General features: G+C 37.2%; 1 protein-coding gene across 5 annotated transcripts; it reads left to right on the top strand.

Moving 5' to 3' along the window:
* Window positions 1-11,430: 11,430 nt before the first annotated feature.
* PXDN (peroxidasin) lies at window positions 11,431-100,659 on the top strand. Of its 5 annotated transcripts, XM_064650436.1 has the most exons (23): window positions 11,434-11,788; window positions 37,047-37,118; window positions 39,904-39,975; window positions 46,433-46,504; window positions 53,970-54,041; window positions 54,595-54,666; window positions 56,665-56,834; window positions 59,909-60,026; window positions 62,090-62,259; window positions 63,191-63,463; window positions 64,891-65,007; window positions 66,183-66,341; window positions 69,208-69,320; window positions 70,299-70,455; window positions 72,250-72,358; window positions 72,778-72,935; window positions 77,413-78,916; window positions 79,670-79,804; window positions 80,940-81,148; window positions 93,565-93,685; window positions 95,993-96,125; window positions 96,995-97,108; window positions 97,740-100,659. In XM_064650436.1, exons 1-23 carry the CDS (start codon window positions 11,553-11,555, stop codon window positions 97,860-97,862), a joined length of 4,479 nt encoding a protein of 1,492 aa, XP_064506506.1. In that variant the 5' UTR covers window positions 11,434-11,552; the 3' UTR covers window positions 97,863-100,659. The 5 variants fall into 5 exon arrangements, with proteins under 5 accessions (XP_064506508.1, XP_064506506.1, XP_064506507.1 ...); XM_064650437.1 differs by lacking the exon at window positions 46,433-46,504; XM_064650438.1 differs by lacking the exons at window positions 93,565-93,685; window positions 95,993-96,125; window positions 96,995-97,108; window positions 97,740-100,659 and having other exon boundaries at window positions 11,431-11,788; window positions 80,933-81,081.
* Window positions 100,660-104,852: the final 4,193 nt, after the last annotated feature.

Raw genomic sequence — 104,852 nt, 5'->3', positions numbered from 1 at the left:
TGCCAAAGCATATGAGCCAACTCCTCTGGTCTTATGAGACCATTTTTCCATTGTTGTGATCAACAGCCCTCCTCTGTGCCTGTGAACTTAATCCTTCTTAAACTTTTTTGACTTAATTCTTCTTGACACTACTGTGCCCAGTATCCCAAGCAGTGTCTTCATAAATAACACTAGATATTTCTGTTCCTATTGCTTAGAAATACTTTGCATGTCATTACATGCTTGTATTATATTTTGCTTTTTCTTGCTCATTCACTCATGGCTCTTAGACCTATGACCAACTGCTACATTTTGGAATAGATCAAAAAAATGTCTGTTATCTCTAAGCAATCTCTAACCTTGTTTTTCTGTTTAGTGCCTCACATCATCAAGTTCTTTATGTACAATATATCATTTCTGTGCTGATCAATCTTCCTGTCTTAGGTAATTTCTGGTTTTGTTATGTAAAATCAGTATTGGAATTATGTACCTCAGTAATACCAAAGAGAGAAAAACGATGGCAGAAACTGTATATACAAATAACTTTGAGCTTTGTCTTGTCACTACTATAGTGTTTTACTTCCATCATAAAGGGAGGGATGATGTGGAATGGATCATGTGCAATCAATTATTCATTCAATATTTTTTGTGGAGAAAACCAGATCTAAGTCTAGAGGAAGTGTTTTCATTACAGACACTTTTTTCAATGGAGGCATTGATCTCTAAACAGAACATTTAACCCTGCTGACAGTAGACGGGATTTCCTTAACTAACTCTCATGGACAATTAGGAATAATTTTGGATTCTCCAGGGTTCACTGACTGTACATTGAAAATCACTCCTCTTGCAAATGCCTTCAAAAAGCACGATTAGCCAAACTTTCTGTGGAAAGGATCAAAACAGAAGAATAAAAAAGTGCAGAACAAGTAAACAGTAAAAAGCAAAATAAATAGGACATAGACAATCGAAAAGCTTTAATCTTAAATCAATTTTAGATGTATCCTGCTTTTGTAATCTGAAAATAAAAAATTCTTAACACTGAAAATTCAAACTGCTTCACTGAAAAAAAGCCGATATGCTGTCCCCTACTGCACACCAAATGTTAGGGCTGCACACACTGGCATTGAGCACATGTCTGAGTAGCAATCAACTGTGCTGTTTGACTTCCTATTTGACACTTAAAGAGTGAGTATCCCCCTGAAGAACAGAACCTTGGGCCAGGTTATCTTCTTTGTTAGATCTTGTAGCCTCACATGAAGATGTCCCTTGCTTCTGGCTCCTCTGCTGATGCTCGTCCTGCTTGTCCACCAGTAGCTCTGAGGCTGCAGGCACTGAGTGGGCCCGGGGGCAGCGATACCTGCAGGAGCTTTGGGAAGACCAGCAGCTGCAGCAGACACATCACTGGGGTGACAGCAGCACTATCTGCTTCAAATTACACTTTAGAGAACACTTTTAGTTTAGGTCCTTTTTGTGGTAATTTGTCATGAAAATGAGTCATGAATCTATATGCAGCAATTATTTACAATGGGAACAATACAAGTAGCTGTATTTTTTTTTCATTTTTGTGGTGATCGTGAGCTGGCTGTGGTTATTTTTATATGGATTTGTTACTTCAATTAATATAAGTAAATGTGTGAAATTCAATAGTATCTGAGCAGTGTGCTGCTAGGAAATAATACCATTTATAAAGAATGAGCTATTCAGTGACCCTCCTAACATATGGAATTGCTTTTTTTCCATTCTTCACTGACCATGGCTTTTATAATGAGAGAACGGAAGTGTGCACGTCATTACTGGATTTACACATTGAGGAGATGTTAACAAAATGAAAACAGATTTTCACACATTGAAATCTTTTTCTGTATGGACCACATTGTCCTTGCCTGAGACGTTGTTCATAAAGAGATTTATTCTCTACATGCATGAAACTGAAGATTTATTTTTTTTCTTGCAACATTAACACAAAAGACGTGTGTATATGTGCATATAGTCTTAAATTGTGAAATGTGTTGCTTCACAAAATCCACAATCATGACTCAGAGCCCTCAGACTCTGCCCAGATGGATGCCCAAGATGTGTAGGCCACTTTTATATTTAATCATATCAATGTTAACACCTCCACCAACATGTTTAGGTCAACATGATAGAAGTCGAGTCTTTACTCCAATGTGAGTAATATCTAACCTTTATTGCTAAAATAGATATTTCAGGTCTTCTAACTACATGACATATTTACCTCTCATGTCTGTGTTACCCAGACACATTTTTAGAGTTAGTCTCTGATTAAAAATGCTGATACCCCTAAACTTTATATTTCCTAAGAAAAGTTGGACACCTTTCTATGGTGTGCCTCTTAGACCAAGAAAGAACTTTATCTATTAGCTCACATTTCACTAACAGTTTCAGTAAACTGCAAAAAGAAAATCTAGTTTTGCTGCTCCACTGAGGAAAATGGCATGGCAGCAGAATCAGCAGCAAATTTAACCAATTCAAGCCTATTCAGGAGAAATTTATTTCTGTCAGGTGCTAATTTCTCTTATTCTCACCTGTTTAATTATATACTCCTTTCTCAAAAAACAAAACAAAACAAAAAAAACACCCACCAAAAAATGTTAAGCTTCTGAAATTCCCTTCCACTTATTGCACTCTTTCTCATTTGCACCATCTACGTTTACCAGAATAAATTTGAGGACAATTTCTGAAGATTATTTAAGCTGAATTTCCAGCTTGGGAGGTGGGTCTGGATGGAATACACTGTCTGGAAGAATAATTTATTCCAGGAAAGAGAAGGGAGTGATCTAGAAACAGATACTGCATTATCAGCTGACTGCTAAGGTTTTGTAGTCATAACTTACATGACTATAATTTTAAGCCATTTTAAACTGACTGCATAAAAAGAGAATCTTTCATGGTAGGTGGGTAAATAAGCAAGAAGCGATAGCAGTATTCATGGCAAAGGTTGCATCTCTCATTGGACTTGCTGATTCAGGTGAGGCTCCTAGCATTGCATGGCAGGTGATCTCATCTGTAGATAGGGATCATGAAAACCATCCCATGGTGCATCTTGTCTGCACATGATCAGCAGCTGTCTGAACAGGGGTGCTCAACACCTTGGAAAATAATTGCTCTTATATGCTTTACTTTGAAAATCCTGGATGAACCTTGATTTTTCAAATTCCAATTTGAATTCACCCACTGTTTCCTAAGGAATCTGATATACAGTTAAATGCTGATTACAAACAAATCCATAGATAAAAGGTAAAATAAAAATGATAAATTTAGATAAAACATAGATAAAAAATAAAATAAAAACTGTAAAATAAGAAGGTAATATATTATATATATGCTACCTATAACACTGTAATATTCATCTATTAAATGATCTGTTCTAAATGTTCCAAGCGCACTCCCTTCAAATCTCACTGCAGGCAAGAGAAACTATGACTTTAACAAGCATGACTGCAAAATGTGACTGTGGCAAGGTTCTAAGCTGGCTTGGAAGCAGATCTGCCTAGATGATCCCCCTCAAAGAAGCCCAAAAATATTTTAAATACAGAAAAATGTTTTGAACAAAAGTAGGAGCTTTATTTTTTAAGCAGAGCTCAAGAGCTCAGAGCAGAGCTCAAGGCTCAGAACAGCTAGAAGAGAAAGGATTGCACAGGTGTTCTCATGTGTACCTTGTAAGCATGTCCTTATTTCCAAGCTAACCAACAACTTTCTTAGTCGCTGATTTAGCCCTTGCTTAGCCCTTGCTTACTTGGTCCTAGGAGGTTCCTTGAACCCTCTCTGAGAAGCAACTCCAGCTCTCTGCTCTGAGCCTCTTAACCACTGCAGGCCCCAGTGCTCACACAAAGGAGTAACCCTTCTGCTTCTGTGCCACAAATTTCTAACAGTCAATTAAAATAAACAGTGTGACTCAAAAATAGAGATGGAATTCGGAATCACTCAAGCACCTTCTAATGTTCTGAGTTTTTTAATCTAAGACCTAAAAACTTTGTGCCTTGGTGAGAAAGGGCAGAAAAGCATTAAGAAGGGTGAAAAAGAAGGTTTAAAATGGAGAATTAATGACTGTGTCCTTTTACTTCTAGTGCTTCTGAAAAAGTTACAAACTAAAATACCAGAAGGATGTTCTTCATGTTGATGTTACAAATGATACTGAGGTTTTGTGGGTTTTTTAAATTTTAAGGGCTAGTATTTTGTACTAAAATGCCAGTCACCTGCCAGCTTCCTAATAGATACTTGTCTGTTCTTGTCTGTTTCTCCATAAAATGAGACATCTTAATTTCACTAGATTTTTCAAATATTTGCTTTTTCAACAAAACAAAAAATTAATTAAAAAAAAAAATCTTTCTCTTTAACCCTCACTAGTCCCTGAGAGGTTCTTTTTAGATGTTGCTGTTCTGTTAGAACAATGAGACAGTGAGAAGAACAGAATGAGAACTGACAGTGAAAGAAAAACAAAACCAGAAAAATCAGCAGGAAAAAATATAAAATTTGCTAATCTTCTAAAATTCTTCCACCTCATTAAGTTTCAAATTATGATAAGTATAAATAATAGAGCCTTAATTCATGTAACCCAGCCATATTTTAAAGATATCACTTTCAGTCAGAACTGGATGGGAATAAATTATGCTTTCTCCAGGCTATGGAAAAAGAAAGAAAGGAGACCAAACCAGCCAAAAGTCCATTTTGTGGATGAGCATAGGACTGAGGAGTGGAGGGCAGTGGAGCATGTACGCAAGGATCATTGAGAATATAATTACTGTCTATGAAACTGAAGAGAATTGTACATGACATTGATCTGCATGCAAAAGGTACTTATATCGCTACAGGTTTTAGTATTGGGGTTTTTTCTCCATTTGTTTCTTAGAGCAGGCTCTGTTTTGTTTACTCTTATCTAAGCCTCGCATCTGGAATGGATGTCTTGCGCTCTGACAAGTCATTCTAAAATTCAAGAGCCAACAGGAAAAGAGCATAGACTGCAAACATGAAATTTTGGTCATTATACAATAACCTGAGTTACAAATCAAGACCACTAATTTCACTGCTATTGTAAGTCAGAGCTGGCCCCCTGGAGCAAAGAACACATTTTGTTTTGTTCTCTTTTTAGTACTTATTTGTCTGTATTCCCCTTTACAGTGATGTCTTACTGTCTAAAATGACTTAATTCTAACCAGAGACTCTGTAACAAACAACAGAACATCAAAGGTGACTAAAGCAGGAAGATCAAACAGAAATTAGTAAAGCCAGGGAGCAACTAGAGGACATCAAAAGTGTCCTGAGGGAGAGAACAGGACTGAGCTGGCCCACCCTTGTTGAACAGTCCTATAAACTTTGATCAGCCTGGAAAACATGGATGAATTCAGGGAGGTCTGCTGATAGCCTCAATCTCAGACAACCTAGCTGAACACACCCTCTCGCTTCGAACTTTGGTATTTGACCTGAAAGTTTGAGGAACTGGTTTATCTTTCTGGTTTATTGTTTTTAAACACATGCATCTATACAGAAAAAAAATATTCTTCTGAATGTTCTGTTAAAGTATCACGTTACTTCTGGTTTTTCAAAGACCTTTATTAAGACCTTTTCAAAGACCTTTTTCTTCCATTCCAGTCAAGCTATGGTAAGTTGATTTTGCTCTAGAAAACTGTTGCATTTAACTGAAAGCTAAGGCCATGGCAGCTAGAGCAGACCATTCCTGTCTCAGATTGTGTCATACTGGCAAAGTTGCTGATGACTCACCCTTTAGGCTTGTGAGACATCTTGCCTAAGCTGGTCACCTAGGCTGGCTGCTGTTGTTAATGGGTGAGGTGTCATTGCCAAAGGGCATGTCAGACTATGACAAAACCACTGACATGTTGGCCTGAGGGGATGTCTGAAGGCCTTTTGGCCAGCCTTCTGCTCAGACAAGGACTGTTGCCAGCATTATCTCACAGCAGTCATGGCTTCCTCTAATCAAATCCTGAGAATTACTCAGAAAGACAATTCCCAGCATTTCGGTGTAACCTATGGCAGTGCCATGCTGCCATCCTGGTAAAAAATATCCACGATATCCAATCTAAATTTCTCAAACCACAGTTTACAACCACTGCACCTGTATCATGGCTATTATCTGCCACTCCAAAGAATTGCCTTGCTTTATCAGTTTTTGTAGTTTCTCCTCAAAACATCACAGGTTACTGTTGGATCACAACCTTAACCCAAGCTCACCAGATGTAACAAGCCCAGATCCCTCAGTCTGTGCTCACAAGTCATGTACTCAAGGCCCTTGGGCATCTTGGTGCTCCTCCTTCTAGCCTTTTTTCATCCCCTTTGATCTGGTGAGACCAGAACAAGCTGTGTCCTTCCAGGCAGGACCTTCCAGCCAGGACCTCATGTGCCCCAGCTGTGGAAGAAAGCAGCTCCCCTTGATCTGCTGGCTATATTTCTCCCAGTGATGTTCATTCTTTTAAAATTAAGAACAGAAAACGTCTACACTGTCCTGGAGAGTTCAATGGCATTTGTTCAACAGCGCCTCTAGGATCCTTCCTAGGATTTGGTATGCCCATAACTAGGGCAGCAGGGCAAGGCCAGGCAGCCAGGGCCTGTCCCACCTCCCAGCCAGGAGCAGGGCAGCTGGGGGGCACCACAGCCACCTTAGCCCTGGGCATCAGGCACCTCCCTGAGGATGCATGAGACAAGGCTGGGTCAGGATTTTGACCTGCAGACTGGGCTTGGGATCAGGCCCATGGGGGAAGCCAGTGTCCGACGCAGCCCTGGGATGACTAGGCAGGACTGCAGGGATGCAGATGAGTTGAGGCTAGGCTGGAAATGGCAGTGTGCTTAACAGTAGGTCTGCTTGCCCTCACAGGGGCCCTGGCCTTCCCTACAGCAGCTCCCTCTGCTCACGGGCCAGCTTTGCTCTTCCCAGACTGGCTCGGCACCCCAACAGCCAGGGCTCCGGGCTCAAGGTGCCCAGGATCCTGACAGTACCCAGCTGGGAAGTGGGCACAGTCCCACTTCATTCACCTGTCTTCAGAGAGGGCATTGTTTTTTATTTATGTCTGTAAAACATGTGGCTGGTGGCTCTGATCCTGTCTGAGGCCTCTAGGCACAGCTGTAGTACAAATCACAGCCTGGAATCTCTTCTGGGTGAGGTATTTCCTCAGTGTAGTCAAGGGATTAAACTAAAAACACCCAATTTCCCGTTATGCTGATATTAAAGAAAATTACTCTGTGGGAAACCAAGAGTTTGTTGGTTCTTTGACTTGGTTCTTGAGACTTTTCCTTTGGGAAAGCCTCTTCAGAGGAGTTTTCTTATATTCCTTTATCATTACAGGCAAACTCTTCTATTCTATGTTAGCTGCCTATGCTTTCCTACATTTTAAGAGGCTTGCCAAAGCAGGGCTTAATCTTATTTTTTAATTTTATTCAGTATTTTTCTTATAGTATAATTTAAAAAGCCAAAATGATAAAAACAAGTTATCCTCTTGTGCTATCGACTTTTCAAACCTAACTTCAGTAGCCAGTGCAGCTGGATAAGTGTTTTACCCCCACTGTGTTACCTGTGAGAGTTTTGTGGAATAAAAAAAAAAAAAAAGCAATTAGGTCTAATAGATCCATATTCACACTTAGCAAAAACCAAGCTTATAGCTTATTTTCCTAAATATCAGACAAGGGGTCAGCAAGGTCCATTTCCTATAGCTAAGCCTAACAAACTCTCCCTTTGAAAGGGAAGACACATTGAAATGCATTTTCTGAAAGAACAGAAATATCTGGCAGACGGAAGTTACACTGGCTGATTTAAAATACAGTAAGCATCTTTCCTTGGACATATACACTAGCACCAGGTAGCCTGGTTGAAGTGAAGATTCAAAGATAATTTGGAAGACAACCTTTTCTTTTTTTACTAGTCCCAGGAAAAATTTATTATTATAAAGAAATTAACAAAGCATGTTCAGATGTCTGCAAATCACCAGGCAAATAAAGACACCTAGCACATTCCAGTGCTAGGTACACTTTTAGTCAAACTTGGAAGGAGCCTTTTTTATAATGCAACCAGTGAAGGAATAATTTCCCCCAGAAATTCATATTATATTCAAGAAAGAAGAATGGCAGCTTTTAAGGATATCAACATCACTTTCTCAACTGAGAGGAAGAAGAATTTGTGAGTCTAGTTTCTGTAGAGACAACCTCCTCAATCTTTTGTGCTTTTAAAACCAATCTGAGTTTTGTTTCTGCCTTTAAAAAAAAAAATCAGATGTGTTTAATCTTTACATGTCTGTGCTGCTCTATTTTAATGAAAACTCTTTAATTATAAGCTTCTATGGTGCTTTTTCATTAGCTATTTCAACAATCTGTTCCTCTTAAATGTAACTGTTATTGTTGACCAAAATGGTTGTAAATAATAAACTAGGTTATGATTCAGCAAAGCATTTCCATTGTCAGGTATCTGAAGATATACTGAAATGTTTTGAATGCTTGATTTTATATCCAAAGATAGAATTTTAATGTAGACATATAACCTAAATTGAAGAGGATTTAAGCATATATGGCTTATATCTGAATTTTTAGCAAAACAAAAGATAAAAGTATTAACTATTTGATCTTTTAAAAAGTTTATTTTAGTACTTCAGCAAAGCAAAAGCTATAAAACTAAATTACTGGTATGGAATAAAACCAGCAAGTGGCAGTATTTGACAAAAATTTGAGAGGTAGGTAGGAAACTTTTAAAAGCAAATGGAGATTTACACTATATCTAACTATCAGGTAAGCAGTTCTACTAGCATTCAGAAAGAAAGATGTCTCATTTCCAGAGTATTTTTGTTTGTTTGTTTTTGTTAGGTCAACTCTTCAACTAGAGAAATTGGAAACAGAAGACAAATTTCCCATGGATATTTATATGCAAGGTCAACAAAAGTAACCCTGCACATTTTATAAAAATTCTTCTATGAAAACTGGCTAAGAATAGAAAGATATATCAAAACCATTTGGAACTCTTATTTATCAGAAACCTTTCCTGCCACCAATTTAGAATAGTATGCAATGAATATTAAAATCATACAATCATAGAATTGTTTAGGTTGGAAAAGGTCTTTAAGATCACTGAGTCCAACCATAAACCTAACACCTCATACTTCTGGATTCCACAGGGCATGAAAAAAAGCCTAACATAAACAACTTATGAGGCATCAATAACATATTAACCAAGAGCCTGTGAAGTTGCATGTAACAAAGTAAATGGCAAGAGCATGTTAAGGCTAAATTGCCAGTGAAAATGTCTATGCACTTTTATTCTCATTCTCAGAATTACTTCTAATACTTCTAATGCATAGCACAATAGTCTAACAAGATCCCAAATGCTAAAAACTTTTCAGAACAATTTTCATTTCCTATAGAAAACATAATCAATTTTAACTATGTACTTTATTTCTTAAAAAAAATCATCATAATGCACCAAAATGACACAAAGTAAACTGTCATTATATTTTCCTGAATGCTACAAATATCCCAATTTAGTGATCTGTCCATATTACTGTGTTTAATTATCTAACCTCAGATGTTCTGCTGTTTTCAGTACAGGCACTGCAGGATGACAGATTTACAGCTGCCAAGATGCTCTAATGTGAGTGGCATTTCCGCAACAAAAACTCACTTGTGCCAATACTTGCACTTTGTAGGTCAAAAGTGCCTGAGGTTTTCCTGGACCAGGAAACAAATTTAATTTTCAGATTAAGACATGCATATATCCCAATACTGATTACAAATGCAGAGGAGGTGGTACATGTAGCAGCTGCTTGCTAAATTGACATTGAGGTGATGAACTTTTTACCTGCTTGCTCTGTAAACTCTCTTCTACTTCAGACTGGTATCCTCTACTGAAAAACAGCTGATATGTATGTATATGAGATTCTGAGCAATTTAGTGTGTTGAAATAGCAGACTAAGCCAAGTCCTGCACCAGTATTTAGAAATGTATCCAATTTAGAAGTATATCTAAATGATAAGAATCTTCTAGGAGTCTCTGGCTACCCTAGAAACTCAGTAATCATACTGGTGACATGTCAGTAAGTCTCCCCTATCTCTAGACACAGACTGAGCTCACAGGCTCCCAGTGGGCCAGCCTCCAGCTCGCTGGGATGCTGAAGGATGTTTTAAAGAACACAAAAAGCACTTCTATATTTCCATTAGCTAACTTCTTTTAAAAGTTATAAGAGCCATGTCTTGCTTTGGAGAAGGAGACATAGTGACTTATGAAAAACATAGTCAAAGATAATGACTCCTCTCAGCATATTTTGATTCTTGATTTCCAGCACTTGTAGCACACTTTCAGGCTCTGATTTTTCACAAGAAGTGTTTGACTTGATGTTAAAAAAGAAAAAAAAAGTGTCCAAAACTCATTCACTGATTCATGGCTAAAACCAAATCTGCACAGTGAGATTCAGAATCACAGAATCACAGAAAGAGGCAGGTTGGAAGGAGCCAGAGTGGTTCATCTGGTCTGCCCTCCCTGGTCAATCAGGGTCATCCTAGAGCACACAGCACAGGATTGCATCCAGACGGTTCTTGAATATCTCGTGTGAGGGACAGTCCACAACCTCTGTGGGCAATCTGTTCCATGAATGACTGTAGTTAAATTTTAGACAAGAATGGCCTCTGCATTGTTCCTTGAAGAAAAAGGAATTCAGGCAATTCTGCAGAAGTGCCGCAGCTTATTTCTGGCGTGGAACTGGGGTTGCTGATACCCATCATTTATAAGAAATGACATTCCAATGCTCATTTGGGATAGTCAAAGTGTGGAGAGGGTTGGAGAAAAGGTATCAATCTACTTCGGGCTTGACATCACATGAGACTGACAATGTTAGAAGTCTCAATGACAATCTAGTTTTTTGTTCTTATGTAAAGTTCGGTTTGAGAAAGTGTTTAGATCATGTGAGCTGTGGCTGCAACAATTATTCTTTTACGTGGCATTCTAGTGGTCCTCTTACACCTCCTTGTCTATGTAGCCACCCACCCAAAACCACCAAAACAATGTAATTCAGGGCAAATGATTGTCCTGGTTCAGCAGTCAAAGTTGCAGCACTCCAACAGTCCAAGGGTTGTGTACGTAGTTCTTTCAGATCAGGGCAGAAATGGAACTTCACTTCTTCCCATAAGGGTTTCTCTTTCCCTGATCCTTTTTTCCCCTCATCTTTTTGCTTTCTGTTCTCCTTTCCCCTCCTTCCTCTTTCTTTCCCCTTCTCCATTCCTCACTTCCCCTCGTTTTGCCTTCCTTCTCTCCTCTCCCGAAGCGCAAGCTGCCGTCCCTCTCAGGGGGTGCCTTCCCTGGGGCGGAGGCGAGGACGGGGGAGCTGCATCCCGCCGGCAGCCCCCGTACCCCGGAGCTCCGGCCGCGGTGCGTGCGCAGGGCGGTGCGGAGCCCCCTCTGCGGGGCGGCCCCAGCCCAGGGCGGGCCCAGCGCTGTCCCCTCCTCCCGCCCGCCGGGGGCCGGGATCGCCCCGCCGCCGACCAGAGCGGTAGCCTCGGCAGGGGAGCGGAGCGGGCGCGACGGGGACCTGCCGGAGCCCCTTTCCTCCTCCTCGCCCTCCTGCCCGCAGCATGGCCCGGCGCGAAGCGGCGGCCGCCCCCGGCTTCTGCCTCCTGCTCCTGCTGCTGCTGCTGCTGCTGCTCAGCAGCGGGCGGCTCTTCCCCCCCGCCGCCGCGCAGCCCCCGCCGCCGCCGCAGCGCGGGAGCGTGTGGTGCCCCAGCCGCTGCCTCTGCTTCCGCACCACGGTGCGCTGCATGCATCTGATGCTGGAGAGCGTCCCCGCCGTGTCCCCACAGACCACCATCCTGTGAGTACCCGGCGGGGGCTGCCGCGGCGGCCCGCGGGCAGGGATGGGGGCGGAGGAGGAGGAGGGGATGGATACCTGGGATGAGAGGCACGGGGGTGGGTGGCGGCCAAAGAGCCTCAGCTCTTTGTCTGCGGTCGGGGGAGGGGGCCGGACCCGCGGCAGTGGCTCTGCCCGAGGGGCCCGGGCGCCCCCGCGCTGCTCCAGGGCTCCGCGGTACCGGGGTGGCTCGGCGGGGCTGGGCTGGGCTGGGTTCTCCTCCCCGGGCCCCGCTTCTGCCCGGGGGTCGGTCGGTTCTGACCGGTGTCCCCGGTTTTGCGGGGACTGCTAGAGGTGGATGTTCTGGTTTAGCCTGCGGCCGTTGTGTCCCAGCTTATTCGTCCCTAGAAGGATTTCGCTGCTTCCTTAGTATCCTGCTTAAGACCATATTCAGTCGGCAGGGGGATCGACATGGGTGTAGGTGGCACTTTCTGCTCAGTTCTGAGACACGGTGGGGATGTTCGAGCAAACAGGGACCCAAACCGTGCGCTTGCTGAAAACTAACTCGGTTCAAATTCCTGCAGAGACTTTGAACGTTCAGTTTTTTAATTCAGGCCCAAATGTGTCAGTTGAAGTGCCCGGCCATTCCTCTATAGTGTCCGGTCACTGTTTTGGATGGGATTGTATTGGTAATAAAATTCAGTATTGACAACGATTGACGTTTAGTTCACATTGATATTACTGAAATGGTTACCTTTCCAGCCGTATTTCCCTATAATAAAGTTACAAATGAACATGACATTCTATTTCGTTTCGTGGCTTACTAAGAGGAACAAATTTGTTCCACTGATCTGCTTATATGTTACTTGGGCTCAGAAAGCTCTTGGCACCAGCCCTGCCCTTTCTTTACACACATGCAGCCGTGGAAGTTGAGCAGAGGTTGGCCCTGGGAATTTTCTGCGGGGCCTCCTGTAATAAATTAACTTGTGACTTTGTCAGATATTTTCAAAAGAGATCTATAAAGCCTTGCTGTGTTTCAGCTTCCAAGTATTATTTAATGTGAAGAGTACAGTCATTTAACATTAGCCGAGTCCCTCTTTGGCAAGAAACGCAGGCTTTTGGCAGAATGGGATTAGTCCTGCAGTACTTGTAAACCTTTTAGGGAACAGTACAGGAAGTGGGTGGTTAATGTTTCTTACATTTGAAACAAAGTACATTTACAGAACACCTTTTGCCTTGAGATTACAGGAAACTGTGTAAAGCTAGTTTTGTGAATCATCTTAAATGTAAAATGAAAAAAAAATCAGAGTGTGGAGTCAAGTCTCAATGGCTTGGTTTCATGTTAAAGGTAGAATGGTCTGCAACAGCAGAAACTATTAGATTAAACCTCTCCAGGGTGGAGCTCCCCTTACGGTGGGTATTTATAATCTTGCAGCGAGTCAGGAGAATGTGTGAACAATGCAAGCATTATACTCATCTAACCCCACTAATATATCAAATTGTCTAGTATCCCAAATTGAATTATCATTTTGTTATAATGCAAGCTACAATGCTGCAGAAGTAATGCAAAAGAAGTTAAAAACATGTTTTCAGCTTGACAAAGAATGGTAATTCTCAAAATACGCCTGTGGATGACCAGGATTCTTCAAAACCTAATGGTGGCCTTATTTGTCAATAGTAAGGTCCCTTTCTCAACAACTGATTAGGGAACCATTATAAATAAAATAGGCAGTATTACATCTGCAAATACTCAATTACTGCTTCTGCTGCTGTGAATGGGGAGGAGATGGATCAGAAGATAGTTAGGCAACATGAGTCCCTGGGACAAAGAGCAACGGTACAATTTATTTAATAATCAGTAGTTTGGTAACAATTATACATAAATAGCTTACCTGTTGTATATGATTTGCTTACTTTTAGCTGTAGAATGTACTTTCAGAATAATTATTACATGTCTGAGGTACTCATTGAATTACAAGAGAGTTTACCACACATTTTTTTTACTTACATACTATTTTGAACTGCAGTTCTGCACAGTAGTGTTACGCTGCACAGAGGTAGCCCATCACCCACAGAGGGCTTTCTACATATGCTTTCAGCATAGTTTCTTTTTTAAGCATGAAAGTAAGAAGCTGTTTCATTTTTCATCTCTGATTTGACTCACAGTTTGCCTTTTATGTGGAGCATGTATATTAAATGTATTTTCTTTAGTAATGGTGTTGATAGTTAAGTAATTAAAAATAATGAACTAATTTCAATTAAATGCCTTCCCCTTTAAAGCATAAACTTAGAAAATCCTGCAAAGTGTGTTGCTGATGCGTTAAGTCCATTTTTACTGGCATTGATAAATTCCACACTCTCATCTGTTTTATTTCTTCCCTGCAACACAGATTGAATGTGCAAAGTAATTTTATAAAAAAAATCACCCTAAGTTTTTCCCCATTTATAAGTATTTTGCTGAACAGTGGTTCTGAAAAATATCCCATTCTGGAAGCCGACTTGACTTTGCTCTACTTCACATATAATTTGTTACATGGATTAAAACAGTGGGGCCCAGACCAATGGTACAGCCAAATGTTTTTCCCCACATATAAAAAATGTCTACTCCTAATCTTGGGCTCTCTTTTGAAAACTGTTCATAACATTACTAGTTGCTGACCTTGCCAGTGCTACTTCTGGCTGTACATTTTCTCACTCTCTCCTGCTTCCCCCAGTTTCTGGCACTTCCCCCACTTTTTGGCACTTCCCCCTTCCCTGCTGGAGGCTGGGATCCATGGTTTATATTGCTTCCTCAAGGTGGATTCTGCCAGCTTTGAAGGAGCGCGTGGGGCCTTGCATGAGCATGTGGTTTCACCCAAGATGAGATTGTTACCTGGATGCATTGTAGGATTAGGTCCAGCATCCCAGTCAGAAGGTCCCGTGCTGACTTCCCTTAAGAATAGAGACCCACCTCCAAAGTGGTTTGAAACACCACTTCGTGCCATAAGTATGGTTGTGGAAATTTCCTTTCATCTCAAACTAAATATAGAGTGCTTATGTATTTGTAGAAATTGCTGAATCGTACTTATATTAAACCACTTAAACAGTTGAGGAATGGAAAATTCTGGGTATGGTACTATTGCTATCACTTCTTCCCATAATTGTATCCTATCTTACATAGTGTTTCAGTTGTGTTCCGCAGCAATTTCTAGTATATGGTGTTGGTAATTCTTATAGGAATCCTTTGAATATTGATGCAATATGTTACTATTTGTATTTTGTCTAAACACGATCCAAATCAGAACCCGCCTACAGGACTAGTTACACATACTGAAATTTGTTCGCAGTTTTTCTTGGCAGCACCTCATTGCTCTCTTATTTTTTTACTAGCTGTACAAGCAGAATTGTATTTGCTGCATTTGGAGCTGTACAAGCAGAATTGTATTCACTGCATTTGGGTCTAACACTGAACAAGAAAAGAAACTAATGTTCTGTTATTGTCAGAAAAGGTAAAAATTGACAAAAATAGTTGTCACAAAAGAAAGTGGACTTGATTTGCACTAAGAATGGCATTCAAATTATCGAGGAGAAAATTTTATTTTGAAATAAGTCACTCAGTATTATCTATGGGAGGATACGTGAATTACTACAGAGGTAGGAGTAATGGAAGTGTAATGACATTTCACATTTCACTGTTGATTTGTGATAACGTTATGCCTCTTAACAGAGGCATTTAGGGAAATGAAATGGGTGATATGTATGGAATCTGTCAGTGCAGGAGTCTCTGGGCTATCATATCAGAAATCTTACTGCATGCTGTTTGAAGATCTGCTGTTTGAAATTATGCATTATCAGTCAGCAAACAACCATCCCATTTTCATCTAAAAAATACAGGATCCTTGCTTCTGATCAGATCTTTGAAACCCTTTTAGAAAAATTCTGGTAGATTAATATTAAGACAGTAAATAAACACACCTCAGCACTGTGAAGGACAAAGGACTGCATTCTCAAATCTGGATTGTGAGTAATCTTGATCACCTCACTGCAGAACATCAATTTGCATATAGGAGTTAGTCAAGAGATATGACACTGGTCTAAGATTTTATTGAAGACACAGAGATTTGTACATACTTACTGTTAAAAAAAACCCAGATACTGAAGATTTATTTGAAGGATTTGAACTGAATACTAACACAGATATTGACTGACTCTTGGCTGGGCAGCAAAATGCAATAGATGCCAGTGATGATTTGTTTGAATGACACAGAACAGGAGGGAAAGCACAAGATTATTTCAATAAAAATTATTTTAGGTCTTCCTTCATAGAAATTTTATGAACAAGTGCAGAATTTCATTTGAAATTAAAACACCTACATTTAGGTCTCTATCCGTAAGAGTCTACAGCCATATTTGTTTTATGAACTTCTCTTCTAATGAGTAACAACTTGGCCAGTACAGTTCATAATGCCTGGAGTGGACTCAGCTCACTCAAAAAGGGGACACCTTCATTTGAGATAGTAATTTCTAGCCTCAGGCTACCTTCCCAAAAAGGACTCAGGTCCTCATTGGATCTGTGCTATACCTACTTGCTCTCAACAGATGTCTCAGATAGCCTGAGACATTGATTGGACAACTGAATTAAGCTGCTACTGGTTTGTGCCACTTATCAATTTACTTGTGCCTTCTCCAGCATGAGCATGTTAACTAGTATTCTGTTGACAATAAAAAGAGTTTAAACATCCATATGTAGATGTTAATATTTATTTGTCTAAACAAAAGCTTCAAGTATTTTTCAGAAGAGAATGTTTTTCTAGAATTTTCAAGAGAAAGAAACTACTTGCAAAAAATTAACTTTTAAAGTATGTAAGTTGCTCAAAGGAGAGTGTTTTCCCTCTAGTAAGCCCCATCTTCTGTGTCCCAGCAAATCAAGTGGATACTGCAAAAGATACCAATCCTCCCTAGCAAAGCAGCTGTGTAGGGTGTGTAGGATGTGTACCCTGCTAAAGCCATTCCCAGGCAGTCTGATTGTACTGCTGATAGAATGAGCCAGGACCAAGGCATGAGTGTGTTAAGGAGACATTTGCCGAGCTTGCAGAATGTGCTTGGTCATTAGCAGGGGACAGAAGGGCACAGCATTGATAGTGTTTGACATTTACTGGGAGACATTAGGCAAAGCTGCTGAGGCCTGCAGCAGAAGGCCCAAATGAGTCTTCACTTCCAGTCACTGGATCCACTAGGGTGAAAATATTTTTGTCATTTCAACAGTATGTTAGCCCTCGTCAAATTTTTTTTTGGAGAATGGGAAAACATATGGAACAAAATCATACCAAACATTTCTTGCAAGTGTCTTACTGTATACTCAACCCATTGTCATCAGAGGAATACGTTGTCATATGTTACAGTTAATAAATATAATTTCTAATTTTCATCTTTTTCTACTAAGTTGTATTTTTGACCAGTAAATACTTAACATTTGAGTGTTAAAATGGTAAATATGTGTTTATTAACAGAAAGATATCCATAATGAATAAAACCAAAGATCCATTTTACCTGATATCTGTTCTTTGAGGGTGACTGAAAGCGCATCTTATAAACAAGTAGACAGTATAGAGTAGCATATAGTGGTTTATCCCTATAGTAACTTGTAGATAGGGATTTTCTGAGCTAAAGGTATTTCCATATTATATGTAAATCTTGATGGATCGCTCCTCCACAAATTGTTCAACCTCTTTTTCAACTAATTTAGCTGTTAATTTACACTCATAACTTTCATTGACAAGGAGTACTACACAAACCACATGGTGTAAATTGCTCTCTTCTGTTTGAAGCCTCCAAGTTGCTAGTTTCACTTAGCATCCCCCATTTCTTCTATTGGAAGAGACACTGAATACTTGATCCCTCTCTATCATCTCAGTGCTGGCCATGATTTTATGATCTTTGATCCTAAGCTTCTCCATTAATTTCTTTTTAAAGTTGTAGTCTTCTCAGTGTAAGGTCTGTGTTCTTAACCTCTCATCATCTTGACTGCTGCTTCCCCACTCTGCTGTGTTTTGAGGTGAGGGAATTATAACTTTCCCCAGTATCTGCATGGACAGACCTGGTACGTGGACTAACCGGGGATTTATAGAGCAGTGTTAGGGTGGTCTCTGTTTTTATTTTCTGTTCCTTTTCTAATAATTCCCAATGTGGTATTTCCTTCTCTTGAACTGTTGGGTTTTTTTCAGAGACTAATCAAGGGGTAGCTTAAGATCTTGTGTGTAAGTAGTAATGTGTGTAAGTTCCAGGCCCACCATTTTATTTGTAAAGTTTGGTCTTCTCCATATACATTATTTTGTATTAATACATGCATTAGCTCTGCATTTGATAGCCATTCACGGACTGTTGACAAGTCCTTCTGCTGTACTTCCTAGTCAGACTTCATTAAAATAGATGAGTATTGTAAGCAAAACTTTGTATTTTCTGTCGTTCATCATCCTTCCACTTAGGAATAAATTGAACAATGCAGAACTCAGCTCAGCTCTCTCTGAAATTCTACTGTGACCTTCTCCAACTAGGAAAATTCACCATTTACTCTAAACATCTCTTCATATGCTCATCTGTGCAGGATATTTGCTTTATAGCAGTTTCAAAAGATTGTTTTCTAATTCCCAAAGCTTTGGGAGTTTGGGCTGTCGTCAGCACAAGATTTTTTTCGTTTGTTCTACTGAAATGTTTTAGGAAGCTATAAAGATTATACAGATCAGTGGATTGCTTGGTATTGTTGTCTACATCCCCAGTTCAAAATCACAGTTTTAAACATTCTTCTGTCTTCCTGATTCTGCTAACACATAGGTTCAGTGCCTCTGCTGTTACTCAGTTTTCCCAAACAACAACATAATAAAAAAAAGATGAGTTAAATGAGTTTTCATCATTACTTTGGGGAATTTAGGGACATGAGGGACACTGAATAAGAAATTTTTGTTTAGCAGAGACAAACATGGGATTACTCACTGGAAAGAGTAAGAAACGGATGCTTGGACATGAGTAAATATACTCCTTCTCTCCTAATTCCCAAAGGCAGCTGGTGGAAAAATAACAGGGAGATGCCTATCCCTTGCATCATTAGGAGGGTCTGGATCTGAGACACAAGAAGAGGTGTGTCTCACCTAAAATTGTGGTAAACACATGCCAAAGAGAAAAATATGACTAATAAATATTCCAAACTCCTCTGTTTTCTGAGTTATTCTTACTGACTTCTCTCCCAGGTGAGGTCAGTGCTCATTAAGACATGACAAGGGCATGTCATTAGCCAGCAGAAAACTTGGTTGTTTAGATATCAAATGAATGTTAAGCTGCTCACATGTGCTTGTGGATTGGCTTGTAAATAAACTAGGTTTAAATTAAAAGGTTGAAAGTCTAGCAGAAAAGAAAAATAGGAAGTACAGCCAGTAAAGAAGAGAACAGAGCTTGGCATGAAGATAGAAAAAAATTGTGGAAAGAGACCAACATAATATAATAGAAGAAATTGATATTGCTATTATGATATGAAAAAATAGCAGACAACTCTTCAGAAAATAACAAAAGAAGAAAAGAAATTGTGCATTATGTGTAAAATTATATAATATTTTATGGTTTTAAATTATAAAATGGCCTTTTACAGGAATATTTTACTGTGCATAGTGGGTAAAACGAAAATGCTAGGTTAATGTTTTGAGACTCCAATTCTATTCTGAACAATTGAAAAACAAACTAAATTTTCCTCCATCTTGATGCAGCTCTCAAAATAGTGTTTTTTTCATTATTTCTTTTTGGATTCAGATTTTTGAGACTTTCAAAGTTGTACTTTGTTTACAGAATTTTTCCCCACTTCATATCTATTTTTGTGATCAAATATTTTGTACACTTAGATCTCATTTTGCAAATGTGAACTTATGCATAGCTTTGTATACATGACTAATCCCCAAGCTTCTGATTCCTCCTGGACTTGGACACTTGCTGAGTCTCTTTCTAGCAAGCCAAAGAGTTTACAGCTTTATGGGATAAAACTTCACTTATAAAAGAGTTTCATTTGCAAGGGTGACATTTAAAATCTACATCACACAATCTAAATATTTATAGTTGTTTGTCTTTTTGGAGAAGTTTATGTATAAAAAGAAGTTTGTATTTTAAATACGGGTATATATGTTTGTATCTACGTACTTATATATACACATGCCATACATATTGTGTACATATATATATATACAGTAGAAGGGAAACAACTGAGCCAAATTCTCTTTATCATTTGTTCCATTTAGATTTGATGAAAAAAACCCCAAACCAAAACAAAAATAGCTTTAAAGGCTTTATTATTGCATATGTGGGCAGAGTTTCAAGACAATCCATAGAGATGGTGCAATGGGAGCTAACTGAGCTGGAACAGAATGACTCAAATGTTTCCTTTTCCTTCCCTTGCTTATCAGGCTGCCAAATTTGATTTCTTTTTGGTATGGCATTATTACTGTTGCTAATGAGAGTCAAGTGATTCTTTTAAACAGAAAATGTATATTGCAAATAACAAAGATTCTCAAACTCTTGAGAAAGACACATGAGGGGGAGAGTAATGTGGACTCTTATCTTCATGTCTTTTTGTTTAATCTGTATTTACAAAAATAAGCAAAGATAGGATATTAATGAGTTTGTGCAGTGCCTGGCATGGCTTCTTGAACCATGTGAAAGTTTGTAAAATGAAAAGTGTGAAGTTTTGTGCAATGTAGTGTTCCCTCTTGCCTTTTTTTTTCTGAGTTGTTTTTTTCTAAGTTTTACTAAGCAAAACAATGAGTAAATGTATTTAACTCCCAATTAGTTTTAATGCCTGTGACATTTCTCCCTTTTTTGTTCTGACTTTCAGATTTTTTATTCTCTTTCCAACTGCCACTCCCCGGATCTTTCGGAAACATTTTCTTCCAGCATTCTTTCCCCTTAAATCACCTATTACAACAGACTGTTCATTGCCTGGCTGGTCTAAAAAAAGAAAAATATTACTTGGTACACAGCGTTACCTAAACTAATGACTGCTTTTGGTAAGCAGGATGATGACTGCTAAGTGTCAAGTTCTTTGCAATGTGTTAGCCAGACCGATGGATTTAATAGCATTTTATTAGCCATATTGTTTCTGGTTTCCTTTGTTGGAGAAAAAATTTAAAATAAATGAGTCCATGCATGTTTGATTTATCTCTAGGCATTGTGAGCATCGTGACTGCTCACAGCAGCATGAAATTCAGTGCAGACTTCTCAAAACAGTTAATTTCAGGGTTTATAGCCTCTCTCCAAGGTCCACCATGCTGTATAAAAGGTAAATATTTCACTTTTGCAAGACTTTGGCTGGCCATTTTGATATAAGACTTTACTATTTGATATCTCATGGTGGCTTCTATTTAATGATTGATTATTATGATAATCAGATTAAATCAGCCACCAATATTAAAATATTTAAAGTGTCTAAATGAACATCTTGTAATCTTTTAATGGTGAGAAAGCTTTTTTTCCCAATTTTTCAAAAATATTTTGAAAAATATGGGTGGCATCGTGTGTTCTGGTGCACAGATCACTCTAGTGAGCCATTCAAAACTCAAAATAAACACAAATAAATGCCACATTACATTGTATGCTAAGATAATATAAAAAGCTGGAGCAGCAGTGTGATGGTGTGGAATATGTATATAAAAAAGTACCCAGCAATTAATTTGCTGCTGGGAATCTGCCTATCAAAGGAGGATGTCTTTTAAGAGATATTATGTCACTCTTTGGGGTAATAGCTAATTTGGATTCAAGAAAAAGGTTTTGGTTTCATGGTATTTTGATAAACTCTCCAAGAAATTTTAGAGGTGAGAGTATTCAAATTGTTTTTTGTAGACATAAACCGAATTAAAAATTCAGATCTTTGACTTATGTAATATTCTCAGTCTCCAATAAAAAGGGCCTAGGCATTTGATTTAAAGTGCCAGTAAAAAGAGACTTCCTTCAGGCAAAAAGGAAGGGAGAGCTGCAACAGTGCTGCAAGAGCAGTGAGAGCAGGTTGATTATGTGAGTAGGTGGTTTGCTCTGGCCAGATTCAAATAATTAACTTTCTTATTTAATTTTATTGCCCTGGGAAAAGCTTAAGTTAATGCAATAGTATCCATGTAGGGAGTAGAATCAATCAAAATGTTTGCTAGTTAGACTTTTATGTATAGCTAAAGCATGTTTTATTTGTAGATTGAAGACATAGTTGTCAGGAGTGTAAATAATTGCCACCAGACAATTAGCATGTTTTATTTGTAGATTGAAGACATAGTTGTCAGGAATGTAAATAATTGCCACCAGACAATTATTAAAGGTCTGTAAATACCTTGGTGTAGAAACATCTATACTTTATTTAAACCAATTTTTAAAACAGAGGAATTTTTTTTGTCTGAGTGCTCTATCAATAAGCTAAATCACTTGAAATTTCTAAATTTTTAGACATGTTGAAATGTCTTTTTTGATTCAGTAAACAAAAGTTTTGAAAACTTAGCCAGAAAATCCTGTAATCCTCCCACAATGATATGTGAATTTTCTGAGATGTTTTATACTGTGTCAGCTTTGTGTTCTTTCTGCAATTGATGTTTTCTTTTTGACATCTATTTTAATTAAACCTTTCAGATATATCTCACATGTGAATAATTGAATAAAAGATTTGGATAGAGAAGAACACAGTATTCATTAGAGATTTCTGAACAGTTTGGCCAAGTAATTAAGTGGCAGAAAGCAAGGTTTATACAAAAGAAAAACCCAAACCTCCAGCATTCAGTGTGAATTGTTATACTGGTTATATCTATATAGAAATTATATATCCATCAATAGGTGTAGGATAGAACTATCTTTTGAAAAAGTTGTGTGACTACCAAACACCTCAGATAGTACAGGGGAAATTTTCCGTCTTTGATGAACTTGCAGTGTGAACAACACTTAGAAAACAGATATAAGAGGTAGGCAAATAATGTGTGTACAGCCCCCACACTCAGGTATATTATCTAGGCCAGTTTTAGAATTCCGTGGCATGTGTTTATAATCCCTTATTCATCAAAGAAAGAAATAAGAACTAGTTGTGGTTTAATAATCACTATTCAACAATATCAACTTGAATTCGAACTAGTTTTGTCAATATTGGTAAAATTTTGAATTCCCACAGTACATGGGACACAGTGATATCTGTGCAACCCAGATTCTTTAGGTAAGAGTTTTTCGTTACCTTTCATTAATTTTTTTTCCCTGTGGATGTCCTTGAGGAATTGTTTTGTAATAGTGCTAGCATACAGCAAGTACCTGTCTTGCCTATCAGACATTGTCTATGACAGAGTTTGTATCCCGTTTGTTTGTTTGTTTGTTTTAAATATATTTTATTTACTTACTGGCTTTTACAGGGTGACTTCACTTTGAAAATATTCTCATTTTTCTGAAAAGATATTACGTTTTTCAGGAGTCAATCCTTTGGACAGTGTAAACAAAATTTTTTTTTAAAAGAAGCTGATTATTAGAGTGCAAATAATTTATTTTTTAACTTTGAACTTTGTATATAATTGGACATGATGGTAGATGCCCATAAAATTAATTGTTTTTAAGATCTGGACCCACATGTAAGTAATTTCTGATAGCATCAGGATTTGAAAAACTTGTTGAAAATTGGTGGGTTTGTTTTTTGTGTGGTTTTTGTTTGTTTCTTGGTTGGTCCCTCTTTCATTCAGAAAATCTGTTGTTTTTAACTGCATAGTGATAAAGCTTCAGTAGGTGGGAAATAAAATGTCCATTCAGCTCAGCCTCATTTTTAGCCATATTGTTTGGACATGGGAAGGAATTGTCCCTCCAGAATCCAGAGGAAGTGTATAATCTCTCAGGAGAGATTTTAGCCATGGCACTGCTGTAGTAGCAAAACATATGATGCCTGAGAAAACTTTACCAGTAGAAATTTTTTCACTTAAGTAGCTAAGTGTTGGGGTTGTGGCTTGCACTCTTCAGCCTTCTAAATTCCGCTTAAAGTATTTGTGGAAATCCCAGCCATAAACTGGCATTTTTATGCCTTTGCATCAGAGGGTGTATTTGTGCTTCTGACCAGTCTTATAGTACTGATAGTTTAGCTGTGGGTCCAGAGGATTCTTTTTCAATTGAAGTTAAAATTTGATGATTAATATTTGTGGGAAAGAATTTTTTCACTGGATTTTAAGGCACATATATGGCATATATGGCAGTTATCTTAAGTGGAGTAGTATTAATTTATACATTTCCAAGACATGTAAGTATGTGTTTTTGAGTAGCAGAAACATTCTAAGAATCTTTTATTCAAAGCTGAAAAGAAATTAGTAGATATATCTGCTTATTGAAACTAAGATTTTTTTTTTTTAATTTTTGGCTGCAGATAGTACTCAAAGTTGTTTTTTTTTATTATTCGACTATTTAGACTGCATCTCAAAGGAAAATAGTAAGCATGATGTATTTAAGTAGCTGGTCTCTTTAGTATATGAATGCTTCTTTTGTTTCAATTTTCTTTTTTAATTTACAACAGAGATTGTACCCCTTTGCAGTTAAAACCAAAACAACTCAGAAATACCCTTTGAGTGGTACTTGGCTTTCTTTTGGCTGCTGGGTGCCAACAGTAGTTGCTCATTCCTGCCCTTGGTCTTCTCAGTAAGTTATCAGTTAGCTGAAAAATAAACAAGGGAGAAACATTTTTTTTCACTCTGAATCCTTTCCCAGATTTCATGGCCTGTGATAACTGTGGCCACTTGTGTTAGCCCTGGTGAAAGAGGGTGGCCTGGCAGGCAGCAGCAGGAGAGGAACTGCCTCCTGAGGGAAACTGCTAACCTGCCCCTGGGACCTGCCCTCAGAGAAAACCATAAAAATAAGCTGAGTTGTGATACAGCTTGAAGGGGCAGGTTTGGGCACACAGAGAACTGTAAATGGCCCTGCTGAGACCTCCTTGCAGAGGAAGCCCCCTTCTTTCCTTCCTTGCCAGGGATGAGAGTGCCACCAGCCCCTGCTCATGCTTCCCTGGACCTGCTGCTCCACCCACCCACCAGAGCCAAGTGTCCTGCTTCAAAACTGTTGGCAATCTTACTTTTCGCAAATTAATTTTTAATTAATGTCCCCTCTGTTGACTTGTCATGCTAGGTGTTTAATATGTGGATACTTTAGACCATCTGATATTCCTCAAAGGCAGGTTTGTACTTAATTTAATATTTTAGAGTTAATTCTAATATTTTCATTCTACTTTGGCAAGAGTAATCAAATGTTTGAACTTTCCCCCTTTCTTTTTTACATATGCACCTGGTTGAAAGCATTGTTCATGTTTGAGCAGTAGGAAAGACCCCTTGAGAGTCCACATCAGCTATGATATGTTACTGGGCAGCACAAGAAGCTGTTCCACATGGCACAAATGGTGTGTATATGGCCTGGGTCATAGCTGGTTTGTACAGGGTGATGTAACCAAGGATGTAAGTTGAAATGTGTTCAAAATGGAAAAATCAGATTGAAATATAACTTCAAAAAGGGCATTAAACTGTGAAGACTGTACAGAATTGTCTTTGCTTTTATTCAGAAATGAACTTTTTTGCCTTTTAATAATACGTAAGTGTGTAAAACCATTTTTCTGTCTACAAGTGTTACATACTTTTTCTTCTGGTATCTTTAGTATTCTGTCAATATGATGAAATAATTAGAGAGATATTAAAAAGTGAGCTTTGTAATTCATTGTTCATGTAATTCTGCCAATATTAGAACTGCTAGCAAGAGGGTGCATGACTTAAAGCAAAATATATGTGATCTTCTGAGGCTACTGGAATTTAAAATAGCTAACAAACATAAGACTAGTAACACTTACTTGGAAATTTCAGACACATCCATAATTTGTAGCAATCCAGTTTTCCAAGCTTTTTTTTTAAGCTGGTCAATATCAATTTAATCTAGGTAGAGAAAGAAGAAAAGAAACGTGCAGGGGAACAAGTTATAGGGATATTCTTTAGTTCAGTTTTACTTTTGCAATGTGAGATAAAAGGAGATGAGTGTTGATTGATTCAAGTTGTGGAACATAATAAAAATGTATAAAGCAGGTTTATTATTAGTCTTTTATTATTCTCTTGATCCATTCTGTATGGTAACTTGTTACCTAATGAGTAGTAGCTCCAAAATTGCTTTTTGTTTATAATTTTGATATTTATATGAGGATGGACTTGACATAAGAAATGGGAAGGAATAATCACTGTTCCCAGAGATTCCCTTCCCTGAACCTCATTCAGTTGGGTGCTTTAAGGTTGAATGGAAGTAGCCATCTCCATTGCTCTTCACAAGGAGAAAACAACTTCTCCCAAGAGACAGGAACGCCCAGTGGCCTGCCCTGAGGCTGTCTGCACTCATGAGAAATGAGGAGATAAATATCAGGGGAGTCCTAAAGTAGCCCTGTCACTCCCTGTTCTTCTGAGTTTGCTTTGCCAGGAGCAGGAGGAGTTGGAGGCAGAGTAAGAAACTAGTTAACTTATCTGTTCTTGCAGCCTGTCCTTAACCTCAGGAAGCAGAAAATAGGATTCCAAGAGCTGCAGCTTTTTCAGTGAGGTGACCTGGGATTTTCCTGTGAAGTGGAAGGAAGAACTGTTGCTTTGTCTGCAACCAGGAAGCCAGTCTGCTGCCAAGTGATAGAGTACCTGAATTTTTGTTCTTACTCTTTATGCAAGCCAATAGTGCTTTCCATATTAACAGTAAAATGTTCTCAGCATTCTACAAGAACAACTACCCAGATAAATTCTAACACCATCTCTAAGTCTGTTTGAATCTAGTATGACTATCACTGTATTGGAAATAACTGAGAATTACATAATGGTTGGAAATACATTCTGATAGAATCTGCCTAGTGTAGGGGGAAGAGTGACACATAGGTTTACAATGAATAAAGTCTTGAGTGAAATTTAGATGTTATTTTTAGATGCAGTAATTCCTTCAATTTTCTGCATTCTTTAGCTTGATGTTGATGCTGTATTGCAAAACTTCTTTTTGAATTGAAGGAGACAAAATGGGCATTCTTTATTAAGGTCATAGGCATGGTAGGTACCAGGTGTTATTTATTTATTGGTATGATAAATATAATGCAAGCTCACATGCACTGCATCAGAGGCTGCCTGCCCCAAGGAAAGAAAAGTCCCTAAAATTGCAATTATGGGGAAACCGCATTTATATACTAGGATATTAGTTTACTGCCCAGTTTTTTACTTCTTTCCTAGCCCTCACTCTAATCTCTGTTTTCAGCTGTAGGATGTTCTGTTGCTGAGAGCTCATTGCCCTCAGCTCTCCACTAACACTCACCCAGCGTAGTAGGTACCCAGCTGGGTGCACCTGTGTGAAAGATGCTGGTGTGTCAGAGCTAAAAGGAAGCTTAAGGCACTCTGGTAAAGCACAGGTGATTCTTCTCTATCAGTGTGTATTTTTCATTGTGAATATGTACACTCATTTGCTTGCATTGCCTGCATCTATTTTCCTGGCAGTAAAGAGAGAAAGGACTAATTGCTATAGAACAAAATCAGAATAATAACAGAGTTGTGAGTATATTTTTCTGCCCACCCATGTTTGAAGTTTGATGATTGATTTATTTATTTTTACATCTTTTAAGAACTATTGCTGCTGCAAAAAAAAAAGTATCAACTTCAGCATTTTGACTTGTTTTAAGAAAAATGGTCAGTGCTATTCCTCACTTAAAGCTGCTTATTTCTAGTGAGCAGAAACTGAAGACAAACATGCTCAAGGTGGAATCTAGGAGCAGGATGACACTATCTCATTTTTAACAGTGAATATAGTTAACTACTAGAATGACTAGCAAGTCATTAAGTTTTGCTTGATTAATGGTTTTTTGAATCACAGTTTTATATTTTTCTCAAATGAATGGTCCAGCTCTGGTAGCAATAATTGCCTTAAGACAGGAATTTCTCTATTGTTGTTTGACTTGTCTTGTGTGAGAGGTCAGAGATGATAAAATTTCTTTTTGGCTTTCAGTTCCGTCCTCTGAGAATATTAGTATTTCATGGATATAGAGTTTAGACTTAAGCATCCCTGTGAGACAGAGAAGTGCAGGAACAGAGTGACAGATGGGAGGAGAAAAGGACTAATTTTTTACTATAGCATAAAAGCAGAATTTCTGTGGGATTTTCACAGTTGTAATTCTCAGGGCTGTTAACTTCAAACCCAAGCAAAACTGCTAGTGCAGTTGTTTTGATGGTTCATGGTGTGTGATAAACTGGTCAGCTTCCCTTTTTGCTGTCTTCTTTAGCCTACTATGGAGGAGAAATTAATTTTTTTTTATTTAAAAGTGCAGTTGAAAAAATAAATATTAAGAGGGAAACCAAGAAAAGGTTGGTTGCTCTTTACAATACAGACTATGCCAACCATGAGTTCATGCTTTGCTTGATCCAAGACTTTAACCATCATGTATTTGTGTTAGGACAGCACTCGGGTTCAGCTGTTGTGCTCTATTTTGTTGGGGATGGCACAAACACAAGACAAGAAAACAGCCCTTTCCCATGGATATTTCTGTGAACAATAATTAGTAATGAAACATATGGCCATCCTGTCAACAAACGTTTAATTGTTTGGTTTTAGCAATAGATCCCTCTGAGAGGAATAAAGACAGATTTTGCCTTTTCTTGTTATTTCTCAGGCTGCAGAAACAGCATTATATTTTTTGAATTCTGTTCATGCTGTTAAAAGGAGGGGGGGTTAGTTGTGTGGGTTTCGTTTTGTTTTGTTGTTTGGTGGTGGTTTTTTAAAGATAGCATGAGAATTAGGAATGATTATAAAACACAATTTCTAATTTCAAAATATAGTATTTATGTATGGTTTTTGGAGTATTATGGATTTTCATGGATTTTGGAGGACTCTGAAGGTGGGTGAGAAAAAGAGCCATGATCATGCCAGGGTAAAACTTCCATGTATAATTCTTGACAGGTGAGCCTACAGGCCTAAAACTTTGAACCAGCAAATCCCACTTGAGTCCTGTTAATGGCACTGCATAGCTGGTTGGAAAAATTGGCAACAAGGGCAGCAGAGGGATCTGCAGACTTAGTAAGACAACACTGTATTGCGTTTCGTAGAGTTCACATTTAAATGTTTTCCTTTCAAATCTAGTGGCAAAATAATTGTTCATTAAAGCAAATCCTTAGTTCTTGGAGAAGAATATGTCATAAGCTCTCAATTCACCAAAGCTGTACCTGATAAAATACAGTTGTTAAGTCTTGTGAACTCAAAGTCCCTTTCAACAAATCTTACATATCTGTGCAAATCAGGTATTATTTTAATTAGAAAATTGATAGATTGTCCAGACTTTATGATGTCTTAATTTTCTTATAATAACCATTTTCATGATTTTATGATCAAGATGAGTACTACCAAATGTTCTGCACCCTGTTCTACAGATTTCAATATTTTTGTGATCCTACCATTTACTTTTGTTACTGAAATTGCAATACACTAAATATTATTGACTGTGATGCCCCCTTACCATGTAAGAGTAATGTTTTAGTTTCCCATCTAAAAATGCAGTGGCTTTATTTTATGTTATGCATGCTGATGTACAGATAATAAAAATAATCTCAATGCAAATTAGAGAAAATCACATATTTTATCTAGTAGTTAGACTGGGGAAGAATTAATCTAGAAAATGAATTGCCAAGAAAATGGAGAACAATATAATTTTGCTTGTAAAGGAAGTACTAGGGCTAAATCTTAAAACTAGGCAAAAAAAAAAAAATCTTGATTCCTCTGGTATTCTAACATGTTACACTGCTAGCAGTGAGGATTAGTGTAAGTATGCTATAGCTGCAAGTGTGGTTTGGTTTTATTTTTTTAAGTGGTGGCTCTGTCTTTGTTTGTTCAACAAAGTGACACATTTTTTGCAGGGCAGTAGTTAAAGCAGCATTAAAGTGCCATTGACATCATCCAGTTACTCCACTGACTTGATTATATAACCTCTTTTGTGCAATTTTCATGCTCTGCTCTGTTTGAATGTTTTTACTATGCTGATGACTGTTTTTCATTTCCTGCTGGGATGACCTTGAATAAAAAAAGAATAAGAATAAAGTAGACATAAGCAATGTAGTCTTGCTGGCATTTGCACATCTTTTGTTCTGTGTTGAGAAACATAGCAGTTTGGTGTTTATGGTATAGATTTTTTTCTGCTGGGTAGTAAATAATCTTCAATGGTTAGAAAAAAACACGGGTCTTATTTTGTTCTTTTGAATTTAGCAATGGTAAAGTGATCCAGTTATGACAATTCCTACCTTATTAAAACATCCGAAGAGAGCTAGACAAACGATGGCCATTCTTTACCTTAAATTATTAATTTAACCTATTACACCTAGCAGATCTACAAATCTAATATTTAAAATTTCTCCCTTTTGTTTTTTTTAAAGGAAAATGAGATTAGCTAGTTTGCACTTTTTTTTCCAGATCCAGTATGTATCATACAGCTGAAGGAATTGATATTTTTCCGTTTTGTTGCTTCTGGTTGAATCAGCATTTGATGATAAGCCTTACAGATGGATGTGATAAATGCGTGCATTGCCTTTCACATAAACATTTTTTTCAGACTCAATATATCTCTCAATATGAGAAAGTTATGACAATGAGAAATCCATAATTTCAAAGTATTTTGTGTTATTTTTGCCACCACTTACTTTTAATTTGTCAAATTAAAGTAACGAAGATTCTATTACCATATGCTTTACGATCACATAGAGAGAAAGAGGTTTAGCATTAAATAGTTTTCACTGGACCTTTTAAAAGTGCCTACTTTTGAGGCAGGGATTGGGCATTTGAGAACCTTTCAGTGTTTAAGGTATTTAAGACAGCAGTGTCCTTTCAGATATTTCCATTTTGCTGCTGTGTTGGTTTTGCTTAGCTGAGGCAATATCTCTGAATTTAAGTTCATTCATGTCCTAAATCAATACTGGTTAGCCCTTGAAACAAAGTAATGAGATACTTACCTTCACTGCTAGTAAAAATTGGGGTTTGATTTCATTGGTAAATGCTTTAGTATTTTGCTTTTATGAAGATCGATAAGAGAAGTCATTAATGCGTAAACATCATGTTTGAAACATCAGACTAAGCTGATTTCATCCACGTTGCCTTTTTCTTGTCCAAAGGTAACAGATACACAAATATTTTCAATTTGAACTACGAAATCAGATGCTTTCCATATGATGGGCTAATACAAAAGTAGATCTTCTAAACTTGAGTTAAAATGCATTGTGCTAGTTTGCCAATGGTAAGTCTGATGCCTTGGCTTTATTCTGTATTGAAAGGTACTGTTTCTGGAGACCCTTGCAACACCTAGGGCTTTTTTAAAATTATTTTTGTTTCACTTACTCTCCTTTCCATGTAGTGTTTCTTAGCATAAGCACGTGAATATGATTTTAATTTAGGATACCTGAGAGCGATATGCTGGTAAATAGTCCCCAGAGCAAATATAACAAGTGTAAGTGTAACTTAGAGTTTAGGCTGTTTTCTTGTTTGCATCTAACATTATTAAGCAAAGTAAGAGAATATTTTCATTTTTGGACAAGAAAAAAACCAGAGACTGGGAGATTAAGTAATGATTAAAGGGATCTTCTGAAGTTGGGAAGTACAAGTGATGTGAAATAGTAGATCTACCCAAACAGTATTAAGTAAGATAGTTTTATGTTACAGAATTGTTTGGGGCTAGTACAAGTATGAATGCTTGGTTAGACTAGCTGTGTGTCCTCCTCAGCCTCAAGAGGAAAACAGTAACAAATAAATGTATTATGAAAAAATTATTCTTTAATGTGAGAAGGAAATAGGATCGGATCAATAGTCTATTTTTGCATTGATCATTATCAATATCAGGAGGGCCATAAACAGAAGATGAAATTACACATTGTGCCTAAAATTTTCCTTCTGCATATAGAGTTCTCCTCTCAATAATAGAAAAAAAAGTGTGCAAAGCAAACGAAGTTATCTCCCTTACTTTAGTCTAAGATTTGGAGGTATGTTGTTGATTCTAGCCGCTAAAGTTGGAAACTCTTTCCTCATATTACATTTTGTAGATCTCGTTACACCCTAACAAATGAGCCTTAAATAAAATGAGTTATATTTTTGATTTCATTTCCATCCCGTAGGCAGGAAGATGGAAAAGGACAACCCAAATTCTGAATGTTTTTGCTCTTATGAAATATTTTATTTAATATTCTGAAATTTATTTAATATTCTGAAAGCTTTTGCAATTGGATTTAAGTGCACCAGAATTAATTTGTAGAAGACTGTGTATAATAAAAAACTTAAATGGCCTTTAAAAATGGCAAGAATAATTTAATTGTGGTACTAAATTTGAAATCTCTGTAATTGCAGTGTTTCTGTCAGATGTGTGACATGCAGAGAGAGTTTTTTGTGAATGCCCTGACAATATGCTTTGCATATGTACACTATCTCCCAAAATAAATGTTTTGAAAGTGTTTCTTTATCCATGTTACAATTGGCTAATTATATGTCTATACAGAGAGAGACATGACTATGGAACAAGCAATAGCTTAACATGTTGTATTTTGGTTTTACTTTTTTCTGTTAAAGATCTTAGTATAATGGGTTTGTGCCATGATGATTTTTTTCTCTGACACAGGCTGAAATTGAAAAAATGAAAGCCTTTTTTTATATACTCTCTCTAGCAATGGAAGGATCTCAGGGACATCCTCCAAGTGACAGGGTGCCCAGTCTGCAGGCAGAGATGAGAAGGACATGCCTGGGGTGGAGGAAGCAGAGAAGGCCTGGTGTCTTTCCTGCTGCTGCTCCAGCAGTTCTTCATAAGGAATTTCCCCATTTGCCTGGCTTAGGACAACACCTTTTCTAGTAGCAGCTGACTAAGGAGCGCTTGGCATCAAATAGGTCATCATCACTGGGGTGATGACTGGGTGTGACCAGTTTTGGTGTTGAGTATCCACAATATGATACAAAGGCATCCACATTTTGAGTGCATGACAAGGGCGTGCAACATTGTCTTGGTAGCCCCACTTTAAATCCATTTGATTTAGATCAGTTCATGATTTTTCTGAGTTTGATGAAGCAACAGAATCTTTAAAAAGTCAAACATATGCAAAAAGGAATCTGAATTAAGATTATTTAAGTACATGAAGTCGAATCTTTTATAAAAGTAATGAAATTAAAAGCCTTACCTTTCCACCTTGTATGTTGTTTTGCAATAATTAGAAAACAAAAGAATAAAGGAAAACTTTGCTTAAGGCATTCTATATAAAAAAGTTAATTTTAGTTTCAGTGCATGGTTTGATCTGAGGAAAAACAATCTCTTCTCTCAAAGGGATTCCTGTATTTCAAACAGAGTGATATGAAACTTCTTTAATTGACTTTTCTTGTAAGTTACTTGATGTTTAAGTATATGCATTTGAAAGTTATATTGTTTCGTGTTTACCCTGTGTGATTGTCATATTCCAAATATTTGTTATGGCCTTTAGTTTTTATAAAGTATTATTTTGTAAACTTGCAATGAATTCATAAGCCCTAATATTGCCTTGCATCATCAGGATGTGTTAACAGAGAACCTACATCTTTCATTACTGCACACTGTCGGTGCAAGCTTTAAACAGGGTATCCTGGAGTACCAGGAGCTGCCATGGGAGCACTGGATCTTATGGGACAGTCATAGCTGCATAAAGTTTTTTAATATTTATATATTTAGAAGTTTTCACTGAGTTTAATGAGATAAAATTATTGTAGAGGTCAATTTGCAATGCTAAATTGGAAATAGTTAAGAATGGGCATTCTAAGGAGGGAAAACAAATGAATGCAACTAGCCCAAATAAAGAATTTATTAGGAATTAATTTTCATCCAGATAAAAAGTGTCAAGAGCACAGTTGTCATTGCTTTGTGACAGAAAAGCAAATATACAAATACTGTATTTATTTATATGCTGTACATCTGAATCTTACAGATTTTCATACAGCCTTATTCACATAATGGTGCATAGGAAGCCTGCAAAGCAGCTGTGTGTGTGCACACCGTGTGCTGCTTGGCACATGTCCTGACCCACGGCTGTTTGCAGTGCTGTGGGACTCCAGCCATTCCTAGGTGCTGGAATGTGAATCTCAGGGGCATCCAGTTGCTAAATTGACTGCATGCTCCCTGGCACGTTCTTGGCCCACACAGCCTCCCGCTCTGCCGAACATTTCCTGGTCGTGCTCCACGGATTAGGACGGAGCAGATGATGTGGAGCCAGGAAAATAATCCTGAGAGTGTTCAGTTTACCAGTTATCATGGACATGTTATGTTTGTATTATTCAGGAAAGACATAATACTTCAAAGAGATGGGCTTAGCTTCTATGGAAGTCTGTATGGTGAAGTGTATTTTTCAACTTGAATTATGTTGTCCAGCTATAATTCTAATGAGTAAATATTTCCGCTTTGATACACATAATAAAGGAGACAATCTGAATAAAGAGTTAGGTGTACTAGATTTTTATTTGAGAAACCAAATGCATGGCATTTAGCTTTGGATTGTTCTGAAAAAGTTGTTATATACCCTAAACCCCCATGCCATCATCATAGGTGTTTGCATTTCATTAATTGGTTGTTTCATTTACTATTTAGAGGTTAAGAAGGGGAAAAAATGACAGTTAGCAACAGGGGAAGACCCCCTCAGTCTGCTGTTTTAACCTCTTGGTGCTCTCTGGCTGGTCAGCAAGAGTCAGGCTCATTGAGCCCCAAAGCACAGCATACAGCCAGGATAGAGTTTGTGAGAGCAAGATGGGGAACAAGGTGAAAAAGGTGAAAGAGAAATGAGTGGGCAGGGAACATGTTTTTGTGAGTGCAAGTCATGTGGCAGTACGGTTGGGCAGGAAGTAGTCGGAAAAAAAGGGTCAAGAAACCTCATTATGCTGATTGACCACACATTATTTCAGCAACACAAAATGCCTTTGAAGATCTGCACCATAATGGCCTGCTTGAGCTGCCCATACTCATTTTTCAGTCTAATGCAGTCCTTATTCCTGCCATTCATTCTCCAAAGGGATGTTTCCCATTGCTCTTGGGCTTTTGTTCTGAACTCTTCTGTTCCCTGAAGTGCATTCTGTTATCATGAGCTGGATATAGTGTCTGTGCCATGGAAGGATGACACTGCAAGCCTGAGAAATGGTGCTCCTGTTTAGTATGGAATGTTTGGAGGTTTTTTTTTTCCCTGTGATGGTTTTGTAGAGGTGACTGAGATTAGTTTTTTTAATTATTATTTTTTTCTGTCTTCACTGAACCTTTAATTGGCTTTGCAAGAACAGGTGGCTTTGTATTCTTCCCTGTCTTATTGCTGTACAGTTAGTTATTCCCACTTCTCAAGGATTTATAACTTCAGGTTTGTTTCTAATCTCAAACAGTGGGAATATTTGCAGCCATTCCAAATTCATAAACTTATTTTTCTTCTACAAACCTTGTCTTAAAAATTACCTCATGGCAGATTTCTACCCAATTCTACTTGATGCAACCTTTCACTTCAATAAATAGTCTTTGCCTGTCTTTTTCCCTATAAGTTGAACACTTGGTTTAAAGAGATTTCCTCTAAACTGTATTTCTTTGTTTAGTTTACATGAATGGCCTGTATTAAATCCTTTAAACTAATGTATGCAATGTAAACTCTATTTCCTTTTTCCACTTGTCTTATTATCTTGTTATATAAGGAAATTATGAGAGTTTGACAGAATTTCTTCTTAAGAAATCTATACTGGTTATGACTTAACAACTTTTATCTTCTGTGTACAAGAAATACATCATGAAGTATAATTATATTAATTTAGAGAACAAAAGATATTGCACATTCTTTATTTATGAGCTGCCTCACTCTTGGGGGGATTTTATGCTGAATATTAATGAAAATACTTCGAGTGAATACTTAGAAATCTTAATTCCTTTGAAGAAGAAACTCCTCTTTGAAAGAATGTACCAAAATTGTACTTATATGTTATAGTAGGGTTAACGTTGGGGTTTTTTTCTTGAATTTTAATGTTATTGTAGTACTAGCTTTAAATAAAACAAATAATTAATCTTTATAATTAATTTTACTTACAGATATCAAATGTATTGTGGTCTAGGGAAAATTTGTGTGCTGTGTTTTATTACAGCTCCTTTTTTTAATACCTTTGTGTAGAATGAAAATAAACGGGTATAGTTTCAAACAGGATGTGTTATTTAGTTTTAACAACTTCATATGAGAAGGGCAAGGGTCCTGGTGTCCTTGGTCCGCTGCTGGGGAAGAGGACAGACCTGTTGACCTGTTTCCTTTTCCCTGGTCCTGTAGTCCCTCTCTCACCTGGGTGCTCTCCCAAGAAGCCTATTCATTTTGCTTATCAGGCAGAAAATTGCTTTCTGGACTTTTTTTTGCATAGGTTTGTTGCTGGTCCAGACAAGTTGGTTAAATCAATTTCTGAGCTGCTGGGAATACAACAGCCAGGCTTGGAGTCAGGGAAGAACAGGAGGTGGGCAGAGGTGGAAAGCACTGCTGCCTGCTCTCAGCAGAAGAGAGGTGTGAGACTGGCACAGCTATGGTGTTTTCCCACATCTCTGCACTGCTGCCACCTCACTCCCTGTCCCTGCTCGCTCTGCAGCACCTCGCTTGAGAAATTGGTTTCCTTCTTCTTGGAGAAGTTGTCATTAAACTATAGATCTAATGGGAAACTGAAGATGGAAAAACATTTTAAAAACTAATAGAAAGTAAAAATAAGTAAGGAAATAGCTAATTTCTTGCAGCTGGATTTATAGGTTTTAAAAGCAGGACAACATAAGGCACTTAAACCTCCTTACTCAAAACTGAAGAATTGAGTAGCTTAAAAGTCTTGAAAGAATTGAGTAGCTTAAGAGTCTTGAAAATTGTCTTTTTTTTTACCAAGTTCTATTCTGATCCAAATTTCTCTGTATCTATTTATTTATAGGCATTTTTATTTACTGTGTTATTTACAAGGAGCTGTTAAAATAGGGAGACAATTCAATTTAATGAACTAGAACTCAACAGTCCATTACAAGTTGCTTCACTGTGAAATGGAACATACTCATGACCACAGGTTTAACTTAGATACAGCTTTCAGCATTGACTGCTGAGGCTGGACTTGGTCAGTCCTCTGCTTAAACTTGTCAAACAGCATTTGGATTTGTTTTGCTTTGATCAAAAGCTATGGTTTATGGACAGAGGCTGATCATAGTCATCACAAAAGACTGGTGCTTAGTTCAGTTTTTCCTATGAAAGAATACATAGTTTTTTAATAACATGATTCTTCTTTTTTTATTCTGCAGAGACCTAAGATTTAATAGGATTAAAGAAATCCAGCCTGGAGAGTTTAGACGACTTAAAAACCTGAACACACTGTAAGTTCTTTTTCAACCTTAAGACCCTTTCCTGTTTTAATATGATTAATTTGTTAATGTGTCATATTTGCTCACTTATCCCAGGTAAGTAGTCTCAAAAATTTGAACTCTAGTATTTACACAGGTGAGAGAAGTGGGGCTTAGGACCATGTGGTGGGTTGACCCTGGCTGCATGCCAGGTACTCACCAAAATGGCTTTATCACTCCCCTTTGCAACTGGACAGAAGAGAGAGAATATAATGAAGGGTTCATAAGCTGAGATAAGGACTAGGAGAGGTCACTCACTCATTACTGACACAGACAAAAACAGAGTCAAAATGATGATACTAATTAAATTTATTACTGACAGAATCAGAGCAGGAGAATGAGAATTAAAATAAATCTTAAAAAGCACCATCCCTCCATGCCTCCCTCCTTTCCAATTTCTGCCTTCTCACCCCCAGTGGCACAGGGAGACAGGTAATGGGGGTTGTGGTCAGTTCAGCACAGGTTGTTTCTGCCACTGCTCAGGGAGAGGAGTCCTTCCCCTGCTCCCTGCATCTCCCATGAATGACAGTCCTTCACGAACTTCTCCAGTGTGAGTCCATCCCATGGGCAATAGTTCTTCACAAAACTGCTGCCACGTAGGCACGGGCTGCTTCTGTGTGGGTCCCCCGCAAGGCCACAAGTCCTACCCAGGAAAACCTGCTCCAGCATGGGCTCTCTCTGCTCTTCATGGGTCAGCAGGTTCCTGCCAGGACCCTGCTCCAGCATGGGACTCCCATGGGGTCACGGCCTCCTTCAGGCATCCACCTGCTCTGGAGTGGGTCTCCTCCACGGGCTGTAGGTGGATCCCTGCACCCCTGATGGTCCTCCATGGGCTGCAAGGGCACAGCTGCTCCACCATGGTCTGCACCACGGGCTGCAGGGGCCTCAGCTCTGGTGCCTGGAGCATCTCCCCTGCCCCCCCTTCTCCACTGACCTTGGTGCCTGCAGAGTTGTTCACATGTTCACTCCTCTCTTCCCTGGCTGCAATTTTCACCTGCCCAACAACTTTTTTCTCCTTAAATATGTTATCACAGAGGTATTACTGTCATTCCTGATTGGCTTGGCCTTGGCCAGTGGCAGATCTATCCTGAAGCTGGCTGGCATTGGCTCTGGGAAGTTTCTGGCAGCTTCTCACAGAAGGCACCTTTGTAGCCCCCCTGCTACAAAAGCTGGCCACACAAACCCAATACAGACCAAAATGTTCGAAAGCAAAACCAGATGTATGTCTATCAAAGTTAAAAAGGAAATTATTTGCATATGAAACATATAAAGTATGTCTTATTAACATACTTTAATTGAATTTAATTTAAGGAAAATGCACCTTTAATCTATAATTTTTTTTCACATAGTACTAAATTGCTTTGGTGGTATATGACATAATAATGGAGTTACAAGAAACCTGTTCAAAGGCTCAGATATGCAAATGTATTGCAGTTACAAATTATTCGACAAACTAATGTTTTGAACCTTCCTCTTCTAATGTGCTTACCAGGACTGGCAGGACTTGGAAGATTTTGTCCCTGCTGAGTTGCTTTTTATGGAGATCTTTGTTGTCACATATGATTGTGAAGAAAAATCTATGTTTTCTAAAAGACCTTTTACAACCAATAATACAAATAGTATGTGTATTATAGTTTTAACTTTGTATCTGCTTTATCATTTCTTGAAATGTCACTTTTGAAACAAATGCATGTTTCTCCTCTTTAATATATTAGCAGGCAGGAGGAGTTAAGATTGACAGTTATTTTTACTTTTATATATACATAACATTGCAAATGTGACTGTTTCCCAGAACACAAGTAGTGTGTGAAATGAAATGCAGTAGTGATATCAGTGAGCTTTGGATCGCTATTTTATCTGCAGGCACATAACAACAAATGTATTTATACATCTTGTACTTTATATTCACATCAGAAGAAATTATAGGACTCTCCCCAAATGTATATTGTCCAAATCTGTGCTGCCAGGATGTTTTTACTAGCTATCTCTGCTTCCAGTCTCCTTTGATCATACCTCTGTTTGCAGTTGATCCCCAGTTTTGAATTACAATTTCCTTCAGATATTCAGCCTCAAGTTTTAACTATCCAAATCACTGATCTGAGATCCACATGTCCCAAATGAAGAGAGAATATGTTAAGTTTGAATTCTCTTCATAAAGTCGCTGCATGAGGGTTGAGTGCAAATCCGTGCATACAGACAGTTGTGTTCCTGTAAGATGTAAAGGGCCCAGTAAACAAGATATCGCTAAGAAGCATCTAGAAAAAGTCACTTTAATTCACCTGCTAATGGCAAATCTTTGTCAATATTATTTTTATCGATTTCAAACTTATGTAGAGACTTCAGACCAAGTTTTTTTCACTTTTCATCTACATCTCAGATACCTGCAGAAAGCCACATTATTTCAGTTGTGTGTGGTTTGTTTTGTTAGTTTTGTTTGTTGTATTTTTTTCTTGTTGTGGTTTTTTTGGTTTTGATATTTTTATGCTGGTGTGTTGTTTTGTTGTTTTGGTTTTTTGGTGGTTTTGTTTTGGTTTTGTTTTTTGGGTTTTTTTTACATTTTTTAAAGTTTAGTTTTTTCAGTTTTCACCTGCAAGATAGTGGCTGAGCAGCTCTAAGCACATAACTCTTTTTCCTCTAATGGTTGCTGTTAGGAGGAAAAGCATTTTCCATTTAATACTATGTTGCACCTGCTTTTACACATTTTTCCCACTAGTGTTTCTGTATGCTAAAATAAATGGCTCTTTATTTCTTTTTGTAGGCTTCTAAACAACAATCAAATCAAAAGAATACCTAGTGGGGCATTTGAAGACCTTGAAAATCTGAAATATCTGTAAGTTAAATGAATGTCACTTTCTGCATCAATGTGTAGCTGAGCTTCTTCATGGGAAAGTTTTTTAATCTGATTTGTAATTTTTTGCTGACTCACTAAATCAGGAGATAAACAACACTGAAAATCTGTGAAATTAATTTATGGGGTGGGAGCAAATGTGTTTCTCTAAGTAGTTGCTGGTAAAAGGCTGATATCTGTAGGCAACACATTTTAAAGGACTTAGTAATTGCTGTTTACTATATGCAACTTAAAAGATAATTGAAAAAGGAGTATGTTGAAATGTTTAGGAAACCATTTTGTTAAAGGTTCACTGAAGTCTTTACTCAGGTACTTTTTAAGTTTGTGTTTAGAAAAGTGGTTTAAAAGCAACTAGTCCAAGACTTGTATCTGCAGAAGCTTACGTAATCTAACTAGTCTTAAATTGGTCACTGAATGCAGTAAAAATTCATAAGTGAAAAATTCAGTCAAACCCAAAATACAAGAGTATCTATATGATTTGCTGTAAGTTCTGTGTCTTCCATCAACCTCTATATTTTAAGAATAACTTCTCCCATTTTTAACAAGCATAACCAAGTGTATGAATTATCTGAATAAACAAAAGGCATCAAAATTGTTATTTTTATCTGTATAATAGACTAAAGCTGCATAGTGAGTTGTCATGGATCCTCAGCTCTGGAGTCCACCTTATGTACTGTAATTAAGAAAAGTTTCACTCCATTGTCTTGGAGTGTACAGAAAAAAATGGTCACATGGGGATTATATTGTTTGGAAACAATTCAGAAGCTTAATTTTCCATATAGTTTTCAAGAATGCAGCCTGAATAGCTCTAGGGAGGCAGGAGAAGGGAGAAAATTGCATAAATTTGTGCAGACGCATTACCTGTTTTTCCAAGCTGTGTTTGATTACATTTCCTGGACTCATTTTTATGTGTATTGTCTTTCAGTAATAACATTGTTTAATCTATAGTAGGAAGGAAAAGAATATTGAACAGACTGTCGTCACTGAATGATTAAAGTCTGTGATGGTTGTATTTGTTACAAGATATGTTTGAATGGTGGATCTGGTAGTGTAGTACATAAGGTTTACTAATTGAGGATGGCTAAGCTTCTTTTCATAGTCAGCAACTGTACGAAGATTCTTCTTGGTTCTTAGTAGTTCTTTGTTTTTACATGCTTGCTTTTGCCTAACTGTAGTGAACCTGAAATAAAACTGAATTATGCAGTGTGTGCAGTTCAATGAAAGAGTGAAAAGAGATAACTGAACTCTGATCTGTGTTCATATACATGTAGCAATGGTTATCGGTATCTATTATGTTAAGAGGAAGATCTTTTTGTTTTCCTGTCGTTCCCTGGAAAATCTGAACATAAAGTTCAATGTGACAGTTTATTCAACTACAGAAAGCTCTTTAAAGCCATCCCTCGTTTTGCAAAAATAAACTTTAAGATTTTTTTGCCTATTTCAGTGGCTGTGATATGAATGTTTAAATTGTACAACCTTAAAGTTATAAAGTTGCTGGTACTGGTCAGGTTAACAATACCAGAAGGCTTAAGTGTAGCAAATCGATACTGTTCAGCAGTGAAAGTTTTAGCTGAGTAAGTGCATGCTAACTATATTCTGTGAAATGAAGGGAACAAAGCAGAACATTTTTTCCCGATAGGATTGTTCAAAAGTTAGAAATACTGCTCAGAATGTATTATTATAAAGTCAAATCATCTGGAATAACTGAGGTTTAGTATGGTCTGATCCTGTGGATATTTGCAAACCTAACTTGTATTGTCATGTTTCATAAAATGAGATCACTGGTCCCTGATGTTACTTGTGTTCTTATGACAATTCAAGTACTGGATTGCATATGGTTCTGAAAATTTATAATTCACTGACTAATTTTATAAAACCTATCATTTCTCAGTGTCTCTGTCTTAGCAAAATGTGAGTATATGTAAATATAAAATCTGTAACAATTACTAAACATGAATATATAATGATGTATAAAATATTGGCAACTGTGGAGTTATACATAAATTATGTAAGTATAAAATATAATGCAGCATATTTAATTTTTTTAAATAGCCAGTTTTTGAGAGATAGATGTAAAGACCCATTTCTTTATGTCTGATGAACATCAGTGTATTTGCTTTCAGACAAAATTATTTTGAAGGCCCTAGAATTTTCGAATGCTTCTTTGTACTGTTTCTTTCTGAAATTGAGCTTAGAGTTTTATGAGCAATATATGTTTTCAGAATTACCTGTCTGAAGGGCACATTTTGACAAAGAGTAATGATATTTTCTTAATTTTCTATGCATTAAAAAAATTTATCACTGTAGAAGTTGGTCTTTACATTATAAAAAGAAAATTGTGCACATACAATTTTTGACCCTTACTTTTTAGGACTTTTTGTTATCTTGTTCTTTATGTAATTGAAATTTTGATAGTTATAAAAGCAGTTCTGTGTGATTTTTCTGTACTGTTTGTGGTAATATTGGATTCATATATTAAAAGCTGGAAAAAAAGAAATGTAATTATTGTTTTGCTGTGAAACCAAGAGGGTACTTTTTTTTCTGCCTTTCTGTCCATCTGTCTTTATTTCATATACCTTAGTCTTGGTAATATGATTCTTTAATAAGCCTTCTCAACCTTAAAAATAGAGATGCAGGTAGTTTTGTGGAAACTTGGTAGGATAGTCCTTCCTGACCCTCGTTTATTCTAGTCAACAATTTATTCTTCAAGAGAGATGATGATTGGGAATTGAAGGTAGACACATACTACCATTTTAGTGTATAGAATATGAGAAGATTTGGAATTAGAACTGGAAAAAATGAAGTTAAGTTAAAAAAGAAATGTAGGGAGAAGATAGGAAAAATATATACTATAGGTTAGCTATTAAAGAAACCTTTACAGATAGAGAAAGTACTTGGTATTTACAGAGCAGTGAACTAGAAGATAGTGTGAAGGAAGTGATAGAAATAGAAATGGAGGCTGAAATTAACTTTATCAACAACATTGACACCTGTTCACTTAGTATGAAATGGAGAGATGAGGAATCAGACATGAAAGTATTGCCACATGCATATGGTAAATGGTAATATAGACTGTATGAAATGTATCAGTTCTGGAAATACTAAAAGGGAGCATACAGGTTCTGTTTTGTGTCTGGTGAATGAAGTAATAGTGGTAGAAGTTATGTTACAGGTTTGCCAAAGTGCTGAGTTGCTGAGCTCACCCTTCCAAAGTGAGATTAGGTCACATTTCCTTCTGTGCCCTCTGCCAGTGTGGCTGTCATGGTCATGTGACTTTTTCCTTTGAACATCTGTGGTTCCAGATCTCTTTTCTTTGCAATTCGTTTTGCTAATTTCACTGCCTCCTTCATGTTTCTATATAAATATCCCCTTGCTGTGTTTATTTACTTGTCAGATTTAACTCTATAATACCTGATACTGCTGTTACTTTTTCTCTTTTTTTCCCTTCAGTTCCAAACAAATGTATCTGGATCTTACTTTCCTCGAATCACATGATGTTTAATGTGGTCCATTAAAAAAAACCAACCAAACCTTCATAAGGGATCTAGCAAACATTTTAATTACAGCTACTTTTTTCCCTAATTTTCTGATAACTGGTTACCTATTTGTTAATTTCCTAAGTATGTGACCAGTACCTCTGATCTCTATCAGCCTTGCTTGCATTGCTGGGAAAAAAGCTCTTCCTTTTTTTTTTTTTTTTAACACTTCTGAAAATAATTGTTAGTAATTACCAGAAAATAATTTAATGTCCTAATAGAATATATCCCTTTGTTATCTTAATCCACTGTTTATTCATCCTTTGTAAAATTCTAATGATTCAGCTCTGTAAGAGAGCTTTTAGGTAAATGAAATGATAAATTGCTTTTTCTCTTATACTCTAAATTTGTTTTCTGATAATGTAACTGGGATAAATTTTGGGAATGTTTATATTAAAGATTAGCACAGTGTTTACAAAGTTACTTGTTTAACACAATATGTGCACAGTAGCCTTGTAGAGAGACATAAATATTTTTTTGTCAGTGATACTTATCTGTACTTTGTATTCTGTCATCTCTCTCTCCATTTGGCAAATATTTATATATTTTTATTTCTGTTATTATCCTCAGAGAAATAGCTACACAATTAAATGGAAGTCTGATTAACATGTCTGTCATAGGACTTATGTTGTTGTAGCCCTGGGGTTGCTGGGATTTCTCTGTGAAGGGAGGACGTGATGGGCTGAGGTCAGCTGAGGGTTTTCTGACCAGAATGGAAAAAGCTGTAGTTTAAAGCTGAATCCCAAATAAAGTCCCACCTCAGTGGCTTGGTAAGAGCTCCAAAAGGGGACATGAAAGGCTGCTCCCTTCCCTGCAGTATGGTGGTAAAAGCCTGCAATACTACAAAGTCATTATCCCAGTCTTCCTCTAACCCATCTCTGATTTTCACTCTCTGGCTTCTTTTGTCTGCAGAGAGTAAATAAAATCATGGTTACATGATTGATTCTGCTAAAACTTTTTTAAAAATTGCATTAATTCGGATTTCTTTAATAAAATTACTGAAATGCCCACAAGAGATATTTAACTGAGGTGGGTTTTCAAAACTCTCATAAGCCCACTTTATTTCTCTGGTCTGATCAGAAATTAAGTACTCAGGAATAAGAGAAATTTCCACACTGCTAAATGAAGTGTATTCAGAAAGATAAATAACACTTTAGATGTTCAGTCAAAATTTTCTAAGGAGTGAGAAGAAATGGTGCATTTAAAATTCTCATGGGAAAATAAGATAGGAATTTATATCATACAAAGAGGAAAATTAAGGAGAGACAAAACTGTAATACTGTGATCATCAAATTAATTGGTAAAGCTGGGTCAAAACAAATCTTTGAATACTTATGAAATATTTTTTTTCAAACAGAATAAAAACCAGTTCCACATACAAAATGCGTAGTACATCTATTCTTGCTCTTTTCAAAATATTTTTAAAGTTTTTACAGTAATTTCACATGACAGTAATTTTTGCCTGGTTTAATTTGTTCATAATTTTGATCATTTTGAAAACCTCAGAATTTTTTACTTGCTTGTTGTCTGTTCTTGGAAGAACTCTGCTTTTTATTCAGATGCATATCTATGTTAATGAAGCACACATGAGTCTCTGTATATTAACGTTTTGGATTCTCAGCAAGCAGTGCATTGGAAATGTTAATTTAGATTCAAGGAAAGGATGCTACTTCATATTGTCACCCAAAGTTGTTATTAGTTGAATATCAAATACAGACAACTTCTTTCCTTGTTAGGGCCTATTGTGAAATGTTGCCCATTGTCACGTCAATGTAAAAACTGCCACCAACTCCAGCAGAGCCGATATTTTTTCTGTTGCATCCAAGAAGTTTGCAATATTTCCAGTAAGTTACGGAAAACTGTAATAATAGAAAAGCCAAAACCACTACTAATAAGATGCCTGCTAATAAAGTTATTTGTGGTACAAAGTCTCTTCATCCCTTTTTCATAGAAACCCATTCCCGATTAACTGAATTTCAAATAATTTGTCATATAATTGTTAAAAAGTTTTTAACCACGAACTTGTTCCTATCCTAACACAAAAAGAGTGACTGACACTGAACCCCCTGAGTATTTCTCGAGTATTTCCATTTGCTGCCTCCATGCAGAAACTGCAGTCATCAGCTAAACTGTGTGATTTTTCTCCAATACCCCCTCACTAAACCATCCTTGCTCTTAAGAGCATGATGAACGTGAGCATATACACTGATCCATCCTGATGTATTTTAATTCTGTAAAAAAGACAACGTGATCGTTCTGGTACTCTGCATGTATTTATTCTGTTTATATATAGAGTATCAATGGGGACCTAATGTCCATGTTCTACACAGTGATAAAACAAATATACAAAGCTGCTTTATGGATGCAATACCAATATTATAACTTGTATTTTTTATACATATTCAAAAGGTGACACAGGCAGAGTTAGAGAAATTCTCACTGTTTGTTCTCCAAGTCCACTAAAAATACATATTCCATCATAATTTGAATATTTGTACCAGTGTTCAGTTGAGATTTTTAAAGAAAACAAGAGGCTAGTGCCATTCCCCAGTGTGTTCTGGTAAAGGCACTTCTAATGCAATTCTGTCCCACTGAGTGGAATTTATTTTGACTTTTGGCAAATGAATCAAGCAAACAAGGGACAAAAAACCAGTAAGTAATACCGTAAGCACTGGGAAGCCCATGACCATCTGGGTTAAAGCCTCAGGGCCTTCAAGGCCCCAGACTTTTTTTCCTTAGCAGACATTTGGGATGAAATCTCAAGGACAGAGTATTTTAATTTTTGTTTTGTATTTTTTTCCTAATATGCAGTTGAAAAACTGTCTTCACGTGTCAATTCTTCTTTTCCACCTTCATGTAGCTCTTGTTTGTGTACTAATATTACTGATTGTTTCTTGTTTCAGCTATTTGTACAAGAATGAAATCCAGTCAATTGACAGGCAAGCATTTAAAGGACTTGCCTCTCTAGAACAACTGTAAGTGCCTTTTCTCTTCTGTGCTGTCATCTCCATGGTTCCCCTGCAGAGGAAAAGTGCACGCCTTGATCCGTACATCCTACCCGCATGCTCTGCATGTCTGCACTCCCTGGGTTGTCGGGCAGAGAGCCCCATAATCATTTGCATGTAAAAAACACAAGTGATCTCTGTGTCAAATTCCTCATTTCTGTGTTTGTCTTTTATTTGTGATTTGCATTCCTGGTGTCCGTACACATAGCTTTGAAAAAGGAGAAGCATTATTGTGGAAAATGTTGAAAACTAATGTGTATTGCTTAGAGAACCTTATTTCATTCCTCTAGGTTTTGTAATATTGCAATTTCTTTGACTGCAGCAGTTACTTTGTTTTATGGAACATAACTAAAGCTGAATTAGACTCTTGAAGTTTAACCCAGTTTCGTTATATTTGAAAATGAGAATAGATTTTTAAATTAAAACTTTACTATTATTTATATGTTAATCTTTGCAATATATAGATGTTTAAAAAGTAAGAAAGTTCATAATTTGTAATGTAGATGTTTCATTAATGTCCTCTAGAAAGACTGATTAAAATCATACTTCTTTTCCTGTATAATGACTGAAGAATAATTTCTATTGAAAAATAATGAAAAACGCAGTCCTTAGTATGTCAAAACCCGATTGTATTGATTCCCTAAAGTTCAACTATATTTTATTTTACAACTACTACAAGAAAGAGGTTGAGGTGCTGGAGCAACTCCAGAGAAGGGCAATGAAGCTGGTGAAGGTTCTGGAGCACAAGTCCTATGAGGAACAACTGAGGGAAGTGGGGTTGTTTAATTTGGAGAAAATGAGGCTGAGTGGAGACCTTATTGCTCTGTATAACTAACTACCTGAAAGGAGATTCTAGCGAGTTGGGAATTGGTCTCTTCTCTCAGGTAACAAGTGACAGGACAAGAGGAAATGGCCTCAAGTTGCACCAGGGGATGTTTAGATTGGAGATTAGGGAGAAATTTTTAATGGATTGGGTTGTAAGGCATCGCAATAGGCTGCCCGGGGAAGTAGCGGAGTCACCATCCCTGGAAGTGTTCAAGAAATGACTAGATATGGCACTTTGAGGGCATGGTTTAATGGTGAACATGGTGGTGATGCTAAGTTGATGGGTGAACTTAATGATCTTACAGGTCTTTTCCAACCTTTATGATTCTGTACTCAGAAAGCATTGCTATACATTCAAAGAGCTATAAATAAATGCGTAGTGGTTTCACAGTTTGAGTACCAAATAACAGTAGTAGACCAATGAGTTTTGTCATGTATAAATTTGGGAGGCTGAATATAAATTTTTAAACTCCTGAAAGTATCAGTGTATTACAAGTTTTCTATATGTACCAGTTTCCTTGTTACTATAAATCTGTACAAAATCATACATGCTCATTTTAAAGGGCAATAGATGCCTTTTGAAGGAAGAGCTTTTATATAAAACAAAAGTTTTAATTATAAAACATAATATATATAATATATATAATATATATAATTTGTTTCCTTAATGCCTTACTTTTCCTCCTTGTTTTACTCCAGAAATGATTACTGCAGCATATTGACAGCAACTGGTAGGGCTTACTTGCATGCTAATAGCAATTCTTAATTTCTGTATAGAATTTGAAATACTGAGGCCCTTTTATTGAAGTACTAATGTTTCCAGAATATTTTTCCTCATGCCACAAGCCTTATATGCTGCAAGTGGCAACATTTGCCTTTTTTTCTTTTGCTCTATTTCCTGTTGATCTATGTTATGACTGAATAACATAAATCACTTTGAAATATTAACACCTTCTGAGTGTACTTTTCCACTAGATTGCAGTTAAGCCTCTCTGCCCACAGTGATGTCACACTGTATCAGCTTAAGCTCAAACTTTTGAGACATCAACATTATTCTGTATGAAATTAAGTTTTAAAAAGGGTTTGAGTCTCATCTCTAGCTGGGAAGTGTGGAAATGGAGCCTGGCACAACTACTGCCCAGTGCCTACCCTTGTGTTATGGCAGCACCTAAGTTGGTCTGGTGAGCTGCTGGGGCAGGGGGGGCAGTTACTTCCCCACTGGGTGTATGTCAGAGAGCTCACTGCTTTTTAGAGCCCTTCTCCCGGGCAGATTCTAAACAGAAGGCTTGCCAGGTAGAGAAATGGGAACACATAAAGCCAGTAGCAGGCATGGAAATAAATTTAATGGAGAGTACTCACTGAGATTTTTAGTTTATGAGAGATTTGTCATTTATGCATCTTAAGCATAAAAATATGTTCTGGCTCTATAGGATCTGTTTTATTACATTACCTTTGGAGAAAAACTGTTGACAAGACTAGAGTTACTCTTGACAAGCAAGTTCCCGAGGGTCCTAACTTCAGTTTCAGACTGTATCAACTATTCAGTTGATGCTTCTGCATTTGAGGCCTCTGTGGCCTCAAGTTATCAAATACGTTTTGCTACTGGTTGTGTTGACTCTGCCAAATGCTCTTCTCAGTGCTCAGCAGAGTTCTCAGAAATAGATACTGTGGTCCAGATTTCAGGGAAAGACTTGTTTCATAATAATTTCTTCTACTCCGGTGAAGCAGAATGAACAGCAAAGCAAACACATTTCTGGTGATTGTTGTTGTTGTTATTTGACAGAAACTAAATATAGTTAGATTTAGGAGGCCTGATGCATATATAAGGGACAAAAAATCCTCAGTATTTACTGCTGCTGGCAAATTCCTCCTTAAACCTCTGTGGCAGAATTCTTAGCTGCTGATGTAGTGAAAATAGGTTTTCCTTCAGAAATTTCTGCCAAGGGAATAAGATCCTTGATTCAGATCTTAAAACTCATTTGTGCTAGAGTAAATTCTGAAAAAATTGACAATTTTAGATACGCAAACACACTGAGCCGTATGTATTTCCTCATCTAACTTGTCAGTCACAGCTGGGCATAAGGGAGAAAGTCATCTGATGAAAAGTAGCCACTTAGTACCAGGTTAGACACTGTTAAATCTGCAAGACATATGTTTAGGTCTGGCAAATACATCACAGAGCTGTGGGAAACTTACATTTTTTTGGAGCAGCAACCGGAAGGCACAGAGCGCTCAAAAGACAACAAAAGCTGCCTCTGTGTGCTGGTGCTTAGACAACTGCTATGTGCTTCTGTATGCCTGTGTTTGACAACTGAATCCCACCTAAAATGTCACAAAGACCTGGCTTTCGAGGTCACGAATTTGGATCCCAAGATCTAGCTCTAAATGCAGTCCCTTTCCATATGTGTGTACAGTGCTTTTCTTCCAAATATCTGTTGTATTTTTTGTGGTCAGCTTAAGAGCTGTATGTATCAGGGACAAAAAGTGTACTCTGCAGTCCTTAACTGGACAGTTAATGGAACTATTTAGATCTGTTTACCTAATCTTAGTGGAATACTAGTTACGCATTTTCTTTTAACTTTCATATTAACATACTGATTTTGCTCTTTATAAGCTCTTACTAGAGTTATGCTCTAGTTTGTGTACATATGAACATGTTTGGGGAGGAAATTAACGGACAAAAACATTAACTTATATGTAAGTTATGCAGCTTGTTATATCATTTTTCCCCCTCGATTCAATTTTCAGCTTTGAAAAGTTGCTAATTATTTTAAGTTTTATACTACAAAGAATTTCTGATTTTTGCTTAACTATGTCAGCAGTTATGGACATTTAACACAGTGGAGCCTCTGTAAAGTTGCTGCTAAAAACACCTATGGTAAGGAGTAATGAAAGAGAATTAATTGATAAACAGACAAACCCAAAAGTTATGAGAGGGGCCTTGAGAAGTACATCCTTACTGTTCTAAAAGAAGATCAGCTAGGGACAACAAACTGGAAACAGATATTTGTCTAGCCTTATTTTAAAAGTCTTCAAGGAGAGGATTTCGTAATCTCCTTAAGTATCCTGTTCTAGTATTTTGTATCATTACCATAACACACATTTAAATCTCCTTCCTTGTGGTTTAAGGCTGCTACTTCTTTTCCCTGGGCAGGGAAGGCTCTTTGATAAATGTGGGAAATACATGTTTGTTAATTCTCTTTCAAATAATCGAAATAGCAAACATGCTATTTAAATTCAGAACCTACTTGGCTGATGGATTGGTAAGTACTTCCCCTAAAATGTGGTGATACTATTAGAAATGAACAATTGGCATATATGATAAAAGTACTCCCCCAATATATAAATACAAAGCTACAGAAGATATAATTCTAAATTTAGTGCTGTGAAAAATACCACTGGGACTGAATTTTATTGTAAGTTTTCATCCTCCAAGATTAATAATAAGAAAGAAAAAATCTATACCATGTTTATTTGATAAAATCTTTATCTTCGTCTATGAGTGTTTGGTTTGGACCTTTTTTTCTTATAAGTATTTCTTTTCCTTCTGTTTCATTCTTAATAGTGAATTTAGAATGAAAAAAGAAAGACATATGTGTATTTAAAAATCACTCTTCCATGCTATTTCTATAAATTTTCATTCTGAAAGTCTTTTTAATGTCAAATTTATTACATGATACTACTATTTTTAGAGCATTTTGTAATCTGAACATAAAAGATGCCTATAAAGGTACATTAGAGTGAGATTATTTCCCAAATATAATTGTCTTTGAAGTGAATTTCAAATCCAAGGAGTTATTATACGAATTAAAATATTAAAATATTTTTTAAATAAATTAATGTGGTACATAGAAGAACATAATGAAAGTGATAAACCTAAGTGATAAAATATGATTAAAATATAGGTCATAATGCCAAGGACTTTTTTATTCTTTGTATTTTAGACTTACAATGCAATCTAGTTTCTACATCTCTTTACTTTGAATTACACTTGTTGCTAATTATTTTGACCAGATATTTAAGTTGTATGACAAGTTGCTCAGGACTTCTTTAAGTCATAATTTAAAGACCTGCAAAACCCAACTAGCTTGTTTAGCCCAACTAGTATGAAGCACTTAAGAGTATTTTCCGGCCGGAACTCATGATTTGTTTTTTTGAGCTGCTTTAGACAGCATGATATCTGATGAGGAAAATTAACTGTTGTGATGTGCTTCAGCACCTGAATTATTTGTATCTGTGATGATTTGAGGTTGTAAACAAGACAAGGTTTATAATAAAAATATTTTTTAATTTGGTTGGAAAAACCAGGTGAGTTTTCAGGCACATAAAGTATTCATTCCATTTGTAAGTATAGTAGTCTTGAGTACTAAACTGCTCCTGTGAGCTGTTGCTTTGAGTTTTGTGATGTATGCATCACTTAAACCATCGGAGAGAGGTGTTCTTCCTTTTTTGCCCTTTGCTTATTTCACTTCCAATTGATGGCCCTGAAGAAGGGGATTTGTGCCTCCATGTATCTGCTTTTGCCAATGTTTTTTGTTGTTCTCATAAGAGGTGTTACTTGTACCTATAAATCTTTCCTTGTCAATGCCAAAGAAGTATAAGAGATTAATTTATTGGGAATATAAAGAGAGATGTTTGCAAGGTGGTCATGAAGCAAAAAAATGCAAGTAGAATTAACAAAGTTAAAAAGGAAAAAATCACTGTTGCCTGAAAAAGGAGTAGCGGATGTAATTTTTTCCAAAATCAAAGCTGCATCAGAAGAAGTAGTGAACCCTATAGTTGTGCCTGGTATTTCCCTTCATCCTCATTGCAGTGATCCCTACCTTGCCTTGCCCCCTCCCAAATGCTGCTGATGCTGAGGGGTGAATGAGCAGAGCCCTGGCTCCTGGCAAGATGTGCCTGCCCACCTCACAGCCGGGCCTTGCCCATGGGGCAGATACCAGCTGGTCCTTCCTCAGGGATGGACTTTGGGCTTTCTCTCCTCTCTGCTGGCAATTCAAATGAACCTTGCAGGAAATATCTGTCTCCAAGATATCTGTCTTTTTAATTTAGAAGAAATTGGCCTGTATTTTCAAAAGAGAGATGAAAACTGGCAGTCATAGCATAGTGATGGACTTGTTTCCTTATGCAAACAAGATCATACTCTATGCTCAATACACTACATGGCCACGTGTTGCACTGGCAGTAGGCAGACTTGACACTGTGACGTGCCTGATCACACCCGTGCTGATTTATTGGCTTTTTCTGTGGTCCCCATTCACTGCTCCCTGGCATTGCTCGCTGGCTCGCGCTTGGCCGTGCTGCTGCTGGCAGGAGTCTGGGAGGCTGCCAGGCACGTGCCTGGCTTCCCTGCTGCACACGCCTTCCAGAGCTCACTGCAAGGACTCTGCCGTAATCACCGCTTCTTCCCGCTTTCCTTGCTCTGCAGTGACCTTTTGGCTCAGATCAGGGAGTAGAGCACATGCGGTGTTTCAGCACAAGTGAATTCCCACGTTCTTGACGTTTTCATGCTGAAGGATTAATTTTTCAGGAAATACTGGGCTCTGAGTTGTCCTTTTTGGTTTTAAATCATGGGCTTGTTCTTTCTTCAGATTGCAGTGATTTCTGTATATGCACATTCTCCAGATGTTCCTGAGTTTGTCAGAAGCCAAACAGGAAATTTTAGGAGTTTTGAATACATTTGGATGTAATCAGAATCCAAAGTCTATAAATAATTTTCACAGTTACTTGTGCCAGTCTTATCTATTTCATCTTGTTTTCTTACCTGCAAGGTTATGGAGTACCTCCACAATATAGTCAATGCTGGGTTGATCCTGCATTTGCAGTCCTTTTTCACAACAGTTACAGATTAATAGTCTGGTTAACTATCTTCTTGTGTTAACTTTCAGTTTTACAGGAGTAACAGCTGTGTAATATTTGTTACTGTGTAATATTAATAGCTTACATAAGCATCAACAGAGCATCAAATAGAGCACAGCTGTGGTGGTTAATTGTATACCAGTTGCTGGGTAGCCTTTTGTATAAAGTCAAATTAGTCAAACTTGGGTTTATGTTACAAATTTGCCTTTTGAGAGCATTAATACTTTAAATGCTTGTGTTCCTGGACTAGAGAAGCTTATTTCTCATCATCATCTGAACTTTTCACTCACTGAAATGAAAACAGTTGTCCCCTAAAAATGTTATTCTGTTGGAAACTGTGAATGTTTTCTAAACAGCCTCCAATATTTTTCCTGTAAAAAAAATAACAATTTTCTTTTCTCGATACATTTTTTCAAGTATGCATACTAATGAAAATCACACTTGGCAAAAGAGTTTTCAAAGTATTATCTCCAAAACTGCCAAAGCAATGGTTTTCAAACAATTTTTTTTTGCTCATGTATGTGTACACACACACACACACGCACCCCTGCTCTACACAGTGATCTGCAAACTCTTGTATTTCTCAGATTCAAGTATGAGATTCAGATGGTAACAAAAAAGTTAAGCACTACATCACTACTGCCATTTAGAACTGTAAATAGTGTGTAAACAGTAACAAATTCTTTAAGATATGTCATCTTCATTAAGAAAACTGTTACAGTATTCTTCTTTTTGTTTAACATATTTTCAGATATCTGCACTTTAATCAAATAGAAACGCTGGAACCTGAATCCTTTACTCATCTTCCAAAACTTGAAAGGCTGTAAGTTTGTTTTTCTTGGGGTAAGATTCAGAAGTCAGATTGCTTCTTTGTTTGAATTAAATCAAGTGTTTGAAACTGGAAAATAGCATTGTATCATTGCCATGGGTTACTTTTAATCTAAACTTTATACTGGAACTACTACATAGTGAGGCTGTCCTTAGAAGCATGCATAAGTGAGCATTGCGTGTGGTATTTTTTTCTATTGCAAAACTATTTCCTAAAGAGCTGTGATCAATGTTTGGCCTAAAACAAATGTTATGAATGAAGAATTGGAAGATAAGGGGTTTTTTTAATTTCTCATTTGAATGCTTATGAACTCCCTTCCCTTTGGTTACTTATGGGTTCTTTATCCTCATACGGACATAATTACACCTTGGAGGCCACTTTAAAAAACAGTACCCAATTAGTTGCTGAAAAAGGTTTTTGGTGTTTTTTTTTTTTTTTTAAATTTTCTAAGACTACTTTTTCTCAAAATACTTCTAGAAGAATGTAAATGAAATGAGTACATCTCAAAATCTGAATTATTACATGCGTATTTCTGTGTTTTTAACAGATTTTTGCATAACAACAGAATAGCTCATTTGATTCCTGGAACATTTAGTCACTTAGAATCTATGAAGAGACTGTAAGTAAATTGAATTCTTACCCAACTAAAGAAAGTTTAAATAACCCAATTAGACTGTCTCTCCTCTTGCAATATTTGTCTTCCTTGTAAATGCCGTTCATGGTTTTATTGTTTTAAATATTAAGTATTTTTTTCGTAAGCTGTGCTCCAGTTGTTTATGTGCATAGTTTGAGACCATTGCCTCATATCTTACTGTCTTTAGTGTCTGACTAAAGTTTATTTCCTGTATTGGGATTATTTGTAATCATGTGGTCTTGTTTTATAGACTAAATAATATATGGATTGTTCTTTGGGTTTTGTTTTGTGTTTTTTCCCCTCCTCTTGTCTATGTCTTACTGGGTGATCCTTCTGTGATGTCTTTCAATATTTGATAATTTGGTGTTTTCTTTTGGTTTACTTGTCCTTATTTGATCCTAAAAGCATGGTTATAAAAAGGTGCTCAATGATTTAAGAATATAAATATTACTTTCCATTCTTATAGCTTATATACTTCAAGCAACTCCAGAAGCCAGTTCTTCTTGAAATGACATTATCTTGGAAAACTAGAGGGTTTTTAGTTCCTCAGTAACATTTGAAAACTTGAACTGAATGAGTACCATTGTAAGATGACTCTCAGAGGGTTTTCTGCCTTTCACTTTGGATCTCCACTGATAAACATTTGTTAAATTATCCCAGACTGCTGTTTTGAGAAAGGCAGTCATGCATTCATACCCACCTTTCCAGGAGGACTGCTGAGGCTGTGCAGTGCAGTGAGTTGCAGCACAATCTCTACCGAGAAAAGAGATTGCAAGGGACGCAACAGGAAGGTGGTTCTATTGGTTTAATACAGTTGTGAAATCACACCTCCAACTGTGAAAGTCAGAGCACTGTAAATTTTAATGATGTATGCACCTTCCAGTAGTAGCTGCTCCACTCATACCTTCCTTAGATTCTTCTGTAGTTCAAATGAAACAGAAAAGGAGAGCTCTTTACATAATTCCTATGTAGAGGGGAAATTTAATAGTGGTTGCTAGTGGAAGAGGACACTGGGCTACACTGACCTGGTGTCCTCTGGCCTGGGGCAACTTATCCCTGAAAGTCACACCCTGACTTTTGAGTTCCAGATTAAATTTTACCATTAACATCTGACATACTGGGAGACATTTGTACAGTGGCTTTTAGAATAGTTTTGCCTCTTTGTGTCTGATTTTCATAGGAGAACAGAGAAGAAACTATATGTGGGCATTTGTGCAAGAGGTTAAGAGAAACAGTAAAAGACAAAATGATCTAAAAGTTTACTTCCCCCAAAGATAACCCAAACTGAGGTTGTTTTGCCATGCAGTTTTGTTTCTAGTCTAGATACAGATATATTTAGACTAGTACAGATTTCTGTACTTAATGTTTTTTTTCCTACAGGGCCCTCTACCAGAAGGTGCACTGCTCAGTGTAGTAACAGGACACTTCACTACTGGAAAGAAAGTCAACAGAATTTATAGGTTCTCGTTATCTACAATAGGCAAATGTTTTACAAACATTGACCCTCTGAACTCAATGAGAGCTTAATGCTGAATTAAAACTGTGGGTCTTTGTCTCATTTGCCTGATCAGCAAAATGAGAAGTAAAAATGTCAGAGTAGCTGTGAAGTTGCTGCACTAATAAGTATTAAACATACAAAATGTAGGGAGAACGGTATAAGTTCCTTATTTAAGCAAACTTTGAATAACATCTAAATAAAATCTGATTTATTCACTAAATGCAAGGGTTAAAAAGTAACATTGTAGATGCTTACTGTGATGTTTAGATGTATTCTGTGATTTTTACTGCCTGTGCAGTAAAAATAATACACATTTTTCTAAGAAAGGCTACCAGAGTGCCTATAAGCAAGTAACCATCACCTGCACTGCGTTTTGCCCATTGTATTCACAGATAAAGGCCTTGCTCCATTTACAAACCATGTTGATCCTTGCAAAATAGTCGAAGCTTGCTAACAGACTTGTGGCTGCTTCGTGTTTTGTGCAGGCGTTTGGATTCAAACGCTCTTCACTGTGACTGTGAAATCCTGTGGCTGGCCGAGCTGTTGAAGACCTACGCAGAATCGGGTAATGCTCAAGCAGCAGCTACCTGTGAGTACCCACGAAGGATCCAGGGAAGATCAGTGGCCACGATAACACCAGAAGAACTGAACTGTGGTGAGTTTGCCACTTCCCGATGGCTTCTTTAATGTGTTAGGTGTATCTAATCTGTATTTTTTTTATTCTATTCTATTTGATAACAGTGGCTACCTCTGGTTAATAAGAAATATCCCTCTGTTTCTTCTTTATTTCTGTGTGTTTCTGACAGAATTGATTGCTTTTACCCCTCAACCTGTCTTTAATGAAACAAATACATCCATATTTGAAATTTCTCCTTGAGGAGCTAAATGTGATTATCCTGAAGGAGTTTAATTTTCCTTTTTATATTTCAGTTTTGATCATAACCAGATTTTCAGCTAGGGTCTTTGGTGTTGCATTAATACTGTTTATTATCCTTTATTCCTTTTATGGAAGGGAAAAGAAACAAAAAAGCTTTACTGAACTGCACCTTATGACACAGTTCTTGCTGTTAAAATTTTGTTGATATTGTTGGAATCAGGGTTGAGCTACTAAATTTATTTTTTACTGATATATAGTTCTGTGGTAGTTTAGTCTAGGCCTTCCTTGGTGACCAGTTTGTAACTAAGGAAGTGCCCAGATTTTCCCGGTATTCCCTACGATTTTTACATAAGCCAGGGTATAAGAAGAAAGGAGGAAAGGCCTTCGCCCTCTTTCCTTCCGGTGGCTTTGGAGGTGCAGGTTCCCTGCTGTTGAGTCTGCCGTGTTGGGGAGTGAGGCCTGGTAAGGCCTTGCCAACCTTGGGAGACAGAGGTTGTTGGCAGTTGTTCCAGCGCGACTTTCTGTTTTCCCAAGGAGAGTAGTAAGATATTCTTTTGATAATTCTTTTAGTTGCTAGATCTTGGGCTATTAATCATGTATATTTTATTTTGGTTTTGTTCTTTTTTCTTCTGTCCCCCTCCCCCTTCCCTTTCCCTTTTCCTTCTGAAATTGTATATATATATTTCAATTGTATATAACTGTAATATAAGTGTAAATATATTTATATATATTGCTTTAGCTGTCTCTCTCTCGTTTCGGTTCTCTTGGTTTTTATTTCTTTTTCCCTTGGTTCAGGAGGCGGGGGGGGAGGAGATGTGTTGAGGTTTGGAGATTTGGCAGGGAGCCAGCTTCAAACCACAGCGAGTTATAAGGAGTGCCCCACACAGGCACTGAAATCCTCTGTCACTGAGGATTAATGAATAAACACCTTTGTAATCCTTTTGTTTGTCTGTATTCCTTAGGGGTGCAAAAACTTGGCCCCATGGGCACCCTGGGGTTCAGCGCAGCACCTCTTGTGTCCTGAAATCAAAATGCAGATTTGGATTTCAGTAAAGCTTTCAATACTCTCTCTCACAGGATCCTTCTAGACAAAATGTCCAGCACACAGCTGGATAAACACATCATGCAGTTGGTGAGCAATTGGCTCATGGGTCGAGCACAGGGGGTAATAGTGAATGGGGGAAGATCAGACTGGAGACCTGTCACTAGTGGGGTTCCACAGGGCTCCATCTTGGGCCCTGTGCTCTTCAACACCTTCATAAATGACTTGGACACAGGACTGAAAGGGATACTAAGCAAGTTTGCAGATGACACAAAACTAGGAGGAGCTGTTGACTCCCTTGAAGGCAGGGAGGCCCTGCAGAGAGACCTCGACAAATTAGAAGACTGGGCAATCACCAACCACATGAAGTTCAACAAGGGGAAGTACTGGATTCTGTACCTGGGATGGGGCAATCCTGGATGTATGTACAGAGTGGGGAATGAGATGCTGGAAAGCAGTGCCATGGAAAGGGACCTGGGGGTCCCCGGTTGATGGCGAGTTGAATATGAGTGAGAAGTGCCCTGGCAGCCAGGAGGGCCAACCATGTCCTGGGGGGCATCAGGCAAAGCATCACCAACCGGTCGAAGGAGGGGATTGTCCTGCTCTGCTCTGCACTGGGATGGCCTCACCCAGCCTTGAACATTTTGTGCAGTTTTGGGCACCACAATATAAGAAAGATAATAACTTCTTAGACAATGTCCAAAGGAGGGCAACGAAGATGGTGAAGGGCCTTGAGGGGAAGCCATATGAGGAGTGGCTACAGTCACTTGGTCTGTTCAGCCTGGAGAAGAGGAGACTGAGGGGAGACCTCATTGCAGCCTACAACTTCCTCATGAGGGGAAAATAAGGGGCAAGCACTGATCTCTTCTCTGTGGTGACCAGTGACAGAATCCGAGGGAATGGCCTGAAGCTGTGTCAGGGGAGGTTTAGGGTTGGATGTTAGAGAAAAGGTTCTTCACCTCCAGAGAGTGGTTGAGCACTGGAACAGGCTCTTCAGGAAAGTGGTCACAGCCCAAGCCTGACAGAGTTCAAGAAGCATTTGGCAATAGTCTCAGGCACATGGTGTGACTCTTGGGGATGGTCCTGTGCGGGGCCAGGAGTTGGACTCAATGATTCTCGTGAGTCCCTTTCAGTTCCTCATATTCTGTGATTCTGTGATTTTTGTTCAAGCTATGATCATTTGCCTGCCCAACCACCTGTTGAAGCCGAGGTATAAAATAAGTGAATTGTCCTTTTGGTTATGTGTTGGATATAATTCTGATCATGAAAATTATGATCATAAGCATCTACAAGGTTCTTGAAATAGGTAGTACAAAGGGAATTTGGTGCAAGAAGAATTCACATGGCATCCTACCAGCTCTCTGCACATCTAAGGAGCCTGAATATGGACACTGCAGGAAGTAAGCTGTACAAATTATTCTGTCAGAGGCAGGTTAGGCATTGATACTTATCTAGAGGAAGTTATTTTAAATGGCACTTGTGCTTGCTGCTCTAAAGTTTTTCCTTCATAGGCAAATTGAGTTTCTGTTAAAATAAACAAAACAACCACTTTAGAACCTGATACAAATTTGCACAATCTATTTCCAGTCTGCTAAAAGGTCCTAAGGAACAATGGAGGAGATCAGTAATCCCACAGTCACTTTTGGATCAGGAAAAGTGCATTTAATCCTGATTAAGCATATACATATTTTAAGTTAAAGCATTTGTGAAAACTGTTTTTTTACAAGGTGTGTGGAAATCTTTTTATTTACTGGTTTTTAATAGTTTTAAAACAAGTAAGAGTTTCTTGTATGTTTTATTGTTGATACAGAGAGGCCAAGAATTACATCAGAGCCTCAGGATGTGGACGTTACCTCAGGGAATACAGTGTACTTCACTTGCAGGGCTGAAGGCAATCCTAAACCAGAAATTATCTGGCTTCGAAACAAGTAAGTTTAAAAAAGGAAGAGAGAAACTTGATGTAAGTATGTTTGCCTGTCTGTGTGTGTGTATGTGTGTGTGTGTTTCTTGTACATTTCTGGGTGCTTGTCCACATGCTCAAGGAATTGTTACAGCAGAAACATCTTATAATTAATAAGCATATGAAGTAATAATGGCCTGTATCTTTTTTATTAGTAGATCTAAACACTTAAGAGCTGATAACTTTAGAAAATATTATTTTATTACTCTAGTACTATTTGTAAGGTGTTCAGTAGTAGCTATACCGGCAAAGCTGCTCACCTCTGTAATACTGAGTCATTTTACGTATAAGTACCAGTCAATCCAATGTGTACATGTTGCATGTACAGTCTATTACTTAGTGTTTGCATATGTTTTGAGGCAAAGCAAAAGCTTCTTTTTTGTAGGAGTAGAGCTGGATAAGAGTTAGGTCTTCCTTGAGCCCCAGCTCTTCGGAGGTAGCTTTTTTCCAAGCTCCATTCCAGAAGAGGAGAAAGAGAGGTCAAATTCCAGGTACATGGAGGGCAGGTAAGTATTTATAGGAATAGGGTCATTCAGGTCAGAGAAGGTCTCCAGTGCAGCCATCTGCTCAAAGCAGGATTATACCACTCTGTTTTATCCAGATGGGTCTTAAAAGCCTCTATGGCTGGAGGCGGCACAAGCTGTATGGGCAACCTTCTCCATTGCTTCTCCTCGCTGCTTAGGGAATGGAAAGAAGGTTCCACAAAGGATGACTGTCTTTCACCAGTACAAGGGCCAGCCTGCTGCAGGGTGACTGCTCAAGCTGTGCCCAGAGCCTGGCTCCTTCCAGCAGCACTGGGCACAGCACAGCTGAAACAGCCATGTGGCAGCACATCACCCTCCTTAAAGTGGTGTGAATTTACAATGGACACGTGGATTGTAAGTTTACCACTAGCTAATCAGACTTTGGCTTAATAATGCTCTTACACAAATGGAGAACCTGATCGGTAATATAAATTTCCTCACATTTTATGTAAAGCATTTTAGCTTGTTAGATTCTGATAAAATGGAATGATATAGAGTCCTGGTCCTGTAGTTTTTTGCTAAAGTCAGTGAGAACCCCATGTGCAACAAAGGTTCAGGATTTATGGAGTATGTAAAGAACAGAGACTTGAACTTGGATGGTGTAATTATTTCATTAAAATTTTCTTTGGCTCATGTACTTTTTATAATAAACAAAGAAAACATGTATTCAGAATACACATATGAAAGAGTTTTAAGAAGAAATTCTAGCTTGGGGTGTGGGATTATTGACTCTGGCTTGTTTCCTGGCTGCATGAATGAGAGCAAAGCTCTTTGCAAGGTAGCTGAGTATATCAAGATTTCAGTCAAAAGCCATTGACCTGTTGAGCAGTATGTTGAATAGATCAGTAGACTAGGTTTTGTACATAGGAGGTGAGAACTCATTCCTCCCCTGTTCTTTATTCATCATGTAGTGAGGAGTGAACTGAGAAACAGTTCCTTTAATAAAACGCCCTAAGACTTCTTAGTTAATGTCACAGAAATGCATCCATGACATAATCTGAAGACCTGATCTTAATTTATATTTTAAACCAATACAAATTATAATCAGGTTCATTGGTGCTCCTTAAACAATCCAGGGAGAGGTTGGTACAAAGATGGTTTTATAGCAACTAACCTCTCTCCTAGTAGAAAGTATCTTGAGTGTTGAACTTACATGATATACTTCCAGTGGAAACAGTTTAAATTGTTTTGCCAGCTAGAACAGCCTTAAAGAAAAATGAGATCAGGTATGTCTGTTTTGTTCACTTTTTTCCCCTGTAAGCTTTTACTCATAAAAGTATTTTAGCTTTTTATTTTGAAGATGTAATACTTGCATAAGCAAAATTGTTTCATTTTTTGTTTTTCCTCTTCTTCTCATTAGGAGAAAATGCAAAATTCTATTATTTTACTTAACAAATTAAATTCCCCCAAGTTATTTTGGCTCATTTATCTGTTGGGTTTTATTATTTGGCAGTTTTCTGTGCTTGTGATTTAAAGGTTTAACTCCAGCAGATTCTTTTCTTCACAGTAATGAGCTCAGTATGAAAGAAGATTCCCGTCTAAACTTGCTAGATGATGGCACATTGATGATTCAGAATACTCAAGAAACAGATCAAGGCATTTACCAGTGTATGGCAAAAAATGTGGCTGGAGAAGTGAAAACTCAGGAAGTTACTCTTAGATACTTTGAGTCACCAGGTAAAGAACATCAAGTCTGAATTTTGCATTCAGGTAGAGAATTGTTTTGATAATAAGATTGTTATAAAATGCTTTGACTCTTGTATGTTCTTGACATGCAGATTTGTTGTCCTTGGGCATCTTAAGAATTAGATCCTGGAGCTATAATATTCCTATAACAAAAATGCAAATCAGCTAGTTAGCTAATATGTTTACTGTAGTATGCAATTTTGATTATAATCTTGTAGACTGTAGAAAGGTTAGAAAAAGAGACTGTTGCATTGTAACATTGGTCAGTGCAATAATGTTCTCTCTGGGTACCTGAAAACCACAATCTTCTGAACAGGCTACTCGTGGAAGCTTTGGCACACCCTGTGTAGCCATTGTTGCTCAAGAGCTTTTTACCCCTGTCTAGCCAAGGCGTCATGCTTGCAAGCATGAAATTCCTGTCCAGGACTGTAATGTTTTTAAAAATCAAACTTTGCTGTGAGAACATTTTGTTTTGACATACAGCATCAGGTAAACTGAAAATGTCCCTGCAATGACAAGTACTCGTATACTTGGGAGAAGTTACTAAAATGTTGCTTAATCTGTTTTGTCTTTTGTGCACTTTTGGCATTTTTTAGCCAGTTTGTTTTCTGGTCTCAGTGTCTGTGCCTCTGAAGAGATCTTTATAAAGATCAGCAGAGGTGAACAAAATGTTTGAAAATTGTTTTAGTGGGAGTTAAAAAAAAACACCATTGCAATTATAAGCTTTTGGTTTTTATTTATTGATGTTTGTAAATGTCAGATTAGATTAGACTTAAAGCAAGGCAGAGTTTGCACCAAAATAGAAGTATGTTGGAACAGAGCTTTAAAAACCCCACTAGACATCCCAAACTATTGCAATATTTGTCTAAATTAGTGCTATGTGATCTAAAAGTCATATTTAGGCATTGCTGTTTTCTCACAGCCCGGCCAAGTTTTGTGATTCACCCACAAAATACAGAAGTGCTGGTTGGAGAGAGTGTTACCTTGGAGTGCAGTGCAACTGGGCACCCTCAGCCACGAATTACCTGGACCAAAGGCGACAGAACACCTTTGCCAAATGACCCTCGCATCACAATAACTCCGTCAGGGGGACTTTATATACAAAATGTAAAGCAGGAGGACAGTGGCGAGTATACGTGTTTTGCAACTAACAGCATAGATAACATCCATGCGACTGCATACATCATAGTCCAAGGTAGGTAACGTTAAGCTAGGAGTGATGTATTACTTGAAATTGTGTGGATTTGTCTTTTTTTTTTCTGTATTGACAGAGCCAAACTAAAAACATGGAGTTTTTACTTTTAATTGCACTATTGTAGTGAATAAGAAAGTTGCTATACATTTCACATAGTGTAAGATATTACATACTGTCTTCCTGAAAGTTAAGTTTCATTGATTATTGTCATTATTTTGATGTTTTGAAATGTTTATTATTTATTATATTTTGTTTGCCTGGAGGAACAAAAATGTCAAATTTTTGGAGGATTAATTTTTTTCTGTAACAGGCAGAACCAGAGTACTAGAAATGGAGTTCTGAATAAAAATCTGTGCTGCTTTTCTTTTGTAGACACTTCAGTGAGTATGAGAATTCTGACGAGTTTAATAGAAACTATCATTCTGCCAGCTGAAGCAAAGCAAAAGTCAAAGTACTCTAAGTTATTTTGATTGCAATAATTTTGGTATTGTTTGTCAAAACTGTGCTTATAGAGTATTTGAGAACAATTATCAAAAGTCTCCTGTGTATATAGATAATATTTTTTGCACATACTTTCATGATGAAACTTTAATTTACAAAATACTTTGAGTAACCTTTAAATTCAAGTTTGCTTATGTTCTCATGTTAATTCATTCATGGCTAGGCTTCGCGACCGAAGATTTGGGAAAGGCTCTATCCACATTTGTTACAAGCACGCTGGTGGCTAATAAGGCCAATGCAAGATAGACATGTCCGATTGCAAAAGGCACAGCAGAAAGACTCCTTAGGTGGTATATTCTGCAAGGCACGATTCTTTCTGCATTGTCTTTTCTCCTCGAGAGTGATCCTGCGTGCGTTCTTACAAATGCCTTGTTAATGAGTTCAAAAGCTATACAAAACAACTTATCTGTGTGGTTTGTTCATTTATTATTCATCGGTAGACAATTGTATTGTGAGAGCTGAACAAATCACCTCTCACACTGGTAGTGAACAGTGTTACTGCAGAAACTGGCCCACACACACTACTTTCCTTCAGTGTATGGAAGAAAACAAGCAGCTCAGGATGGTTTTGATTACATTGCATTTTCTTCACAATATAGCTGAGGAGTTTTGAGAGAAAGAGAAGAAGGTATTTTTAATCCATGGAACACTCTGTGATTTGATTCTGCAAATCTTACCGTACCTCTTATTTTGAATCTGACAGTAGATTCCACACGACTTCACTGACACCAGGGAGGTGTTCCTTTTGCACAAGTGGCTACCCAGCTCTCCGCGCTATAGCAGTGACAATATAAAAGAGTCCCAATAACATCTTTCTTCCCACCAACATGAGCTATTCAACTCACACAGGAAATGGCACATAATTTCAGACAGTCGTGCATTTTTCAGTTGTTTTTTTTTAACCAGCTTTATTTTCTCTTCTGTAGCTCTACCTCAGTTTACTGTCACTCCTCAAGACAAAACAGTGATTGAGGGGCAAACTGTTGACTTCCCTTGTGAAGCACAAGGTTATCCCCAGCCTGTTATTGCCTGGACTAAAGGAGGTAAGTGTGTTCTGTTCTTACTTTTAAACTACTAGAATAGTTTAGCTGTCATATTGGAATCACTCACATATTGAAAGGAGTTGCATGTATTTGTTTAGATGCTTCAGTCTCTGAAGGAAGCAGAGCTCATCTCTTTCTCATTTAGCTAGAAAAGACAAGGTGTCCCATAGAAGCTAGCTGCCCAAGCAGATTTCATTATTCAGTAAAAAAGAGCCATTAAAATATTTGTATCCATAATAGATTCCTAGTAATAAATGTTTAAGAAATACAGGGCAAATGACATGCAGCAGTCACGGCTGGTGTACTGCAGAAGAAATAGAGATGGCTGTCATTAACTGGAGATTGGAAATAGGTGGGATGTGCTCTCTTCAGAAACCAGAACGGTCCAGCCTGTAACTGGCATCGGTATATGAACATCTCTGTCACTTAATGCACGTTGACAGGAGCACTGGGGTGTGCTCTGCTGTCTGTTTTATCAAGTTATGGCTCTAAAGGCATTAAGCCAAATCCAGCAGGAAGAAATATTGTAGTGGGTGTTTTATCAGTAAGCAAATATTCCACTTGATTCAAATGAAACAGCTCTAGCAGGTAAAACAACTCTTAGGAAATTCTTAATTATGGTAGATAAAGCAGATTTTTAACAAACTATTGATCATTTTGATGCTGATAATGTCCCACTTTCTCCCTCTACTGAGACTGTTCCAGTCAAATGAAATGTCCATAAGGGAAGGATAGGGTACAGACACTGATGTGTGTTCATTTGTGTTATGTGTTTTTCTATGAATTCCCTACATGGCTTAGGCACATGAAATGAATTGTGTCTTACACACATGTCATATGAAATGAGCAGTAACACATGTTGGTGTTTTATGCCTTCTCATTTGGATGCTCTATCATGTTCTTTAAATGAAAATATTTATTTCTACCACAAACAGAGAAAAGATCAGGATTATGATTATGCACATGTATAATTTGTTTGCTTTTCATGTTTATCTTCTGAGAAGTAAAGGTTTCAAACATTTTGGCTTTTTTTTTGTTGTTAGGTGTGGGGGGTTTTTTAAGAAACTTTAATTTTTTCCAGTGTTTTATGAAATTTAAAGTCTTCTGGGTTTCCCTTTTTCTGACACAAAGGGACTGTTGCTATAAACAGCAAATGCCGTTGTTGTGTGTTCCAGGAGGCCAGTTGTCTGTTGACAGAAGACACTTAGTCCTATCGTCCGGAACCCTAAGGATTTCCAGGGTTGCTCTGCATGACCAGGGGCAGTATGAATGCCAAGCTGTCAACATTATCGGATCTCAACGAATTGTTGTGTATCTGACTGTACAGCCTAGAGGTATGCTCTCCATGCACTGCTGCTGGGGGGAAAAAAAAAAAAGAAATATTTAAGCTTACATTAAAATACACAGTACTGTGTGTGACTGTTTCTGAGTATATCTATTTTTAGATCCCAAGTGGCTTTTAATAAATAACATGTATGGATACTTACCAGTATTTGTACAGGGTATCATTCCTTTAGAACAATCTGTCTTCCTGGAAAGAGATTTATCTGATTTACTTTTTTTTTTGGTAATGAGTGGAGGTTTTCTTTGAGGATGACAGTATTCCTATGCTTGGGAAAAAGTCTGTTTTCTGGTAAGGCTCTATACTGTTAATTAAATAGTGTTATTCACATAATATTTTATCTCCATGAACAGAACTTTATTTTACAACAGCAGAATGAACTTCACAAAGAAAAGTCATTGCTTATACTTAAAATAAACTGACACAAAAAACCCCCCTAAAAAACCAACCCCAAACTCCATTTTTTTAATATTTTTCTTCAAGTAAATTCTAAGTAAGCTACTTCTAGGATAAATTATAATCATATTAACATTCATAACTTATTTAAGTACTTTGATGTTTAACTAAATTCAAGGAGATTAACCATTTGATTCAAAGCATTCCTTTTTAGTGACCAAATTTTAAACTGTATTTTAACAAAAGGGGCTCAAATGTCTTCCTAAACTTATAAGTTTATAAAAAAAATTCCATTGATTTTTCTTGGTTAAGAGTAGTACTAAGATAGATTTGTCAAAATTGAGATAATTTTTTCTACTTATATAAAATTGTTGGTTAAAATTATATTAAGCAAATCTCAGTTTTAAAAAGTTTTGTACCTTTCCAGCTGTGTTAAACTTCACTGAATTTGAGGAACATTTAATATAAGGACTTTTGTGCAACTCAGGTTGCAAACTCCAGTCACTAAAAGATAGTAAATACAAGATTGAATGCTGAATATACAACCTGAAACTGGAGCTCTCCATAGATTAATTGCAATGCTGCTTTCAGTCGTGCAAGAAGAGAACATTTTTAATTCTGGGCTTCTAACAAAAGGACTGTTCATCTGAGGAATGTCTAGTCAGTGGTCACTGTGGCTAAATCAGTGTTAATGAATACGGATTAGTGGTCCAGGCCTATTTGCTGGCATGGCGTGGCTCACATCCATAGAGCCAAGCTCTCGTATCCCGCAGTGCTGGATACCAGTCTCTGGATGCCTTATTTGAAATGGTTTCTGGTCCTTGATAGCCATTTGCTTATGAACAGTTTAACAGCAGGGCCAGATTTGGTTGGTAGTATAAATGTATGTTGTGTGGCCAAATAATGTTCTGTAAAAGCACAGCCCTCTGCCCTGTCACACTCCCCCCAAAACACTAATACATTACAGAAGAAATACAATTCTTAACGTCTTCATGATCTGGTGTGTGCTTCTCATGATATCTGAGTGCCAGGTGCCAATCTGGATTTGAAAAAAATTAGAATTAAAAAATACATTAATTTTCTTCACACTAGATTTAGGTAACAGTGTGTAGTCTGTCCTTAGAATTGGAGGATGGTTTAAGGGCTAAGGCTTGCTGGTGTCAGGGAGGTAGGAATGCTGTCAAGAGTTAGCAGCTCAGAAGTCAGGCTGGGAATTTCATGGTTGAATGTGTTGTGGAAGGCTTTGCTTCCATCATCTAAAAAATTGCTGTTGTTGCTACTTAAAAAGTTCAAACTTAAAAATAGATGACAGAAGTTAATGGAATGTTCATTGTGATGACTTTGTACAGATTTAGCTATCAGAACTCTAAATTTATGGAACTCAAATGATCATCAAGTCCAATTTTCAATGTAACACCACCACTATGTTCGCTGTTAGACCATGTCATCAAGTGCCATATCCACACGTTTTTTGAACACTTCCAGGGATGGTGATTCTACCATTTCTCTGGGCAGTCTGTTCTAGTGCTTGACAACCCTTTCTTATGCAAAAAGTTTTCCTAATATCTAATCTAAACCTCCCCTGGTGCAACTTAAGGACATTTCCTTTTGTTCTGTCTCTTGTTACCAGCCCTCCTCTGGACATTCTCTGGCACCTCAATGTCTTTCTTGTAGTGAGAGGCCCTAAATTAAACACTGGATTTGAGGTGTGGCCTTACCAGTGCTGAGTACAGGGAGACAATCACTTCCCTGGTCCTGCTGGCCACACTGTTGCTGATCCAACCCAGGATGCCCTTGTCCTTCTTGGCCACTTTGCTGGCTCATGTTCAGCCACTGTCAACCAACACTCCCAGGTCTTTTTCCACTGGGCAGCTTTCCAACCACTCTTCCCCAAGCCTGTAGTGCTGCATGGGGTTGTTGTGACCCAAGTGCAGGACCTGGCACTTTGCACTATTGAAACTCATACAATTGGCTTCAGCCCATTGATCCAGCCTGTCCAGATTCCTCTGCAGAACCTTCGTCCCCTCCAGCAGATCAACACTCCCACCCAACTTGGTGTTGACTGTGAACTTGCTTAGGGTACCCTCAATCCCCTCATCCAGGTTATCCTTGAAGATAGGAAACAAGGCTGGCTCCAGTATTGAACACTGAAGAATACCACTTGTGACCAGCCACCAAATGGATGTAACTCCATTTGCCACCATTCTCTGGGCCATCCAGTCAGTTTTTAACTCAGCTAAGAACATACCCGTCCACACCATGGGAAGCCAGTTTCTCCAGGAGAAAGGAATTTGATCTCTAAGACAAAGTTATAAGCAATTAAAAAATTGCAGATAGACTAGTATTATAGATTAAGAAATGTTCAGTAACTAATAAAAATAGGAGTGCTGACCTCTTTTTAGATTGTTTTCTGCACAAGTTGTATTTCATACCTTATCAATGGATCATTTGTATTTTTTTAGTGACTCCTGTATTTGCCAGTGTTCCCAGTGACATGACAGTGGAGGTTGGCACAAATGTGCAGATCCCATGCAGTGCTCAAGGAGAGCCGGAGCCAGTCATTACATGGAATAAGGTACTAGATATTCAGTTATTGCAGAAGGGCAGCAGCTTTTCTATCACTTCATAATTAGCCAACTAAAGTGCACATTATCAAATTATTACTTGCTCTGGTGTCTGAAAACATTACCTGAAGTTTAATCAATAAATCTTTAATACAGAGCATGTATATAGATACTAAACATGAATTTTAAAGGAATAAATATACATATATAGTTATGCAAATCATTATACAGACCAGCTAAAATTCATAACATATATTCCTTAAAGTGTCTCTGTATTTAGAGACAGTTCTGTGCAAATATCTTATTAATAATCATGCTTTCAATGATGTTATAGATATAAAACAATAAAAAAATACTGTATTGCTGAGCTCTTTGACATTGTTAGGTTGACACTTCAACCAGGACAGGCTTCAGTAACTAGTACCTCTCTGTGGCTTTGATTTCCATTGGTGTAATAATTGCTATATCAAACTATAGAGCTATTAGCAGAGTTACCAGTGAATTAATGAGTTGTTAATATTGATTTTCAATTTTTCTGATTATCTTCATCTCTTCAATGAGCAAGCATTAGAAAATGTACTTTAATGAACCTTAAATAGCTTCTAAATGCATAGCACATGAAGAACTGATACACATAAAGCTCTTGAGATCTATTTCTGCTGGTTAATTTTGAGAAAAATTAAATATATATGATCTAAAGAGGTGCTATCTTATTTTGGGTCATAGATTTTAGTTGGTGAGAGCCTATAGCTAATTAAATACTTAGATTTATAATAATGAGTACTTTTAAAAGTAAAGAAATACATTGTACAATTTAGAATTACATGTACTTTTTCTATATAAGTTTATCTAAATATATCTGACTATGATCATGGCATACAAAATAGAAAGATAAAATAAAAAATAAAAATAGAAGAGAAAAAGATTACAAAAATTCATGTATGAAAACAAGTGTATTTAGAATAACTAAATTCTGGGCTTTTCTGCAGGATGGAGTACAAGTGACTGAGAGTGGAAAATTTCATGTTAGTCCGGAGGGATTTCTTACCATTCGCGATGTTGGAACAGCTGATGAAGGTCGATATGAATGTGTTGCCCGGAACACCATAGGATACTCCTCTGTTAGTATGGTGCTTAGTGTAAATGGTAAGATATATGATTGAGAGGTATGAGTTAGATAATTAGTTTTGTTCTAATTGCTTAATGTGTAAGATGAAAAAATTAATAAAATATTAAATTTGCTCTTTTATTCAAATTTTTCTTTTTCTTCCATAATTCTCTCTTTCTGTTTTTCGATTTTTTTTTCATCATTAATCTTACAGATGTGAATAAGATGGGAATATGTTGGAATAGGAATGTCTCTAGGAGTTAAGCTTCAAAACAAACTATGCTTTGGGCTTAAGTCAGTCTTTCAACTTTCTTCTCAAGATATTATTTGAACCTATTAGAATTTGCTGGTCAAATACACAATCTAATCTTTAGGGATAACTTGCAACTTGTCTGCAATGTTGCTCTATCCAGATGGTTTGTGGCACACAAACATTCTCTGAAACAACTAAAGTGAGAGTAGCAAACCTGTAAATTATATTATCTGATAATGTTTCTCTATGGTTGCTATGAAAGTGTCAAGCAAGGAGAACACTTGGTAATTAGGACAGATCAGGGACTATTTGCCCTCAGGAACCATGGAAAGGGTCAGCTCATTTTGGATGCTGGGAGTAGATTGTCAGGAGCCTGAGGCTTACCTTAGGACACAGAAAGGGGCTTCATCTACAGCTATGAAGTGCCAGGGACTGTTTTATTTGATGGTATAGATAGATTTGATTGCCTGGGTCTAGAGTATGAAACTCATATAGACAGAGTTTAAGCTGCCATTTATGCAGGAATAATTAAAAACTGCCTAGAAAAAAAGAAAAAAAATAATGAAAAGCTTGCAAACAACAGTTTTTATGTCATCTGATTTTGTACATCTGCTGATTTTATTCCAATATATTTGCTTTGGACTTTTTCCCTACTCTACCCTTCTTCCTGTGTGACTTCTCCAATCTAAACACTCTCTGGAAATTGTTAGCTGTTGCCCCTGGATCTGGTAGTTCTTTGTTTAGATTGAAAGGAAGCTTATTAGCCCTAGATAGTTGTACAAACGTCCAGCTATAACTGACCACTCCATTAAAAGGCAGATGCCTATCCATTAGTGAGTTTCCAGTATTACGTAGAGTTGTTAAGTAACTTTTAAGCATGTGATTTTTAATCTAGTATGAAAAAGATAATTTTAAAGTAGAAAACAAAGTAGTGATCAAAATAGATAAGATATTTACTGCCCTTCAAAATTATTGTGTGTTGCTTATTATACTATGCTCGAGAGAAAACCAATGTTAATTTACTGTACCAAATAGGTACAGTAAAATATGTGCATTATGTACCACTTGTAACATATTCCGGTAAGCCCTTTAAATTCTTTCTTTGAATTCAATACTAATTCAGTACTAGTTGAAATCAAAGGGGAAATCTGCATTGATTTCAGAGGATATAGGTCAGGCTCTTGATCCAACACCTGAAACTTGATAATACACCACACCAGAAAAAAAATTAATAATAACAACTCATTTTTTATTTGATCATCTGTACTTGAAATTGTAGGTCTGATTAATGGACAGTCAAACACTATATGTATTTATCTTTATTTTGTTTTAGAGTTAGAAGCAAGATGACTTTTAAACTTACATTAACTTCTGTTTTAAATAAGTTTTGTTCCACTGTAATATGCTTTGATAGAATTCCAAGATGGTTAAGAATTTTATATTTGGATGAACTAATGCTTAATGAACAAGGGTTTATTTTGTACAACCGAAATGATGTCGTGTCTAGACTCTGTTTTACAGAAGTATCTTTTTGTGTGTGGCCATTTTTGCAATAAAATGTGAATTCCTCTTTCTATAGTTCCCAATGTCAGCCGAAATGGAGATCCTTTTGTACAAACATCAATTGTGGAAGCAATTGCGACTGTTGACAGAGCAATAAATTCAACACGTACACATCTGTTTGACAGGTATCTCCTTTGGGGTTTTTTGTTCTGAGAAGTCAGAATTAATTTTGTATGTACTAGAAATAATGGAAGATTTATTAAACAAGAAACCGTTTTGTTATTTAAAAGACATTGTTAACATCTGGTTAGTTCTGAGAAGCTAACAGTTTAACATGTAAGGATTCCTATTGTTTATACAGTCCTGTTGAGATCTCTGTTCCCTGCAGCAGTTTTTCTGCTGAGATAATTTGTATTAAAATGCGACTAAATATTTAATGTGTTATTATTTTATTAATTTTTTTCCTTTTTGGTTTGCCTTCCATTTTGAGATGAATGACCAAGGTATGTACTAATCACGTTGCTGAACATTTACATGATTTATGTAGTATTGTTGTTTTGTAACTCCTGTGTACATTTACTGTTTTTTCCAAATTATCTATCAGTCGTCCTCGTTCTCCAAATGATTTGCTAGCCTTATTTCGATACCCAAGGGACCCATACACTGTTGAGCAAGCAAGAGCTGGGGAAATATTTGAAAGGACATTACAGCTTATTCAAGATCATGTACAAGATGGTCTGATGGTTGACCTGAATGGAACAAGTCAGTACTCTTTCCTTATTTTAATATGTTGAAGTGTATTTGCCTTCTTAATTCATTATACTTCAGGAGACATTTATTTTCTGAGTTTTGGTCCCAATTACAGAACCATTACATTGAAATTGGTGAAGTATTTGACTTTGCAAAACTTTACAAAATTCAGTCCTTGGTTTGCACATTGTTCATTATGATGTAACTCTGTTTGAGCTCTCCAAGTAGAATGTTTTTATTTTTTCTCATGTTGACATATTAGGCAAAAGTTCAGATTCAAATTCTTCTACTGGTCAAAATTAGTATAATGGAAGTGCATAATGCATCCTGGTTTTTAACTCCATGTGTGTTAATTTATTAGGACTGTTGTCTCATAGCAGAACAGAGACAACGGTGTTCTGTTTGTGTGTTGAAAATAAGCAGTATTTTGTTCCTGTTTCTTTAAGAAAAACCATTTAGTGTCGGCATGCCTTGGCAAGGAGGAAAGATGATATAACAAGAAGGATTTGTATACTTTACAAACCAAGCTTTCTGCATGTACCACAATAGTATTCAAAGAATTATTTGCTACTTATTCTATAAGTCCACATTGAACTGAGCTAATTGCTTCTTTTAACACTGAGCTCATGTATTGAGAAATGCAGTTCTTATTGCTTTTAAGAAATAGCAAAAAAAAGGTGAAGTTTAATTTCTGCCTTTTAGGTATTGGAGTTCAAGTTCAAATTCATGAAGTCCAGCTGGAGCATATACAGCTAATGTGTGGATGTGTGTGGATAGACTTGAAACATAGTACTGAAATGTTTGGAAATAATGATAGTTTTAGGAGAGCTGTAGAGATTTGAGACATAGCCAAAAACTACACTGAAAACCTAGAGGAAATACTTTTACTTATTATATTCTTTCTGATGTTTATAATTGAGTATTTATTGTAACTTCCGAAAACTTTAACTCTAACTATGAACTAGGCAAGTATTTATGGGGCCAAAGGCTGCAAGGTTTGTGGAGTACTGCAACATTTACTAGTAAAAGAAGCTCATTATTAGAGGCTGAGTAAATAATTTGTGATGAGTTGTTTACCACAAAAACTTATTCAAAACTCTTTGAAGGCTGATGTTTTATAAGAGCAAGCTAATTTGATTTGGTTCTCTGATTAGATGCATATTCAAGCGTATTGAATATAATACTAGCAACATATGAAATGCAATGTGTGAGAACTGGTTCACTATTACAAATTCTAGTGAAAAGTAGTCAAACACCTAAAGTTTACCAAAAACTGGCATTAAAGCCTAGGGATACAGATAAATGAACACAAAATCAGCCAACTGCGATACGGGAAATTCTGTTCACAATCAGAGCATGCTTTTTGGCCATACAGAATCCACAGAAGCCTGGCTTTTAGGGAAACTTGAATAGCGAAATAAATCTGTTTTCATTTGAATAGCCTAATACTCAGATTTTTTAATGGTAATTTTTGTTCTTATTTCATTTTATTTCGAAATGGAGAGCCCAATGGCAGGTGTTATTTAGCAGTTTTGCATTGGGAACAATTGAGAAACTTGACAATTTCCCATTCAGAGACTTTTTTTTAATGTAAAACCTTGGAATATCTCAAGGAGATATGGAGCCAAATTCTCCTCTGCAGTGCCAGATTGTATAACAAGGGGAGTGACCACAAATTGCTGCTTTGGAGGTTCAGATTGGATTTTAGGAAACAGTTTCTCACCAGAAGGCCAGTGCAACACTGGAACAATTTATCCAGAAAGGCTGAGGAGTCTCAGCCTTTGAAGGTTTTCAAGCCCTCTAGGCAGGTATACAGCTGAGCTGATCTAGTGCTGAAGACAGCATTGTTTTAAGCAGGAGCTTGGTCTGGATAAGAGGTCCCCCTTCTAATCAATATTTCTATGACTATATGAAACCTCTTCCTTGCAGTTTGAAGAAAAAAAAAAAAGAGTAATATTATGTGAGTTAAGCTAGCCAGGTTCTAAGGACTGGAAGTGCTCAGCACCTAGCCTTTTCAAAAGCAGAGATAGAGTTAGTGCCTACAGCATGAGGGGTAATTAAGGACTAAAGACTGGTATCAGAAAGCTATGAACTCTAATCTGTAATGAGACATTGCATCCCACTTGAAATTCTAAAAAGAGAAGCTGAACCTTTTATTTTAAATTAGTACTAAAGGTTATTCCACCCAAAAGATTCATAGTCAAGTTTTGCTCACAGCTTGATTTCAGAAATGGGGATGGCAACCGGGATAACCGCAGCAGACAAATGTTTATTCAAATGAATAATGATCATAAGGAAAGAACTCCATGATGAATGAAAATCATTTAAGCAGGAGTGTTATTATAACGAAGATATGTTTTCTGGGCGTAGTTTTAGAATTAAACTGCCCTGGTAGCCAGCATATTATAATAGGCTATCAATAATATTCTTAAAGAATGTATTTTGCTGCATTACCCAGTGGCACTTCCTGGTTTTGCTCTGTGGTTTGTTTTTCTTTTTCCTAGTCTGGAATATTCTATAAAATAATTTCTGTATGTCTACATGAGCCTGTTAGTTTTGCCTAATGCAAGCACTAGGTCTCTGATTGCTTTGACTTGTAAACCATGTAAAGTACTTGTAGCCTGAGGCTGAGAAAACATAGCTGCCCTGACTGAGCACAGGTCTTGTCACAGCTGGGCAGCTATGAGCAATCTAGTCCCTTTCAACAAAGAAAAAGTGGGAATTTAGGTGGTTTGTTTGCAATTGCCCTGCATTGTGGAAGTTGGCAGAGATCCAGCGTGCCTAACACACATTTATGTGTTAAATTTAGATGAAGACCAGTGTCTTTGCAGGCACTCTGGGACTGAGCTCAGGACTAAAAATAACATTTCCCGACTGTGTGCAAATAGCCAGCTCCAACCTCTTGCAAAACTGCATTCAGTTCATATTCTTGAGCGATTGCCATCATGCTGGGAACCCCTTGAGCCTGTGGGAACACGGTACCACTGTACATTCACTCGTTTCCTTTTTTCCTTTTACTGATATAGTGCTAGTTTGGTTTTATTCCTGACTGAAGGCTTTCCAGATTAAGGTCCATGGTGGTGTATGATGGTTTCTAGTTCGCTAAGCATACAGCTACACTGCCAAATATTCCATCTCCTGAACTCCTTCCTGGATCCTGGAACCTCATTCATCCGTATATACATTAGTCCCTCAAGATGTGCCTTTTGCTTTGGATCAGCAGCTCCCATTTGAAGTGAATCTCCCAGGTGTCCCCACTTACTGTGCTTTGGTGTGATTTGTGATATAGTCTTGAACAGTGAATTCTTTTCTGCTTAAATGAAAAATCAGGCTCAGGGCCACACTCAATCCAGGAGAACAAAGTAAAGATTTTCTGAAGGAAACCTGCTCCAATTCCACAATGGATACAGTGGGCATGTATCTCTCAGCAGCAAAAATTTCACTTTACAGACACAGTTCTGTTGGTCTACACAAGCAGATAATGCGGATGTAGCAGAATAGCCAGAATCAATGACTTTTGCTTTTCCTGATATTAAATCCAAATGTTACTAGGTAAAAATCACTTTTAGAATGATTCCTAATAGGCAACAGGGACAAGGCACAGCCTGACTCTTCTACTATTCGCAGTCATCCAACATTATACTAGGAGACCTTATGGTCTTCAATCCTTCCACATGCTGTCGTACCACAACAGAGATCATGCAACACAGTCTTAATCTGAGGTTCTAAATACATAATTTTGATGAATTCTGGTATATATTTTGTATATATTATTTTTCCATGAACTGAGAAAAAATGCAGGAAAATGATAAGTATGTTTTAGTTCCAGAGGCAAATGGTGTGGACTGCAGAGGAAACCTGTGCCAAGTGCTACACAAACACTAGTTTTCTTTAGAAACTTGTCCTGGGTAGTGTGAATAGGAGTTACTCCACATCACTTGTCCTAGAGATCACATTCCATGTTTGGCTATCTTACTAGTGGTTATTTTCTTTTATAGTTTTTATTGATTTTTTTTTCCTTAAAATTCTGCAACTTTCACTGTAATAAACCAAAACAAAGTAGTAATGTTCAGTGAATTATCAAGTCTAAAAAGATAAAGACTTGAAGTCCACATAAGTGTTCATGACAGTTTTTAAAATGCTTTTACTAATACAGGGAAAATTTTCCATTTGTCTCAATGTGAGGCTTTTATTTCTGAAAATATCTCTGCTCTCTTAAGTAAGCAAATAAGTTCCTTTTCTGATAATTTCGTAAAAGTTGTACTTTAATTGGCATTTTAGAAAGTTTCCTCCTGACCTAGTAGTGGTCAAATTGTTGCTCAAATGACCTAATGTTCAAATACACGTATATGATTATTACTGTTCCTTTTCAAAATAAGGATGTTTAATCTAGTGGGAAATGTAATAAAATAAAATTTAAAATAAATTTGTGGGGACAATGAGTCTATAAAGCCTTTGATTTTTCTCTTTCTCTCTTTTCTGGTTTCAGGTTATCACTATAATGACCTTGTATCTCCCCAGTACTTGAATCTGATAGCTAATCTCTCAGGTTGTACAGCCCATCGACGAGTGAACAACTGCTCAGATATGTGTTTCCACCAGAAGTACAGGACACACGATGGAACATGCAACAACCTTCAGCATCCCATGTGGGGTGCTTCTCTGACAGCTTTTGAACGTCTGTTAAAGTCAGTCTATGAAAATGGATTTAATTTGCCTCGAGGGATTGAACCCAGGAGGCTCTCTAATGGTTATGCACTCCCAATGCCTCGCTTGGTTTCAACTACTCTGATTGGGACAGAAACAGTAACTCCTGATGACCAGTACACTCACATGCTCATGCAATGGGGTCAGTTTCTTGACCATGACCTTGACCTCACCGTAGCTGCCCTAAGTGAGGCCAGATTTTCAGATGGTCAGCATTGCAGTTCTGTTTGTACAAATGATCCTCCGTGCTTTTCGATTATGATACCACCAAATGATCCCAGAGTTCGAAACGGTGCGCGCTGCATGTTTTTCGTACGCTCCAGTCCAGTTTGTGGAAGTGGTATGACATCTCTCCTGATGAATTCTGTCTACCCCCGAGAACAGATCAACCAGCTGACTTCATACATCGATGCGTCAAATGTGTACGGCAGTTCGGACCATGAAGCACTGGAAATCAGAGACTTGGCGAGTCAAAGGGGTCTTCTTAGACAGGGCATCGTACAGAGATCTGGCAAGCCTCTTCTTCCATTTGCCACTGGCCCACCAACAGAATGTATGAGGGATGAAAATGAGAGCCCAATACCCTGCTTTTTAGCTGGTGATCAGCGCTCCAATGAACAGCTGGGTCTTACCAGCATCCACACACTGTGGTTTAGAGAGCACAACAGAATTGCCACAGAGCTACTGAAACTCAATCCGCACTGGGACGGTGACACAATATATCACGAAACACGCAAAATTGTTGGTGCAGAAATGCAACACATAACATTTAGCCACTGGCTCCCTAAGATCTTTGGAGAGGTAGGCATGAAGATGCTTGGCGAATATAAGGGTTATGATCCCAGTGTTAATTCTGGCATAACTAATGAGTTTGCAACTGCCGCTTTTAGGTTTGGTCACACACTCATTAATCCTTTTCTGTATCGACTGGATGAAAACTTTGAACCAATTCCACAAGGCCATCTACCTCTTCATAAGGCATTCTTCTCTCCGTTTCGGATTGTAAATGAAGGAGGCATTGATCCACTTCTAAGGGGATTTTTTGGTGTTGCTGGTAAGATGCGTGTCCCATCACAATTACTCAATACAGAATTAACAGAAAGACTCTTCTCCATGGCACGTACTGTGGCTTTAGATCTGGCAGCTATGAATATTCAGAGAGGCAGAGATCATGGAATTCCTCCCTATCATGATTTTAGAGTTTACTGTAATCTTTCTTCAGCTCAGACTTTTGAAGATCTGAAAAATGAAATTAAGAATCCTGAAATCAGGGAGAAGCTTAGCAGGTGAGCCTGAGGTGAAGAAAAACAGTCAATTATCTAAATGTGCATGCAAAATTAGTTACTAAATGCCTTATCTAGAAAAAGATATTTGTTAAGAAAGACTTAAAGGGATTTTAAGAAACATCTCTGTGAACAATAAGTTAATACATACAGTATGTGTTCAAGAAATTATTAATTTGGTTTTGTAAATGCTGTTAAATATGAGTGCTATTTCAGTGTAAGGTCATATTTAATGCCAGTCTCATGCAAGTAGTTACATGTTCAGTTCCATTCATTCTGAACAGTAAAACAAACTGCATTATCATTCACTGTAGTGCCATGTGAACCTCCTTCACTACCAGTAATCTGTTCTTCTTTAGAGTTTCAGTGTTTGAAAATAAGTCTTCAGTTACCTGCCATTCCTAGTTTATCTGCATAAAATCAAAGAATTAGTCTCATCTAGAGTAAAACAAGAAGTGTGTACAGAGGGGCAGGAAATAGAAGCTATAAAAAAGAAACAATTCCAAGAAATCAGAAGAAAGATACTAGCAGAAAGGAAATTGTGGAGTAGACTTAGACCCCCATGGTGTTACAGACACATACAACCTACATTGCAGGATTTCTTGCACATACACCCACAGGTTGTTCACAAAGGATGTAGCACTGGCATTTTTACTGTGATTTATTTGTATCTCTTGCCCTTAGCTTCATGACATACTGATTATTTTGTAATTGTAAAATATTTGTTATTCAATATTTGTGTTTTTCAATTTATAGGTTGTATGGGTCCCCTCTGAACATAGACTTATTTCCTGCTCTAATGGTAGAAGACTTAGTTCCAGGGAGCCGTCTGGGGCCAACTTTGATGTGCCTGTTAAGCACACAGTTTAGGCGTATTCGGGATGGAGACAGGTAAATTGAAATACCATGGAAACCAAAATTAATTTTAAATTGAGGATGCTTAGTAACAGTTTCAATGTCATGTTTCCAAACTAAACTCCATTTTATTTTCATTTATGATTTTGAAATATAATTGAAAAGATGAAGAATACAGGTTTAAAACGTTAGAAGCCATGATTATTTTTAAAATCTCTTAATTTTTATGATGAGTATGTCATACTGACTCCCAAATAGCATAACAGCCAACACATGCTGAATTTCTTTTTACCAGATATTCAAGTCACTTACCTTTTTGAAAAGTGGATGATACTTATGTCCTTTCATTGTTATTTAGTCATTTTATTGGCAAAGAGATTGTGGTTGTTGAGACACTTTTACCATCTCTGTTACTTAAGCATAAGTTGGAAAAGTATCACTCTTTATATAATCGCTATACATACTTCCTACAAGCAGTCTGTGCACCAAAAGAGTGTTAAAAGCAGACAGGTTAACCCAATCAACTCAATTTGGTAACTGTTTTTTAATTACTTTATGTAATTATAGAACACATTATAAGCAATTTCTCATTTTCAGTTTCTGGTGTACCTGAAATAAGAGAATATTCATTGCTATCGTCACAGCAGCCAGATCTCCTTTACATACTTCCAGCACACTCGTTCAGTATTTGAAAATCAACATTTCCCTCATTTTAACATAATTTGTGACCTAGAATCCTGGTTTTCTCATGGCATGAAGGTAGAAAGATTGAGGCTGATTAATCTCATCCTAATGAAAGGGAAACAGAGGAAGAATTAGGAAATTAGATTTGATTCACTTTATTTATTGTTATTTTATTTATTTAAGTTATCACATTGCTACTTAGGATATTATAAAGGCTTTTTGATTTCTGTAGTCAATAACTCAAACCTTTTTGTATGCTTTTTTAAAAGAAACACCAAACTTTCTTGCATAAAATCTATTTAAAAATTAAGCTGTGAGCCATAGAACTCTCATTCCTGAAGGCAGCAAGAGTAGAAGGAGAAATATATGCCATATGAGCTCCATGTTACTGGGGACAAGTACTGAACACAGTATCAAAATATCTTTGGAAAACTGCCTGTTTGGTTTTTTTTTCACTAGCAAACTTGTCTTTTCTTTGAGATTACAGGTTATGGTATGAGAACCCGGGTGTGTTCACGCCTGCTCAGCTAACTCAGATCAAGCAGACATCTCTTGCCAGAGTTTTGTGTGATAATGGTGACAACATAACCAGGGTACAACATGATGTCTTTAAGGTGGCTGAATTCCCACATGGATATAGTAGCTGTGAAGATATTCCTAAATTGGACCTCAGGATGTGGCAAGATTGCTGTGAAGGTCTGTATACAGGTGGATTTGGGGGCATTGATGTATGTGCAGTTTACTGAGTGTCCATTTTATTTAAAGAATATATTTTACTGTTGTTTGGGTTTTGTTAAGACATTACAAATTCAAATCTGGAGCGCAGCCCCTGTTAAAAGGCAGTCATTCCATATTTTATGTTCAATAGGCACAGTATAAAAATAGCATAGATTTGAGCATTATGTGGTGTAGATAACTGTTTTCTCGTTTTCTTTCTTTTGTGGATAAATATTCTTGTTCATTGCCATCTTCTTCAAAAGTTAGGAGAGTGGGGTGATTTGTTTTTCTTCAAAAATAACCTTTTATTCTTTTCCTGAAATAGCATTTACTTAGCTGAGTGAAGAACAGGACACTGCTTTGTGGCTTGTATGTTGGCTTCTGTCTCACATATAGATTTTCTACACAGCCTGTCTTTAGCCAGCATCACATCAGACTTCACTGCATCTCCATCGTCATCATCATGGCTAGGCTTCGCAAACGAAGATTTGGGAAGGGCTCTACCCACATTGGCTACAACCATGCTGGTGGCTAAAGAGGCCAATGCGAGATAGACAAATCCGGTTGCAAAAGGCACAGCAGAAAGACTCCTTGGACGGTATCAGCAAGACACGATTCTTTCTGCGTTGACTTTTGTCCTCTAGAGTGATCCTGCGTGCGTTCTCAAGGCAGCAGTCCTTCATCCTTGAGACGTGCCCTGCCCAGCGCAGATCCATTCTCAGCAACATAGCCTCAATACTCAAAACTTCTGCTTGTTCTAGAACAGACATATTGGTCACATAATCTGACCAGTGGATGTTTAGGATTGTATGGAGACAGCTCTGATAGAAGCGTTCTAGGAGTCACAGGTGGTGGTGGTAAATGACCCATGATTCGGACCCATATAAAAGAGTAGACAGCACAATGGCTCTGTAAACACTGATCTTCGTGCTTTTCTTCAGGTGTTTATTTCACCAAACTCTTTTATGGAGTTTTCCCAAAGCTCTATATGCCTTTGCTAACCTGTTGTCCATCACTCCGTCAATCTTACCATCTGAGGAGATGAGGCTGCCTAGGTAATTAAACTGCTGGACTGATTTGAGCTCTGATTGGCCAATGGTGATATGGGGAAGATGGAAGACTTCCTGAGGTGCAGGTTGATAGAAGACTTCTGTCTTCTTTAAGCTGACTTCCACCTCAAAAAGCTCAGCAGAGTCTGCGAAGCAGGATGTTAAAACGCTGCAGAGCTGCTTCTGTGTGGGCAATGAGGGCATCATCGTCAGTGTAAAGCAGCTCCCGGACAAGGTGGTTTAAGGTCTTAGTGTGGGCCTTCAGTCGCCTTAGGTTAAATAGGCTTCCATCAGTACGATATCGAATGTAGATACCATCCTGATCATCGAGGTCTGCCGTGGCCCTATGGAGCATCATGCTGAAAAAGACTGTGAATAGGGCTGGTGCAAGAACACAACCTTGTTTCACACCATTGGTAATTAGAAAGGGCTCAGAAAGTGCATTGCCATATTTGACTTGGCCGTGTTGATCCTCATGGAGTGAGATGATCATTTTTAGGAACTTGGGGGGACATCCTAAACGTTCCAAAATCTGCCATAGACTTTTTCTGCTCACAGTATCGAAAGCCTTGGTGAGATCAACAAAGGTTACATAGATACCTTTGTTCTGTTCCCTACACTTCTCTTGCAGTTGTCTGAGAACAAATACCATGTCTGTGGTACTCCTGTTGGCTCTGAAACCACACTGGCTTTCAGGCAGAATTCCTTCTGCTATGGCGGGTATTAGTTTGTTCAAAAGTATTCTTGCCAAGATTTTGCCAGCAGTGGAGAGCAGAGTAATACCATGGTAATTTGAACAGTCAGATTTATCTCCTTTCTTCCTATACAAAGTGATGATGACTGCATCACGAAGGTCTGATGGTAGTTCGCCTAGTTCCCAACAGCGCACCACAAACTCGTGAAATTTAGCATGGAGTGCTTGGCCCCCATGCTTCCAGACTTCAGGTGGAATTCCATCAACCCCAGCTGCCTTGCCGATTTTCACCTGCTGTATGGTCTTAAGAGTTTCTTCCATAGTAGGGGCAATGCCCAATTCATTCTTCACTGGTTGCTGCGTGATGTACTGTGTGATGAATTGCTGAGTCTTGCACTACACGGCTAGTACTGAAAGTGGTTCAGACCATTGGTTCAGAATGGAAGTTTTATCTGTTAGAAGCATTTGACCATCAGCGCTGAGTAGAGGGCTTTGGACGTGATAAGTAGGCCCGTATGCTGTTTTCAAGGCCTCATAGAATCCTCTGTAATCACCTGTATCTGCACATAATTGAATTTTTCCTGCTAGATTGATCCACCACTTGTTCTGCATGTCACAGAGTTTCTGTTGGAGCTTGCTGCATGCAAGACGAAAGGCTGCTTTTCTGACATGACAAGATGGCTGAGCAAGGTGTGCTTGGTGAGCAGTTCTCTTCTTCCTCAACAATTCCTGGATCTCTTGATTGTTTTCATTAAACCAGTCCTTGTTCTTCTTTAAGGAGAACCCTAAAGACTCTTCAAAGGACTGAAGGAAGCTATTTTTAATATGTTGCCGAAGTGTTTCAGGAGAGGGATCTATGGAATGATCTTCGAGCCTAGTTTGAAGGTTTGCCTGAAAGCTGTCTCTCACTGTGGCTGACTGAAGATTGTTAACTTGGAGTCTCCTCCTTGAAATACCACCCCTTTTAGGTTTGAACATAAGGTTGAAGTTAAGTTTACAGCGCACAAGTTGATGGTCTGTTTGGCATTCTGCACTAGGCATCATGCAGGTATGGTGGACATCGTGGACATCTCTCTGTCACACCAAGACATAATCAACGAGGTGCCAATGCTTGGATCTAGGATGCATTCAGGTTGTCTTCAGACTATTTTTCTGCTGAAAGATAGTGTTGGTGATTGTGAGCTGCTGCTCCGCACAGAATTCTAGCAGAAGGCGACCATTATCATTGCAGCTTCCAACACCATGCTTGCCTAATACTCCTTTCTAGGCTTCAAAGTTCTTTCCTACTCTAGCATTGAAATCACCAAGGATAATGATCTTATCATGTGTGGGAACTTTTGGGTAAGGCGATGCAGGTCAGCATAAAATTTATCTTTTTTGGCAGGGTCAGCTTGGAAAGTTGGGGCATATATACTAAAGAGGACAACGTGTTGCTTGTTGTGTAGTGGAAGGCATAAGAAGATAATGTGATCAGAATGACCTTTTGTCAGATTTTAGAGTTTAGGGACTATAGAGTTTATAATCATGAAGCCAACTCCTGAGACATGCCTTTTGGTTCTGGGTTTACCTGACCAAAAGAGTGTGTAACCGGCACCATGTTCTCTAAGGCTGCCTTCCTAATGGAGACGAACTTCACCGAGAGCAGCAATGTCGATGTTGAGACGTGACAGTTCGTGGGTAATTAGGGCAGAACAACGCTCAGGACATCCACTATCGGCAGTATCAAGCATGGTTCTGATGTTCCAGCATGCTAGTGTCAATTTGGGTACACATTTGAAGGCAGGTGTATGCCTTTGTCTCTTAATCTTTGTTTGACCGCAATTAGAAAATACTAAATTAGAAATTACTAATTAGAAATTACTAAAAAGTCTATTGTGCAGGCTCAAAGGCTATACCCACATCTGTAAAGCCCTGTAGCAACAGGCAAGGGTTGAAACGGCAGGTGATGAGGTGCACTGGAAGTTGCAGACCCAACCCTGCATACAGGACATTGATTGTCTGAGACTGACCCCGGAGATGACAGTCTCTCTGGGCAGCACCCTGAATGACCAAGCAGCCTTTTTCAAGGAGAGCACTTCTTGCTCCACACGGAGAGGGGCCTAGAAAAGGTGGCCTAAACAAAGCTCATCTCCACCCTTCATCCAGTTGCTTAACCGTGACCGATGGGCATCACTGCATCTGCGACATGGTTAAAATCCCTTCCTAAAAGAATTTTCTCGATCATGCAGAATGATTTTCAGTAGCATCAAAAACAAAATACTTCAGAGGAAAATGACGTCTCTTTATTGAGATCTCCTTGACAATGTTGTTATCATTTTCTTTTAACAAAACTTGAATGGCATGCCCAGGCTGTAAAAGTATATTCAGGAATTTTGGGAACTTAGCTGTTGAACTGTGACTATCTAGAAATTGCTCTCAAACAAATTATTAATTGTAGAAAACTTACTCTTGAGAAGATAATGGTACTATTAGTTTATGATAATTACCAAATTCCATAATTAGCATATATGTATATGAATCTTCTAGCTTTCAATACCAATATCTTGTATATTTGCTGATGAAAGGTATCCAGATCTATGTTTTTTGTCTTTTCTACTGCTGATTCTCTTGAGTTTGCTACTGCTGAGTCTGCTATTCAGTATTCTGTCAAAAGATATGCATGAATAAATAATCACTGGATTGCATTTCTGAGAGAAGTCACAATCTTTCACTAGTTTCTATTTAACTCTTTTGGTAAGACGTAGTTGTCCCCAATGAGAAAGAATTATTTTGTGATACAGCTCAGAATTTAAGGCAAAAGGTAAAAGTTAAACTGATGGAGAATGTCCCTGCAATCTGTTACAGATACAGTAAATACTGAGGAAGGATTCTAAGTGATGTGACTGTACCATAAGAACAAACTCAGATATCATTAAAAATAAAAAAAAGTAGATAGAGATTTACTATTCAAAGTTATTGCACATCTTAGCTTTTAAACTGGCTAGCGTATTGTCTTGTAAGGTAAACAAGCCTTTAAAAAATAAATCACTTTTGTCTCGGGTTAAAGACAATATTGCCAGGGAAGCAGGACCTTAGATGGAATAGAGAGCCCCCTTTTCCCCAGACCTAATGTGAATTTGAAAATCAATTGACACTCATGAGGGAGGAAATTGCCGCGGTCCAAAAGGGGGGGGGACCGTGGCACTACACGAGTCCGGGACACAAAGGTGGGATGCAGGTAGAATGCTTTATTCATGCGTGCACCTGGTATTTTATCAGCTCGGGAGGGGAAAGGGCCAGAACATAGGGCGGAGCATGAGACAGACAAGCAGGGGGACAAACCAGGATAGGGACACGGGCAAAAGAGGGAACGTGGGAGGAACCGGGGAGAGAAGGGGCGAATGGAGGCTGTCCCCTCTCTGCAGCTCCTCCAGCCAATCCACAGGACATGCCCGGGAAATACAAATTCTGGGGAAGCATACAATGTGTATATACATAATAACTGTAAAGTCTGTATCATAAACTCCTTGCACAGTCGATAACAGTCCATTAATTACCGCTTTGATATCATATCGTATTAAATGGCAGGCGAGGAAAAACGATTCAAAAAGTCCAACGGTATAAGGTGAACCTAAACCGTTCCACAGAAAACACCCACTAAAAACAATCAATATACCAGCTTTAGTAAAGCACAATTCACTGGTTTTAAGTTACCCAAAGAGAAGGAAAAGATTAACAGAAGAAAACAGATTAAAAGGAAAAAAGAAAGATAGAAGGAGAGAGAAACAAGAGGAGAAAATAGTTACAGACAAGATTCGATAGTTCACACAATGTCAGCTGGAGAGGGAGGAGAGAAAGAGAGAGAGCGCATGGAGTCCCGTGTATTTATAGAGTTCAGTTTTCCCTCCCAGGCAGGATATCCCATCAGCGCCTTCCAGGCCAGAGTGAGTTGTGCGGTAGCCAGTCACAGGCTCCAGGGATGTGGTGTGGGTGGGCTACCAGGCAGTTTTGCTTTGACTGACAGCCCGGCTGCAGGGCCTGCAGCTCTGCAGGCCTTGCCTTCAGCTCTGCCCTGTGCCCTCAGCACAGGCCTTACATGCAGGCCTTCGGGCTCTGCCATGGACCTGCAGGTCCAGGCCCAGCCCTTCCCCCCACACACACACTCACAGTGAGTTGGTTGCAAACAGTATCAATAATTGTGAGATTCGGATCCAGGATCTCACATGCAGGATCTGATCTCCCCTGCCACCCCTGGTCCCGTGGTGGCACACACCTTAAAGCGCTGGCCCCCTCCCCCGGAGGGGATGGGGGAAAATGTGCTGAACGCTCTGTGCTTTTATTTCCTTGCTGGCAATCGCCCTCACTTGGTGGCAATGGCAAAATTCAAGCAGGGACTTTAAATGTGTAACAACACTCTAAGAAAATTCTTCCCTGGAAGACTCAGTTCAAAATAAAAGTTATCTGTGTGATACTAGCAGAAATAAATACTTTAGGTTTCAGTGAAATCTTGTACAGTATCTCCCAAATATAATTTCTTTCAGGCCTTACTCTAATTTTTATAGCTTTTTTTTTTTTGAAGGCTTTTCAGATTTTTTTTTAAAAAATATTTACCAGGTTTACCATTCCCAAATTAATAATAATAGCTTATAAAAATCTAGATATGATTGACACATTGCAATTTTAATACAAAGACTTCCAGAATCTCTTAAAAAAATCCCTGACGTGTCAGAATTGAGAGAAAATCAGTTATCACTCTTCAAGTGCTTTACTGTAAATGAAGCATATTTTGCCTGTTCAGGATAAGTTCACTTTGGCATGGCTCATGAAACCTGACAGACAATTTCAAAAATACAATTTTTTATCAATTTGGAAAAATAGTAAAACTGTTCTGATAAATTATGTGTTGATCCACTGAATGTTATCTTATCACTGAGCCTTTTAGAGCAGATGTTATCTTTGGAAAGTCTTTAGAGTATTCATCTGTTCAACAACCTAGCTTGTATTTTCATTCGAGAATGTTGCTACCAGAGAGTACTGCTGGATGCAGTACAGTCAGACAACTGCGAAGCCAAAGAAAGAGTAAATAATTAATGTTCTTTAAAAAATTGCCTATATTTATCCCCTACTTCTGAACTCCTGAAGCCTTGCAGAGGTTAACGAGGAAAAAGTAAAGTATGCATGGCTTGAACTATTTTCTTGCTTGGATGAATGACTGTGACATTTTCTGTGGGAATCCAGTTTAAGCAACTAATTTAAAAAGTTTCTTTCCTTCCATGGCGCTAGGGACTCACCACTCCTCTGAGGTGGGGAGCATACAATCGGGAATGGCACTTTGAGTTGTATACATTGTGGAGGTTTGTTTCTTTGAATTTATTATTGGTTATTATTTAAAAGAAAAAAGTTAAACCATTCTCCACATTTAAAATGCTTCTAATTGTTTTGTAGTTGAAATTACCCTAAGTTAAAATTTCGAGTCTAGAATACTGTTCATTGCACTTTTCATATGTTTCATTACTGACCCATATGTTCAGCTGTTTCAGCCTGGTTTGAAACACATCTGGTTTTTTTCTCTTTCCTGTTTTGTTAAAAGTAAAAATATTTTTCTATAAGAAAAAGAGAAAAAACTTCTTAGTTACCAAAAGCTACCTTGTAGATTTCTTAAGTAAAGCTAGTATATATTTCTTATAAAGCAAAGCATTATTCCTCTTTATAATAACAAAATTATAGATTTCAATTAACAAATTCTACAACAGAATTACTAGTTTATGATGGCAAAAAGTAGGGTGTCCACTGAAGTACACACGTTTTCTTTTGTTTTCCTTCACTTACTACCTTTCTTTGTCTTGTCAGAGATGATGAGTAATTGCTGGGTTTACTGGGTTACTTTATTTGAGCAAAGTAGCATTTGAGCTTCAGATTTTCCAAATAAGAAAATTTTGGTGCTTTTTTTCAGGCTCTCTAGTGCAAAAAGTGTATTTTGATTTTGTTTTTTAAAAGTACTCAGTGTACACTTTTGTGATCACTCAATTGTGAGTCTTTAAAAATTTCACACTTTTTGAGGGTGTTTTTTTTTTCTAAGTTGAAATGAAAAATTTCTTTCACCTTTTGTTTTATGTCAAAACCCATGAAGTTTCACATAGACCTAGGAGAACAATGGAAAATAACCCCAGAGGAGTTGATTCAGATAAGATGCAAGTCATCCTCATAAGTGTGAACTGATTTAGGAAGATGATTTTTCTTAACAGTTTCTCAGTTAGCAAACAATATATCTCTTTGTCATAGGTTTGAAAAGAGATGTTGGAATTTTTTCTCTGATATCCCCCGGGGGGAGTGGGATGGAGCGAAGCCGCACGCGCTGGGCAGCGCGGGAGTGGGGGAAGGAGGAGGTCTCTCGGGAAACGTGGGTGGAAGGACGGACGGGACGGCTCGGGAGTCTTTTGTTCCGAGGTTTTTTGGTTTTTGTTGGGCGACCGAACAGAGCGGGGAGCATGGTTTCAGCTGACTCCTTTTCTTTTCCTGAGAGGAAGGGTTTTTTTCCCCACGGGACACCTCGCAGAGAACGACTGAGAGACCGACCCATCTCAGAGTGAGGTATTCTGCCTCGGGACTGCCTGTGGGAAAAAGGACTCTCTCATTGCTGGCTGTGAAGCCACCAGCTGCTGGCTGCTGCAGGCACACGTGGCTGCGAGCAGCTGTTGAACTTCTGGAACAGTCCTGCCTTTCCCTCTCCTTTTCCCCCTCCCCGCCCCAGGTTGCCACGGGTTTCTTCACCACCACCACCCCCCACCCCCTACCCCCCCCGACCTGGGGAACTAGGACTTTGTTTTGTTTCTTCTGAAAGTTTTTGATTGCACCATTTGTTGTTTATTCAGATTTTTTAAATAAAAAGCTGTTCTTTTCCTTTTCCACACTTCCACCTGAAGTTTCTTAATTTCTAAGTTGTAATCTTGTTAAACTAAGACACTCTTCTATTAGATATTGTTCTTTTTTTGGTTTTATTCAGGAATATGACCTTATATAAATTCTGATTAGATGTGTTTAAATCTCAGTGAATTTCATTAGAAGAGTTAAGACATATTCTTAATCTGAATGCATTTATGTGTGATCTTCTAGTAGATTAGGCCTATATTTATGAAGTCCTGCATTTTAAGATCAGACCAACAATTATGCTGTCTGTTGCTTCTCTACTGACCACATTACCTCTTATTAAGCACTTTTCATTATGCCCTTTCATCTTCAATGAAAATACTAAGCAATGCTGTGCTAAGCACTAAATTCTGTGGAATATATGATGGAAATAACATTTTAAAATGTTACCAGCACACTTAGTGTGAGACTGGAAGTTCTTTTGTGACAATGGAAATTGTTCACCAAGGACTCCTCAAAATACCAAAATTATGCAATTTATGCCTGAAAACATTTTCTGTTTACACAGAAAATTATTTTTGCTTTCTACATTCAAATGTATCTTTTTACATTTAAATTTACATTTAAAGACAGTGTCTTCTCTACCATTTTTTTCTGAGATGTTTATGTTTATACAAAATACACCTGTTCCAATCTGAGCAGATTACTGTTGGATTTAACACCACCATATTACATTTTTTTGCTGCTGTTTAATTTATCATTTGTTAGAAAGTCTTATTCAACAGAAGAAATTTAGAAATGCAGGGCAATGTGAAGGGATGTGGCCTGTTTAGCAATAACAAAACCAGCTATTTTGGGTTAGGGCTTCATTTCATGTAAAAAGTCATTTTCCTGTATTGTGCAGTTTGTCAGTAACTGCTTTATAAAAACATCTGCTCAAAAAATATTTTTACATCAACCATTTTCAGTGTTTCTCCTCCACTTTACTGCTCCCACTGGCATGACTACAGGTGCTTAGATATATACAAATGCTTACAGTTACAGAAATTTAATTCACTACAATAAATCTCAGAGAATCAAGCTATTATCAAATAGATATTTATATGTACTTTTGTTCACTTTTCTTTAGTCTCTCAAGTTGTTTTAATTAGAATCTACTGTTACATTAATTCTCCATGGCCCAGATTTTGAGGAGTGATTCGTGGGGAATTTAGGAGTGTTCAGTAATTCTGAATGTCAGGGATTTTATTATCCAGTTTACATTATAGGTGCATTTTCAAAACCTTCTGGGAAACAGGGCAATCATATACAGATGGAAATGCCAGTTTCTTTATGGAAAGTGTTGTTAAACGTTAGAATGGACTGCTGAGGGAGGTGGTGAAGTCACCATTCCCTGGAGGTGTTCAAGAAACAATTGGACGTGGCACGTAGTGCTGTGGTCTAGTTGAGAAGGTCAAAGGTTGGACTTGATGATTTTGAGGTCTTTTCCAAACCAAATGATTCTGTGATTCTGTAAATGGATCGTCTTGACACTTCCAGTATAACAATACCTTATGTTGCTTTTAAACATTCACTTTTTCTGCAGAAAATAAATTGGAATGGGTATTGCTAATTTGGGGACATTTTAGATAGGCTTAAAAAAAGGGAAAATTTTAGATTTATTTTTCTTATTTACTGCTATTGCTAAAGTATTCTTCATTAAAAATAAAATAATTTAAAAAAAAGTGTAAGAGATGAAAATTCTTGGTTTAGGCTTTCTGAAAGCTAAAGCATTCTGTCCTGCACCTCTCAGCAGTGGCAATCCAATTTGTTGTACCTGAAACAGAAACGAAGAACAAGAGTTGTTAATTTGGCAAGACATATATGAGTCTTTAAAAAACACAGAAAATCACGTGTGTGTACTTAAAGCTGTCACTGAACATATGGTTCTCATATTTACTGGCCTAAGGTGATTAAGCCTTCCCAGAATTTCAAACCTTTGTTTCTAAAAATCAATTTAGGAATAAAAAAAACAATGGGCCATTGTGTTATTGTACCAAAAAAATTATCTATATTATGCAAGATGACCTTGGCAGTTATTAAACAAAGCAGGATAGTAGAAACCTTTCACAGAGTGCGATAAACTTAAGTTTTTGTGACACTCAGGAAAACTTTAAGCAACACATTGCTTTAAGAAAATAATTCCTCTGACCAAAGATAGTTCTTTCTCCCTTCAGAGTGTGACACTTTTTCTCACTGTACTAAATATAGGAGTGTCTAAGGGTGTTCTAAAATGCCTTCATGCAAAGCATCTAACAGATACATCGGTCTGTTCCCGTCTGAAAGTGCTTAGTTTCTGAGTGGGCAGCAAGAAAATTATGTGAGAAACAGCAGAAAACATATAAAGAATGAACAACATGTTGGCAGCAAATACCATCTAGTTCTTCGGTGGTGCTGTTATAGCAGGAAGGTAATGAATTTTTAAAGAACTGTAAGGAAAGAAAAGGGAAGGAGAATTGTGGATAACTTGTGTTCAGGAATGATCTGTAGGTATTGTTTTTGAACTGAAATTCAATCAGTACTTCTGCTTTTTTTTGCCATTCAATTTTTTTCTTTCTGTCCTAAGTGATATTAAGCCATGGACAAACTTAATTTTTTCCTAACAAGGTAATTGTAATAGTCTACTTTAAATCCAGTGTAATTAAAAGTAGTCCAAGATGCTTATTTTTGTATAATCTGAGCAACTTTACATTCTGCAATAATTTTTGTTAATACTTTAGGTATTCAATCCAAGATTCAGAAAAATATTGACTTTCTGAACTAATTTGTTTTGGTCCAGAGAAACTTATGGAAAATTGCTCCTTCCATGTTCAATTGCTTTCATGCCTCATTCTGCTGATAACAGACTTAGCTGGGATACGTCCATGGCATCCTATATTTCCATTTTCCCTTCTGTTTTAACAGACTCTTCTTTTAAATGTTGATCATGCTGTTGGTTCCTGCTTCAGCTTGGCCCGTTACGACTTTTAGCTTTAAAGCTTCTGTGAACAGAAATGAAAACTTTTTTCTCATTGTCTCCTTTCAAAAGTGCTGTTGCAGTTTTGCTTTGTTTTCTTTTTATTTTTTAAATGGGACTGCTTCCAAATACTTACTGTGTTTGGAAGGCTTAGTGAACTGAAGGAAAGACATACTTCATCCTGTCAAGATGTCCTTTTAGGATTTTAGCAGAAGATTTCTGTCATAGATTATTCTCAGGCTTGAGATTTTCACTCTGTGGTGGAAAGAGCTTTAGAGTTTAGTGATACCTTCAAATTCCTGAAATTTGGAAATGGGGCTGGTCAACCTATAAAGTGTATCTGCAAACGTTCTCCAGGATTTAATTATAAATTCTCTTTCACATGGCAAAAATAACAAATAATAATGCCTGGGATAGATGAGGAAGCAAAAGGGTGGTTTTTCTGTCATTGTTTTGCTTCATATGTAACTGCCCCTTTTGAAAAGTAGAAAATAATTAAAAGCCAAGAGCGTGGAAATTTCAGAAGTGAAAAGAATAGTTAAAGTAGCACTGGATAGGTTTGTAAAAATAGGGTTTATCCCTTTGTTTCACACTAAAAAGCTGGTCTGTGAATAATCAAATTCTCTGCATCCAGCTAGCTTAAATGTTGTAGCACTGAGACATATTCATCTGCCATCAACTGATTCCAGAAGGATCAACTGAATGTATGACTTGCCTTTATCAATTCAGAAGACAATGCAAACCCATATTAATATTATAACTGCTGAAATATACTGTGGTTTATAATATGCAAATTCTTGTCTAATTTCAGACTGTAGAACTAGAGGACAGTTTAATGCATTTTCATATCACTTTCGAGGAAGACGTTCTCTTGACTACAGCTTTCGGGAGGACAAGCCCCTGAAGAAAATGAAAATGTCCAAAACAGTAAGGTGAGATTTTTTTTTTTAAGAAGTATAAAATCCCATTTGTTTTCAAAATGGAATGAAACTGAATCATTTCTTTCTAAGTGCATACCACTGTTTTCCATTGCCTGCTTTTTCAAGCATTTCAGTATTTCATTCTGACACTTCTGCATCTCTGCTAACAAAACCCCACTTTTTTTCAAGCTCAAATTTGTGTAAGACTCTTTGTGAGTGACATAGCATAGTGCTTTTGTTCTTCCTGTGCTTTTCATGAAAAACTCAGTAATGAAGCATAATTTGGGGACTTGAAATCCCTCGTTCCTACTGTGCCAGCGGTAACCAAACTAAATTATTTCATTTCCTCTTTGGAGGTCCTAGTTCCTCCTGTAGAAATGGAGAAAGCCAAGTCTTGATTATACTGGCTTAAAAATTTGTGATAATAGTAAGGATGGCTTCTGGTACCAAAATACTCAGAACAGGAAAGGAGAACAGTAGTGCTACAGACAATATTGTTTATAACTCCCTAATCCTCAAAATACTGTAGCAGGGAAGTAAATCACAGTGTTGGTCACAAATTGTCAGCTGCACAGGGTCCTTGCCCTTTCCAGGTTATCAAAACTTACCTATGAATTAGTGACATGAAATGAGTTCTGCTCAGACCAAGCATTTCTTGTGAAGATCCTTCATGATGAGCTCTTTTGAATTATAGCTCTTTCCATTTAGCATACATTCTTTTAGCAAATAAAATTATGTACTTTGTTGATGATAACAACCAGCAAAGTCTACCTACTCTGGCAAGGAAAGCATCTAGACAGATGCATAGGCAGGTAAATGTATTTCAGCAATTTCAAATACTCATGTGGATGTTCTAGCACTTGAAGAAACACCACGATTATTTCACTTAATTGATAGGAATCTGTCCTGAAGTAACAGAGCCTTTAGGTGTTTAAGATTTTAGACAAGAGAAGACAACAGCTAAGTATAAGCTGGCTTATAGATAATATGAAAAGGAAGGTTCCTTTAAAGTAATCATTAAAGAAGTATGCTTTGTCTGTCTTTTCAAGTGAACTGGTAGCAGAACAGCAGTTCACTTTTTAAGGATGCTAGTTCCATAGGTCTAAAACTGTAAAAGGGTTAAATTAAATAAAAATGAAAGCAAGAAAAAATAAACACTTGTATCTGAGTAGGAGCTTGTTCTGTTAGCTTGCTGTTTGACTGTGTTTCAGAAATCTTCAACAGTCCAATTACTAATTAGGAATACAGAATAGGAAATTTACAATATTTTATTTGTAGCACAAATAAAACTAAAGCAACCTGTCTTTAATGTTTCCATCAGTTCTCTTGCTCATTGTATTTAAATCGCATTTGTGGTGAGAAGATTCTTTTTCTCCTTTCTTTTTCTCCTTCTCATTTTCAATAACTTGACCAGGTGGGGAAGATTAAACATTTTGTTATGCAATAGCAGCTGGTTTACTTGAATTTTGGCATGTTATGTTGTTTAGAGTTCTTTTTCTTTAATTTAGATGAAAAACTATGGGAAACTAAGTAGCTTGAACCCCTGCCAGTAAGTGCTGTTTTAATTTATGCAGAAATATTATAAATCATGAGGCCTGTTATATGGGAATTTCTTTGCCTCTTCATTTTTTGGGGTATCCCTTTGAACCAGAGATGACATGTTAACAAAATAGAAATGCTTGTATGGATTCAAGGATCTTAATCTAATAAGTAACTTAGAAATTAGTGTTATCCTTGGTTTTGAATTCATGTTTTGTTAAGTGGTGCTAGATAATAAATTATTATTTATGGACAATTCCTTTGATTGCTCCTTCTCATCAACAGATTGAATTGATTAACACAATTTAGGATTGTACATCTGTTAAGAGATATCACCTGAAAAGTGCTACAGACAAAAGACTTTATATTTTGTGTACTGTAGTAAGTACAAATGTTAGTTAAAATGGGACACATTTTAATCCTTCATATCTAGAAGGATTTCTCATGTCTGCTTTTGTATTGGAGGCTCAGGAGTGAATTTAAGGTGATGCTCTACAGTGTCACTGATGACAACTTTGTGCGTACCCCTGTATGAAATACATAATTTTTCTAAGTAGAAGAAATTCCCTGTTATGATGATGTTAACAATAATTCAGAGCCAGAGCTCACCTGTCCTGAGTCTGTCTTCAGCACCAGTGGGTCTTGCATGCTGTTGTGGTTCCTACTGTTCCTACATTTGTTAGTTGCTCTTCTTTTACATTTTTGCTAGGTGTTCCAAAATATCTAGCCAAATAAAAATGAGTTAGATGAATATCCTGACTTGGCATTCATTTGTTGCAGTTCTGTGAAACAGAGTAAATTTTTTCGTAATGCCACATCAGCATCTAATGAAAATAGAAATGTACCTGCAGTGAATGACTTCAAAGAATTTGTTTTGGAAATGCAAAAAACTATTTCAAGCCTCAGAAATCAGGTAAGATGCTATAATGAACAGTGTCTAATTGTAGATTTAATTCATAATGTTTTCCTAACACCATTCGTATTATTTAGACATCGCTTGCAGCCAAAATCCACCACATAGTATCTCAAACAGAAAACAACACAGAACATGTTGTGTTATTATTCTTTATTTTTATGTTCTTTTGAAATCATACTGAAGTACTCTACAACTAGACGCTCTTGACTTTTTGAATCTGAAGCCTTGTGTAACCATTGTGTACTAAACATGGAATTAGCCTTTCTCTAAAAATTTTTGTGTAGTGTTAATAAAATCTTTTTTCCTATTTGAAATGTATATAGAATCTGTGTAAAGCTATGATTAAAATGTAGCCTTCATAGGAAGTAATATGCCAGGCTACAGCTGTAAATATTGTTAAGATCTAGATCACTTAAAGAAGACTTTTACAATATTTGGAAGTATACTCTTTATTAAACCATAGTGGAATTCCATTTTTAAAATGTACAACATATAGGAGATAGTAAAAAATCAAAGCAAACATTTGTAATTAAGGTGGGTTTTTTAAAAAAAGATCACCTCCTTTTCAAAACATTTTTGACAATTTAAATTTTCCATATATAACACATGTAGTTTTGTTCTCTTTGTGTGCTCTAGCTGAATATTTCAATGGTAGGAAAGATATATTTTCTGTTAGCTTTCTTTTGAAAGACTGACTCCATAGATATTACTTGTTTCTAGTTTTTTAGCATTATGAAAACTAAGTAGTGAGAAGAAAAACCCAGAAAAGTATTTAACACGTGTTATGTTGTATAAGAGAAAAGACAGAATACCTTGCACAAATAAAAACCTTTAACTTTTTAATTAACTTTTTTAAATGTTTTCAGATAAAAAAACTTGAATCACGCCTCAGTAATTCTGATTGCACTGATGAAGAGGGTAAATCATATTCCAGCAATGAAACCTGGAAAAGGGACCCTTGTACTGTGTGTGAATGCAAAGTAAGTATTTGGAAATTCATTTTGAGATAGAAATTATGTTAGTTTCTACTTCTAAAACAGCAGTCCCAGTTTTGTGCCTGCTAATTTCTGGGTAATATTTGCTAATTGCTTTTATGGATCTTCAGTTATTTTGTGCAGAAAATTATATTTTCAGATATCCCTGCCCTTGACACTGTTTTTCAATCCAGCCTTTATCTATCTTAACTATATTTCCATTTTCATTAATATATAGTTATATGGGTAGAATTAACTGCAAAGTGAGACATTTCCTGAAAAAGCCTACTAAAATGCATAAAAATCAGTAAAAGCTCGTCTGACTTAGTGCTAGACTTTAATTTTCTTTTATCCTAGTAAATTTTTTAGAAAGTTAATTAAAGAAATATGTTAGTGCTTGGTACCCCAGTAGCACCTTAACGTTAGATAAGAGGGTATATGCTGCTTCATTAAAGAGACATGGTAGTACAGAGAGCACCTTAGACTTGTCAATAGAAGTTTATACTGAAACAAGTTATGTGGAGTTAATCATAATAGTCAGGATCTTAAAAGAGAATGAATAATATGAAAATATTATTTCTTGTTTGTAACACGTAGCTAAGAGTGGTTTGGTTTTGTTATTTTTTTCTTGACACAGGTTGGTCAGATTACCTGTTTTGTAGAATCTTGCCCACCGACTGACTGCGAAGCGCCTGTGAAGGTTAAAGGAGATTGCTGTCCAGTCTGCTTACAACAAAACATTAATAAAAAGAAGCCATAAGCCTGCTTTTTAAGAATTTAGGGTGCATATTCCTCAATTCGTATCAGTGCCTGCTGATGGCAAAACCAGGTAACTACAGTCTTAACAACAGCAAGAAATCAAGATTTACAATATTCTAATGGTGCTGTAACAGTTCGACTTAATGTATCATTTTATTTTCTGCCCGTGAAGGTAAATCACAATGCAAAAATTAATGAAAGGGAAATTAGCAAACAGGTCAAAGTTAATTGTGTGTTATACTTCTCAGGTTAGACAAACTCAAACTGGTGCTACTTTAAAAGAACACTGTCAGGTAGTTTTAGGTACCCAAAATGATTGGGCTTAGGATTTACTCAAAAATGAACACTTTGTTTCCTATCTTTAATTTAGCAACATTGAAATTTTACTGTCCCTTTTTAGTACCAGTCTGACTTGATATTTAGCTCTTTGTTGTTATTTAGTAAGACACAGAGAAACGGAAAACATGACGTCACTGTGCCCAAAGCAATGTTGTGTTGGGCCAGTTCCTGCAGACATCAGTGCATGGAAATTCACACTATGGTTTCTGCATCTGGACCAGCAAGGAAACAATTAAACGACATGACATCTTTCAAATCCTTTCCTTAATTCAAGGAGCAAAATTAATCAAAATTTTTAGGGAAAAAAAGTGCTAGAAATAGTAAGGAAATATAAATAAATGTAATTGGAAGATACAAAAAGCAACTGAATGTATATTATACATGTAATTGACGGTTTTCCTCATTCTGGGGAAACACACATGACAGAGTAGCATTTGATCTTAAAAATGAATATAATCCTTTTTTGTCAAAACATATGTAATTGCTTGGCAACATTTTTTTTTGTTTCATTTATTTTAAATAATTTTAAAATAAGCATCCAGTCCAGCATACTTCTTTTGATCTCAGATCAGCTCACATAATTGTATGGCCCTGTTTTGAAAATGTGAAAAGATGTCACAAGCCATTTTCTATACAAAGATTCCTACTGATTCATTGTGCATATTGTCAATAGACATATGTTCCTGATTATATTGTGGCACTGTCTGTTGAAAAAAAAGAAAAATCAAAGTCAAGGAGCATGATTAAATGTGGATTGACTACTTTTTCTGACAAGGTCTTTGATTTTTATTTTTTTTTTGAGTTTCATCTAATGCATATATATTTTTACCTCAATATTTTTATCTTTCATGTTAAAAATGGTCTACCAATGGACTTTATTTCCCATTTAATAAATGTTTAATGTTATAGAGTATATGTCTACACTAGGATTTCAAAGTTGTGTACTTTTTAGAAGGCAAACTTCATATTTTTGACCAGGAATTATGTTGAGTGAAGGACAACTATCATACCTCATTTTGCAGCTCTTTTCTGTGTTTATTCAGAATTGATTCTTTCCCTGAATACTTAATATGTTAGAGTTTATGGCTCTGTCATTTAATCCTAAGTCAGGACTAGCTAGAAGCAGACCTGCTCTTTAGTCACTGACTTCTGAATTTAGTGTTAAAATTTAGGGGACAGAGATTTGGGTATCGAAGAAATCTGCACAGAATTAAACATTCATATGTTAAACATTTCAGATTATGCAAGCAGACTGAATACTTAATTGTTACATGGTAGAACATGTCTAATAACTAACCTAGGATGGCAATATGAAATCCACTATCATATTTTGGCACATAATTTCTCTGATTACTAACATTAATAATTTCTAATTTGATAAACTGTTACCATGACACACATTCAAACTTTGGTGTATCTTTAAAGCTTACTACAGAAACTTGTTTCATGCTATGGTAGAAGCAATATGTACATGTGAGTGCTGTGTTAAAGGTGTGTGGTACACATGGAACTACAATTTATATTTTTAAGAATATTTTAATTGATTTTATATACAATGTTTTGATTTATGTAATTTTCTATGTTAATACATCTAGAAATTGTGTGTGGCGAGCATGTTTGAGTATCATATGGTTCCTAGAGGTTGTCATTCCTGTATTTCTGTGATACTCTGGTATTTTGTTGACTTTTGTTGAGAGTCCAAACCACACGTCTCGCCCTGTAATTCCAACTCAGATGGAACTCCCATTGACCTATAGCAGAAATTCCTCAAAGAGAAAGGAGTGCAGAGCTAACCCAAATACAATTTAGCTGTCTAAACAGTTAAGTAAGGCAGTAATACATCCAGCTGGTTACTACTTGCATTCTTTTATTCCAATTTTATATTAAATAAACTTTCTCAAGATTTCTGCTAATAGGAGAAGAGAGTTTCCATTTATACATTTTAAAATAGTACCTTATATCTGATTGTTTCTTTTCTCCAGCCTCCAGAGTAAAGTGGGAGGTTTTCTTTGTTGTTCACTGTTTATTCATATGGTATATAAAATGGGCTTAGGAGCCTGAATATGCTTAAACAAGTGTAACAAGTGTAATATTGAGTTATTTTCTGCCATCCATGTGTTTATAAACCAGGAAAAACAGGTCTTTATCCACAGTTTAAAATGTTATCAGTCATGGATTGTACTAGTTCAGTTTTATTGCAGTGTCTGTAGAATCAGCGTTGATTTTAACATTTCTGAAACAGTGGCCAATGGTTAGCTGACCATTTCCTCAGTATCCACTGTGAGAGTATTGCTGTACTATGTTGCAAATTTTACATATTTATTTTCTTTTTTTTTAATGTTATCTAAAACAAAGTCAGTGTTGTTGTTATTTTAATCAGTAAATTTACCAAAGAACTGTTTGCACTGTATAATGAATGCTTTTCAGTTAAAATAAAATGGGCCACATTTCCAAGTAAATGTCAAGTGATTTCTTCTCGTACATGTATTGTTTAGATTATTTTCTGAAGGTTCCAGTGTATAGACTTTTATCAAAGTTTCATATTACTTATCTTAAACAGGATTGTCGTGATCAAGAATCTTCTGAGAACTAAGCAGTGTGCTAATGAGTCATGTAGATTCAGTAGGTTTTGTAATTTTATGATACATAGAATTAAAGTATCTGTTCTCTGTTTTCTTCTAGGTGATGAGAAAAAGGTACGCTAGGCTTAGAAAGGATATTTAAAAATATTCTTATTTCTTAGCAAAAATGTGTATTTGAAAACTCTTAGTGCTGAACATTTTTTCCTATTTTTTATGGGAATGTCATAATAGTTACATACAAATACATACATACTTCACCCTGTTCTTACACGGTTTCTTCACTTCCTCATGTCTTGAAATAGCTCCAATCATGACTTGCCTTCCCAAGCACTTGATTTGACATTCATTCTTTATTCACATCATTTCACAGATGGATATTCATGTTCATGCAATCTCAGTTCAAAATGAATTGTGCAAAAGAGATCTTATTTACCTCATCTTGTTTCTCCATCACAGGATATAAATTACTACTGGGCACATAATGAGTTAGTTTCATCTATTACTAAGGTGTTAGGATCTCTGGGACAATTCCTTTGTCAGATCCACCTGGAATTCATCTGTTTCTTCATAATTTGATTCCGTGAAGAATTTTGTGATATAAAATCATTGAAATCAATATAATTCTAAGTTGCCTTACAGTGAAATGGGAGAAGTTAAAGATGGACTTCAAGAGACAAAGTTCAGAATAATTTTCAGGTTGCAATTTACTGTGCTTCACTATAGTTTGAGTATTACATAAGGCAAATCTAGAAAACCAGAACTGCAATAGGTATTTTCTGGCAGGCTGATGAATATAATGTTGCTCATCAAAAATGTTGATGAGTAATACTCAGTCAATATCCATTAAAAAAATTTTTTTTAATCCAAATTCAGATAAAATTAGTTTAGCAAAGTACTGCTATGCATTTTTCTAGTAACTTAGATGGGTAATGCATGCTTCTTTTAACAGACAGTCAGTTCCTAAATTCCTAAGCTTAATATAATTAATACTTAAATATTTACATTTCAGCAACATTTTTTTTTTCCACGAGACTAAGGCAGAGACTTGAAGAGAATGTTTTCTTTCAGTAAATAATTTCGTGTTAGTCCAAACAAGATAATAGCCAGGGTCAAATTGCTAAGAAGTTCTCTAACAGTTATAAAAAACCAACAAACCGCAAAGTGTAGACATTTAGAAAAAACTCTTGAACTAATACTGATCTATTTTGATGAAGACTCAGTTATATTTGAAATAGATCAAGTAATTTGACTTTATTCCTTTCGATTGATTACAGTTAAGAATCATTTAGCCACACTATGATTAAAGTTGTCTTTATAGGGAATGACCTCCCACAGTTAGTAACTTTGTTCTGTAAAATATTTTGCTGCCATAGCATGTGCCATTTTATGATCTAAAAGATTTCTCCTTATATTTTCTTTTCACTTCCTTACTAGTTTCACACTTTTTGCCTACAATATATACGAAATCAGTAATTTTTGCAGTGAGATTTTTAGATATGTTGGAACTGTTCATGGCTTTAGTTTGAAAAATAGAATAAGGTATCAAAAGCTGGTATATTTGACTAATTTTCTCAAAACACCTGCATTATCCTATTGTTGTATTGTTAAAATAGATTAAATTAAGCATATACAGGGTAATACAATTATAAAATTACCAGTAGAAAGAAAGACTGCTTACTGTCCTCTTATGGTCTCTCATCTACAGTGAGGGTTCAGTGAAGTATATTTCAGAATTCGATAATTTTTGTTATGGATAAGAAAAAATGAGATCTGACATGAAAAAAAGCTTGTTAGGTAGAATATGTCAACAAAAATACCAATATGAGCGTATGCACATATCTTGCTCATGCTGAAAGTTTCTCAAACTCACAGTAGAATGAAACATCATTCATATTAAAACCAATGTGAACCAAATAATTGCTAAATATTAAATAAATTGCTAGATACTAATACTGTCCTGACCAGTTTTTACATTATGATGTACCAAATAGAAAGATTATATTGAATCATGAAAAGGCAGTGCTGTCTTCTAATAGTGTATTTTAAAGCGGACATCCTAACAATATCACACCACTGTTTTGCAGCTGTCCTGGCTGCTTAGTTCCTTTTCTTTCCTTTTTCACACTTAGCCTGATGTGACATGGCAAGGAAACCTCTGCACCTCCAAAATACTTCCCCTTTTCTTTTGTGCCTGATGTATTTGTTGTCCAGCCGGCAGTGTTATGAATGGTCCTTTCACTGTGCTTTAGCATTCCAGCCTGGTAACAGACAGAGCAGAGTACAGATCAGATATGTCTAAATTACAAGAAGATCTGGCCAACTGTGTTTATCTGAAAAGCTATAAATTTAATATCTCTGTTTAGATTCGAAAATGGAACAGAACAGCAATTCCTGTGGTAAATGAACCTGATTGTTGCATTCACTAAAGATGGTTGTGTCTGTTTGATGCCTCCCTCAGTGACACAACTTTACACTCCCACAAGTCACATGCTTTCAAAACGTTGCTGAATTGGCAAAACAAATCTCATTACCTATCTTATCTTTATGAGATGCTGTCAGTTGTCAACCGGGCTTGCAGCCATTCCAAGGATTGGAACAGTTAAGTGCTTCATGTCTCTTTTCATAGAGATTAGCATAAAAAAGTACCCTGAGGGGTAAAAAAAGTAGTCAGGAATTGTCCTGAGAAAGGAAAATAAACTTGCCTTGTTTTAGCGGGGAGAAAAAGGGAAAGATTTCATCAAGGACTCCAAATTTTTTCAGGCAGATGCAATGATTCATTAGGAATATAGGAAAAAGTTAAATATACTAAAGCAACACATATACTATACTGCAATAGAGAGTCGTCAGGCACTGGGAAGCAATTTCACCAGTTATTGAACCATCTACTAGAGTGGTAGTAAGGCAGGCTTTTAGTTCTCTACCTCCTTTCTGAGGCATTGCCCCTTTTTCAGTGCAGGTCACCTTTTTTCATCCTTCATGCTTTTACAACTAATATGAACTCAAGACTGTAGGCCAAGATGTTTATTGGGGTGAATCACCAGCTGACCCCTGAGAATGGCAGGTCCTGACTGGTGAATGAGGACAAGAGAGGCCTGAATGAGGAGGGTTCAGAGGAGCCTTAAGAGGAGGGTTCAGAGTCAACCAGTTAGAAACATTGCCCAAAGGGGCATACTGGGTTCCTGTTCTTTTCCTGTGCTTGAGTGACAGACTTGGCACTGTCAGCTATGGATTTCAATAACACAGGTTTCCCACTTCCAAGGAACTCTGTTAGGAGACATCAGGCTGAGGGCTTGCTCTTTCCTAAGTCACTCTTCTTTGGAAAACCATCCTCTTGCTACACCTGAGAGGCAATTGTGACAGCTTTCATGTACAGGGAGCTATTCCAGTTGCTGAAGCAACGCTCAAGCTGTTTTAATAAAACGTTTTCTCTCTGTCTGGGTGAAAGTGAGTTATTTTACAACCTACGCTTTTATTTAAAAACTCAAATGCTGTCATGGAAAAGAATTTTTTTTTTTTTTTTAATCAGGCTTTTTAGAGACAGCCTTCTTGAATGCAGTACAGCAGGCTGGAGACACTGTAGAAGAGGAATAAATGCTTTCTTCCAGCTGAACTGTCTTGGCATGATTACATACAGCCTTACATGTTGTCAGGCTGTTCTCTTATATTGAGAGTATTTAAAGATTGTTGTGGGATTATTTGGATTTTCTTTTATATCAACAATCAATTCGAGCAATAACAAACAGTAGATGCCTTACGGTCACGAAAGGACAGCTTGTTTCTGCTGAAGGCAAATGTTAGTGTGGATTTTAAAACTTTCAGCTTATGTTCTTTCTTTTTTTCTGTGGTGAAATGCTATTGTTATCCCAAATCTTACCTCACAAGCAGCTAATATTTTCTGTTTGATCTGCAGATATATTCAGAAAACATCACCTTACTTTTTTGAATTCAATGATTTTGCACATTGGGAATGTGCAAATTGATTGAGATTAATAGACTTTTAAAATCCCCAGAAAAGTTGCTGTAGCCTTGTCTAGTAAACTCAATTCATCCACTGTTTCTTATATTAAAAC

The sequence above is a fragment of the Pseudopipra pipra genome, chromosome 3, assembly GCF_036250125.1.
Source record: "Pseudopipra pipra isolate bDixPip1 chromosome 3, bDixPip1.hap1, whole genome shotgun sequence".
Taxonomy (NCBI): domain Eukaryota; kingdom Metazoa; phylum Chordata; class Aves; order Passeriformes; family Pipridae; genus Pseudopipra; species Pseudopipra pipra.
This window is presented reverse-complemented; position numbering and strand designations above follow the sequence as displayed.

Bases quoted from the DNA above. Each gene is read 5' to 3' on its own strand.
- PXDN (XM_064650436.1), top strand. From the start codon at position 11,553: ATGGCCCGGCGCGAAGCGGCGGCCGCCCCCGGCTTCTGCCTCCTGCTC. The intron at 63,464-64,890 runs GTAGGTAACGTT...TCTCTTCTGTAG, and splicing joins TGCATACATCATAGTCCAAG to CTCTACCTCAGTTTACTGTC. The intron at 81,149-93,564 runs GTCTGTATACAG...GTCTAATTTCAG, and splicing joins GTGGCAAGATTGCTGTGAAG to ACTGTAGAACTAGAGGACAG.